This window comes from Haematobia irritans, chromosome 1 (assembly GCF_050003625.1).
Source record: "Haematobia irritans isolate KBUSLIRL chromosome 1, ASM5000362v1, whole genome shotgun sequence".
In the NCBI taxonomy this organism is placed as follows: Eukaryota; Metazoa; Arthropoda; class Insecta; order Diptera; family Muscidae; genus Haematobia; species Haematobia irritans.
This window is the reverse complement of record NC_134397.1, coordinates 46,092,299-46,236,477: the sequence shown is the minus strand read 5'-3', so window position 1 is coordinate 46,236,477 and position 144,179 is coordinate 46,092,299. Positions and strand designations below refer to the sequence as shown.

The 144,179-nt window shown below is 34.6% G+C and overlaps 1 protein-coding gene across 3 annotated transcripts; it reads right to left on the bottom strand.

The window, feature by feature from the left end:
- Window positions 1–43,635: 43,635 nt before the first annotated feature.
- htl (heartless) lies at window positions 43,636–131,637 on the bottom strand. Of its 3 annotated transcripts, none has more exons than XM_075290176.1 (3): window positions 130,659–131,637; window positions 58,062–58,358; window positions 43,636–50,139 (listed from the first exon to the last, which is right to left on the bottom strand). In XM_075290176.1, exon 3 carries the CDS (start codon window positions 49,707–49,709, stop codon window positions 47,496–47,498), a length of 2,214 nt encoding a protein of 737 aa, XP_075146291.1. In that variant the 5' UTR covers window positions 49,710–50,139; window positions 58,062–58,358; window positions 130,659–131,637; the 3' UTR covers window positions 43,636–47,495. The 3 variants fall into 3 exon arrangements, with proteins under 3 accessions (XP_075146291.1, XP_075146293.1, XP_075146292.1); XM_075290178.1 differs by having other exon boundaries at window positions 131,155–131,637; XM_075290177.1 differs by lacking the exon at window positions 130,659–131,637 and adding an exon at window positions 88,287–88,725.
- Window positions 131,638–144,179: the final 12,542 nt, after the last annotated feature.

The following is a 144,179-nucleotide window of genomic DNA, read 5'->3' as shown; positions in this document are numbered from 1 at the left end:
TTTTTCAAAAAGAAAAAATGTTGTTTTCAAAAATTCTCATTCGGCGAAGCACCGATTGCTAAGCCGATCTTTTTTCTAAAAATCCCTATGTGTCCATTAAATAACTGTAAAAGGTTTCAGCATCCTACCAGTAAACAGCTGAGAAATATGCAAATTACAAAAAAATAACGTTTTTTCAATGTATGTCCTCACTTTGGGGATTTTTTATACCAAGTTTGGGAATGGTATATTCAGCAATATTTCTTAAAACAAGTTTTTCTGCGAAAATCAATAAAAGTCATAATTATATCACAATTAGTTCAAAAGTTATTAAGGTTTATATGGGGGCTATACCTTAATCTGAACCGATTTAAATCAAACTTGGCACACTTGACGATACTATCAAATATACTTCTTGTGCAAAATTTCAAGCAAATCAGAAAATCTTGCTTCTAGAGCCATATAAGTGCATATCGGGCGTAAGATATATATGGGGGCTATATCTAAATATGAACCGATTTCAACCAAACTCGGCATGCGAAGCTAGAATGTTATTTCTGGTACCTGTGCAAAATTTCAAGTGAATCGGAGTGAAAGTGTTATCTCAGAGTGAAAATTTAGTTCCCTTCCATGAGAAGGGACCTCATTCCCATAGCCGAGTCCAATGGCGTTTCACATTGCGATGCAACCACTTAGAGAAGCTGAAAGATTATTAGAGAAACTGAAAGAATGAAACACTCAGAAATGCCACCAGAATTACCGATGGTGGATAAATCATCGTCGAAAAACTTTTTGCGGTTTGGTACTGGAATTGAACCCATGACTCTTTGTATGTAAGGTGGGCATTCTAACGATCATTTCTTGGTGGAATCTTGAAATTTTTTTTTGTTTTGCAGAGACTGTATGTGTGTATTTTAAGAACCTACAATTTCGAGTTTCTCTCTTAAGTCTTTTGTTTTAATTGCTTGGCTTTGACATTCCAATATTTATTTTTTCAAAACTAACTAGAACTATTTTTTTTGAAATATGTTTATATTTTCAATATGCTTTAGTATGTAAACTTCCTCTTTCAAATGGTCATATGCAAAATCGAATGATTACAATAAAAATACATGTATTTGGCTTTGATGTTAGATTCTATGATTCTTGTGGCGCTTTTAAAATTTATGTACATTGTTAGCGGCCTCTTGACTTCTTTTATAGTCTTGGCCAACCATCTAAACATCTAGCAACATATCCTATGAACATTTCTAGAAAATGCAATGAGCCTGCAAAAGCCTGGCGGCTTATGTTGCAACATGATTATACTTCCATATAAAATCTATGACTTTATTATACATTGCAGATTAAAGAGCAAAAAAATAAAAGAACTAAGCAAATCAACAAAAGCAGGGGGAGTTTAAGTTTCCACAGAACAATTGCAATTGAGTCTGTTGGCCTAGAATGGCTTGAGGTTATTCATAATTTAGACTTAGATAGACAGAGCGGTGCCTTTCTTTTCGATTTTTCTATCGTTCTACCGTTTAATCGCTAAATGAAACTCATTTTTTTCAAAAGAGCTCATTTTCCGTGACAGAACAACAAAGAAACTTGCTGGTGATTTTCAAAACCAGTAGTTTATTGAATTTTTAATTTATTTCCAACATATTTTGAAGACAGACTTAACATCTAATTGGATATGCAATGTGTATATATGAGGATCATATAAGTATGTTCCATCTTATGCTTTCTTAACTACCAGCTATGTTTGTATTGGTGTAAAATCTATTCTGATGCTGCTGTTTAAAATCTATTCCAAGATATGCTTGAAAACGCCACCATCATTCGCTTGAGTGATTATGTGGCATTTTGACCGTAATTGTTCACACACGTTTTCGTCTGGCGGTAAGACTATCTAATATTTTCCATCTTTTAAAATTTTGTTGCAGACAGGTGTAAGTTTAGTCATGTCAGGCAGATTGATGGCATCTCAAAGTTGTTATTCATATTCGGTAGTTTTGCAGTAATGGGACAAAGAGAACGATAAATATTGCCAGATTGTTTTGATTTGAACATTGTTATTTTGAAGAGAAACCATATGGAAATTTTCTGAATTGTTCGATTTTCCATCTTTCGATTCCGAGAAAATATCCGCGGATTCGATTTTTAAGACATTTTCTGAAAACCATTTAACCACTTTAACAAAAATATTAGAATAGACCAATGTCTCTGAGTGTCTCAAACAGAAGTTCCTTACCCATTTTCGTCAAAAAGGGTTTCCATATCGACAGTTTTTCGTTAACGTCCGACCATAAGTAGCTAGATCACATATCGCATGTACGAGATGACCAATTTTTGGAGCCTGCTCATAACATAAACTATGCCAGTTATTGCTATTTTCCGAAAATGAGCATTTACATGGTGTAGTTCTGAAAGGCATCAGCCAACTTGAGTGGACTCCACTCTGGTTGAAAGTTGAAGTTAGGACAATAGGTTAATAAAACTTATACATTGACAGATCATAATGTGATAGAGAAAAAGGGTTTGTAGCCAAGGGAGATTGGCGTCACTTAAGAAGGAAATAAATACTACAGAGTGACTCTCCAAAATGCACGAGACACAAAAGTCCAAAGGATTGAGATTTTGGCCATTATGCGTTAGTAATGAACCGAGGAACCTCCTTGTCATTCTTGGTTGACGCGTGCTAAGTGCGATGGTGCTGAGTCCTTTGTCTGCCAAGAGATTCCATAATTTCGTTTAGTTTTTTGTACCATCGGCGGCGCTGAAAATTTAGGTGACCTCTTTGGAAAGTAAACCGCGGTTGCCACTGGAGTCCAAAATAATCCAATCTAATAATTTTGAGAAAATTTTACCAACAAACTACCAAACAAAAAATCTTATTTTGCAAAATTTTTATAAAAAATTTTGTCAACATTTTATTTCTATAAAAAATTTTGTCAAAATTTTATTTCTATAGAACATTTTGTCAAAATTTTATTTCTATAGAACATTTTGTCAAAATTTTATTTCTATAAAATATTTTGTCAAAATTTTTTTTCTATATAAACCCAGCAAAAAAAGAGCTTCCAAAAAAGTAATTTGGATCCCCAATCTGTGATCCGGAAGTAGTGCAAACTTGGATAATCTCCAATGAATTTTACATGGGCTTGTCATAGGACGGAAGTACTCCCTTTTTGGATTCTTTGCATTCCTTAAGAAGTTGTGCCCTGGAAGTTAATTTGTATGAAGAAATTTAAAAAGCGGAAAATTTTTTTTTCAACCAATTTCTTTTTTTCTATCATATTTTTTATCAAATATTTTTCAAAAAAAATATTTTTTTATGTTATGCATTGTTTTTATTTTTTATTTTCGGCATATATTTTCGTATAAATATATTTTTTTCTATTAAAAATTAACAAAAAAATTAAAAATTCTCGTAATTTGCAAAACCTTCTCAAAAGAACTTCCATGGAAGCGAAAAAGTCAAACGGCATAGGTTCAAATCCCAGCGGGGATGAAATTTATTTTTTGTTTATTATTATTTTTCTACTTTTTTATTAATTTTCTATTTTTTTTTTCATTTTCTATTTTTTTTGTATTTTTTTGTGCAAAATTTAATTGTTAAAAATTTACACTTAAAATAGGCTTTCTAATACTTGTCCACAAGGACTGCAGCGGAAGTAGAAAAAAAGCATTGGGGGATCCCAAGATGCGCTTTAGAAGAAATGTTTGTGGACTTGTCCAAAAGGACTGCATCGGGAGTGGAAAAAATCATTGGGGGATCCCATGATGCGCTTTAGAAGAAATGTTTGTGGACTTGTCCAAAAGAACTGCATCGGAAGTTGAAAAAAATCGATGGGGGATTCTGGGATGGGCTTTAAAAGAAATGTTTGTGGAACAACTTCCAATTTTTTTGCTGGGAAATTTTGTCAAAATTTTATTTCTATAAAATATTTTGTGAAAATTTTATTTCTATAGAAAATTTTGATAACATTTTATTGCTATTCAATATTTTGTCAAAATTATATTTCTATACAAAATTTTGTCAAAATTTTATTTCTATAGAAAATTTGTGAAATACCTCTTAGTTGGAGAGGAATAATTTGCAAAATCTACCAAAAACATCAAGAATTCTACCTATCTACCAAACAGTAAAAAATCTACCATTTTTGGTAGAATTCTACCAACTATGACAACTGTGCAGTAAACCCGATCAGTTTGTTTGTTTGCAACTCTTTGCCTCTTTCCAGTCTAATCTTTTTGTGCACTGCTGAGTTCATGCACTTTTTGTAACTTCAAGTTCGTTCCTCAATATGCATCCATTCTAGCGATTCATTCAGCTCACGAGCAATTTTTTTTACCACTGCGATCTGATGTTGTTACCTTTTTTCGTCCACTTTTTGGACGCAATGCAACGCTGCCAGTATCACGGTAACGAGGAATGGTACGAGAAATAATTTAAATACTGGAGGGCTTTAACAAAAGACACTTGTGGTTTTCCAGGCAAATATAAAGCAATTACGCATGAATTCCATCACGAGTAACTTTATTTCTGAATGACTTACATCAAAATGTTATTGTAAGCTTATACAATAAAATTAACTGGAATAAATATGTCAGCTGTTAGACGATTGGTTTCGAAATAATAACAACCTAAAGTTTGTTGCAATACATATTAGCCTCCTTGTATAGCGATTTACAGGACAAAACCCAGTGCTGGTTACATACTTCGTACGCTATTTACTTGGGTAGACCTTCTCCTATGAGGGATTTTCTGCTTAGGTGGGATAAAAAAGTTTAAAAAAATTAAAAAAAATTTGGCAACTTCCAAGAAAATCATTATTGCATCAAGTGTCCAATCTCACGCTTGTAGCTCCTTAATTTACTTGTGTAGACCTTCTGCTATAAGTGATTTTCTGCTTAGGTGGGATAAAACAGTTTAAAAAATTTCTAAAAAATCTGGCAACTCCCAAGAAAATCATTATTGCATCAAGTGTCCAATCTCACGCTTGTAGCTCCTTAAGCTTCTTGTCCATGATTTTTGTTTCTGTGAAAAATTATAACAAATTTTGTGTTAAAAGTTATTATTAGTAATCATACCACACAGTATTGTGGTCATAATGGTTATTGTTATTACTCTAAAACGTAGCTTTCTACACTCTAATGTTTCATTGTAAAATGGCACAGTAGCACGAGAATATGGAAAATTTGTTATTTACAATATTACACATAAAAATATGGTTTGGCTTTAATTTCGAATTTCGTTTTGAATTTACGGCAATCTTAGAACCGAAAGCTTTACTATGCCGTGGTTACAAAGTGGCCATCTTCAGATGGTCTTGGAAATGCAATTTTATTAAAAAGATATAACCTTTGTATGGGCTTAAACTTATAATCCCTTCTTCTATAAGCGAGTCAGAGTTTTGAAAAAAATCCTTCGAGCTAAAAAAAATGACAAGGAGGTCCGCCTTGAACATTTTACTCCTTACCTTAGTTATTTTATTTTTTCTAACCCACTATGGTATATTAAATCTAACACCATACCACATCAATTTACCACTTTAACGATTATGATAACTCATATGTTTAAAGAGGATATTTACGGTAGTTGTAGCATTTTCAAGACAATAGCTGCAACCTGCTATGTAGTGTAATGAAAAACACGATTTACCACAAAATTTAATGGTAACATTTACACCTCATCCTAATGTGGAGCAGCAAAACTCATATGTAGAAAATCACTAGATTGAAACCCACAAAAAAGTCTGAACTGAATGGATGACTTTTAGCAAAATGTAAGACAATCTCTTGCTGGTTGATGGGATATAAAAATTTCGTTATATAGTTTGTAGCTGGATATGTAAGCTGAAGTATTTAGATACAAAATGCCTATCGAAGAATGGATTGCTATATGCTTGAAAGTAATGAAAAAACACAAAACGATTGCTTTAAAAGAAGCGAGGAAAGAAATTTTTTCAGTGATTACTCTAAGGATTAAATGGATAACTATTGTTGCCAGTATTTCTTTATATATAATCATGTTGATCAATTAGTGTAATATATACAATGTGGTCGGCTTTAAGTTTGTTAAAGAAACAAAGTAAAGAGGTTACGCGAGTGGTAATTCCGAAATGTGCGTCCATCCAACAATCTTGTAGTCTATAGGGCTTTGCCCAAATAAATTTGACAAACATTATTTTCCTCTGTTGGTTAAGCTACACTTGTAGTTTAGTCAATGCATGGTTTTAAGTTGAAATAAAAAAACAACAACAATGATTAAAGAACAAAACCAACAATAACAAAATAAACGAATTAAATATTTTTCTAAAAAAATTAAATATTTTTTTATGTTATACATCATTTTAATTTTGTTTTTTTTTTCGGCATATATTTTTGTATAAAAATATTTTTTCCATTAAAAATTAACAAAAACTTAAAAATTATCGTAATTTGCAAAACCTTCCAAAAAGAACTTCCATGGAAGTGAAAAAGTTAAACGGCACAAGTTCAAATCCCAGCGGGGATGATTTTTTTTTTTATTATTTTTTTACTTCTTTAATGATTTTATATTCTTGTTTGCGAAATTTAACTGTCCAAAACTTAAAATATTTTTTAAATTAAAACGGCCTAATTCCGTACTTTCTAAGTCCAAAAGGACTGCATCGAAAGTGGGAAAAAATAGATGGGGAATTCCGGCATGCGCTTTAAAAGAAATGCGTGTGGAATAACTTCCAACTTTTTTTGCTGGGTAGTTATAACCCCATATAAATCAATTTGACCTGCTGAACCTCTTGGAGAAGTACATTTCATCCAATCCGATTGGAATTCAGTACAGCATGTTAGGTGGCAGCCCGATGCATCAGGCTCACTTAGACTATTCAGTCCATTGTGATACTACATTGGTGAACTTTAATATATCAGATTTAAATTGGAAAGCCTCATGAAGGAACGAATTTCATATGATCCGTTTGAAATTTGGCCTTCTAATTACCATGCGAAAGTTGGTTCATATCCGTTCATAATTTATTATAGACTCCTCTATATAAAACGATCAAGAACTAAATTGGCTTATATAGGTATTTATTTGGCCGTTTTCATCTAACATAGGCTCGATATGGACTAACATGCAATTTCGAAGACAATGTTACGATGGTTGCCATCGGTAACTGTTACTACAACCCAAGTAATTCGATTGTAAAGGGTGATTTGTTAAGAGCTTGATAACTTTTTTTTTTAAAAAAACGCATAAAATTTGCAAAATCTCATCGGTTCTTTATTTGAAACGTTAGATTGGTCCATGACATTTACTTTTTGAAGATAATTTCATTTAAATGTTGACCGCGGCTGCGTCTTAGGTGGTCCATTCGGAAAGTCCAATTTTGGGCAACTTTTTCGAGCATTTCGGCCGGAATAGCCCGAATTTCTTCGGAAATGTTGTCTTCCAAAGCTGGAATAGTTGCTGGCTTATTTCTGTAGACTTTAGACTTGACGTAGCCCCACAAAAAATAGTCTAAAGGCGTCAAATCGCATGATCTTGGTGGCCAACTTACCGGTCCATTTCTTGAGATGAATTGTTCTCCGAAGTTTTCCCTCAAAATGGCCATAGAATCGCGAGCTGTGTGGCATGTAGCGCCATCTTGTTGAAACCACATGTCAACCAAGTTCAGTTCTTCCATTTTTGGCAACAAAAAGTTTGTTAGCATCGAACGATAGCGATCGCCATTCACCGTAACGTTGCGTCCAACAGCATCTTTGAAAAAATACGGTCCAATGATTCCACCAGCGTACAAACCACACCAAACAGTGCATTTTTCGGGATGCATGGGCAGTTCTTGAACGGCTTCTGGTTGCTCTTCACTCCAAATGCGGCAATTTTGCTTATTTACGTAGCCATTCAACCAGAAATGAGCCTCATCGCTGAACAAAATTTGTCGATAAACACATTTCGAACCGAACACTGATTTTGGTAATAAAATTCAATGATTTGCAAGCGTTGCTCGTTAGTAAGTCTATTCATGATGAAATGTCAAAGCATACTGAGCATCTTTCTCTTTGACACCATGTCTGAAATCCCACGTGATCTGTCAAATACTAATGCATGAAAATCCTAACCTCAAAAGAATCACCCTTTAGATGACAGCCTTTAGTAGGAGGGTACATAAGATTCGGTTTCGGATTTCGCCTTTTTTTACTTGTTAAAGCGAATTAATATTGAGCCAATAAGCGTAGTGCGCTACTTGGGACTCTCGTCACTTTTGATTATATACTATTACACACTTTGGAGTCCGAGGAACAATCGAAATACTAAATTTCGCCCGATGAAAGAGCTTCGAAGAATGCGAATACACTCCAATCTGCTGAAAACATGATGACTATCATTTTCTGCGATTCACAAAGTTTTGATTAACATCACACCACTAATACGCCGTATTATTTTATTTGCCGATGCTGAATTGAAGAAAAAAGGATCTTTCAACAAAGACGGCTAAAATTCTTCTCACTTGCCAAATTCAAATTGGCCGAACGTGTGACTTCGTTGTTTCCAAACTTACAATTTAAGCCCAAATGTCTATCGAATGTGGAGGTCATAGCCACCAAACAATTATTTCTTTCGATGTAGTGGTACAGGCTTGAAACAATGTTTGTTTCAAATATACATTTAATCGATTTATTATCTGATTTTTAAATATGGACTTTAGTCAATGGTTGAATACACTAGACTGATTAGACATACTCGTATTATATATCATATTCTTTCATCAAACATATGGGTTTCGATCATATAATAAAAGGCTCGAAAAAAAAAAATAAATAAAAATATATAAATTACGTCTCTATTACCTTTATCTCTATTACAGATTTAACTTCAATTACTGCATGAATTCCATCCGAAAAAAATATTTTCATGTAATTCCTTATATAAGTCATCAATCATGATAATCGCGAATAAAAATGTTTGCTTCTTGTAATTGTTGGACTTGCAATGGCTTCTGTTATAAGCTCACTATAGCTATGTAGCAGACTAGACGACATTTATCTGTACTGCTATCTCATCATCTGCAACACTGTCCAATACCAGGCGCTACTGGAATGCTCTAGACTTGTGGCCTCTTTTGCATATTAACTACACTCTAAAGATTATATTTTCTTGATAAATCATTATAAATCATTTTCGTTGTGAAAAAGGCAAACCAAAAGGATAATTCACATAGCCAAATACTAGGCTAGACAGATAGCTAGTATTTCGGCAATTCCCCTCCCACTCCCTGTTTTGAATATGACCACCCCAAATCATTATTTATTTCTAATTATGTGATTATTGTGGTCTTAATATATGATTTCCTAACTGATATCGCTGAGCAAAAGCATTATTCATTATGATCGGTTGACATGCAAACATGCAATGCTTGCACATAGTTGGCCAACCAACAAACCAATGATCTGAAATATTTTGATCGCTAAACATAGTCGTCGATCTGGTGACCAGGTGTTTATAACCTAATTTGGTTGGACATTAACAGCGATTGATATGATATGGAAAAAATAGATTTATGATTCTTTCCAAAAATATTAACTTTAACAATGTGCTAAGTATTGGTCCAATCGACATTTGTGGAATTATGTCGGTTTAAATGTTAACCTGTTGGAGCACAATAAGCCATGTGTCCTCGACCTGTATGCTGTCACACCGATTGTTACAACATTAGATAGGACTGAAAAGTATGCAATTTCTAAGGATGCACCGAAGACACCAATGACGATTCTGCGAAATTTATGACCCCACAGCTGACCATGAAGTCGACAAGCAAGTTTGGTAAAAATGGGGACCCACTAACTATTTAAGTGAATAAGTTACTTTTATACCCTCCACCATAGGATGGGGGTATATTAACTTTGTCATTCCGTTTGTAACACATTGAAATATTGCTCTAAGACCCCATAAAATATATATATTCTGGGTCGTGGTAAAATTCTGAGTCGATCTGAGCATATCCGTCCGTCCCACATTGGGGTTTTTGATACCAAAAATGGGAATTAATTGAAAAATGAAATTTAGGAGAACCGAAAAAATTTTTATAGTCGGTAAAAGTACACAAAATTCCACATCACTAGCGCAAAAATTGTGTCTTTGACAAGTACCGTTGTGTCACTATATATGTTTGAAGTTGGAGTTATTTTATGTTTTCCTTGCGTGCGATATAAATGTAAATTATTGGTGTCTTAAAAATTAGTTTTGAGTGTTTTCTAAAGCGATAAATAAAAAACTAATAATGGAACCTTCATCCTCAGGTTAATAAGATTATTTTTGTGTTTTTTATTTTTATATTTGACTTGTGTTATTATATGAAATTTAATTTCGCTCGTAAGTCTTTAAATTAGAGGATTTCGAGAAATATGTCGACAAATAGTTGTGAATAAAGCCAAATTAAGTAAAAAAATTTATTTTTTCTAAAACAATAAACTCTTTTGAAAGCATAGATGAAAAAGTTGTCTGCACTTTTTTGCACATTTCGAAATTAAATGGAAATACATTTTTCAACCCCTGGTACTATATGTCCCCAACTGTTCACAAATATTTATTACTTGGAGCAGAAATAATTAACCACGCTTTACTTCCAATTGGACAGTTGTCGGAAGAAGCGCAAGAAGCTAGAAACAAAGATTTTAAAAATTTTAGAGAGCATTTTTTGCGAAAATGTTCTATGGAAAAGTCAAATGAAGAGATATTTAAAAGACTGTTAATTAACATACTTCGGATCCAGTTATATCAGAAATGAGAAATTAAAAGAGAAGAAACCCCACAATTTGCCTATGGAAGCAATTCAAATGTTGATATTTGAGTCAAATCTTGATGGTGATCAAAATGCCAGTGTTGATGATAATGATACATATAGTAATTTTCTGACGATGATGATAATAATTGTTAAGAATCAGATCAAAAAGCAGATATTCATTCTCTTTTTTTTTTTGTTGCAAATTAACTAATGGAAAACAAATAAAATGTGGACTAAAAAATATTTAAAATTTGATTGGTTTTATGTCTTTTAGTGAATTTGGCCGAAAAAAGTTAAAACTATAAACAGGGAAAGCTACTTCGAATTAATTCCCACTTTTGACATCAAAAACCCCACTGTGCGTCCGCCTGTTGAAATCACGCTAACTTCCGAACGAAACAAGCTATCGACTTAAAACTTGGCACAAGTAGTTGTTATTGATGTAGGTCAGATGGTATTGTAAATGGGCCATATCGGTCCACTTTTACGTATAGCTCCCATATAAACCGATCCCCCGATTTGGCTTACGGAGCCTCTAAGAGAAGCAAATTTCATCCGATCCGGTTGAAATTTGGTACATGGTGTTAGTATATGGTCTCTAATAACCATGAAAAAATTGGTCCATATCGGTCCATAATTGTATATAGCTCCCATATAAACCTATCCCCCGATTTGGCTTGCGGAGCCTCTAAGAGAAGCAAATTTCATCCGATCCGGCTGAAATTTGGTACATGGTGTCAACATTTGGTCTTTAACAACCATGAAAAAATTGGTCCACATCGGTCTATAATTATATATAGCCCCCATATAAACCGATCCCCCGATTTGGCTTGCAGAGCCTCTAAGAGAAGCAAATTTCATCCGATCCGGCTGAAATTTGGTACATGGTGTTAATATATCATCTCTAATGACCATGAAAAAATTGGTCCACATCGGTCCATAATTATATATAGCCCCCATATAAACCGATCATCAGATTTGACCTCCGGAGACTCGTGGAAGAGTAAAATTCAACCGATTCGTAATTGGTTCTTATCAGTCCATAATTATATATAGCTCCCATATAAACCGATCCCCAGATTTGACCTCCGGTGCTTATTGGAGAAGCAAAATTCATCCGTTCTGGTTGAATTTTGGTACGTGGTGGTAGTATATGATATTTAACAACCATGCAAAAAGTGGTCCATATCAGTCCATAATCATATATAGCCCCCATATAAACCGATGCCGAGATTTGGTTTTGGTGCCTCTTGGAGGAGCAAATTTCATCCGAGTCAGTTGAAATTTGGTACATTGTGCTAGTATATGGCCGTTAACAACCATGCCTAACTAGGTCCATATCGGTCTATAGTTATATATAGCCCTCACATAAATCGATTCCCAATCGCACAAAAATTGGTCCATATCAAGTTCATATTTAATTGTATATAGCCCCCTTATAAGCGACCCCCATATTTCAATTCTGGCTCTCTACGTAGCGTGCAAAAAGTCCATATCGATTCGTAATTATTTGTAGACTTAACTATACATAACATTTTGTCTAATATATACCACGTATGGACTAACTCACAATTTAGAAAACGATGTTAAGAAGTTTTAAGATACCGCAACCCAAATAATTCGATTGTGGATGATAGTCTTTGGTAGAAGTTTCTACGCAATCCATGGTGGAGGGTACGTACGATTCGGCCTGTCCGAACTTACAACCGTTTATACTTGTTTTCGATTTGCCTGATGTTCAAAGTCTAGAACAAATTTTGGATCCATAAACCAGTCTGACGAAATTGTGAATCATTCCATGTTTCGTTATATCCTTCATATAGACTGATATTCCGATTAGACTATTTGTGATTCAAGACTCCACAATTTTTTCCGATTTGCCTGAAATTGGAAATCTAGAGATATTTTAGGTCCACACATAAGTGTGCCGAATATGTGTAACGGTCCATACCAAACAAATATAGACCCCATATAGACCGTTCTACTGATTTGACTTCTTCCGTCTGTCTGTGAACACATTTTTGTGATCAAAGTCTAGGTCGCAATATAAGTCCAATCGTCTTCAAATTTGGCACGTGTTCCTTTTTTGGGTTAGAATAGAACCCTATTGATTTTGGAAGAAATCGGTTCAGGTTTAAATATAGCTCCCATATATATCTTTCGCCCGATATGCACTTATATGGCCCCAGAAGCCAGAGTTTTGGTTCAATTTGGTTCAAATTTTGCACACGAAGTACAATTCGTAGTATAGTCATGTGTGCCAAATTTGATTGAAATCGGTTCAGATTTAGATATAGCTCCCATATATATCTTTCGCCCGATATGGACTAATATGTTTCTAGAAGCCAGAGTTTTGGCCCAATTTGGTTGAAATTTTGCACTAGGAGTATAATTAGTAGTGTTATTAATTACACTCAATTTGATTGAAATCGGTTCAGATTTAGATATAGCTCCCATATATGTCTTTCGCCCGATATGGACTAATATGGTCCTAGAAGCCAGAGTTTTGGTTCAATTTGGTTCAAATTTTGCACACGAAGTACAATTCGTAGTATAGCCATGTGTGCCAAATTTGATTGAAATCGGTTAAGATTTAGATATAGCTCCCATATATATCTTTCGCCCGATATGGACTAATATGTTCCTAGAAGCCAGAGTTTTCGCCCAATTTGGTTGAAACTTTGCACTAGGGGTACAATTAGCAGTATAGTCAAGTGTGTCAAATTTTATTGAAATCGGTTCAGATTTAGATATAGCTCCCATATATAGCTTTCGCCCGATTTACATTAATATGACCACAGAGGCCAATTTTTTACTCCGATTTAGTTGAAATTTTGCACAGGGAGTATAATTAGCATTGTTGCTATGCGTGCCAAATTTGGTTGAAATTGGTTCAGATTTAGATATAGCTCCCATATATATGTTTTTCTGATTTCGACAAAAATGGTCAAAATACCAACATTTTCCTTGTAAAATCGCCACTACTTAGTCGAAAAGTTGTAAAAATGACTCTAATTTTTCTAAACTTCTAAAACTTTTATATCGAGCCATAAATCATAAATAAACTTTTGCGAAGTTTCCTAAAAATTGCTTCAGATTTAAATGTTTCCCATATTTTTTTACTAACATTGTGTTCCACCCTAGTGCATTAGCCGACTTAAATTTTGAGTCTTTAGATTTTGTAGAAGTCTATCAAATTCTTCCAGATCGAGTGGTATTTAAATGTATGTATTTGGGACAAACCTTTATATATAGCCCCCAACACTTTGACGGATGTGATATGGTATCGAAAATTTTGATCAACAAAGTGGTGCAGGGTAGAATATAGTCGGCTCCGCCCGACTTTAGACTTTCCTTACTTGTTTTTTACTAACATTGTGTTCCACCCTAGTGCATTAGCCGACTTAAATTTTGAGTCTATAGAATGTGTAGAAGTCTATCGAATTCTGTCCAGATCGAGAGATATTAAAATGTATGTATTTTGGACTATATATAGCACCCAACACAATTGATGGATGTGGTATGGTATCGAAAATTTAGATATACAAAGTGGTGCAGGGTATAATATAGTCAGCCCCGCCCGACTTTAGACTTTACTTACTTGTTTAGTTCAAAAATTTTGTGTGTCTAATATTGTGTCTATCAGTCAATGGTTTGGTATGTTATTTGCTTGGGTCATCAAATTGTAGATATTTTCAAGTTAACCGGTACGAAGAAGAGTTTCAAAGGAAACTATTACATTTGATTCATAGTGATGTTTAGATTTGGTCCAACCGGACTTAATTCCATATATATAATTTTAATTATATTTTTTTACAGATAAGCCCAGAAAAACCCAATGACGAGATCCTCATACTCCGATTAATACTAAATCGGAAGATAGACCGGTTAGTAAAAATTTTAATTTTTATCGAATAAGGCTAAATAGTTAATCAAACTAATCAATGATGGAGGCTATTTAAGTAACAATCCCGTCTGAACTCAGTGCTTTTAGTTACTCGTTACTCTATTTTCGAGAAATGCTTTTTCAGCTAAATATCATAAATTAACAAATAAAGTATCAAGCGTTAATATTTCTATTCAAATGACAGATTTGAACTGATAATAAATAAAATTAATGACAACGATGATTCAGACAAAACTTAAAATTACAATGTATGGATTTTTTTAACACACTCAACAAAATTTGGACAAATTGATTTAAATTATTATTTACATAGAAAACATAAATCCGTAGGCCCACATATAAAAAATATTGAGAGTTAATGAAATTAAGTAATATGAGAAATTTAATTAATATGTGAAAAGTAGTCACATAATTTCCAAGGACTAAACAATGGTCCCATTTCACTTGATAATTCTCAAAATGTTTTCGACCCATATTATTTATCCAATATTTTTCTTTGAGTTTATAAAACCTGTAAAACAAAGTAATTGAATGCCAATTGGATGCTGAATGCAGATTTCCTTCCGTTTTATTTTTAAATTATCATATAAGTGTTTTTGACCGAGTACTGTTTTGAAATAGCTATTTATTGTTTACTATTTTTAATGGCAAACACATTGTTCCATTCATATTTGCCTAATCCGATTTCCGAAAGATATAATCGTTGTAGCAACAAATATCGGATGTGACTCATTTGAAAATAATTGGAGAATAATGTTGAATAATGTTTATTGGAAGAACGTGCAAAAGGCAGGTAAAATTATTCTGCTGTTTATTTATTTATAAACGTTTGCTTTAGTTTTCGTCTATAATATATTCAATACAAGACAAAATGTATGAATTTCTGGGAATTTTAAACGAATCACCTAAAGCCCTTAAGCGTTCAATATGTTAAGAGATTAATATTATGACAATTATATGTAAAAAAAATTTTAAATAAAATTAAGTAAAAAAGTTGAAGACAACACAGCTAAAAAATTATTTTAAAAAAATATTTTTCTGCTTGTTAGTATGTTCCGGGTAAGGTGGGAAGCAGCTGGATCAATTTGTGGCAAAATTTTAAAGTACGGAGAATGAAATTAGGGTACTCCATTTTTTGTATACGAGAGCTCATGTTCTCCAATATATGAGAGCTCATGTTCTCCCATGTTTTAAGCATAGACAAAAACTAATGTCCTTCGATTTAATTAAAATTTAAAGACAAAGCTATGTAGCCAATACGGTTTCCTTGACTCTTCAATATCGGATAAGGAATCACGTCCAAGGTTAAAATTTAATTTAAGTTCTGTGATTTTCTTGAAATTTTCAGGAGGCCTCAAAGGGCACAAGAATTCAATCCTATGGAACGGTTTAAAACGTACCAAGTTTCAACCGGATCGGATGCATTTTGCTCCTCCAAGAGGCTTCGGAGGTCAAATCTGGGGATCGGTTTATATGGGGGCTATATTATGAACCGATATGGACCAATTTTTGCATGGTTGTTAAAGACCATATACTAACACCCCGTACCAAATTTCAACCGGATAGGATGAATTTTGCTTCTCCAAAATGCTCCGGAGGTCAAATCTGGGGATAGGTTTATATGGGGGGCCATGAAAAAGCCGATTTGCGAGAGTTTGTGTGTATGATGATAATTCGTTACTTTGTTGACACTTAATTTGGGCTCACCTTGCATGACTTATACGTGAAATAATAATTGTATGTTCGCCCGAAATCTAACCCGTACGTACCTCTTTTGTATAGTTTGATGACAGTTGAACTGAATTGATGAATATTTGTTTATGTTCGTCCATAGATCGACAAATTTGAAAGCTTTTGAAAATATAGACCATGATTTATTCCATAAATCAATATAGATTTTCATATAGATCAAGGTTTAATTCTGTGACCAGGATGTGATAACCAAACAAGAACCCCTATAAAAGTGGATTTTTTTTCTAGAAATCCGATGTATGGTATACGAATCGTCCATATGTGGACGAACTCATGATTTCATTGAGATCAAACTGTCTATCGGAACTCATACCAATGTTTCGAATCAATTCAATAACTCCATCATGGAATGGTGAAACTATAAAATATTGTGCGTCATCTATTTGAGAACATAAAAGAAAATCGATTTAAACGTCAATGCTCACAATTTCTAATTTAACTAAATTCTTATCTATTAAACGCATTACATAAAAATGCACGAAAAACGGTAATGAGTTTTTCTATGCCTAACATAAAAATGGTAAAATCTATAAAAACAGTTTGAGTAGCCTTTACTGATGATCTGAATTGTTTTACTACCTAAAACATTAAACACTCACAATCGTTTACAACCAACAGCATCCCATCAATTTGTAATATAAGTCAATATGTAAGACACTATTCGATGAATTTCAACATTTAATGACTTAAGTTTAAATAGGACTTGCTTTCAGCTCTTGGTGGTTTGTACAGGGTAGCGGTGTATGTAAACTGTGTCTTAGCTTGGATAGAAATAGGTGGTCTATCCATTATCAGATGAAGACAAAGCTAATGAACATTATAAACGGTAATGTTCAATTAAAATAAACACTTTTGTGGAAATATTTTTGGTAGAGGAAAGACAATCATTAGAAGTTTGACAACATTTTTCTAAAGACAATAGTTTGAAGAATAATTCATCTTAAAAAATTACAAAAAATCTGTAATATTAACCATCTATGCTGCTGTCTGAATGAAAGAGGTTTGGTACATTACTGATACCAGTTGGCTTAATTTTTTATGCCAATTTGTTATATGTGTCCACAGTTACAGTTCAATTCATCCTCCAAAATAATCTCCGGTTTTGTTGGCAAGATAGTGATGCCAAAATGTTACCATACCCGAGTGAAGAGGGAAGCCAAGGGGGAAAAATCGACCACTATGGTGGTCTACGGAATTAAGTAATATGAGGAAATCCTGCAGGAAGCTCTTTAACAAGGCAAAGTCCACTAGAGCCCCTGAGGATTGGGACGCTTACAAGAAGAATCTGAGAGGATACAAGCGAGAACTGAGAAATGCTCAGCATAACTCTTCGAATGATTACTGCAACAGTATTGAGAATACGTCCGAGGCTTCCAGACTACGGAAGGTTCTAGCATCCACCAACTCCGCTCCAGGTTTCATTAAAACATCGGAGGGCAATTGGACAACGTCCAGTGAGGAGACGCTGGAGGTACTATTGGACACACATTTTCCTGGAAATCGGACGGTTGAAGCAGGTTCTGGCGGTGCCACAGTGGCTCAGCGGTCGTTTCCTATCGAGGAAATTGTATCGGAATCTAGAATAAGATGGGCGTTAAATAGCTTTGGACCATTCAAATCCCCTGAACCTGATGGAATTACTCCGGCGGAGTTACAAGCAGTGACTGACAATATTATCCCCTGGTTGTCGGCGATATATAAAGGATGTATCAACTTATCATATATCCCAGGAAAGTGGAGGGAAACAAAAGTCGTTTTCATACCTAAAGCGGGAAAAGCCTCTCACTCGAGTGCGAAGGATTTCCGACCAATCAGCTTATCCTCATTCCTACTTAAGACTCTGGAGAGGATGATAGATATTTATCTTAGAACTAGCATCGATTCAAGTTTGTTCTCGAAACGACAGCATGCATACTCGAAGGGCAGGTCTAATGAGACCGCATTACATGAATTAGTCAGCTTTATTGAAAGCTCACTATCTGTCAAAGAATACACAATCGTGGCAATAGTGGGGACTAAAACCAAAAATTGTGCATTGGCTATACACGGCAGTGGTTAGACCAATAATGCTATATGGTGTTGTAGTCTGGTGGTCGGCACTTCACTAGCCAACAAGTTTAGACAAAGTTCAGCGTATGGCGTGTTTATGTATCTCAGGCGCATTCAGCAAGACAGGAACAAATTCCCTTAATGTCATGCTGCATCTATTTCCTTTAGACATTTTGGCCAAACTATCAGCTGCAACAACGGCTGTGCGGTTGCGCGAGCTTTCGCTGTGGTCGGAAAAAAGTTACGGTCACTGTTCGGTCCTCAAGATAATGCCAGATGTGCCTAACGTAGTGGATTACACTTTGGCGAGTCCACTTTTCGACAAAATGTTTGAGACTCGTGGTGCACACAGACCCCGGGGAATAAAGAATATATAGATTTCTACACTGATGGCTCCAAATTGGATGGACAATTGGGTTTCGGAGTATATTTTAATGATCTGGAACTTCGAATAGCGAAAAGATTACTTAATCACTGTAGTGTTTTTCAGGCTGAAATATTAGCAATAAGAGAGGTGGCTAATTGGCGGAGAAGTAATGTTCCAAAAAATTTGGGCATTAATATATACTCAGACCGTCAACCTGCAATAAAATCCTTGGACCCAGTGTTCCTCAACTCGAAAACGGCCTACGTTTGACGCAAATCTCTCAACGAGATGGCTGAGCAGTACAATATTCACCTAATATGGGTGCCTGGCCATAGGAACATACCGGGGAACTGCGAAGCGGATGAGTTGGCAAGGCTAGGGACTACCTTACATATTCCAGGGGAACTAGAATCTGTTGGCATGCCCCTGGCTACCTGCAAGCTCATGCTGCGTGAGAAGGCTGTTATGATGGCAAATGTTCGATGGGAGAATTGCAAGGGCTGTAACGACACCAAGCAAATATGGCCCCATTTAAACTTAAACCGCACATTAGATATGCTAGTGTTCTCGAGACGTCAGATATCACTTCTGATATCTGCTATAACGGGTCGCTGCCTGATAGGCGAATTTGCAAAAACTATAGGCGCGAAGTATAATGACTATTGTATGAGCTGTCATGATGCGGAGGAAAAGGAATCAATTAAACACCTCTTGTGTGAGTGTCCTGCATTTTGTGTAAAGCGCAAGCAACTTTTAGGAGCATATAGCTTCAGATTACTGGCGGATCTGGAAAACGTTAACTTAGGCAGTCTGCTAATGTTTTTTGAACAATCTGGTTGGTTCAACAAAGAAAAATAATCAAGAAGGTTCAGCGGTTAAAAGTAGAAGTGCCCATATGTAATAGGTACTTTTAGTTAATGTGGTATCACAATGGACTGAATAGTCTAAGTGAGCCTGAATCTTAATCGGGCTGCCACTTTAACCTAACCTAACCTAAGCTACCATACCCGTTATACCTTTCTTTAAAAACTTATACTTATCTTGAGGAATAATCTATTTTGGTTTATTATAATAAATGTATATGTTATAAAGTAAGGCAATGAAACAAAAGTGAATAGGTTGATTAGATTTCTTCCTCATCATGACAATGCAGCTCAAATTGTGAATAAATTGTGCAAAGACATATACCATGTATACTGTACTTGGTTTCTTTTGTGGAATATGTTCATAAATAAACTCTCAGTAGTGTACAATAAATAAAGTCATTAAAGAACTGAATTAAAACTTAATTCTTTTTTGCAAATTTCTCAAATAATTTTTTTGTCTAGCTATTGATTATTCTTGTCTAACTGAAACCATAGATTTCGTGTCAATAATATTTAAATTAAGCCAACGTTTTGAATGAAACACTTATAAAGGCTTTGGAAAAAATGCATTATTATTGAAATTGAGGTTTAACAACTGCAAATTGAATGAATGAATGAACTATGACGAGAAATCACGGTTAAACCATGCGGCGGCGGCGGCACAGCTTGTATCTCGAATGCAATTTCCTCCCAATTAAACTGGCGAGGCGGTGGAAATGAGAAACAACAGCAAAATGTACCAAACACGAAATCCTAAAGATTTGCGTGGGTTTGTTTATGTTTTTAATTAATTAATGTCGAATAAGCGTATGAATGAATGCAATTGAATGTTTTAATGAATGAAATGGTAAAAAAATTACCAAACATATGGACAGACTATGTCTAGGTAAAGAATTCATTGAGAGATATGATTAGTTTACCGAGAAATACCAAATTTTGACAAGAGGTTAAGTCGATTAATTTAGTATTCGGATGCTACATTATTAAATTTGGAGTTAATTAAATTATAATTATTGTTTTTAATAGTTTAATTTGGTTTATAATAATTACATTCAATTAAAGTAGCTTAAAATAAATTAATAAATAGTTACATAGATAAACAAAATTAATTTTAAATAATCCGAACTATAATTTAAATATAATTTATAATTGCATTTAATTAAGTAGTAAATAAAAAAACTTTGGCGAAAATCTTTGTTGTTAGCACCTCCCCTCATTTAATATGGTAATTTATTAAGGTTTTGAACTTTTTCATAAAAAGATTAAAAAAAAAACTAAATTTATGAAAATAAATTGAATTAAATGTGTCTAAACTAAATTCTCTAATGAAAAGAACTTCCTAAATAAATAAATTGAAAATTATTTAAATAAGATAATAAGTAATTATGTTAACTAAATAAAATTCACTTAAAATAAATTTATTTTAATTTAATCAAATAAGGTGGGTATTAAGTTCGTGTTTAGCCGCTAAAACCGAAATTAAATCAGTAAAAACAGTATGAAATTGTACCTCTTTGATGAAAATTTTATCAAAACTTGATGGGCAATATCGCAAAGCAATATTTTCCAAAGATTATATTTTTTAGTGGATTATTAGAGAAAAGTAATCGTGAAGAAATGGCGATTTTAGCGGCTAAACTCGAACTTAATACTCACATTTAAGGCCAGTATTAAGTTGGAAGAAACATGAATTTATTACAATTCAAATATAATTTGTAACTTAATTTAATTAATTAAATAAAAAATAACCAAATAAATAATTAATATAAATATAAAAAAATGTTTTATTCGATTTAATTCGATTTCGATGTATAATTAAAAATATAAATAAATTGAATTAAACAAAGTATATTATCAAAAAACCCTACAAGTTCTAATATAATGCAATTAATTAGTAAACAAACATTAATTAATCTAATAAAACTAAATTATAGTAGCTACATTAATTTGTTGCTGTTTTCAATGGCATACAATCATGGTTAATTGATTTAAAATAAATTAATAAATATTTAAGTTAACTAAATAAAATTAACTTAAAATAAAAACAAGTATATACGGCCGTAAGTTCGGCCAGGCCGAATTTTATGTACCCTCCACCATGAATTGCGTAGAAACTTATACGAAAGACTGTCATTCACAATCGAATTATTTGGGTTGCGGTAACACTTGCCCATAACACTGTCTTCTAAATTGTAAGTTAGTCCATACGGGGTATATATTGGACATAAAAGGTATATATAAGTAAGTCTACAAATAATTACGAACCGATATGGGCTTTTGTGCGGTAATTAGAGAGCCAGAATTGAAATATGGGAGTCGCTTTACATGGGGGCTATATACAATTATGAACTTGATATGGACCAATTTTTGTGTGATTGGACATCGATTTATCTGAGGGCGATACATAACTATATACCGATATGGACATAGTTTGCCATGGTTGTTAAAGACCATATACTAACACCGCGTACCAAGTTTCAACCGGATCGGATGAATTTTGCTTCTCCAAAATGCTCCGGAGGTCAAATGTAGAGACCAGTTTATATGGGGGCTATATAATTGTGGACCGATATGGACTAATTTTTGCATGGTTGTTATTGTCCATATAGTTACACAAAGCTTAAACTGAATCGGATGAGATTTGCTCCTCCAAGAGGCTCCGCTGGTCAAATCTGGGTATCGGTTTATATGGGGGCTATATATATGGACCAATTTTTGCTTAGTTGTTAGAGACCCTATACTAACAACATGTACCAAATTTCAGCCGGATCGGATGAAATTTGCTTCTCTTAGGGGCTCCGCAAGCCAAATCTGGGGATCGGTTCATATGGGGGCTATATATAATTATCGACCGATGTGGACCAATTTTTGCTTATTTGTTAGAGACCCTATACTAACACCATGTACCACATTCCACTCGGATCGGATGAAATTGGCTTCTCTTGGAGGATACGCAAGCTAAATCTGGGGATCGGTTTATATGGGGGCTATATATAATTATGGAACGATGTGGACACATTTTTGCATGGTTGTTAGAGACCATATACTAACACCATGTACTAAATTTCAGCCAGATCGGATGAAATATGCTACTCTTAGAGGCTCCGCAAGCCAAATCGGGGGTCCGTTTATATGGGGGCTATACGTAAAAGTGGAGCGATGTGGCCCATATACTAACACCATGTACCAAATCGGATGAAATATGCAACTCTTAGAGGCTCCGCAAGTCAAATCGGGGGTCCGTTTATATGGGGGCTATACGTAAAAGTGGAGCAATGTGGCCCATTTGCAATACCATCCGATCTACATCAATAACAACCACTTCACTAACATAAATTTTGCTAAATTATGCGGCCAAAATTGAAGATTATAAACTAGTTACAAATACAAAATGTTATATCTTTCTAGGTTAACATTAAAACAGGCGATAATAAACCGGTCTTCTCGGCTTCGATACCCGCGAGGGGTGCTTGCGGTGGTAGTCTGAACTTGTTAGTCTCCCGCTAAGCGCGCGCTTTCGCTCTATACGCTTTTAAAGTGATATTTTAAAGTCGTCAATATTTTTTATTCGAAGACAGTTACCAAAGTAAACAATATGGATTCAAGTGCTTCAGGTAAATACCATTATTTATTATAGAAATTGTGAACTTATAATAAAAAACCCCGTTATTTTAAAGCTTCTAAACATATTAGGTTAGGTTAGGTTAGGTTATGTGTCAGCCCGATGTATCAGGCTCACTTATACTACTCAGTCCATTGTGATACCACAGTGGTGAACTTCTCTCTTATCACTGAGTGCTGGCCGATTCCATGTTAAGCTCAATAACAAGGGACCTCCTTATTATAGCCGAGTCCGAACGGCGTTCCACATTCCAGTGAAGCCACTTAGAGAAGCTTTGAAACCCTCAGAAATGTCACCAGCATAACTGAGGTGGGATAATCCACCGCTGAAAAACTTTTTGGTGTTCGGTGGTAGCAGGAATCGAACCCACGACCTTGTGTATGCAAGGCGGGCATGCTAACCATTGCACCACGGTGGCTCCCAAAACATATTACGTTTTCTTGAAAAAATATTCTTGAGTTTTCAATTTAAAAGTAATTAGTCACCCGTCAATTTCTCTACGATAAAATGCAAAGCCAGAATTTAATAACTATGGATGAAAAATTGGCCTATTTAGAAAATTACCTGTTTCTTCTTATGGTGACACAGAGAAAAATAAAAATAAAAAAACTGAAGCGAAATATTGCTTACTTCAAGACTGCCATAAAGAAAAAATGGTCTAAAGCACAAAGAAAAGAAGATGATTTCTTAAAATCAAACCAGTCATGGTTAAATGGGACGTTTGACATCCCAATCCAAGCCCAAAATCGCCCAGGCCGCCCTTCAAAATCATTTGAAGAGCCAAGTGAGAGAAGCAAGCGTCGCAAAACTAAAGTGGTTCGCTCGGCCGTAGACGATTCTATTAACATATCATTCATGCTGCTCAGTCAACTTTGAGAGCTAAGGGACTTCCAAATGCATCAGAAATCCTTAAGGAAATCGCCAACAAGTGCTGAAAAATACAGAAATGCCTCCAAGTCATCGAGTGAACCCAAACACAATAAATTAACACCTCAAGAAGCATTGGCAATGTTTATAGAGGCCGACCTTACACGACAGCAATATGAAATCATACGTAAGACAAATAAGTAGCTTTATCCTTGCTACGACAGATTATTAGAGACCAAAAAAGAATGCTATCCACCTGAACAATACATAAAAGTGACGAGTCTGTTATGCAGAAAGTACTTTGCTCATTAGCAGCATTAGTATAAAACAAAGAATGGGGAAAAATGTCTAAATCCTTTTCTCCGGAGACTTTAGATATGCTTTTACCCACTAAACCAGACTCCGCTTCATCAGAATCCTCGCACGATGAGGATCTGGATTATATCATAAATGTAGATTTTAAACTAATCTACATTTATGATATAAATTTTTTTATGTCTGCGAAGTTAGGTTTTTGAATTTTTTCATAAATATGATATTTTCTTTAATAAATATTTAAAATGTCAACAGAAAGTGGTTTTTTATTATCAATTATGTCATTTAGAACAGCTATAGCTATTAAAAAAATTTTGGCCGCATAAAACCTTAAAACTTATCTATGTGCACATGTGCGAAGTTTCAAGTCGATAGCTTGTTTCATTCGGAAGTTGGCGTGATTTCAACAGACGGACGGACGAACATGCTTAGATCGACTCAGAATCATCGAGCTTGATTAATCATTTCATTAAAAAGTTTACCTTTCAAAGTCCTTTCTCTAACTAAATCCATCTATCTGACCCGATATTTAATATGGCCTTAGTATCTTTTGAAATCATGGAGTGCAATTTTCAGGTTCATTTCTAGAACTTGCTGTTGTCAATTGTATATCTCAAGAGACACTTGATAGTTTCACCAACAAACTAGCCATAAAGATTAGTAAAATTCAGCTGCATAGAATAATCCAAAGCTATTTTCAAAAAAAAAAAAAAAAAAAAAACCAAACAAAAATAAAAAATTAATGCCTTGAGACATTTTAATTGTATCCATTGGCATATGGTTTTTAGTTTTTTTTTTTAATAATTTGGGTATAATTGTTTGTTATTATTTTTTTTAAGTTTCTGGCTAAATTTGGCTTAATCCACATAAAATGAACAGGAAAATAAATTCATGTTTAACACTAAAAATTCATGTATAATCATTTCGATGATGTAAGGTGGCACTCGGGGCTTAAGACACAAAACCCAATTAAATAAGGTTGGAGATTAGTTTTAGTTGAATTGTGTTTATTCTGCATATTACAAAAAAATGTTTATTTAAATATTTGTAAATTTGTTGAACAAAAAATTTAATTATTTTATGGTATTTGGTATTCACTTTTTATGCGCTACACAAGTGGATATGTTCACGCCGAGTCTCGCTTCCATTTGAAACGCATAGAAATATAGACTTCGGGCTATACAGAATAGTATGGATTAGAATGAAAAGTTGTGATATAAACTTCATATCTGTCTAATTATTCGATTATTAACATACCTATCTATCCATCTGTTTGGTATAAAAATAAACTTCAGCCTTCAGTAATGGATCTTCCCCGCAGGAATTTGCACATTCAGTCCAGTTTTATACCCTCTACCATATGGGAGGTATTCTAACCTTGTCGCTTCTTCTGTAACACATGGACATATTGGTCCCAGATCCCATAAAGTATTTATATTCTTCTTTGTGGTGAAATTCTGGACCAATCTAGCTATGTCTGTCCATTTGACCGTCTGTTGGCAATTTTGATCCATACAATATGTTAATGGATTGGATAGACAGAAATGTAATGCAATCAATTTCGTGTTGGCCTTGGTCTAGGCCTCCTCTTTAATCCAGAGCTGTTTTGTTTTAATATGGGAAAGTCGAACTTCGTATTATTGACTTGTCTTGAACTTCGTACAGCACTTTGCATTTTTGAACTCCAATTTTTTCCTTCATACAACGAAATTTTCTTTTAGAAGTGAGAAAAATAATTATGTTTAATATTTCGATAAATATTTACTTATTTCTATGAAATCGTCGTGACATGTGCGTTTTAAATATAAAACAGAAACAAATTTCACGAAATCTTTTTATATTAAAGTCTTAATTAAGTTTTAAAAAATATTCAATTAAAAATATAATCGATTCAACACATTTTTTTATTGAAACAAAAACCAATCACAAAAATTAATTGTATCAATTAATTTTTTAATTGGATCAATTAATTTTTTAATTGATACTATCATTTCTGTGATTGAAGACATTTAAATTAAAAATTAATTGGATCAATTAATTTCGTGAAAATATTTTTTTGTGTGAATTTAGTTAAAGATTTCTAAAATTAATCTAATTTTTCTAAAATTAACCAAAATTTCCTTGCAAAAATATTTCTAATATTTTAAATTCCTTTCATTTTAATTTTGGTTAAAACCCTTATGTTTTTGTATTACAAAATTACCCAGCACATGGCCATAAATAAATATCAGTAAATTATTTAATTGTTTACATTTGCAACGAATTTTTGTCAAAATTACTGGAATCGTAGCATATTCCACAAATAAGCACAACCAATGGAAAGCTATTTATAATGTTCGTGCATAGGCTGCAGGCTAAATAAAAAAACGAAAAACAAAATTGTATTGCAAATTGCTAGCGCAAGTTCGAATAATAATGGTCCGTTACAGTTTAATTAATTGGACATTTAACAGAAAAACAATTAATTGATTTAAGTTAAGCGTGGTGGATGTTAAATAATGATTAAATTCGTTACCTGCAGTAGAGTGGAAAATTGTGTGACAAGTAAATACGATGGGATAATTTGTTTGGTATTATCACACGAACTATGGGGAAGAATCAGTGTTACGAGGGTGGTCCGATAAGTATTTAGCCTAGAAGAAAGTATAAAGATATTATATTTGTTATACAACATAGGGAGAATTTAGGTTATAATGTGTCATGTCTGCCGACATACACCTAAGGCAGTATTCAACTTGCTGTGTGCTCTAATTTCTTCTTTCCATTGTACCCTTCTTCTATTCCAGGAACTATGTGTCTCTAACGAATTCCTAATTTGCTTCCATTCACTATTCCTTAGCTGGGACAGAACCGATTCACCGATATGGTTAACTCTTTGCCTGGTAAAGGCAGGACAGTGGCAAAGGTAGTGTTCCAAAAGTCTCATCATCCTATTCTAGATGCCCGATCATTATTATTATTAACTGTCGTCCTACGCAGAAAATAATTTCACGACAAATTTTCCAATTAAAATCTAAATTCTGTTTTAAAAAATATTCAATTAAAACTTCAACAAATTTTTTTTAATTGAAACAAAATCAATCACAATGAGTATATAGGGCCATAAGTTCGGCCAGGCTGTATCTTATGTACCCTCCACCATGGATTGCATAGAAACTTGCACTAAAGACTGTCATCCACAAACGAATTACTTGGGTTGGGGTAACACTTGCCGATGGCAAGGTATCTTAAAACTTCTTACGAACTGCTCGTTAGTCCATACGGGGTATATATTCAAAAAAGGCCTATTAAGTAAATAATTCAGTTTGACAAAAATTTCTATAGAAATAAATTTTTTACAAAATTTCCTATAGAAATAATATTTTGACAAAATTTTCTATAGAAACGAAATCTTGACACAATTTTGTATAGTAATAAAATTTTGACAAAATTTTCAATAGTAATAAAATTTTGACAAAATTTTCTATAGTAATAAAATTTTGACAAAATTTTCTATAGTAAAAAAATTTTGACAAAATTTTCTATAGTAAAAAAATTTTGACAAAATTTTTTATAGAAATAAAATTTTGACAAAATGTTCTAAAAATTTTGACAAAATTTTCTATAGAAATAAAATTTTGGTAGATTATTTTTGGGGATCGGCTATTTATAACTATAGACCGATATGGACCAATTTTGGCATGGTTGTTAGCGGTCATATACTAGCGCAATGTACCAAATTTCACCACGTACCAAATTTCAACCGGGTCGGACGAACTTTGCTCCTCCAAGAGACTCCAGAGGTCGAATCTTGGGATCGGTTTATATGGGGGCTATATATAATTATAGACCGATATCGACCAATTTTTGCATGGTTATTAGAGACCATATAGTAACACCACGTACCAAATTTCAACCGGATCGTATGAATTTTGCTCCCCCAAGAGTCCCCGGAGGTCATATCTGGAGATCGGTTTATATGGGGGCTATATATAACTATAAACCGATATGGACCAATTTTTGCATGGTTGTTAGAGACCATTTACTAACACCACGTACCAAATTTCCACCGGATCGGGTGAATTTTGCTCTTCCAAGGGGCTCCGGAGGTCATATCTGGAGAACGGTTTATACGGGGGCTATATATAACTATAGCCCGATATAGACCAATTTTTGCATGGTTGTTAAAGACCATTTACTAACACCACGTACCAAATTTCAACCGGATCGGGTGAATTTTGCTCTTCCAAGGGGCTCCGGAGGTCAAATCTTGGGATCGGTTTATATGGGGGCTATATATAATCATGGACCGATGTGAACCATTTTTTGCATGGTTGTTAGAGACCATATACTTACACCATGTACCAAATTTCAGCCGGATCGGATGAATTTTGCTCCTCCAAGCGTGATTTCAACAGACGGACGGACATGCTTACATCGACTCAGAATTTCACCACGACCCAGAATATATACTTTATGGGGTCTTACAGCAATATTTCGATGTGTTATACCCTCCACCATCCTATGGTGGAGGGTATAAAAATAAATAGTGCCAATTAATTTTTTGATTGATTTTCAATTAATTTCTAATTGACTTTCAATAAATTTTTAATTGATTTGCTATAATTTCTGTGATTGAAGACATTTCAATTACAAATTAATAGGATCAATTAATTTAGTGATTGAAGGTAAACAATATTTTTTTGTGTGTACTCTTTTTGAGTAGTTCAGTCTGCTTCTCATTTGGCTCTCCCCATAGTATTTTTGGCGCTCTTCCGATATTAAGACAGGTATATACGGCCGTAAGTTCGGCTAAGCCGAATCTTATGTACCCTCCACCATGGATTGCGTAGAAACTTCTACGAAAGACTGTCATCGACAATCGAATTACTTGCGTAGAGAGCCAGAATTGAAATAAGGGGGTCGCTTATATGGGGGCTATATACAATTATGAACTTGATATGGACCAAATTTTTGTGTGATTGGGGATCGATTTATCTGAGGGCTATATATAACTATAAACTGATATGGACCTAGTTAGGCATGGTTGTTAACCGTCATATACTAGCATAATGTACCAAATTTCAACTGACTCGTATGACCAAAACCAAATCTCGGGATCGGTATATATGGGGGCTATATATGAATATGGACTGATATGGACCACTTTTGGCATAGTTGTTAAATATCATATACTACCACCACGTACCAAATTTCAACCAGATCGGATGAATTTTGCTTCAACAAAAGGCACCGGAGGTCAAATCTGGGGATCGATTTATATTGGGGCTATATATAATTATGGACTGATATGAACCAATTCTTGAATTGTTGTTGGACACCATAAGTAACTTCAGGTAACAAATTTCAAACGAATCGAATGAATTTTGCTCTTCCAAGAGGCTCCGGAGGTAAAATCTGGGGGTCGATTTATATAGGGCCTATATATAATTATGGACCGATTTCGACCAATTTTTGCACGGGTGTTTGAGGCCATATATTAACACCACGTACCAAATTTGAACTGAATCAGATGATTTTTGGTCTTCCAAGAGGCTCCGGAGGTCAAATCTGGTGATCGGTTTATATGGGGTCTATATATAATTATTGACCGATGTGGACCAATTTTTGCATGGTTATTAGAGACCATATGTTAACACCATGTACCAAATTTCAGCCGGGTCGCATGAAATTTGCTTCTCTTAGAGGCTCCGCAAGCCAAATCGGGGGATCGGTTTATTTGGGGGCTATATATAATTATGGACCGATATAGACCAATTTCTGCATGGTTGTTAGAGACCATATATTAACACAATGTACCAAATTTCAGCCGGGTCGGATGAAATTTGCTTCTCTTAGAGGATGCGCAAGCCCAATTTGGGGGTCCGTTTATATGGGGGCTATACGTAAAAGTGGACCGATGTGGACCAATTTTTGCATGGTTGTTAGAGACCATATACTAACGCCATGTACCAAATTTCAGCCGGATCGGATGAAATTTGCTTCTCTTAGAGGATGCGCAAGCCCAATTTGGGGGTCCGTTTATATGGGGGCTATACGTAAAAGTGGACCGATATGTCCCATTTGCAATACCATCCGACCTACATCAATAACAACTACTTGTGCAAAGTTTCAAGTCGTTAGCTGGTTTCGTTCGGAAGTTAGCGAGATTTCAACAGACGGACGGACATGCTCAGATCGACTCAGAATATCACCACGACCCAGAATATATATACTTTATGGGGTCTTAGAGCAATATTTCGATGTGTTACAAACGGAATGACAAAGTTAATATACCCCCCATCCTATGGTGGAGGGTATAAAAAGAAAAGTTTTGAAACTCAAAAAGTCGACTTTTCACAATTCAAAAGTCGCTACGCCAAATTCGACATTTTAATAATCGAATTGTCGAAAGTCGACTATTTCACAAATCGAAATTCATATCGTGAAAATTAGACATTTCAATAAACATTTATTTAAACGGTCGAAAAATGCCCATAATTTCTTGAATGCGACCTATGGTGGAGGCTACCTTAGAGTCGAATCGGCTGAACTTGCAATCGTATTTATTAAACTTTCGGTTGTTCCATAGTCATCAGAAATTTTTAATTAAATCTAATTGCGGCTTATGTGATTGATGTTCTGCAATGATGCTTAACGTCCAGAGGCGCTTATTCATTTATCATGATAGCGCCTGTCAATTATCACAAATTTTATACACAGAAAAAAAAGTGTCTTGTAAATTTAAGGACCATTGTAACTTTCACATAGTTCAACAAATTTATTGTAATATAGTTCATTTTTCGTAACCACAACGAAAATTAACTTAGCTAAAGGAAAACTTATAAAAATTCAGTAAATGTTTTTTAGTTCACTAACTAAGAAATGGGAAGGATTTTTCCTTAAATAAATTTCCAACACAGTAGTTAATGCATCGTTGATTCTATTATAAAAATACATGGACAATATAAAAATCTTACTACGAAATGTGGACAATTTACTAAGAAAAAAATTTGTATGGAAAAAAATTTTTGTAGTAAAAATTAACTTAACGACATTACCGATTCGTATGATGGCTTCCTACAGATTATTTCCCTTTTTATTATAAGTTGGAGTGTTTTTCCTCACAATGAACATTTTAGATAAAGTAGAATAAAAAGTAGTTAATATAATCCTTGACGGGTGTATATAATTTTTTATAGATTCCTCATAGATTTGGTATATATTTTACCTTAACTTATAGATAGAATTCCAACTAATCAATAAACGTGCTACTGGAAAATGTGAGTGCATCATGTGAGGGAGTTTTTAGAGACATTTTGTGTATATCTCGTATGATTGTTTGTGTTTGTTATTGCGTCATTTATGCTGTTGTTGGTTGTTTTGATTCTAGAGACAATGGAATGTTCCTTGTGTGTTGTTTGTATCTTTTGTGGTGAGAGTTGTTTTCTTGCAATAGCGAGATCAGAAAGGGATCGTGTGTGTGTGGAGATGTTTTTCTTTACGGTATGTATCGTTTATGACTATTTGTGTCTTTGAGTTTTATTGCTGCATTCAGTTCTGTTGATGCATTTATGAAGTGCACACGTGGATTTAATTTTGCAAAATTGTACGTGCGGTATTGGTGTTTATTAATGAAAATATATTTTAGAAACTGAGAAGTGAATGATGTGATGTTAGAGTAATCAAAAACGCTTTTTATTGATAAAAAAAAAAAACAAATAACAGATTAAGGAACTGTATATTTCTGTTAATAGTTTAAAATTAGTGCGGATTTTTAATTGATTTACATAAAAAATGTACAACATGAGTGGTAAAGGATGATTTATATTTATTCTACATCTGGATCACAGGTTGGAGATGTAACAATTGTTTTTGAATCTATATTTTTTATGTTACAGCAATTCCTACAGGTGAGTACTAAGTTCGAGTTTAGCCGCTAAAATTAAAAAAAAAATCACTAAGAAAAGTATAAAACTATACGTCTTCGATACAAATTTACATAAAACTTGATGGAGAATAGCCCAAACCAAGTTTTTTATAAAGATTATTTTTTTATAATGGATTATTAAAGAAAACTTATCATGAAAATTTCCATTTTAGCCGCTAAACTCGAAATTAATATCCACCTTAAATATTAAATGCTATACTGAAAAGTGGAAATTATGTCTAATTTTATAATATTTTTTATTTCAAATATAGTCTGAGAATAATTTCAATAACGCCCCATTAGTCCATGGATGTGATTCTAATAATGTACCTACTGGATGGATTTTTCAATGTGGTAAGTTTTTCTATAAACGGTATTTTGTCCGTTTTTAATAAAACCAAAATTTCAATTTATTAAAAATAATTATTTTTATTTGCAGGTAGACAGGCCTTGTAATGCTAATTTTTTGGAGTATTCTTACTGTTTAATGCTAACTAAGCTGACATCTTTATTGGCTCTAGAAAATACTCTTGAAAGCCGTAGGTTAAAAATATGAACAATAGAATTCGATAATAATTTTCTTATATTTTGTATAACTTTGCAATTTCAGATGCTTATAAGACAAATCCGCCCAACAAAAGTTAGCCAAAATCGATTAAATTGGACAACAATTCAATGAATATAGCAACTTATGCCGCATATATCTTTCATATGGATAGAAAACATGGAAATTTAAATTAATTAGTTAGTCCTAATAACATTGAATATTACTCTTTTGAATAAGCAATTACTAACTACCGACAAGTAACTGCATCCAACGTACGAATAAAAATATTTCCTTTATTGTATATCATAAGCCATAGTTTTGTGTAATATAATAATAATTTTTTGAAATAAAATACTGGTGGTTATAGAAAATTGACTTGTTTTGTACGAAAAATTTCTTAGTTGTATACAGGCTTGTTGTACCTTTGATTCCTCAATTTCTCTACTTTTTTGAAAATTATACCGACAAACAGTTTATTTCAAACCAATTTCTTAATACAAGTTTCCCAAAAAATTGTTCATTTTTCCGGATAGCAGGAATATTTTGAATTAGTTTAATTATATTCTTCCCACAGCATAGTAATAATGAACTAAAATACGATGCAATACATGAACTAATTTATAAGAAAATCATGAACTTATCTAGATGAAAAAAATCTTTGGCGCCAAATCATGGTCATTCTTACTATGGGTTAGTTCATTTTTCTTAAAAAATAGTAAACTTTTTTTTCGGTGTATGTATCTACTAAAGGCGAAATGATTTCATAGTTAAATGAAAAATATTTTTGAAAACACTCTGTTTGAACTCAAACGGAGTGTAAATATCTTCCAATGTAATCTTAAGAATTGTCGTGACTTGATTGTAACATCAAAGCATTGAAAACTGCATTGACACCTTGCCATAATGCAGATGACTAATAATGTAGCATCAGTAAGATGCATAGCGAATGCAATGAAACAATGTTTGATAAAAATTCTGCTATAGGTTGAGATTATTTTTGACACGTATTTACTATATTTACTATAACATCATGTAATATACGCCGAGGTTATTTCCATATATCATTGGATCGAATGGGATGGCCTCTAAATAGAGTTGAATGAATTAAAACTGCCTCACAAATCCTGATGGTAAAAGAGTGTTTACAGAGCGATGGATATAGCTAAACCCACTTAGGACCTGAACCTGGGTAACCCTACACTCAAAAACCTATTCTCTATATGTTGCAAATATATAGGAAGCATGTATATTTTTGTCCTTTGTGTTGATTGCTTTTATCCTTCCGAGTTATCATACTTTCCTATGTAACCTTATCTTTAGTTCCTTTATCCTTCATTATCAGTGTCTGAAAACAAATATACATCATAAAGTATTTCGTTTACTTTAAATTTAATTTCAAAAAATTTTTCCGAAACATTGTAATGACTTTGTGGTGATGCCATGCTTATATGCATGAAATACAGGGTGGCTGATATGTAATAAAGCGCTATTTGTTTTAGTTTTTTATACCCTCCACCATAGGATGGGGGGTATATTAACTTTGTCATTCCGTTTGTAACACATCGAAATATTGCTCTAAGACCCCATAAAGTAAATATAGTCTGGGTCGTGGTGAAATTCTAAGTCGATCTAAGCATGTCCGTCCGTCTGTTGAAATCACGCTAACTTCCGAACGAAACAAGCTATTGACTTGAAACTTGGCACAAGTAGTTGTTATTGATGTAGGTCGGATGGTATTGCAAATGGGCCATATCGGTCCACTTTTACGTATAGCCCCCATATAAACGGACCCTCAGATTTGGCTTGCGGAGCCTCCAAGAGAAGCATATTTCATCCGATCCGGTACATGGTGTTGGTATATATAAATGTTATTTAAAAGGTGGCACAGTATGAAGAAAAGGTGCCATAAAAATGTAAGAAATATGAGTAAAATAGATGCTGTATTAAGTTTCTAAGAAATAAGATGAACTGTTAATATTAGAAGAGCGTTTTAGAAATTATAATAAGCCGAGATTGGTTGTAATACATATCAACCACTTTGTATGTATAGCACGAGCCATCAACAACTGGACAACTCAACAGCTCTGCCTGAGATACATATTCAAATGCCAGAAATTGAAACAATCCGATTGCATGATGGAGTCATTAACAGTCAAGCGGTCAAGTAATGGACGATTGAACAATGAAAACCGTATACAAAGCAACACAAGTCACATTAGCAGCATGACGGTCTCCAGAGGCCTGTAATCGAAATCCCATCGGCAGAAATAAGTAGCAGTTCCGCTGTGGCCACAGAGCATTATAATGAACGTCAACAAACGAACAATCGAAGCTTTTATTCCAATTGGTGTTAGGGATGCCATTACGGAAAATTCCATTGAAAACGCAAATTGGATCGGGCCAGGAGAAGTGTGACATAGTGGGTGGGGGATATTTAACTTTTGTCGATAATTTAATATAAAGTATAATATTTAATATAAAGTATATTTCTTCAGTGTTCTGATGGGGGTATAATAAGTTTGCCATTCCGTTTGTAACACATCGAAATATCGATTTCCGACTATATAAAGTATATATATTTTTGATCAGGGAGAAATTCTAAGACGATATAACGATGTCCGTCTGTCTGTCTGTTGTAATCACGCTACAGTCTTCAATAATGAAGCAATCGTGCTGAAATTTTGCACAAACTCGTCTTTTGTCTGCAGGCAGGTCAAGTTCGAAGATGTGCTACATCGGTCCAGGTTTTGATATAGTCCCCATATAAACCGACCTTCCGATTTGGGGTCTTGGGCTTATAGAAATCGTAGTTTTTATCCAATTGGCCTGAAATTTGAAATCTAGAGGTATTTTATGACCATAAAGAGGTGTGCCAAAAATGGTGAGTATCGGTCCATGTTTTAGTATAGCTCCCATATAGACCGATCTCCCGATTTTACTTCTTGGGCTTATAGAAACCGCAGTTTTTATTCAATTTACCTGAAATTGGAAATCTAGAGGTATTTTATGACCATAAAGAGGTGTGCCAAAAATGGTGAGTATCGTTGCATGTTTTGGTATAGCTCCCATATAGACCGATCTCCCGATTTTACTTCTTGGGCTTATAGAAACCGCAGTTTTTATTAAATTTACCTGAAATTGGAAATCTAGAGGTATTGTAGAACCACAAATACGTGTGCCAAAAATGGTGAGTATCGGTCCATATTTTGGTATAGCCCCCATTTAGACCGATCTCCCGATTTTATTTCTTGGGCTTAAAGAAATAGCAGTTTTTATTCAATTTACCTGAAATTGGAAATCTAGAGGTATTGTAGGACCACAAACACGTGTGCCAAAAATGGTGAGTATCGGTCCATATTTTGGTATAGCCCCCATATAGACCAATTTCCCGATTTTACTTCTTGGGCTTCTAGAATCCGAAGTTTTCATCCTATTTGCCTGAAATTGGAAATCTAGAGGTATTTTCGGGTCATAAAGAGGTGTGCCGAAAACGATGAGTATCGGTCCATATTTTAGTATAGCCCCCATAAGAACGATCTCCCGATTTAACTCCTTGGGTTTCTAGAAACCGTAGTTTTTATCTGATATGCCTGAAATTGATTGAAACTCAATCTTAAGTCTAAATATTATTTAATTTGAATATTAGAATGAGTATTCGGAATAAAGAGAATAGACATTCGGAACCAAGAGAATAGACATTTGAAAAAAAACCGACATATTTGTATTACAGAAATGAGCACAATCTTTTCTGGGGAATTCTTCCAAGCATATACTATTTTTGGACTCAAAATGCTTCCAAACATATAATATGCTCACATAAAACAAACATATTAATGTTTCGGCAGTATTCAATAATATATGTGCTTCCTGCGAAATATGTTTGGAATATATGTTAGAGAAGCGATTTTTTTTGAGGGTGTAGATGTTATAAATTACATTTTAAACTAGCATTTGTTTGTATATAGCTTTATTAAAATATCGAAAAAAGAGAGTACAAATTCCATAAAAGAGATCTTATCTTAATTTTAATTTTTGTGACCCTAGATTTAAATCTACATACATTTTAGAAAATTTAGGTTCACGTTAGAAAATTTTAACTAAACTGTTTTACAAATGCAGATGTCACACGGATTTCACAAAAATAAGTAAATATTTTTCGATAAATTCAATAAAATTTGTTAAACATAATTATTTTTTTTCAATTGTTAAATAAACTTTCGAAGTTTGAAGGAAAAAAATTGGATTCCAAATTAGCAAATATGTCTTTAGTTCCATACGAAGTTCATTATAGGCGCATTGTTGGTAAAATTTACAAATTCTGAACTATCTTGTGGGAGACACGAATTTAGTAAATATTTATGATTCATTTGTGCATAATTTTTACACTTTTTTAGTTCATTTGAATAACGTACACCAAGAAGTATTAAAGTTAAGAAAACTTTCTCAAAGCATAATAATTCCATGAAGTAAAATGTAATTTAATTGCCTTTAGTGGTTCACATTTTTTGAGTGTAGGTCCGAGCCGCATCTTTGGCTCGGAATGAATACCAAAATCCTTAAGGGAAGGTCAAAATCTTTGGATCCAAGTAAATTTTTTTTCGAGTGACCCATTTTCCCCCATCCTTTGGTTAGTGTTCGCTCCTGATAACGTTCTGATTTACCTCTTGATGTTCTTGTCGTCTTTCCGATAGAGTTCCACTTCCCGTGTGAACTCTATCGGCATTCAATTCTTTAAATTTATCTTTCATAGACTGAAAAAAATATTTAGGATGCGAAATTTACAAAATATTAAGGACAAATTACTATAAAATAGTGAAATTCTAATTAAAATAAAGTTTATAATCTTTTCTTCAACAATTTTTTTCATTCAATTTAGGACAGACATTTTGTAAATTTGCGTGCCTCCGTTAAAGTCCCAAGTTTTGAACTAAATCAAATTTTCATTAAAGTAAAGAAACACGTTTTTGATTTAAAGAAATTGTCCTTAAATTAAATGAAATTTTGAAACTTATAAAAACTCTTCAAATATAGGCTAAGACTTATTTTGAGTATTTAGCGTCGTTGGTTTAAAGTTTTTTTTTTTGAAATTAAGAAAAGATTTTTTACTTTGAAGTATCCGTTATAATTTGGATTTTTAATCTCGTATTTGTACGTGAGTACCTTTACTAACAAAAGGAAAACAGATTGAAAATTTGATAAATGAGATCTGTATCCTAATTTTAATTTTATTGGTCCTAGGTTTAAAGCCAGATAGGTCGCTACAAAATTTCTTTATTTTAAAGAAGCCGCATCTTTGGCTCGGAATCAATAACAAAATCCTTATGGGTCAAAGGTCAAAATCTTTGGATCCAAGTAAACTTTTTTTTAGTATAGTTGTTTTCTTTGTACCGCCAGATTTATTCCGGTATATTCTGGAAACCTGGAAAAATTTGGTATTTGAAAATTGAAATCTCTATTTTCAGCACATGGTAATTACGTCCATCCATTTGCTTCACAATTCGTTCATTCATCTGTAGTTTGTTGTTTTTGTTTTTTTTGTTTATTTACCCGGTATCGGCACTCTTGGACATTGTTTTTCTTGTTCGTATGGACAATAATGACAATACAAAAAGCAACAACAACTATAACAAATGTAATAACACTACAACCATTATTATTTGTATGGTTAATAAATAAATTAATAAAATTGTAATTGCTTGCTTATTTATTTATTCATTCGTTTAGCAACAACATTATTTGGTTGTGCTTTGTATTTTTTGTTTTTGGAGGTTTGGCATTTGTAGCTCTCACATTTGTTGCATGTCTTTTTTGTTTTGTGGGTGGAATTGCTCGATTGATTTTTGGTGGTCAATATTTTTGAGCTGTCAACTTTTTGTAGTTTAGTCGTGAGATGTGATAATGGGCTTTTGACAGGGTCGGAACAAAGTTTCAAGTAACAAAACAAAAAAAAAAAAATCAAAACTGTAAAATTTTTTAGATGGCGTCAAAGCGAATCGTGTAGCGATGCATATCGATCTAGCAATATAATGATAATTACAAAGGGATATATAGAAAATCATATGGAAATAGGCATATTTAAACCTATAATAGGGAAAAACAAGTATACACGGCCGTAAGTTCGACCCTGAAAATTCTTGAAACTTTCCTTCAAGTGTGGGGCAAGGAAGGTTGCCTCTTCGTTCATAACCTTCCCCCACTGCTTTTGAAAATTTCAAGAAAACTTAAGAATTTTTTTTTTGTAGTTTTAGAGGAGGACCTCCTCCCCGACCAAATATCGAAAAGTGATGTAGTGTATCATTTGTAAACGTCCCAGAAAATGTTAAGCAAATTATAAGCCTAAAGGGGCGGCCTCCCTTCCGTCCAAATATCACAAAATCAGGTATCAACTATTAATATTGTAACCTCTCCCCAGTCCTCTGTAAATTTCAACTAACTCGGTAAAGTTTAATTGTTTCTCTGTGTGTACTTAAGAGAAACGGATGTCTCCCTATGCCCTTTTATTTTTATTAAAAAATCAAGAACCTGGTATAAATTTCATAACCTCACCCATTTTTTCCGTAAAATTTCAGTCGGGGGTGTTTAGTTTTGTTTTCACTGTACTTTAAAAAAAGTCGGGCAAAGGGGTGGTCTCCCTCCCCGACCAAATATCGAAAAATAATGTAGCGGATTTTTGTCTACATGCCAACTCCAACATTCAATGAAAATTTCAAGCAAATCGCATAATTTTGTTCCAATTTTAAAAAAGTAGGGCAAGGGGGAGGTCCCCCTCCCCGTCCACATATGAAATCATCCCCAATATTAATTCCATAACCTCACCGCATGTTCTCCTTAAATCTCAGATAATTTAGAGAATTTTAGTTTTTTCACTGTACTTTAAAAAAAGTCGTACAAAGGGGAGGTCCCCATTCACCACTAAATATGGAAATATAATGGAGCGGATCTTTGTATAGATGCCAACCCTAAACTTCAATGAAAATTTCAAGAAAATCGGTCAACTTTGGTCCAATTTTCAAAAAGTCCGACAAAGGGGAGGTCCCCCTTCGCGACCAGGTGTCAAAAAATGAGGTATCCTATTTTCACCACATCAACGCCCCCTACGATCTCTGAAAGTTTCAAGTAAATCGGTTCAGCCGTTTCGGAGCCAACTCGGAACATACAAACAAACAAACAAACAAACAAATAAACAAACATAGATTGAATTTTATATATATAGATTTTATATATATAGATATATATAGATAGATAGATTACTTCCTAAGCCTCTGGGAGGGGCAAATTTCATGCGATCCATCTGAAATTTCATACGAAATATTAGTAGATGTCCTCTAACACCCATACAAAATTTGATCCATATCAGTCCATAATATATAGCCACCATATAAACCGATCCCCAAGACTTGACTTCTGGAGCCTTATGAAGGAACAAATTTTATTCGACCCTCTATTTGCCATGTGAAAGTTGGTTCAAAAGCGTTTCATAATTATTTATAGACTCCGCCATCTTGTATCTAGACATAGGCATCATAAGGAAAAACTTTCAATTAAGCGACAATGTTTAGAAGTATTTAGATACCCTTGCCAGCATTTTGTCTAACATAGACCCTATACGGACTAACTTACAATTTAGAAGACAATGTTAAGAAGTTTTAATATACCTTGCCATCGGTAACTGTTAGCACAACCCTAGTAATTCGATTGTGGATGACAATCGTTAGTAGAATTTTGTACGCAATCTATGGTGCAGGGCATATAAGATTCGGCCTGGCCGAACTTTCAGCTGTATATATTTGTTATATCCTCCACCATAGGATGGGGGTATTTTAACTTTGTCATTCCGTTTGTAACACATCGAAATATTGCTCTAAGACCCCATAAAGTATATATATTTTGGGTCGTGGTGAAATTCTGAGTCGATCTGAGCATGGCCGTCCGTCCGTCCGTCTGTTGAAATCACGCTAACTTCCGAACGAAACAAGCTATCGACTTGAAACTTGGCACAAGTATTTGTTATTGATGTAGGTCGGATGGTATTGCAAATGGGCCATGTCGGTCCACTTTTACGTATAGCCCCCATATAAACGGACCCCCAACTTTAGCTTGCAAATCCTCTAAGAGAAGCAAATTTCATCCGATCCCGCTGAAATTTGGTACATGGTGTTAGTATATGGTCTCTAACAACCATGCAAAAATTGGTCCACATCGGTTCATAATTATATATAACCCCATGTAAACCCCCGATTTGGCTTGCGGAGCCTCTAAGAGAGGCAAATTTCATCCGATCCTGCTGAAATTTGGAACATGGTGTAAGTATATGGTCTCTAACAAATATGCAGAAATTGGTCCACATCGTTCCATAATTATATATAGCCCCAATGTAAACCGATCACCAGATTTGACCACCGGAGCCTCTTGAAGGAGCAAAGTTCATCCGATCCGGTTTAAATTTAGAACGTGGTGTTAGATATGGCCGCTAACAACCATACCAAAATTGGTCCATATCGGCCTATAGTTATATATAGCCGATCTCCAATCACACAAAAATTGGTCCATATCGGTTCATAATCATAGTTGCCACTCGAGTCAAAAATAATCTACCAAAATTTTATTTCTATAGAAAATTTTGTGAAAGTTTAATTTCTATAGAAAATTTTGTGAAAATTTTATTTCTATAGAAAATTTTGTTAAAATTTTATTTGTATAGAAAATTTTTTCAAAATTTTATTTGTATAGAAAATTTTGTCAAAATTTTATTTGTATAGAAAATTTTGTTAAAATTTTATTTCTATAGAAAATTTTGTTAAAATTTTATTTCTATAGAAAATTTTGTTAAAATTTTATTTCTATAGAAAATTTTGTTAAAATTTAATTTCTATAGAAAATTTTGTCAAAATTGTATTTCTATAGAAAATTTTGTGAAAATTTTATTTCTATAGAAAATTTTGTAAAATTTTATTTCTATAGAAATCATTGTCAAAATGTTATATCTATAGAAAATTTTGTCCAACTGAATTATATAAGTATTTAATCGATCTTTTTTATTTAATATATACCACGTATGGGCTTACATACAATTTAGAAAACGGTGTTAGGAGGTTTAAGAGACCTTGCTATCGACAAGCGTTACCGCAACTTAAGTAATTCGATTGTGGATGACAGTGTTTAGAAGAAGTTTCTACGCAATCCATGGTGGAGGGTACATAAGTTTCGGCCTGGCCGAACTTACGGCCGTATATACTTGTTGATTTTTCAAATATCTAAAATGTACACCATATCAAAGGAAGTTTTTAAGTTGAATCCAAAAAAAAATTTATTGGTTTCTGGAATCATATAAGCAGTCTGTCAATATCATTATGATCTTTGTAAGATTTTTTTTCAACTAATAATTCCATAATAAGTTCCAGTTTTTGGAAAGATTTCGTGTACCCCATAGGCATGGTAACATAAATTCCAATTTACGAATAACCTTGAATCAATACTTATCCCATGTTTTTGAGTGTATCTTACCTCTATTTCCGTTCAAAATATTAGTAACACAATTTATAATTATATTTAATAATTTGGTATTTATTGTGTTTTTTTTTTATTCATGTTATCATAACCACTTTTTAATAAAGGCACATATTGCATTTAATTGTATTTTTAAAACTTAAATCTATTTAAACATTTCTAGTAATACTTAAAGAAAAATCATATTATTTTGAAATAGATTTTGTGTGCTTATTAACATAAAAATATATATATTTCTATATATCTTGCAAAAATAAACTAAAAGTTTATTTCGGTTATTTCACATTTTGTTTATTAACTAATAATTGATATGTTTGTATATTCATTGGTATATTTTATATAAACAAACTTAAGTATATATAGTTTTGTAAAATTCTAAATTTTATAAAATTTAAATAAAGTATAAATAGCGTAATATATTAATTGACTGATTATATCGGTTTAGGTTTTTATCATAATGCAAATTTAATATACTATTGTAAATTTTTATAAACATTCAATCATTTCTATTTCACTTGTTTTGGAAAGTGTGATTTTAATATGGCTTTTGTGAATATTGTTTTTTCGACGAAGAATAGAGTAACTAATGTTGTCACAAAATGAAGGAAACCACAAGGTTACAAGCTGGTCAAAGTACGGTATATAGAGTTGGTTGGCGGTTAGGATACCGTAGCAAGAGTTGGCTTCACCCAGTGGAAGGGCTCTGAAAAAAGTGATGATGTGTCATCGGTCGGAAAGGTGATAGCCATCATTAGCTTGGATTCACAAGGTGTGATCCACGTCAAATACACACAGAAACTTTTCCAATGAATATTCTAATTGAATATTTTTTCTTTGGATTTTTTTGCGACGGGATAATAAAGTTGGAGAATTGCTGGCTAGGCTAGATTAGGTACTTATTTTGTTTGGCCCTATACACAGAAAAAAATTCACGAAAACTTTTCCAATTAAAATCTTAATTGAGTTTTAAAAAGTATTCAATTAAAAATTTAATTGATTCAACAAATTTTTTAATTGAAACAAAAATCAATCACACAAATTAATAGTATCAATTAATTTTTTAATTGGATCAATTAATTTTTTAATTGACTGTCAATTAATTTTTTAATTGATACTATCATTTCTGTGATTGAAGACATTTCAATTAAAAAATTAATTGGATCAATTAATTTCGTGATTGAATCAGAAAAAAAATTTTTGTGTGTATATATGGGCCCCAAAACCTACATGAAGTAGCTCCCAAAAAATTATAAGGAAAATGACAACACCAAAATGTCAATAATTTTTTTGGGGAGTAAGTTTATATTATCTTTTAACCCAAATATTTCAAATCAAAATAAACCCCAACTGCCTTTTTGGGATTGTGCCAAATGTGCCCTACTTTCGCATTCTGGGATTTGACGATGGTGGCAACTATACACATGATTGTATAGTCTTCGCTCAAGGTTTAGTTTTTGCTTGGCGTTCTACGGCCGGGGTTTAATATTTTCTCCTGTGGATAGAGTCCAAAATGGGCTAGCGTCATTCCCAAGAGATTCGTACTCAGTAAAGCACATTTAAGTTAATCTTCATAAAACTTCATACTATTCCATCAGTTAGGGTTCATTTTCACTCAGTCTTTTGAATCAACAAAGAATATGTACAGTAATTTTATTTTGAGGTCGATTTTCATGCTTCAGTTACATTTTGTTGGGGCTCATTTTCATGAAGCTTATATACATTATGGAGCGTCACTCCACATTTTCGATTTTGTTTCACTTGGGCTTTCAGGCTCATTTTCGTGGGTCCCATTTTCATACCGCCATTTGGGTTTGATTAAAAAACATGTTGAATCAATTAAATTTTTAATTGACAAATTTTAAAAATTCAATTAAAATGTTAATTATGAACATTTTGTGATATTTTTTATGTGTAATCAATTAAATTTTTAATTGATAAGTTTTAAAAATTCAATTTTAAAATTTTAATTAGAAAAATATTTGTGATATTTTTTATGTGCAATTTAGATCAATCTGGTGAATATTTCGCCTTGAATATGCTTTGCTAAAACCTGGAATAGTCTCGTCCTTATCTGGGAAGATTTTTTATTTCATTTCACAAGCATCTACACCCTCAAAAAAAATCGCTTCTTTAACATATGTTCCAAACATATTTTGCAGGAAGCACATATATTATTGCATACTGCCGAAACATTAATATGTTTGTTTTATGTGAACATATTATATGTTTGGAAGCATTTTGAGCCAAAAATATTATATGCCTGGAAGAATTTTTCCCAAACACGATTGTGCTCATTCCCTAACATACTCGTAATTTTCACTTCCACGAAATTTTTTAGTTATTGGCACCTTTCTCTGTAATACAAATAATGTTGAAGAAATTATTCACTTTTATAAATTTTTTAAATTTTACCTTTCGCCTGCACGGAGAATCGAACCGAGGACCATACAGTTTGTAAGCCAACACACTATCCACTGGGCTACGTAGCTGTTATAGTCACCAGTAGATAATTATCGTTTTAAGTTACATTTATATAGCATAGTTTGCAGCGCCCACGAGCCTATGCAAACATAACATTATTTAACAGAAACATACATTTGTTTGCCACGTGGAGCAGTGGTTAGCATGTCTGCCTTGCACGCAAAGGGTGGGTCGTGGGTTCAATCCCTGCTCCGACCAAACTTTTTTTTTTTTTTTTTTTTTTTTTTTTTAATTTACACATTTATATTTATACTATATTAATTTTTTTTAAATGAAACTTCGAAATGTGCGTTATTAAAGATTTATAGTCAGTAACAGTGCTTGATATAAACGAAATTGACTGATTTTTGGATAAAATATTATTTTTTATTGCAAAAATAACAATCTTGTAATAAAAACCTGTTTTTGTACAAAACTTTAAAATTTGGAAGGAATTCAAAAACTAACAAAAGAAGAACGTGGAGTCGAGTATAAACATACATACATAATTTTATAATATTAACATAAATTTATTTAGGAGTGAACAGTTTTTACTAGCATTTAACATCATCGCTCTAAAATTCCTTTTATTTTTCTTTAATAATTCATTTTAAAGAAAATAAACTTTTTAAATTGTTTTAGCTGTAAAACTCGAACTTAATGCCCGCTTTTATATTTGTCAACTCCTCGTGGACTACTTTTTAATAAAGAGGAACTAAACTTTGTTTTTTTACATTTTACTGTGTAATTTTTCACTATTTCCTCCTTATTTCATTTTACTGTCCCAACTCTAAAAAGAGTATAGTGCCCTTTCGTTATTTTTATGAAGACCCCTGATTTCTTTTAACGAACCAAGAAAAAAATTGTGCCCATAATGCCAAAATAATAAACAAAACACATGTCCACACATACATAAAATGCTGCTCTCAAGGCGAAAACATAAGCTGTTTCTTTTTCAAATGTCTATTCTCTTGGTTCAGAATGTATATTCTCTTTATTCAAATTAAATAATATTTAGACTTAAACATATCAAATTTTTGGCCTTATCATAAAACAGTTTTCCGAAACAACATACAAGCGGTTTCACAGAAATTGTTCTCTTTTGACTCTTTTGCTGTGTTATATTGATATCTTTCGTCAACTCTCCCGGTTTCCATCTCTATTTCTCTCTATACTCTCTCTGTCGCTTTGAATAAAATATCACAACATATGTATGTTTAGTCGAAATTTGTAAATTTATATATGTTTGTATTCACACATATGATTTTTATGAAACATTCATGCCCCAAACATAATATATTCTAACATATTAACATAGATGTCCCAAACATTTAGTGTTAGTTTAGGAACATTACATGTTCGCACTTAAATATATTGTGGTTTAAAATCGTGCCCGAAACACATTTTGTTTATATCGGAACATATGAAAAACATATTTTTCTAACAGTGTATAAAGGACATTTGTTACCCGATTCGTCAGAGTTTTCTAATATAGCTTTCTTGTGAAAACACAGATCCATGTACTGAATAACAATTAGTAAAAAAGAAATGCAGTTAAAGAAGAAAAGGCTTCGAAACTGCTATATATATAAGGTACTTGAATATTAATTGTGCTACTAGCATCCTCAAAACAATCTATTCCTTAAAAAATTGGATCTCTTGAACCTCGATCTGTTATAAGTCAAACCAGATGTATTGGTTTCCTTATAAGTGAATATTTAGAAAAACATACAAATTCACAATAATTTTGCATTATTTATATTTTCATTAATAACTTAATAATACAGATTATTTATTCACATTTGAAGCCTTAAATTTTAAAGATTTACAACTATTCAACTTAAACTATAATCATTTGGTTTATACAAAATAAAACTTATAATTATCATAAGATTTATTTATTTTATTGTATAGTTTTGTTTTCTTTTTTTTGTATTTTTATTTTTTTTTATATTTGGAAATAGTAGAGTAAATATTAATTGTACAGACTTTTCGTATAGAGGGGATAAATGTTCATATATTCATTCTCTATTGTAATGCTTAATACTAATCTTTGGATTATTTAGCTGTTCTTGGTTTTGGTAATTTGTTTGGTATAGTTTATTATAATAATGCCATTATATAAAAGTAAGTATGCTTTGATAAAAGAATAAGTAAGAGAGACTGTAAATAGTATGGGAAACATAGATTCTTAAGAAAATTATATTAATAATATTTACAAACAATTTTGGGTCATAAAAGTAGTTTAGATTTCATTGAAATCTTTTTCGTAATATAAATACATTTGAAACAAAAATTCAATAAATTTGAGATTTTTTATAAGCTATGAGAATACTAAACTCCTTAAATGTATCAATAAAAAATAATTTACAATAAATTAATATTATTTAAAAAAATATATAACAAAAACCTTAAATAAGACTATTTACACTAGCTACACAATACAGGTAAATAATAAAAACAACCATGGGTAAATATATGGAGTTTTTTTTTTTGTTTTATAGAAAAGTAATCTAAAATTCGTATGTACTCTTAACGAAATCCTAAGGATACTGTATTTTCTCTTAATATTCGAGGGAAATCTCACCTGATTTTCATTTATAATGATAACGCATGGATTCAGCATCGGACTCTTCTTCATCACTCGACGATGGTGGAGTTTCCAAATTCGCCACCGCCACATCTAGATAGTCTTCATTACTCAGCAGTAGCTTATCCAGATTCTCTACAATCTCTGAGAAAGTAGGTCTCGCATTACCATCAAAATGCCAACATTGACGCATTAGCATATAGATATTCAGCGAACACTTAGCAGGTTTTTCCATACGCTGCCCTGACATTAGATAACTGTAGAGTTCTTCGGCTGACATTATTGTGGGATAGGGTTGAGCTCCAAATGTCATAATTTCCCATAGTAAAATACCATAGGACCAGACATCACTTTGAGAATCATAGAATTTCTCTTGCAGTGATTCGGGAGCCATCCATTTAATGGGTAAACGACCATTGGTATTTTTACGATAATAATCGGTATCTTGAATATCTCGAGCTAAACCAAAATCGGCTATCTTCATGACATAATCATCGGAGACTAGAACATTACGGGCAGCCAAATCACGATGGATGCAACGACGTGAGGCCAAATATTCCATGCCCCTGGCAATTTGAAAGGCAAAGGATATTAAATGTTTCTCAGTCAAACGATGTTGGGGAGGTGTTAGATTGCCATCCTTATCGTATTCCTTAATGGGACGATTTTTATTGAGGAAATCTTTGAGATTGCCATGAGGAGCAAATTCTACAATGACATAGAGGGGTCCATTTTGAGAGCAGCATCCCAGAAGATTGATGATATTGATGTGTTTTCCTATGATTTTCATTACCTCCATTTCTCTTACCAAACTGGCTATATCATCATCGGTATGACCTTCTTTGACCATTTTAACAGCTACTATGGAATTATTGACTTCAGCCATAACCACTCGGCCAAAAGCTCCTTCACCCAAAGTGGCTCCTAAGATCAAATTATTTCTAGGTATTTCCCAATTTGAATCCAAGGGGAATTCATATTCATTGAAGGGGGCTGGTTCGGAATTGGAGCTCTGTAAAACTGTGGTTCTTTGTTTTTCTATTTTAACTACAGGCATAATCATGGCATCCATGGATCCTGAAGAATCTCCCGAGGCAGGTTTATACACAATAACCTTCTTGGTCCATTGGTGTACAGTCTCTATGCGTTGCTTCAACAATTTCTCATGTTTCATCTTACGCCATACATAGTAGATGAATATGGCCAATAGTAAGAGCATCAACAAAATCACTGTGGCCACTACCACTTCCCACAAGGTCTGCGATCGTATAACTTTCGATACTTTAGTTTCACTGGGATCCAAAACCCTTAGATAGGCATTTGTTATGGATTTCCCCAAGCCATTCATTTCCATGCATGTATACCAACCCTCTTGTTCCCGAGTGACATTTTCAAAAGTCAAAACATCTTCTATACCCTGCAGCACCGTGCTATTCGTAGAACAATGGGTGGCATTGCAAGGTGTAAAAGTCCAACTTTTCATACTAAACAAATCCGAAAGATATTCACATTCCATTTCTCCACTTTCATTAATGAACAATGTAAGATTTGAGGGAGCCTTGAGGACTATGGGTTTATGATTGACTCGATCACTGATATGGAGTTTTGTGGTATGATTTATACATCCCAAGGGATTACAAACTTTGCACGTGTATAATCCAGAATCTGAGGGTACTAAATCTTCCATTAATATGGCCCATTTGGTTTTCTTAACACGGCCCACACTTCTGGCTATCTTCGTGCCATTCAATAGCCACGTAATGTTTGGCTCAGGTTTTCCTATGGCTGGACAGCTCAATTGTATAAAACTACCCGAAGGTTTGGGATAGATATTTCTTAGGTTTTTGGGATTTTTAAACCTCGGCATAAAATCCCCTTTCTCATCGGTATCTCTTTCATTGTTCTCATTATCATCTGCCGTTCCGCGCTCATTATTATCTTGATTATTATCCATTACATTATCCAAAAGAGAATCCGATCGTTTTTGTATATCCACATTTGGTGAAGAGTAACCATAATCATAATCTGTTGTATCACTTGCTGCTGAACGTCTGGCCATAGCCTCCACCGATTGTATGTGGAGTGTAGTAAATGTAGCGATAACGGTTAAGGTAATGATTAACCATCGTTTTGAATTAAATATGGCCGTATAAACCGAATGTTTTGCTTGTCTATTTGCTGCTGGACACGGATGCGGATGTCGTGTTCTTAACGCCATGATGGGCAACTAGGAAATGTTTGCTTTATCGTTGTTGAAGACTATTAGGTGCTGCTATGTAAGGAGAGAAGAAATACCCCGAACACCAAAGATTCCTTTTAAGAGATCTGTTAGACTCTCTGTTATACTCAATACTGGTGTGTGTGTGTAGTTGTGAATTTTGGAAATCCTCAAAACACTGAATGCATAGGTAACAGCACTGTGATATTTTGGGATATTTTTAAAATAGCACTCTCTGTGAGTTGGTGTTTCTGTCAGTGAGTTCTTCGCTCTTTATCTCTCTCTCTCCCACTCTTCTATTCTTGTGTTTACTTTTATAATGACACGAGCTATTGATATATGTGGGTGTATAATAACATCAGTGTTGTCTGTTGAGCGCGTTTTTTCTTTAGCACTTTTATTTTTCATGAGGTACAATTTTGTTGAATTTCTGGAATTATACAGAAACAAAAAATTGATTAATAAAAAAAAAAATATGTATATACTGTTTATAGGTTTTAAAACATTGATTGACAGTCATGGAATTTGTTTAAAATATGGTATGTGAACACTGTCATTTCTGTGTAGCATTTCCAAAAATATTTAGTGTTACATATAATAATAGACATTCTTGTAACTTTGTAATTTTCTCTGTAATATCCCGAGATAGAGGTTTTTAAACTCTATGTAGGAACTTCTGTCCGTCCATTTGTCAATTCAAACCATGGTACAAACATGTCGGATCATATTTAGGTTCAGCCACCGTGGTGCAATTGTTAGGGAGCCACCGTGGTGCAATGGTTAACATGCCTGCCTTGCATACGATTCCTGCTTCGACCGAACACAAAAAAGTTTTCAGAGGTGGGTTATCCCACCTCAGTAATGCTGGTGACATTTCTGAGAGTTTCAAAGCTTCTCTAAGTGGTTTCACTGCAATGTGGAACGCTATTCGGACTCGGCTATAAAAAGGAGGTCCCTTGTCATTGAGCTTAACGTGGAATCGGGCAGCACTCAGTGATAAGAAGAGAAGTTCACCAATGTGGTATCACAATGGACTGATTAGTCTAAGTGAGCCTGATATATTGGGCTGCCACCTAACCTAACCTAACCTAGGTTCAGAGAAAGTTCGATCTCATTGTGTAGGTGCCACATAAAAATTGGTTCATATAAGACACATACAGGGTGGCTTATATGTATTGCAACCAACTTTAGGTTGCTTTCATTTCTAAACCACTCATCTGACAGCTGATAGATTTATTTCACTGATAGTCCAAAAGCTTACAAATTCATTTTGATCTATTGTATTCAGAAAGTTATTCGTGATGAAATTCAAGCGTGATAATGTGATTTGTTTTATATTTGGCTGGAAACCCACGATTGGCTATCGTTAGAACATTCCAGCGTTTTCTTCGCGTACCATTGCACGTTACCGTGATGCTGGCAGTGTTGCATCGCTTTCAAAAAGTGGGCGAATAAAAGGTTACAACACTAGACATGATCCGAAAATTGAAGGCCAGATTAACAGGTCAACATATTTCCCTTCAAGAGCGATACAACGATTATAACGACCTTCCAATTTTTTGATACCATTTTGGTAGTACTCCTTCGGTTTTGCCTCAAAATAGGCCTCAGTTTCGGCAATCACCTCTTCATTGCAGCCAAATTTTTTCCCTGCGAGCATCCTTTTGAGGTCTGAGAACAAGAAAAGTCGCTGAGGGCCAGATCTGAAGAATACGGTGGGTGGGGAAGCAATTCGAAGCCCAATCCATGAATTTTTGCCATCGTTCTCAATGACTTGTGGCACGGTGCGTTGTCTTGGTGGAACAACACTTTTTTCTTCTTAATATGGGGCCGTTTTGCCGTGATTTCGACCTTCAAACGCTCCAATAACGCCATATAATAGTCACTGTTGATGATTTTTCCCTTCTCAAGATAATCGATAAAAATTATTCCATGCGCATCCCAAAAAACAGAGGCCATTACTTTGCCAGCGGACTTTTGAGTCTTTTCACGCTTCGGAGACGGTTCACCGGTCGCTGTCCACTCAGCCGACTGTCGATTGGACTCAGGAGTGTAGTGATAGAGCCATGTTTCATCCATTGTCACATATCGACGGAAAAACTCGGGTGTGTTACGAGTTAACAGATGCAAACACCGCTCAGAATCATCAACACGTTGTTGTTTTTGGTCAAATGTGAGCTCGCGCGGCACCCATTTTGCACAGAGCTTCCGCATATCCAAATATTGATGAATGAGATGACCAACACGTTCCTTTGATATCTTTAAGGCCTCTGCTATCTCGATCAACTTCATTTTACGGTCGTTCAAAATAATTTTGTGGATTTTTTTGATGTTTTCGTCGGTAACCACCTCTTTCGGGCGTCCACTGCGTTCACCGTCCTCCGTGCTCATTTCATCACGCTTGAATTTTGCATACCAATCAATTATTGTTGATTTCCCTAGGGCAGAGTCCGGAAACTCATTATCAAGCCAAGTTTTTGCTTCCACCGAATTTTTTCCCTTCAGAAAACAATATCTTATCAAAACACGAATATCCTTTTTTCCATTTTTTTTTTCACAATAACAAAAGTTGCTTCACAAAAGACGCTCTATCTCACAAACTAATTGACTTACAGACGTCAAATTTTGACACGAATCATTCGAAGGTTGGTACTATATAAAAATAATATGCATTCAATACTAGCGACACCATCTATGTATCAGATCGGGGACTTATCAGGCAACCTGTTAGAACGTGCTTGAGAGCAAAACATTTGGCGAGAACGGATGCACCATATATTGAAAAATGAGTTTGGACTAAAAACCATTGAAGTTCAAAAACGTGTTTGCCGATGCCCAAAACTGGAAATAGCCTGACAGGAAAGAGTCAAGAAGATGCTTCGCTTGTACGTAGTGGCAGTTAATGAATGAGAAACCATTTCAAACAATGAACAAACAAAGTGACCAGGTTTACTTGCCAAAGAGGACAGTTAAAAGTTAATCTTTCGATTGGCTACCAGAACTCAAGCGCCACCGATGATAATGGTGTGGGCCGCGGCCACAGCCAATAGACTCTCTTTGTTCGTATTCGCCGACTTTAACTCCTCGGTCTACTTTAACCAATAAATGGCGAATATTATGGGGAAATGTCCTAAAGACCTTAGCAGACAAACATTTTGACCACAGACTATGGATATCCCAACAGACACTCAGCACGTCAACCAAGAATAGCTTAAAAATTGGAATCCTCGCTTCATTTCTATCGCACAATGGCCACCAGAATCTCTGGATGTAAATCTTTTGGACTTTCGCGCCTGGAGCAGTAAGGTTGGTACTTAAAACTACCAAAGTGTCCATTATCTCAAGATGGCGCTTCGCCGGGAATGGACCAAAATACCGCAGGGCCACTTTCGTGCAGCATGTGATGGCTTTGTTGGCCGTTTGAAGGCCATAATTCGTGCTAGGGGTAGGCAATTCGAATATACCGATTCTAAAATTTGATATTATTTCTTGCTTTTGAACAATAAAATTAAAAACAAAAAAATTGAATGATAACGTTTTACTCTGTTACATTATATATCAGCCACCCTGTAGTTCTTAGTAAACAAATTAAAAAAATATTCTGTTGTGTTACATATCAGTCACCATGTATTTCTCAGAAAAGGTCAACAAAAGTTGTGAAGTGACATTAAACTTTCCTTACTTATTATCTTCGCTGGTATATTGACAACACTGTTATTTCCTTCAAATAAAAAGCATCTGTTAACATATCTATCCCTCTCTGTTCTATTGTCAGCTCCTGTTATATGAGTAATATTTATGTTATAGTATTTGTGATCTATCCTTCATACATTTTATGATGTTAAAGTTTAAGGAAAATTTTCGTTCTTTACTGTTTTGGTGTTGTTGTGTTCCCTTTCTCACATTTCACTCTAATTTCAAGTGGGTTTATTTGCCAGAGGGTTTGTTTTGTTGGGCTGATTCCTTGCTTTGCTTTCCAATATGACAACTATGTGGTTTAGTGGTCGTTGTTGTTGTTGTTCTTGCCAATGCTGCAGATGTAGTGGGTGAACGTGCTGTCAGGCCACATATGTTGCAAGTATGTTGATGTCATTTAATGATCTCCTCCTGTCTCAAGATCTGTTAGCAGCTCTGTCTCTTGCTCTCTGTCTCTCCACCTCTCTTTTTCTATCCCTCGTCGTTAGTGGGTGCTATTTTCCAATGGGTAATGCACCGGAAATCCACTTTAGAAAATGAAGAAGAAGACGATGAATATGAAATGAAGGAAAGATATTTTCTTTAAAGTTGTTGCTCAAAATTTATGATGCGATCTGTTGCTGCAGTTGTTTTTGTTGTTGTTCTGTGGTAGTGATGCTGGATACTGTTTATGCTTCAGTAGTCCTCGTCATTTTTTTCAGTGATCTTTGGCAACATGTGTTCTTTTGTCTATATTTAAATATATTCTATATTTTCTGAGGCTAATGCTGTCTTGGATACTGCTGTTGATGTTGCGGCTGCTGTACGTTCAATTGATGATCATCATAGCTGGCCCTAGATATCATTAAAACACATAAACGTTTGTATGTCATTTGCCGCTTTTTTGGCCCTCCAACTACCTCACGTTTGGCGAAATATTCCTGATCAATGAACTCACCAAATGGTTAAATACACAGGAAAAAATATATAAAACAAGTAAGGAAAGTCTAAAGTCAGGCGGGGCCGACTATATTATACCCTGCACCACTTTGTATATCTAAATTTTCGATACCATATCACAACCGTCAAATATGTTGGGGCCTATATATAAAGGTTTGTCCCAAATACATACATTTAAATATCACTCGATCTGGACAGAATTCGATAGACTTCTACAAAATCTATGGACTCAAAATTTAAGTCGGCTAATGCGCTAGGGTGGAACACAATGTTGGTAAAAAGATATGGGAAACATTTAAATCTGAAGCAATTTTAAGGAAACTTCGCAAAAGTTTATTTACGATTTATCGCTCAATATATATGTATTAGAAGTTTAGGAAAATTAGAGTCATTTTTACAACTTTTCGACTAAGCAGTGGCGATTTTACAAGGAAAATGGTATTGGTATTTTTACCATTTTTGTCGAAATCAGAAAAACATATATATGGGAGCTATATCTAAATCTGAACCGATTTCAACCAAATTTGGCACGCATAGCTACAATGCTAATTCTACTCCCTGTGCAAAATTTCAACTACATCGGAGTTAAAAATTTGCCTCTGTGGTCATATGAGTGTAAATCGGGCGAAAGCTATATATGGGAGATATATCTAAATCTGAACCGATTTCAACCAAATTTGGCACGCATAGCTATAATGCTAATTCTACTCCCTGTGCAAAATTTCAATTAAATCTGAGTAAAAGATTGGCCACTGTGGTCATATGAGTGTAAATATGGGGAGATAAATCTAAATCTGAACCGATTTCAATAAAATTTGGCACACTTGACTACACCACTAATTGTACTCCTAGTGCAAAATTTCAACCAAATTGGGGTAAAACTCTGGCTTCTGGGACCGTATTAGTCCATATCGGGCGAAAGGTATATATGGGAGCTATATCTAAATCTGAACCGATTTCAATAAAATTTGGCACACTTGACTATAGTACTAATTATTCTTCTTGTGCAAAATTTTAAGCAAAGTAAGGTAAAACTCTGGCTTCTGGGGCCATATAAGTCCATATCGGGCGAAATATATATATGGGAGCTATATCTAAATATATCTAAATCTGAACCGATTTCAATAAAATTTGGCACACTTGACTACACTACTAATTGTACTCCTAGTGCAAAATTTCAACCAAATTGGGGTAAAACTCTGTCTTCTGGGACCGTATTAGTCCATATCGGGCGAAAGGTATATATGGGAGCTATATCTAAATCTGAACCGATTTCAATAAAATTTGGCACACTTGACTATAGTACTAATTGTTCTTCTTGTGCAAAATTTTAAGCAAATTAGGGTAAAACTCTGGCTTCTGGGGCCATATAAGTCCATATCGGGCGAAATATATATGGGAGCTATATCTAAATCTGGACCGATTTCTACCAAAATCAATAGGGTTCTATTCTGAGCCAAAAAACATACTTGTGCCAAATTTGAAGTCGATTGGACTAAAACTGCGACGTAGACTTTGATTACAAAATGTGTTCACGTACAGACGTACATGGCTATATCGACTCAGGAGCCCACCCTGAGCATTTTTGCCAAAGACACCATGTGTCTATCTCATCTCCTTCTGTGTGTTGCAAACATATGCACTAACTTATAATACCCTGTTCCACAGTGTGGCGCAGGGTATAAATATAAAATTTGTTTACCTTCTATAAATTTATGAATTTTAAAGGAAATTTCTTGAATTCGTCAGGAAGAAATATCGGGTGGCTTATATATATAATGCAACAAAGTAAAGAACAAAATTTTTTCCTTTTTATTTTTAGTCCAAAAATAAAAACGTAAAATTTTAGAACAAGTTTAGATTTGTTCGAATTGGGTAACTCTGACATGAATTATGGCCTTCAAAAAGCCGACACACGCTGCATGAAATTCGCTTCATGGTATTTTGTCCAATGCCTGGTCAAAATACCATGAAACGATCTGGAGATGATCGACTCTTTGGTACTTTTTAGCGCTAACCCTACTTTCCAATAATGCCCCAGGCGAATTATGGCCTTCAAAAAGCCGAAACACGCTGCATGAAATTCGCTTCATGGTATTTTGCCCAATGCCCGGCGTAGCGTCGTCTGGAGATGATCGACTCCTTGGTATTTTTTTAGTGCTAACCTTGCTCTCCGATAATGCTTCAGGGGCAAAACTCCAATGGATTGAGATCCGGCGATTTTGGTGGTTTAAAAAAATAAAATGAACAATGGAATAAATCTGTCAGCTGTCAAACGAGTGGTTGGTATCATCAATACATATCATCCACCCTGTAACTTACAGAAACAGTAGTACTAAGCACGAAATCATTTATTTTCGAGTTGAAATTTTAAAATTTAATTTTATTAATTAATTTGGTGATTAAAATCAACAAAAGGTTTGTCCATTTACTTCTGTAGTATTGAACTAAACAAGTTTATCCATGGGAAAATAAGAGCCCCGAGCAGTGTTACCGTTGTGCCATTTTTTTTTCCAGCGTTGATACTTTAGTGCCACTTTTTTGATTTACCACAATTTCATACTTTTTCATATCTTTGCCACCTTTTTGTCATGTTGTGTCACTTTTTAACTAATTTCTTTTTTGTCGGAAATAGTATTAGGTTAAAAATTACTTTTTTTTTAAAGATTTTGCGATATGTTAGGTTAAGAGTTGGATTTAATACAATTTGCTTTGATTTGTATTAAATCTATCAACATATAATCCATAGAGGCGTTGGTTGATTAAATGAATAAATAAATAAATACGTGTCCCGATCCTTATGAAATAATGGAGTTAACGCGTCTAATGCTATTTTCCAAAGCACTTTTCCCTTCTCATATCATGGTATTTTAAAGCGAAGACATGAATCGCCTGAATGTATGCAAACTAATTAATAAATTTTACTCCACAGAGGTACCAATACCTAAAAGAGATTTCGAAATTCTGTATAAAAAGAAACGAATATGAATGATTTTAATACCTATTTTTCATTTATGGAGAAAATAGGAATAACCTATGCCACTTTTCTAAAATTATGTGCCACCTTTTATTGCGAATGACACTTTTTGTGTCGGTTTTTATAAATTGTCAACGGTAACGCTGGATACGAGAACTCAAATAAAACACGAAAATATTTGCCTACATTCATAATACGCCAGTGCCAGTTTTTATTGCGAATGACACTTTTTGTGCCACTTTTGTCAACAGCAACGCTGTCTCCCAGACTTCAAAACCAAAATGAAAAATTTTTTCTCCATTCAAAATGCCTCCCATAGTTTTTTCTCAGTGTTTTCCCAAAGAATCCAGAGAGGATATGAGATATGAGGTGATCGACTTCATTGACAATTTTCTCTGCTTAGCGATGATGGATGGACTATTGATGTGACAACAAAGCCACAGATAATATTTTGTTGTTATTATACAACATAGTTGTTGTAATTATGTCAAAAATAATGATGACAAGATATAGAAGAAAATGTGGTGATGGAGGCACCGTCTGCTGTAAAGAATATTCGTTTTGACACGGGGCCTACACCTTTACCTTCTAGAGCCATCAAAAAGTTATGAAGTGAAGATCTTTGCGGGAAAGAGAAAAAAACGACGAAAATGTTTCCAATTTATTTTCTTTTAGTTGCAATCCATTTTCCCCACCCCTTTCGGTTAATTAGCCTATGTTACTTCATTTGTGTCATTTACCTTGGAGAAACTAAATCAATCTTTGTCATCCATTTCTGGGTATATGTTGGCCAACTATTTTTGGGTGTAGTAGGTGGGTGGTGGTGGAGATAGGATTTTTGATCTGGTGTTGATGAATTTATGAGGTTTTCACTCTTTTGGATGATTACGCCTTCCGCTTGTTTGTTGATTTATCTTTAAATCTCATCGAATTTTTCACTTTTCAATATACTTCTTGTCACTCAAATGTCATGTAGATGTGTAGAGGGTCCGTTCTTCTGTGATTAGTTTTTCCTTAGAAATTTTCTAATCTTATATCTGAAATGAAAGGGGAAAAGTGAAAAAATAAGATTATAAATTATGTTTGGAAAAACATTTAAAAAGTAAATGGTGCAATCCATAATATGATAGAGGAGTTGCATATCTCAGATACTTTAAGTAGAATATAAACTTTGCATATTTAAATTAATTAAATAGTGGCACAATATGACAAAAAGGTGGCACAAAATGAAAATATATATTAAAATATGACTATAAACCAGGGCTGTGGAGTCGGAGTCGGAATCGTAAAAATTTTGCTCGACTCCGACTTCGGATAAACTAACAACTACGCAAATTAGTTTCCATTGCGTTATTCTTTAGATCAATGTACGATATGACTGTAAATGGAAAGCAACTTCCAGTTACGGAGATCATTTTATGCTTCCTAGAATGTTACACTAGCGGATGGGCTGAATCGATTCATTTTAATGCCCACCACCATAACAATTTATTTGAAATATTCGAAAATTGAAAATTTTTTTTTTCAAAAATTTATTTCTATAGCAAATTTTTTCAAAAATGTATTTCTATAGAAAATTTTTTCAAAATTTTATTTCTATAGAAAATTTTGTCAACATTTTATTTCTATAGAAAATGTTTTCAAAATTTTAGTTTTAAAGAAAATTTTATCAAAATTTTATTTCTATAGAAAATTTTGTCAAAATTTTATTTCTATAGAAATTTTTTGCCAAAATTTTTTTTCTATAGAAAATTTTGTCAAAATTTTATTTCTATAGAAAAGTTTGCAAAGTTTGATTTCTATAGAAAATTTTGTCAAAGTTTTATTTCTATAAAAAAATTTTCAACATTTTATTTCTATGGAAAAATTTGCAAACTTTTATTTCTATTGATAATTTTCTCAAAAAATTATTTTGAAAACTTTTATTTCTATAGAAAATTTTGCAAAATTTTATTTCTATATAGAATATTGCAAAATTTTATTTCTATAGAAAATTTTGAAAAATTTTATTTCTATTGATAATTTTTTCAAAATTTTATTTCTATAGAAAATTTTACAAAATTTTATTTCTATATAGAATGTTGCAAAATTTTATTTCTATATAGAATATTGCAAAATTTTTTTCTATAGAAATTTTGTTAAAATTTTATGTCTATGGAAAATTTTGTCAAAATTTTATTTCTTAAAAAAAAATTTTCAAAATTTAATATCTACAGAAAATTTTCTCAAAATTTTATTTCTATATCCAATTTTCTCAATCTCAAAATTTGAGATTTTATCGAAATGTAGATCTAAATACTAAGTTGTGCAGAGTATATTATAGTCGGCCGTCCAACTTCAGACTTTCTTTATTTGTTTTTTACTAAAATTGTGTTTCGTCCCATAACGTTAGATTTAAATTTTAGGTACACAGATTTTGTTCAAGTGTATACAATTTTGTCTAAATCGGTTCAGGTTCAAATTCATGCATATGGGAATATAAACCTTTATATAGCTCGCATTTATGGTACCCCCCCAATAGAACTACAAATCAGTGGTTTTAAAATGAGATTTAGTTATTTTACCCGGAGTCGACTCCGGAGTCGGAGTCGAGGCTGATGAAAAATGCTAGAGTCGGAGTCGGAGTCGAGCAAAATTGGCTCGACTCCACAGCACTGCTATAAACAGTATTTTGCTCTTCTTAGAAAATCAAAGGAAAATGTGTTGTCATAAGCTAACGAAGCGGATTTAGCTATTAAGGGAAAATTCCCACTTACATTAAGAGATATCATACATAGAGCCTTCCCATTGATTGGGAAATTTGTGACGAGGAATGGCCTAAGGGTAAATTCTTTAAAGAATGAAAACAATTTTTTGTATTGCATTTTTCAAAGACGGAAAAAAATGTTTGTTTTGCATAGGTTTCCCTTTACAGAGTGTGCTAAATACCTCTGAAGTAATGTTGAATAGGAGGTGGACCTTAAGCTCAATATTGAAGAAAGGGTAAGAGGAAAAGGTAATGCATAAGGCATCTACAGATTTTCTTAATACCATGTTGCATCTATTAACTTTAGACATATTAGCCAAACAGTTATCTGTACTAACGGCTATGCAATAGAGGTGTGCACGTGACACGAAATTGTCGTGACTCACGAAAATTTTCGTGATTCGTGCGTGAGTCACGCTCATGACAACAGCGTGAGTGTGCGTGATTAACAAACCAAAATGTCGTGCGTGAGCGTGAATCACGAAAATAATATCTACGTGAGTGTGCGTGAGTAACGAATTACACTCACGAAAATATTCCTGCTCACCAACATAAAACGCTTAAGAGTAAATTCAATTACAATTTTAGTGACACCTGAGATGTTTGCTCATGTTTTCGGACACTTCGGTAAGGCAAATTAATCATAAAATTATTCGTGAATCACGATATTTTTCGTGAGTCACGGTATTTTTCGTGACTCACGACGTTTTCGTGCTTGAGTGTGCGTGAGTACAAATTTCCTTTTCGTGAGTGTGCGTGAGTCCTACCAAAAAATGTGCGTGAGTATGATTTTTCAGTCGTGAGTGTGCGTGAGCGTGAGTAAAGTATTACTCACGTGCACACGCACGTGCGGTCGAATAAATCGCAATGAGATGACTCACACAGTATGTGATTATATACTCACATACTCGTACAGTGTGATATTTATGTATAGCAACCATCTTTATGTTACTACCATTCATAAAGCGCTCGTCTGACAGTTGAAAGATTTATTCCAGTAACAGTTCATTTTATTGTTTACAACCTTATAAAAGCATTTTGATCTACTGCATTCAGAAATAAAGTTCGTGGTAAAGTCTGATGGTGTAAACGCTTTATATTTGGCTAGAAAATCATAAATTGCTATTGTTAGAAATTTATTCTGAATACATTTTTTGTTTCTCGTACCATTGTTCGTGTTGAAATGGACAAAAGCCATTGAAGGTCCAAAAAGTGCAAGAGCTCACCGATGCACATAGAAAAGTTAGACTGAAAAGAGCCAATGAGTTGCTTCGCTTACACGAATGTGGCCAGTTACTCACCGATGCACAAAGAAAAGTTAGACGAGCCAATGAGTTGTTTCGCTTACAAGATAGTGGCCAGTTACCGCACTTGGCATTCTACGATTAGAAGCCATTCCAAACTTAACCGTTTGTGAAGAAACAGAATGATCTGATTTACTTGCCGCAGAGTTCAGCTTAAAATGTACATCACTACCAGAACTCAAGCGCCACTGATGGTCGCTACCCGCTCGTATTAATCGAACATTGACCACCGAAACAAATGCCATGGACAATCTAACAGGACTCAAAACCATCGCATCCAGCACGCATCGGACAAAAACGTTCCTAATTTCATTTTTAACGAACAATAGCCACCAAAATCTGTGAATTTAAATCGCCTGGTTGATAGTAAAAAACTACAAAAGTGTCAATAGTATCAAGATGAGGCTTCGCCGGGTGTGGGTTTCAATATCGCATAGACACACTTTTTTGTAGTGTATGATGTCTTTTTCGGCCGTTTCAAGATCAAAATTCGTGCCACAGGAATGGCTGCTGGGGAAATGGAAGGGTTGGGCAGATACACTACACACAAAGAAAATTTCATTAAAAGTCAGCCAACGAAAAATTTGCATTGATATAACGAAATATTTTCATTAATACAATGAAAATAATCGTTAATAGTATGAAACGTTACGTCGATTAACACAAAATTCGTTATACTAACGAAAAATTTCGTTGTATTAACGAATTCGTTTCATTGGCTGACTTTTAGCGACACATTTCGTTAATATAACGAAACTTTTTCTATTAGTGTATATATCATTTTTATTATAGAGATCATTCAGACCAATAAAAAGATTTGCTAAAGATGTTTTGGATACGAAATCCTAACAGACCGATTTCACGATTTATTTCAAAACCGCAAATGTCCATACATGTCACAGATTTCAAACGTCTTACTTCGATCTTTAAGATAACCCGAATAGATGAGTTCATTTATATTAAACGTTCCAAATAATCCTTAGTATCTACTTACAGTATTTTTTACTATATTATGTTTGACATTTTGAATTGTCCATGAAATTCTAATACTATTATATGGATATTTTCAATCCTAATTTCCCTAACAGAAGGCATTTAGAAATCCTAATCCTCTTTGTGAAATTCCATTATAAAGTGCTTGAAATGATTTATGAATTTCCCATGGACTTTAGAGGCTGACTAAGAGGCGCGAGTAATTAAACATGTGCGAGGGTATTAAAGGCTCATAAACCCATCCAGGACACATGCCATAGCAGGTAGTCAGCTATTTCATAAATAGTCTATTAGCATTGTCAGGACATTTAAGGATTTCATTCATAATTTTAAGTGTTTTTCCCAAAAACTTGAATTTTTGTTTTGAAAAATAATTTCAAAAAAGTGATACTCTGTAGGCATCTTTAGTAGATTTGCCTGTAATTAATGAATACCATATGGAGAGTTGAGAATAACAGAGTTTGGGATTTATGGCCAACTATGGGATAGTTCGTCTGGCTCCTGTGAAATGAAATTTAACGATGTTTTTGCACTCCTTTTTGGTACGGGATTAATGACAGAGACGGTGATGTGTTTGGCACATGTTAACTATAGAATACATTTTCTTTGGCGAGGATATAAAAATGTAATTCATTTAAATGAACATGAAACGTATAAGTTTTTAGGCCAGGACAAAAACTCAGGCGCCAAAAATATGAACAACTTTTCGGCATGAAAGTTGTTTATAAAATTGATGATGATTTTTTTCAGCAATTGTGTTTGTGGCGACACTGGTTTGAATAACTGACGCACGTTTCGTGTTTGTTTTACTGTCAATCGTCTATTTTAAGTACTAATCGTCTTACAAAATTTCAGGGGGTTTTTATGATAAATAGTCTCCCAAGCAGATCAGTTCAACTAGTACGCTTCCCGAAGATACATTTAGGCGGTCATTAAATATAACGCCCAAGTTCTTCGATGTCTTAACTTGGCAAATTTTAGTGTTGTTAACCCTTAGTACGATTTCATTTTCCAATACGCATTTAGACTTTGTAATAACAAGAAATTTTGATTTTCTTGGGTTGAGACAGAGACCATTAATATATGCCCAGTTAAATAATCTGTCAAGATCGCTATTAATATGCTGTGTACAGATGGCAATTTCATTTTTTATGTGATCCTGTATACAATTGGACATCGTCAGCGTACATATGAATTTTGCAGTGCTGTAAGATTTTGTGTAGATCATTAATATACATGCTGAATAACGAAGAGCCTAAAACAGATCCCTGTGGAACTCCGTTTATATATAATGATATATAATCTTGAGTATAGCATTGTTGGCGTGAAGGAAAATAGCACTACCTTTCATGTAAATGAATGATCATAAAATAATTTGATTACTCGTTTACGTTATTGCAACCAATTCATGCAGTATAGATGCATGAAAGGTAGTGCTATTTATATCTATTAAAATGAGCAATTATATCAGCGCTATGTAGAAGCTGATTTAAATCGGGACATCGCCCACAAAAATCAGCGCTGATTCGGTTGTTTTGTAACCAGATGGTCATTAGCGTAGCTAGACAATTTCCCTAGGGGGGGCTATAGCCCCCCTAGCTAAAAATTTATAGACTGAACTTATAAGTTCAATTATTGTTTTATTTCACAAAAAAGAATACAAAAATATACATCAAAATAATATATAATAAAGCAACTAAAAGTAGTTCCACACTTTTCCCAGCAAAAAAAATGGGATTTGTTTTAAAGGCACAACTTTAAAAGCACTTCCAAAAATGTCCTCACAAAGAAGTTAATTATATTAACTACACAGGAAGTTTTTTACTTCAGTTTTTTCATATTTTAATGCGTAATTTTTGTTTTCTTTTTTCAAATAGTTTAAAAAAGAGTAAGAATAAATAAAATGGTAAAAATTATTCAAATTTTGCCACAAAAATGCTAAATCCATTATAGAAAAATCGATAATTTTTGAAAATATTCAAACAAGCGTTAGAATGCATTAAAAATAATAAAAAAATATAAAAAAAAAATTATAAATTAATGTTTCTTGAAGCTCGGGGTCTTTATAAATATTTATATAATTCTAACAACACTTCGACCAAAAATCAAATAAAAAACGAATAAATAAAAATTATTTATTTGGATAAATATCACACAACGATATGGACCACACCGTAAGAAGTGATGCAAAATTATTGCAACGGCTGTTGAAACGGTGGACATTCGTTCTATGACGAGTTCCTATTACATTCATCGTTTCTCCGCCAATTTTGCACCACTTCCGGACCCAAAAAGAACATTTTCACTTCTTTTTTGGCGACGCTTTTTTGCAGCATTATTAAGATATTAATTTATGAAAGAATAGTTTTAATACCAATTACTATTTTTTAATTAAGATGACTAAACCAGACTATACAATATAATAAAGGGGCTTTACAGCCTGTTTATGTATGTCGAATGACCTCTGTGGATCGACTAAAGTGGAAACAAACAGCTGAATTTATAACCAAACAAGTATATACGGCCGTAAGTTCGGCCAGGCCGAAGCTTATGTACCCTCCATCATGGATTGCGTAGAAACTTCTTCTAAACACTGCCATCCACAATCGAATTACTTAAATTGCGGTAACGCTTGCCGATGGCAAGGTATCTTAAAACCTCCTAACACCATCTTCTAAATTGTATATAAGTCCATACGTGGTATATATTAAATCAAAAAAGATCGATCCAATACGTATATAATTCAGTTTGACAAAGTAGACATAAAATTTTGACAAAATTTTCTACAGAAATAAAATTTTGACAAAATTTTCTATATATATATATAGAAATAAAATTTTCACAAAATCCCAAATCTGGGGATCGGTTTATATGGGCGCTATATATAATTATGGACCGATGTGGACCAGTTTTTGCACGGTTGTTAGAGACCATATACCAATATCATGTACGAAATTTCAGGCGGATCGGATGAAATTTTCTTCTCTTTGAGGCTCCGCAAGCCAAATCTGGGGATCGGTTTATATGGGGGCTATATATAATTATGGACCGATGTGGACCAATTTTTGCATGGTTGTTAGAGACCGTATATCAACACCATATACCAAATTTTAGCTGGATCGGATGAAATATGCTTCTGTTAGAGGCTCAACAAGCCAAATCTGAGGGTCCCTTTATATGGGGGCTATACGTAAAAGTGGACCGATATGGCCCATTTTCAATACCATCCGACCTACATCGATAGCAACTACTTGTGCCAAGTTTCAAGTCGATAGCTTGTTTCGTTCGGAAGTTAGCGTGATTTCAACAGACGGACGGACGGACGGACATGCTTAGATCGACTCAGAATTTCACCACGACCCAGAATATATATACTTTATGGGGTCTTAGAGCAATATTTCGATGTGTTACAAACGGAATGACAAAGTTGATATACCCCCATCCTATGATGGAGGGTATAAAAACAGCTGTTTCTATGCATTTCAGTCGATCGATTAAACTCGTTCGACATACAGAAACAGGCTGTTAGTTATTCAACTAAACCATAAGTTCAATCACAGCTCTATTTCATAAATATCAGACTTCAAACATTGCCATCGGCAATTCATAAGTAATTCGATTGTGCATGAAAGTCTTTAGCGGAACTTTGTGCGGTTTTCAATTTCTGGGGGGGGGGCTAAATTTTTTCTGGGGGGGTCTAAGCCCCCTCCCCAGAGGCCTTCCTACGCTTATGCAGATGGTACTGCCTCTCTCCCTTAAAATCCTGCCGAAATAGCGCTCCATTTTTTACTGGGTTTATACCACATTTTTACTATGTTGTGCAACATTTCAATTAATTTCGTTTTTAATGCAATAGTTTTAATCAATTTTGATCCTGGAGACTTTTTACATTACTGATGTGATCGGTGTAGGGTTGCCAGATGATGGTTCCTGGGATTTGTCAGGACAAGCAAGTAGTCGAAAATAGTTGCCCAAATTTTATCACTGGGTATTTCTTTTAGTAAATTTTCATGGCGTAGTCGTTATTGTCTGTAATTAATGAATACCATATGGAGAGTTGAGAATAACAGACTTTGAGATTTATGACCAACTATGGGATAGTTCGTCTAGCTCCTGTGAAATGAAATTTAAAGATGTTCTTGCACTCCTTTTTATACCCTCCACCATAGGGTGGGGTGTATATTAACTTTGTCATTCCGTTTGTAACACATCGAAATATTGCTCTAAGACCCCATAAAGTATATATATTCTGGGTCGTGGTGAAATTCTGAGTCGATCTGAGCATGTCCGTCCTTCCGTCCGTCCGTCTGCTGAAATCACGCTAACTTCCGAGCGAAACAAGCTATCGACTTGAAACTTGGCACAAGTAGTTGTTATTGATGTAGGTCGGATGGTATTGTAATTGTGCCATATCGGTCCACTTTTACGTATAGCCCCCATATAAACGGACCCCCAAATTTGGCTTGCGAAGCCTCTACAAAAAGCAAATTTCATCCGATCCGGCTGAAATTTGGTGCATGGTGTTAGTATATGGTCTCTAACAACCATCCAAAAATTGGTTCACATCGGTCCATAATTATATATAGCCCCCATATAAACCGATCCCCCGATTTGGCTTGCGGAGCCTCTAGGAGAAGAAAATTTCATCAGATCCGGCTGAAATTTGGTACATGGTGTTAGTATATGGTCTCTAACAACCATGCAAAAATTGGTTCACATCGGTCCATAATTATATATAGCCCCCATATAAACCGATCACCAGATTTGACCTCTTGGAAGACCAAAATTTATCTGATTCAGTTGAAATTTGGTACGTGATGTTAATATATGGCCTCAAACACCCATGCAAAAATTGGTCGATATCGGTCCATAATTATATATATATATAGGCCCCATATAAACCGATTTTGCTCTTAAAACATGTTTGAGGTGATCATATTCCTTCTCTGGGTGCAGGCGCCTAAGATATGAACATTTTGTCGGCATGAAAGTTGTTTATAAAATTGCCACCGATTCATGCAGTGTGTTTTTGTTGAGAAAGTAAAAAGAATGGGATTTAATGTCAATGCTTAATAAGGTTCTAAGTTTGCAACTAAAGTGGCATAACGGTAGCACTGGCTTGCCTAGGGTAAAATTTTTCAATAGCCATAATATCCAATTCATACGCTCCCGAGGTTCGATTACAGCTTAACTATAAAGCACGATACTCCAAAGTGTGACAACTCATGAAGTAAAATTTCGACCCAACCATTGTTACAAACTTAACTAGCAGACTATTCGCTGTAAACTGTAGAAATTTGAAATCTTGTTGCAATTTTTTCATTCCGCATTTCCGATAAAGATAAATCGGATTCATTCTCCAATAGGCTCAAATCTTCGCAAGTTAATAGATTGATTCAACAGGGTGTTTCAGATATTTTGCAAAAAATTACTTTGTATTCGAATTAGGCCACCTTCCAAGAAACATGCACACCCACCCAACTCAATACGCAAATACAAATAAACAAATTTGATTACTTCCGTTTTACCGTCAATAAATTTGAAGATATTTTTAAATATTTGGATAACAATTAAATATTTGTTGCCAAAACTTGTTTTCTTTGCGCAGTAAAATTTCTAAGAACAACCAAATGGTACACACGCTGAGAATGTGAAATCCATGAACTTCCGTGAAATCCCCTACGAAGAGGACGTCATTTGAATGCTACCTTGACTTCATAAAGGCCAAAGAAAATGATGGTTGAAGGCATCTTTCGTGAATATTAAGAAATATAAATAACCGCATAAAAATGAAATTTAAGTAGTTGCAGTGTTTTTTGTTTTTGTTTGTAAAATGAACGTGCCTAATTTGTTAAATTACAATTAAATTCCCGAATTATAAATCATCAAACTAAATGACCATTAAAAACTTAATTAATTAGAAAAATAATAAGAAAAACCAAAAATAATATCATTTAATGGAATTTTAGTGAGTGGTTTTTGTGTTGTGTAGTTATGACTATGTTGTTTTTTTATGTCTTCATTTGGTACTATGGAAATGTTCTATATATTGCCACTAAGCATATTGAAATGTACACATTTGTATATAGCCAAGAAAAATAACACATTCCATATTTATGAATGAATATTTAAATAAGGAAGAGAAAACGAGAAGAACAACAATGCTCAGGCTCCGCAATACCGGAAGTATGGTACAACGACGTCATCTAATATTGTATACTGGTATCATCATTGTGATCATCGACTTCTTGTACAGAAGCATCTAATCTAAATGCTCGTCTAATTTAATAAAGATTTTAATAATGATGTTTATAGACTCCTCTATAAGATTGTTAATATCATTCCTTATTCATTGATAGTTTACATGCAAATATTGATTTCTGATCATATAAAAATATGTATCCTTTATGAGAATGTGTCTGTAGTAATCACGTTATAGCCTTCTATATCTGGGCTATTGTGCAGCAATTGCCACAAATTTTAGTGAAACTTTGTCCGCTACTGTCGTATGAGCCTAAATCGGTCAAAGATATATATGTGGAAGCTACATCTAATTAAAGGGTGATACGGTCAAAATTTGGTCAATATAAACTTGCCGTATTTCTTTCAATTTTGCATTTAAAAAACCTGAACACCCCTCATTTTGAAGGTGTGTGTGTGTAGAATGTTGCTCCTATTTTGTTTTTGGAATTCACTCTTCAGTTGTCAAAATGCCGTCCAAGCAAGAAGAGCAGCGTATCAAAATTTTGTTCGTGCATCGCGAAAATCCGAGCTACTCGCACGCAAAGCTGGCAAAATCGCTAAAAGTTGCCAAATCAACCATTACAAATGTAATTAAAGTGTTTGGAGAACGTTTGTCGACAGCCAGGAAGTCTGGATCCGGGGTAAATCGAAAACCGGTAGTTTCAAGCGAAACCCTATCCTCTCTCTCCGAGATGCCGCAAATAAGCTGGGTGTATCGCCTACAACCGTGCATCGAGCCAAAAAACGAGCCGGACTATCGACTTACAAGAAGGTAGTGACTCCAAATCGCGATGATAAACAAAATACGACGGCCAAAGCGCGATCCCGGAGGCTGTACACGACGATGCTGACGAAGTTTGACTGCGTGGTAATGGACGACGAAACCTACGTCAAAGCCGACTACAAGCAGCTTCCGGGACAGGAGTTTTATACGGCAAAAGGAAGGGGAAAGGTAGCAGATATTTTCAAGCACATAAAACTGTCAAAGTTCGCAAAGAAATATTTGGTTTGGCAAGCCATCTGTACCTGTGGCTTGAAAAGCAGCATTTTCATAGCTTCCGGGACTGTCAACCAAGAAATTTACGTGAAAGAGTGTTTGAATAAACGTCTGCTGCCTTTCCTGAAGAAACAGGGTTGTTCCGTACTGTTTTGGCCGGATTTGGCATCTTGCCATTACGGTAAAAAGGCCATGGAGTGGTACGCCGCCAACAACGTGCAGGTGGTTCCCAAGGACAAGAACCCTCCCAACACGCCAGAGCTCCGCCCAATTGAGAAATACTGGGCTATTGTCAAGCGGAACCTAAAGAAGACCAAAAAGACTGCTAAGGACGAGCAGCAGTTCAAGGCAAATTGGCTTTCTACGGCGAAGAAGGTGGACAAGGTGGCTGTACAAAATCTGATGGCAGGTGTCAAGCGTGAGGCCCGGCAATTCGGGCGAAAGATACATATGGGAGCTATATATAGATCCCAACCAATTTCTTCCAAAATCAAAATGGATCGATCCTGACCAAAAACGCATACTTGTGTGAAATTTGAAGACGATTGAACTACAACTGCACACTACACAGACAAAAATTTCACGAAAATTTTTCCAATTAAAATTTTAATTGAGTTTTAAAAACATTCAATTAAATTCAATTAATTGATTCAACAAATTTTTTAATTGAAACAAAACTCAATATCAAAAACAAGTATATACGGCCGTAAGTTCGGCCAGGCCAAAGCTTATATACCCTCCACCATGGATTGCGTAGAAACTTCTTCTAAACACTGCCATCCACAATCGGATTACTTAAGATGCGGTAACGCTGGCCGATGGCAAGGTATCTTAAAACCTCCTAACAACGTCTTCTAAATTGTATGTAAGTCCATACATGGTATATATAAAATCAAACAAGTATATACGGCCGTAAGTTCGGCCAGACCGAAGCTTATGTACCCTCCATCATGGATTGCTTAGAAACTTCTTCTAAACACTGCCATCCACAATCGAATGACCTAAGTTGCGGTAACACTTGCCGATGGCAAGGTATCTTAAAACCTCCTAACACCATCTTCTAAATTGTATGTAAGTCCATGCGTGGTATATATTAAATCAAAAAAGATCGATCCAATATGTATATAATTCAGTTTGAAAAAGTAGAAATAAAATTTTAACAAAATTTTCTATAGAAATAAAATTTTCACAAAATTTTCTATAGAAATAAAATTTTCACAAAATTTTCTATAGAAATAAACATTTTGACAAAATTTTTTATAGAAAGAAAATTTTGACAAAAATTTCTACAGAAATAAAATTTTAAAACAAATTTCTATAGAAATAAAATATTGGTAGGTTATTTTTGGCTCGAGTGGCAACCATGATTATGAACCGAATAAAATTTGAACAAAATTTTCTATAGAAATAAAATTTTGACAAAATTTTCTATAGAAATAAAATTCTGACAATGATGAAAATTTTATTATGAACCGAATAAAATTTTAACAAAATTTTCTCTAGAAATAAAATTTTGACAAAATTTTCTATAGAAATAAAATTCTGACAATGATGAAAATTTTATTATGAACCGAATAAAATTTTAACAAAATCTTCTCTAGAAATAAAATTTTGACAAATTTTCTATAGAAATAAAATTTTGGTAGATTATTTTTGGCTCTAGTGGCAACCATGATTATGAACCGATATGGACCAATTTTTGTGTGATTGGACCAATTTTGGTATGGTTGTTAGCGACCATATACTAACACCACGTTCCTAATTTGAACCGGATCGGATGAATTTTGTTCCTCCAAGAGGCTCCGGAGGTCAAATCTGGAGAACGTTTTATATGGGGGCTATATATAATTATGGACCGATATGGACCAATTCTGCCACGGTTGTTAAAGATCATATACTAACACCATGTTCCAAATTACAACCGGATTGGATGAAATTTGCTTCTCTTGGAGACTTCGCAAGCCAAATCTGGGGATCGGTTTATATGGGGGCTATATATAATTATGAACCGATGTGGACCAATTTTTGCATGGTTGTTAGAGACCATATACCAATATAATGTACCAAATTTCAGGCGGATCGGATGAAATTTGCTTCTCTTTGAGGCTCCGCAACCCAAATCTGGGGATCGGTTTATATGGGCGCTATATATAATTATGGACCGATGTGGACCAATTTTTGCATGGTTGTTAGAGACCATATACCAACATCATGTACCAAATTTCAGCCGTATTGGATGAAATTTGCTTCTATTTGAGGCTCCGCAAGCCAAATCTGGGGATCGGTTTATATGGGGGCTATATATAATTATGGACCGATGTGGACCAATTTGTGCATGATTGTTAGAGACCATATACCAACACCATGTACCAAATTTCAGCCGGATCGGATGAAATTTGCTTCTCTTTTAGGCTCTGCAAGCCAAATCTGGGGATCGGTTTATATGGGGGCTATATATAATTATGGACCGATGTGGACCAATTTTTGCATGATTGTTAGAGACCATATACCAACACCATGTACCAAATTTCAGCCGGATCGGATGAAATTTGCTTCTGTTTTAGGCTCCGCAAGCCAAATCTGGGGATCGGTTTATATGGGGGATATATATAATTATGGACCGATGTGGACCAATTTTTGCATGATTATTAGAGACCATATGCCAACACCATGTACCAAATTGCAGCCGGATCGGATCGCTATATATAATTATGGACCGATATGGACCAATTCTTGCACAGTTGTTAGAGATCATATACTAACACCATGTTCCAAATTTCAACCGGATTGGATGAAAATTATTTCTCTTTGAGGCTCCGCACGCTAAATCTGGGGATCGGTATATATGGGGGCTATATATAATTATGGACCGATGTGGACCAATTTTAGCATGGTTTTTAGAGACCATATACCAACACCATGTTCCAAATTTCAACCGGATTGGATGAAATTTGCTTCTGTTAGAGGCTCCGCAAGCCAAGTCTGAGGGTCCGTTTATTTATTTTAACAAAATTTTCTATAGAAATAAAATTTTCACAAAATTTTCTATAGAAACAAAGTTTTGACAAAATTTTCTATAGAAATAAAATTTTAACAAAATTTTCTATAGAAATAAAATTTTGACAAAATTTTTTATAGAAATAAAATTTTGACAAAATTTTCTATAGAGATAAAATTTTGACAAAATTTTCTATAGAAATAAATTTTTGACAAAATTTTCTATAGAAATAAAATGTTGACAAAATTTTCTATAGAAATTAAGTTTTGACAAAATTTTCGATAGAAATAAACTTTTGACAAAATTTTCTATATAAATAAAATTTTAACAAAATTTTGTATTGAAATAAAATTTTAACAACATTTTTATAGAAATAAAATTTTGACAAAATTTTCTATAGACATAAAATTTTGACAAAATTTTCAATAGAAATAAAATTTTGGCAGATTATTATGGGCTCGAGTGGCAACCATGATTATGAACCGATATGGACCAATTTTTGTGCGATTGGAGATCGGCTATATATAACTATAGACCGATATGGACCAATTTTGTTATGGTTGTTACAGCCACATACTAACACCACGTTCCAAATTTGAACCGGATCGGATGAATTTTGCTCCTCCAAGAGGCTCCGGAGGTCAAATCTGGAGAAAGGTTTATATGGGGGCTATATATAATTATGGACCGATGTGGACCAATTTTAGCATGGTTTTTAGAGACCATATACCAACACCATGTCCCAAATTTCAACCGGATTGGATGAAATTTGCTTCTGTTAGAGGCTCCGCAAGCCAAGTCTGAGGGTCCGTTTATATGGGGGCTATACGTAAAAGTGGACCGATATGGCCCATTTGCAATGCCATCCGACCTACATCAATAACAACTACTTGTGCCAAGTTTCACAAGTAGTTGTTATTGATGTCGATAGCTTGTTTCGTTCGGAAGTTAGCGTGATTTCAACAGACGGACGGACATGCTTAGATCGACTCAGAATTTCACCACGACCCAGAATATATATACTTTATGGGGTCTTAGAGCAATATTTCGATGTGTTGCAAACGGAATGACAAAGTTAATATACCCCCCCCCCCCCCCTCTATCCAATGGTGGAGTGATACTGTCATTTCGTGATTGAATCCGACAATTTTTTTTGGTGTGTATAGTGGATAAGAAAATATTTCATTATAATAAATTTAGGAGTTATGTTACAATGAAAAAGCAACGCAAATTAAACATGAAGTAAATACCCAAAATAGGAAAAGACTATCCAAAAACCGTTGTTAGTGTTCTTTGTAGACAAAATTGGGGGGATATTTTTGCCATAACAAACCGATACTTTGTCAAAAACGTTTCATTTAAATACACAGTGTAGCTAATATGTTGTGCGGTAGAAATGAATTGGGGAACTTCCGATCCTTGGTGAATACAATGCTGAACCCTATTGGAATATCCACGCAATGCGACCGAAAAGGTTATCGCCCCAGGAATTCGCTGTTTTTAGGATATTTTCTCCCTAATTTTCGGCATTAATTTTGACCCCAAAGTTGATGAAGACGGGGAACGACCGTCGGTCACACCATTACCATAAGCAGCGCTTGAATTATCAAGTATTACATATATATTAAGTATTACAATAGATCAAAATATTTGTTAAGGTTTTAAACAATAAATCATTGGAATCAATTGGTCGGCTGTCAAGCGAGCGGTTTACAAATGATAGCCACCTGAAGCTAGTTGTAATACATATGAACAATACATATAAGCTTATACCTTGCTAGAGTAAACTGTCAAAGAGTTGCGTTGAGTTCTATTAATTTGTCGCTTATAACCTCTTAGCTGCTTCTTTGGGCATAATTTAAATTGGTAACATTTCTGGTCAGCTACCCTGTAGTTTCCATGAAGAATTATCTTAAGTTTTATTTTTTGAGAGCCTTATTATCCTAACCCAATTTTGTCAACCCGGCAAGAGCTAAACAACTCTACGATACTGAAACCGGGGAATTAGCTATCATCGTCAGACTCCTATCTGCGATTTAATTTACTTTACCCTGTAATAACGATTTTTGAAACTAGTTTACATATCTTCACTATATTGTGCAATGGTACAGCCAACACTGCAGGGGGATGAAATCCGCATATATGTTTTATTCTATTAGCATTGGACTTGTGTAAGGCTATGCCAACTTCTTAAATAGGTGACATAACGGAGATTTCACTTCCAAATCTTGATCTTGAGATGGTGGTCAGCTGCATGAAACTTTTAAGCAAGGCAGGAGAAACAAATAAGGCATGTCTCATCGTGAAGCTTTGTCTCCAACTTTTAGGTGGCAAGGGCACCTGTACGACCATCCAATTTCCAACTGATACGTACGTATGTTAATGATTGCTCCATAGTCATGTCAGTCAAGGAGATTGAGGTGAATATCAATTAATTTCCCGTGCTAAGGACTTCTTTATCGACAGGAATATTATGCTACCGTTTTGTCCCCAATCTGCCCAACCAGAGGCTATAAGTCGGTTGTGTACAAAAGAACATTAAATTCCAAATGTGGGCTTATTATATTTCCTAAACACTTGGAGGTTACAATTTTGATATTTTTGTAGCCGAGTGGAATGTCTTCTCAAAATCTTTTATTTAAGTCAAACTAATATTCGATTTCCGAGACCAAAACTGATGAAATATGTAAAGGGTGGTTAAATTGTAAGGGCCGATGTTGAATGTGAACCACACCTAAACGCCAAGTTTTTTTCCGAATTTTATTTGAAATTTCTCTATTTCAGACTTACTCAATTTGAACCATGGAGAGATACACAATCCAACAACGTGTTAAATGGTTCCAAGAAATGGCAACAGTGGATGATCAATTTTCGAAGAAAATCATCTTCAGTGATGGGACACATTTTCACCTCAGTGGATTCGTCAATAAACAGAATTGCCGCATTTGGGCGAATGAGAATCCAAGAGTGATTGTCGAAAAAACAATGCACCCACAAAGAGTGATTGTTTGGTGCGGTTTATGGGCTGGCGGCATCATCGGGCCGTATTTTTTCCAATATGAGGCCGGTCAGGCAGTTACTGTGAATGGTATTCGCTATCGTGAGATGATAACGAACTATTTATGGCCCGAATTGGAAGATATGGATGTGGACGAAAGTGGTTTCAGCAGGACGGTGCCACTTGCCACACAGCTAACGAAACAATGGCTCTTTTGCGCAACAAATTCAATGGTCGTGTTATCTCACGTAATGGCGCCAAGATCATGTGATTTGACACCGTTGGACTTTTTTCTTAGAGGTTATTTGAAAGAAAAAGTATACGTCGATAAGCCAGCAACAATTCAAGAGCTAAAGGATGAGATAATTCGGCACATTAACGGCATAGAACCTCCATTATGCCTCAGCGTCATTGAAAATTTGGACCATCGGATGGAGGTGTGCCACCGAGGTCGCGGCGCCCATTTGGCCGATATTTTATTCCATACATAATTGAGTAATACCAATATATCATAATAAAATAAAATTACAATAATTTCCTAAATAGTTTGTGTTTTATTCAAAATCAACATCGGCCCTTGAAATTTTACCCACCCTACATTACCAAGAAATTAGCACCCTCGTTCCACATATTTATGTCCTATTTTGTAGACAATTTAGTCTAAACATTTAAGCATCACCCCCTATTAAACGACACATGTATATCTAATTTGAAACATACGAGTACATTTAATCTTTTGTTTACCCAAGAAGATTTTGCCATTTGCCATACTAAACTGATTTCTATCTGATTTGCCATTTTACAAATTTGTTTAAATCATCAATGCGGCTGCTTGGTTCTTAGTGAAAATCTTTGTGGATACGAGGCATCTCAGTAGCCAATATCAGCATTCGGAGGAAACCCAAACCAGCAAACCAACAAACAATGATGATGAATTGTTTGTATGTATATTCTCATATATAGACAAATGTATCGGGTCGGTCATTTGGGACAGACGGAAATGCTCAGAATCAGATACAATCAGTGTACGAGGATTTTGAAATATAGAAAACATAGGATATATACTTGCAGATACGTAATGATACACAAATACTAAATCAATTTTTGTTTTGTGTTTTGTTTCTCTTTAGTTTTCATTTCGAAGAACAAATGGCTATTTTGTGATCCATGTATATATGAAATACATAAATCCATTTATTTTTTATTTCGTTGGGAAAAAAACTCATCCCTAGCATATAAATCAAAGTTTTCTATACCATTGAGTAAATAAATATAAGTGGGTGATTTTTTTCTACTTGTCTTGGGATTTTTTTTGGTGAATATCCCAAACATGAGTCTCTTAATAAATCATAAACAAATGTGTTTTTTTTTTCTATAATTTTTGTGAATGAAATTTTATTGTGATTAGAAAAGATTTTGTGGGGGTTGAATTTTTGATATATCTTGTATATGTGATCTAATATGACTGTTTTAATAAGCATCCATCAAATTGTGAAGTATTAACGCTCATATGTAAAATAATTTATTGACAGTTTATCGAAGGAATTTGTATGGTAAAAGTAGGCTTGAAGTTTTCTTTAACTTTTTTGCATATGGGGGTAAATCTTTACAAGTAACGAATGTTCCTTCCCATTGATAGACTTGTTGTTGTTGTTTAAATGAACTAAAAATTTACTAAATTCGTGTCTCCCACAAAATAGTTCAGAATTTCTTAAAATTTATAAATTTTACCAATCATGCTCCCATCATACCAACTTCGTATGGTACAAAAAACATTTTTAAATTTTTCATCTCCAATTTTTTCCTTCATACTTGGAACAACTTTAACAAGTGAAAACAAAAAATTATAAATTTTCTTTAATTTGTCAAAAAAAATTGATTTTTGTAGATTTTCTAAATTTAACTAAATTTTCTAATAGTAACCAAAATGTTCCTTCCTGATGGGTTCATTCTTTTTATACCCACCACCATAGCATGGTGATGGGGGTATAATAAGTTTGTCATTCCGTGTGTAACACATCGAAATATTGATTTCCGACTTTATAAAGTATATATATTCCTGATCAGGGAGAAATTCTAAGACGATATAAGCATGTCCGTCTGTCTGTTGTAATCACGCTACAGCCTTCAATAATGGCGCTATCGTCCTGAAATTTGGCACAGATTCAAGTTCGAAGATATGGTATATCGGTCCATGTTTTGATATAGTCCCCATATAAACCGACTTCCGGATTTGGGGTCTTGGGCTTATAAAAAAACCGTAGTTTTTATCCAATTTGCTTGAAATTGAAAATCTAGAGGTACTTGAGGACCATAAAAAGGTGTGACGCAAATGGCGCCCATCGGTCCATGTTATGGTATAGCCCCCATATAGACCGATGTCCCGATTTTGCTTCTTGGGCTTCTAGAAACTGTATTTACTATCCGATTTGCCTGAAATTGGAAATCTAAAGGTATTTTGGGACCATAAAGATATGTGTCGAAAATGGTCCATATCGGTCCATGTTTTGGTATAGCCGCCATATAGACCGATCTCCCGATTTTGCTTCTTGGGCGTCTAGAAACTGTTTTTATTACCCGATTTGCCTGAAATTGGAAATCTAGAGGTATTTTGGGATCATAAAGTGGTGTGTCGAAAATGGTCCGTATCGGACCATGTTTTGATATAGCCGCCATATAGACCGATCCCCCGATTTTTATTCTTGGGCTTCTATAAACTGTTTTTATACCCACCACCATAGAATGGTGACGGGGGTATAATAAGTTTGTCATTGCGTTTGTAACACATCAAAATATCGATTTCCGACTATATAAAGTATATATATTCTTGATCAGGGAGAAATTCTAAGACGATATAACGATGTCCGTCTGTCCGTCTGTCTGTCTGTCTCTCTGTTGTAATCACGCTACAGTCTTCAATAATGAAGCAATCGTGCTGAAATTTTGCGCAAACTCGTCTTTTGTCTGCAGGCAGGTCAAGTTCGAAGATGGGCTTTATCGGTCCAGGTTTTGATATAGTCCCCATATAAACCGACCACCCGATTTGGGGTCTTGGGCTTATAGAAATCGTAGTTTTTATCCAATTTGCCTGAAATTGGAAATCTAGAGGTATTGTAGGACCACAAATGCGTGTGCCAAAAATTGTGAGTATCGGTCCATGTTTTGGTACAGCCCCCATATAGACCGATCTCCCCATTTTATTCTTGGGCTTATAGAAACCGCAGTTTTTATCCAATTTGCCTGAAATTTGAAATTTAGAGGTATTTTATGACCACAAAGAGGTGTGCCAAAAATGGTGAGTATCGGTCCATGTTTTGGTATAGCCCCCATATAGACCAATCTCCCGATTTTACTTCTTGGGCTTATAGACACCGCAGTTTTTATTCAATTTGCATGAAATTTGAAATCTAGAGGTATTTTATTACCATAAAGAGGTGTGCCAAAAATGGTGAGTATCGGTCCATGTTTTGGTATAGCCCCCATATAGACCAATCTCCCGATTTTACTTCTGGGGCTTATAGAAACCGCAGTTTTTATCCAATTTATCTGAATTTGGAAATCGAGAGGTACTTTAGAACCGTAAAGAGGTGTGCCAAAAATGGTGAGCATCGGTCCATCTTTTTGGTATGGTGCCCATATAAACCGACCTCCCGATTTGGGGTCTTGGGCTTATAGAAACCGTAGTTTTTAACCAATTTGCCTGAAATTGGAAATCTAGATGTATTTTAGGACCATAAATAGGTGTGCCGAAAATGGTGAGTATCGGTCCATATTTTGGGAGCCACCGTGGTGCAATGGTTAGCATGCCCGCCTTGCATACACAAGGTCGTGGGTTTGATTCCTGCTACGACCAAACACCAAAAAGTTTTTCAGCGGTGGATTATCCCACCTCAGTAATGCTGGTGACATTTCTGAGGGTTTCAAAGCTTCTCTAAGTGGTTTCACTGGAATGTGGAACGCCGTTCGGACTCGGCTATAAAAAGGAGGTCCCTTGTCATTGAGCTTAACATGGAATCGGGCAGCACTCAGTGATAAGAGAGAAGTTCACCACTGTGGTATCACAATGGACTGAATAGACTAAGTGAGCCTGATAGATCGGGCTGCCACATAACTTAACCTTAACCTTTAGAGGTATTTTAAGATCACAAATAGGTGTGTCGCAAATGGTGCCTATCGGTCCATGTTTTGGTATATACCCCATATAGACCTATCTCCCGACTTTATTTCTGGGGCTTCTAGAATCCGTAGTTTTTATCCAATTTGCCGGAAATTAGAAATCTAGATGTAGTTTAGGACCATAAAGAGGTGCGTCGAAAATGGTCCGTATCGGTCCATGTTTTGGTATAGCCCCTACATAAACTGATCTCCCGATTTTACTTGTTGGGCTTCTAGAATTCATAATTTTTACCCAATTCGTCTGAAAGTGGAATTCTAGAGGTATTTGAGGAACATTAAGAGGTGGTGAGAATTGGTCCACGTTTTGGTATAGCCCCCATATAGACCTAACTCCCGAATTTATTTCTAGGACTTCTGGAATCAGGCTGACCACAAATAGATCAGCCGAATATGGTGTGTGTCGACCCATGTTTTAGTATAGCCTCCACATAGACCGATCTCCAGATTTAACTCCTTGGGCTTCTACAAACCGTAGTTTTTATCCGATTTGCACAAAAATGTAAATATACTGGAATTTTAGACCCACAAAACTCTGTATCGCATTTATTTTTACCGGCATCGATATAGACCGATTTCTCTTCTTGAGGGTACACCTAAAGAAAAATGTTTTCCTCCGGTATGAAATTTTAGACAATTATCATGAAAATTGCTTGAAACTGAAAGTAAAATTTCCAGATTTTACTCATCGTATTAATTTAAATAATGGCGGAAAAAATCTACAGATTTAAGATTTCAAATCAAGGCGTTATTTCATCATATACATGTTTATGATTTCTCTAAAGCTCAAATAAAATTGGTACTCATAATTCCAGAATCTGATTTAGCCTTCATAGGTAGAATCTGGTTGAACTGATTTGCTTGGGAGAAAATTTGTCATCAAACCCCCTAAAATTGTATATATTATCAAGAAACCCGCTACGACGAAGAGTTTTCAAAGGAAACTATTATATTCGATTCATGGGGGTGGGTATTTAAGATTCGGCCCGGCTGAACTTACTCCTGTATATACTTGTTGAGTGTACATTTGATTTATTAAAAGCGTCAAATACTAATATGTTAGCGATCCTGTCCAACCACGGTGGGCACTCGAGCCAAAAATAATCTACCAAAATTTGGAGAAAATTATACCAAACAAGTATTTACGGCCGTAAGTTCGGCAAGGCCTAATCTTATGTACCCAGCACAATGGATTGCGTAGAAACTGCTACGAAAGACTGTCATCCACAATCGAATTACCTGGGTTGAGGTAATACTTACCGATGGCAAGGTATCTTAATTCTTCTTGACATCGTCTTCGAAATTGTAAGATAGCCCATACGTGATATATATTAGACAAAAAATACTTATATAATTCAGTTCTTGACCGTTATATATAGGGAAGTCCACAAATAATTACGAACCGGTATGAATTTTTGCGCGGTAGTTAGAAAGCCAGAATTTAAATATGGGGGCCGATTTATATGGGGACTATATACAATTATGAACCGATATGGACTAATTTTTGTGTGATTGGGGATCGGTTAATCTGAGGCTATATATAACTATAGACCGATGTGGACATAGTTAGGCATGGTTGTAAGCGACCATATACTAGCACAATGTACCAAATCTCAACTAAAGCGGACGAAATTTTCTCCTCCAATCCTCAAAAACCAAATCTGGTGATCGGTTTATAGGGGGGCTATAAATGATTATGGACCGATATGGACCAATTTTGGCATGGTTGTTAGAGACCATATACTTGTTACTCCAATAGGCTCAGGAGGTCAAATCTGGGGATCGATTTATATGGGGGTTATATATAATTTTGGACCGATATTGACCAATTTGTGCATGGTTATTAGAGACTATATACGTACACCACGTATCAAATTTCAAACGGATCAGATGTATTTTGCTCCTCCAAGAGGCTCCGCATTTCAAATCTGGGGATCGGTCTATATGGGGGCTATTTTTGCATGGATATTAGAGACTATATACGTATCCCACGTACCAAATTTCATCCGGATCGGATGAATTTTGCTCCTCCAAGAGGCTACGGGGTCAAATATGGGGATCGGTTTATATGGGGGTTATATATAATTATGAATCGATACCATCCAAGTTTCAAGTCGATAGCTTGTTTCGTTCGGAAGTTTGCATGATTTCAACACACGGACGGACGGACGGAAATGCTTAGATCGACTCTGAATTTCACCACGACCCAGAATGTATATACTTTATGGGGTCTTAGAGCAATATTTCGATTTTTTATTTATTTTTTTATAGGCCTTTTTTGTTTAATATATACACCGTATGGACTAACTTACAATTGAGAAGACGGTGTTAAGAAGTTTTAAGATACCTTGCCATCGGCAAGTGTTACCGCAACCCAATTAATTCGATTGTGGATGACAGTCTTTAGTACAAGTTTCTATGCAATCCATTGGTGGAGGGTACATAAGATTTGGCCTGGCCGATCTTACGGCCGTATATACTTATTCAAAGCTATTTTTGGCTATTTTTTTTGGAAAATCTAGCGGTTATTGGTTAAACAATTCTGGCAAAGCTGGTTCCAACAAATGAGGGAATATTTAAAATATCCAAATGAATTGTATGCAATGTTGTTCTCTATAACATTGGTTATCATTACGTACACACAATCTCTCCCACTCTCTCGCCCTCACTCTCCTTCTCAATCACTTTCATTTCATAAAATAAAACCCTATTACCTATTATTTCCTTGCAAATGTTTCCTTCACTATTAATAGCATAAATGTAACCATTTAAAACTTGTGGATGGTATATGATTTGAATCACTTTTTATGAGAACATTGACCGTTGACTTTCGGTCACATAATTACTTTCAAGGGTACACCCATTGCAAATCTTTATCCCAACCTACGCTTTCATCATTAATATAGAACAGTTTTGTTCTTCATGTATAGAAAACTGCATTTATTCTTCGTATTTCTACTTGGTAGTTACAATGATTCTGATAAAGATTTATGAAGAATGGAATGAAAATATGCACTTAATCGCAATAAATTCCTCAAAATCTCGATTCAGCGTATAAAATGTGTATTGTTGTTGTTGTTTGAGATTTTTGGCCTTTTATTAAATGATTTAATAATTGTAGCACACACTAAAAAAATCCAAAAACAGACAACACGAATTGCTAGGAGGCGACCACAACTCAAACCGGAAATCTGTGCGACATTTTTAATTAATGTCAAGTTAACCAAAGATGATAAGTGGCAGAAGATGAGACAACTTTTAACTATCGTTGATCTTATAGAGGTTTAATGTAATGTAAACTGTTTGATATGCGCGGATTGGTACTGGTGTCGTCATTTTAAGGAATTTAAGGACTGAAACATTAAAAACTCGACATTGCGATTTATAGGCCATATACTATGTTGATTTGAAATCCAAAAATAACATTATTGCTCAACATATTCCAAATGTTTTGCCTATATTGTGCGATTCGGATGCTCAAAAACAGACTCCTGGGAGTTTGTCCCAGACTGGTTAATGTCTATGGGGTAGTACTAATAAATTGTCCCAGGGCGTGTTCTTTGGAATGAGTCCAAATCGTGTCCTAAAGTGTAAATTTACCCCGTCAATAACAAACCCATGTTAAAGTGACCAATCCCTTCCACACGTTTTGACCAGAACTGGGGCTGGTCCATACACGTCAAGTACTTGTTCTATACCATCTTGGGATTGATCCATTTCCCGCAGGATGCTGGACATTCCTGGAGATCCCGTTCGAACTCGGCTAAATAGAATCGCGACTGCAGTCAGTGATAAGAAATAAGTACAAAAAAGGTTCTAACGGGCCATACCTAAACTAACAGCCCCTATTCGAAATGTGCGACCTCAACACTGTGTACAATTCCACGGGCCTCTTGACAGTCATCATCAGTAGGTGCCTAGTCTTTATTTTGTATTTGCAAAGGACGTCCTCCAGTCATTATACTATTCCACATCACAACTAAGCAAGGCAGTTCATCTGCCTTTATTTTTCCCTTTATTAATATTTTCGAACCACCTCGAACTTTTTATTGTTTGTATCTTAGACTGGGGGGAACTAGAATCTGTTGGTATGCCTCTGGCCACCTGCAAGCTCTTACTGCGTGAGAAGGCTGTTATGATGGCCAATATTCGATGGGAAAATTGCAAGGGTTGTAACGACACCAAGCAAATATGGCCCCATTTAAACTTAAACCGCACACTAGATATGCTAGTGTTCTCAAGGCGTCAGATAGCACTCCTGATATCTGCTATAACGGGTCGCTGCCTGATAGGCGAATTTGCAAAAACTATAGGTGCAAAGTATAATGACTATTGTATAAGCTGTCATGATGTGGAGGAAAAGGAATCAATTAAACACCTCTTGTGTGAGTGTCCTGCTTTTTGTGTAAGGCGTAAGCGAATTTTAGGAGCATATAGCTTTAGATTACTGGCTGACCTGGAAAACGTTAACTTAAGCAGTTTGTTAATGTTTTTGGAGCAATCTGGTTGGTTCCACAAAAGTAAATAATAGAGAAGGTTTAGTGGTTAAGACTAGAAGTGCCCATGTGTAATAGGTACTTTTAGTTAAATGTGGTATCACAATGGACTGAATAGTCTAAGTGAGCCTGAAATTTAATAGGGCTGCCACTTTAACCTAACGTAACCTAGACTGATAAATATAGTAGTGATCTGGCAAGATTATCGGCTTGTTGCCAAGGCAGACTGTATACTCAAATGCGTTAACGAGGCCTTATGATGATAAATGCACCTGATATTTGTTTTGTTAAATTTTAAACGGAATTAAAAATATTTGTAGCGTTGTTTGAAGATGTTCTAGTCCTTTCAGAACCCAACCTAAGTCTTTGGAGGACTTTCGCTTTATTACTTTCCTTGTCAAGTGGAGGATGCGTGCGTGCATTTCTATATAAAATGCCAAAGTTGCACAGACCCACACAGAAAAAATTGTACAAAAATTTATCCAATTAAAATTTTAATTGTGTTTAAAAAAATATTCAATTAAAAATTTAATTGATTCAACAAATTTTTTAACTGAAACAAAAATCAAAAATTAATAGTAGCAATTAATTGTTTAATTGCATCGATTACTTTTTTTATAGACTTTCAATTAATTTTTTAATTGATACTATCATTTCTGTGATGGAAGACATTTCAATTAAAAAATTAATTGGATCAATTAATTTCGTGATTGAATCAGAAAATTTTTTTTTGTGTGCAGTGATGTTATTCTGTTTTAAAATCCACTACCATATAATGGTGATGGGGCTATAATTATCTTGCCATTCCGTTTTTAACACATCGAAATATCGATTTCCGACACATATAAACTATATATATGTATATTCTTGATCAGGTAGAAATGCTAACACCGTATAACGATGTCCGTCCTTCTGTCTGTTGTAGTCGCGCTACATCATTCAATAATGGCCATATAGTCCTAAAAGTTAAGTTCGAAGATGGGCAATATCGATCTAGGTTTTGACTCACACAGACCTGTGATGAATTTGCTAAATGTCGGTCCATGTTTTGTATACCTCCCATAGACCGTATTCTATTTTCAAATTTCCTTGAAATTGGATCCATAAATAGATACACAGGAGATGGAATGTATCGATCCAGGTTTTGGTGTAGCCTCCATAGGTTAGGGTAGGTGGCTGCCCGATGTAGCATGTTCACTTAGACTATTCAGTCCATTGTCATACCACAGAGGTGAACTTCTCTCCATAAAGACCGATTTCCCAGTTTTTCTAGACACTGTGGTAGTTAGCAGCTGGCCTTGCATACAAAGGGTCTGGGTTCAATCCCAGTTTCGACCAACCACTCAAATCTTGTCAACTTAATATGAAACACTGTTCGGACTGTACATTTCGGCTATGTCATTGAGAATAGATCAAAATTCACTGATAAGAGAGAAGTTCACCACTTGTGGTATCACAATGTAGCAGGCTCACTTAGACTATTCAGTCCATTATGATACCATAGAGGTGAACTTATCTCCATAAAGACCGATCTCCCGATTTTTCTAGACACCGTGGTAGTCTTGCATACAAAACGTCACGGTTCAATCCCAGTTTCGAGTGAAGCGCACATAACGGGTGCCACTATACTTAACCTAATCTAACAAAACACCGTAATTTATCCGATTTTCTTGAAATTAGAAATCTTGAGGTATTTTGGGTTAAAAAAAAAAAAACAAAACAAACGCGACAAATAGGGTGTGTGTTGGTATATGGTTTGGTATAGCCCCCATGTACACCGATCTCTCGATTTGACTTCTTGGTCTTCCAGATTCCGCAATGTTTATCCGATTTGTCTACCGACTTGAAACTTGGCACAAGTAGTTATTATTGATGTAGGTCGGATGGCATTGCAAATGGGCCATGACGGTTCACTTTTACGTATAGCCCCATATAAACGGACCCCAAAATTTGGCTTGCAGACCCTCTAAGAGATGCAAATTTCTTCCGATCCGGCTGAAATTTGATACATGGTGTTAGTATATAGTCTCTAACAACCATGCAAAAATTGGTCCACATCGGTCCATAATTATATATAGCCCCCATATATACCGATCCGATTTGACCTCCGGTGCCTTTTGGAGAAGCAAAATTCATCCGATCTGGTTGAAATTTGGTACGTGGTGGTAGTATATGATATTTAACAACCGTGCCAAAAGTGGTCCATATCAGTCCATAATCATATATAGTCCCCATATAAACCGATCCCGAGATGTGGAGCCTCTTGGAGGAGCAAATTTCATCCGAGTCAGTTGAAATTTGGTACATTGTGCTAGTATATGACCGTTAACAACCATGCCTAACTAGGGCCATATCGGTCTATAGTTATATATAGCTCTCAGATAAATCGATCCCCAATCACACAAAAATTGGTCCATATCAAGTTCGTAATTGTATATGGCCCCCATATAAGCGACCCCCACATTTCAATTCTGGCTCCCTACGTACCGTTCAAAAGTCCATATCGATTCGTAATTATGTGTAGACTTACCTACACATACCTTTTTTGTCTAATATATACCACGTATGGACTACATTACAATTTAGAAAACGATTTAATATATCACAACCCAAGTAATTCGATTGAGGTTGAAAGTCTTTCGTAGAAGTTTCTACGCTATCCATGGTGGAGGGTACATAAGATTCGGCCTGGCCGAACTTACGGCCATACATACTTGTTTTTGGTTCATTTAATTAACGTACGCGAAAAAATAATTAAAGTCAACAAAACTTTTACAAAACATAATAATTCCATGAATTAAAATAGAATTCAGTTGGCTTTAGTGCCATATAGAGTTCAATTTTGTTGATTGTAGATGTGTCCAATATGGTTTGGTGTAGCCACCCAAGGTTTGGTATAGCCACCAAATGGACCAACTTCCCTTGAATTTGCGGTGTCTAGCAAGTTTTATTCAATTTTCCCGAAATTAGAAATCTAGAGGTATTTTAGGTCCATGAAGAGATATGTCACATTTGGCTTACATCGGTAAGAGTTTGTTATATCCTTCCTATACACCGGTTTCACAAAACTCCTCCTTGGAAGATGAAAGGGTAGAAGTAAATGTAGCTGATTTTGCTGTTAATTCGAGTAATGTGGTGAAAATGGGGATTTGTTATTGACGGGTAAATGTACACTTTATGACACGACTTGGTCACATTCCAAAGGACACGTCCTTCGACATTTAAGCAGGACCACCCCATAGACAGGTCCCCATGAACCAGTCTTGGAAAACCTCTTAAGAACTTGTTTCATTTTGAGTATCCGAATCGCACCACACCTCAACAACTTCCAGTTATGCTAATGGCCATAATGTATACAAGCATATCACATTTGTGGAAGAGACGTCCTACGACATTTTAGCAGGACCAACCTATAGACAGGTACCCATGAATCAGTCTTGGGCAACCTCTTAAGAACCTGTTTCATTTTAAGTAACCGAATTGCACCACATCGATACAACTTCCAGTTATTCTAATGGCCAGGGATGTATTGAAACATATCACCTTTGTTGAAGAGACCTTTTCTTTCAAAATTTTCGCCCAATATAAATATATTTTGCGTAATTGTTATAGAGATCTTAAAATACCTATAAGAAATTAAACAGTTCTGCCGGTGGAAGACTCAATCCCAGTCTCCATTGCTAGTCATGCGGAGGGTCCATTCTTGCTTCCGCCAATAAGTCTCAACAATTTTATGTTGGACACTGCACACTTTATGAAGGCACAAAAATAAAAATTATCTTATGTCTCCCAGGTAGAATGGTACTAATATACAGACGATACAATTGATTATTAACACTATCGATGTTTACCAAATTGACCGAGATGTTGAATTATTCTGTGTGTGGTTAGTTCACAATGTAAAATTGTTTTGTTATTTTTATTAAATTCGATATTATCACTATAGAAATGCATTGTTTGTGGCTTCTTCTTTGTAGTACAGAAAAATGGATATATACTCTGTACTCACGCTCATACCTTTCAATGATTATTTGAAATATTCCATATGAATTTATTCCAAGAAAATTCCTTTTGACCGGTACACTGTTTACATACGGAAATCATTAAAATTTTTCACACTTTCAAATTGAATATAAATTTTGATGTAGATATTTTTCATTGAAGTTTTCTATTTAAAATAGCGGTTTTTATTTTCTTTTTGAGAGCAACAACAAAAATAAATATTATTTTGAATTTTTAAAATTATTTTTTTTGTTTATTTTTCGTTTTTAAGAAAACCACACTTGCGTTGTTTTTCTTTCACAATTTCAAAAAAAAAATCTTGTATTTTTTTAATAAACATTTTGTTTTGTCACAGCAGTAGGTGAACATGTATGACTCTGGCAATGCCTCATATGCGGGAAAACGGTTGAAAATAAAAGAAAATACAATTCGAATTGTCGTACATTTTCGCGTTGTGTTAATTTGTACAGCGTAAAAGTCAAACTGTTTCAATTCAAATAGAATGAGAATACAATTCGCTCGGCCTCTCAACTCCTACTCAATGACAGCCCTCAGTGTGCATATGTGAGTGAGAGTGAGATCCCATTATGTCCATTCATTAATTTTTGTTTTTTGTACATTGCCATATATTTCAAGCTATGTGGCGTTCATTCATAGCAGATCATTTCGGCAAACTAAAGCGAAAGCCACCAGATGGGATACGCATCTCTCTTCTCCAACTCAATTGGACTAGAAAGTATACGTATTTATGTACATACATGTACGAACCCGCAGATATATGCATGTTGTTGCTTATTTTGCCACTCACATACTCATCATATCTCATTTAGCTTTACAATATAGAATATTTACTAAAAACATACGAGAGTGGTATGAGATGTTTAATTAATCAAAGCCTCAATGGTCATCTACTCGTCATTTTCAGCCTAAGAAGTTGAAGAGTTGACAGATTGTCATATTGCTTTGGCATGGTGGTTTTTCTGGCAAGTTTAGAGCCCAGTGGATGAATTTCTTCTGTAGGTAACAAATACGGACAATGACCAAGAGTCACCCAGCAAAAACTCTCATTACCCGGTAATCTTGTAGGTAAGACTATTTAAAAATTAATAACCACTTATTAATTGGCATCGCTTCGGATTACATTTACATACGCATGTCCTAGGAGGGAAGTACTTCTTCCCAGGCATACTATCGGCCATAAAATAAGTAGTGCATTTAAAGCATATAATCGCCTAATATGTAATGACTTATTCGTAGATACACCAAAACTTGCAAAATAGCCACTTATTGTCTCAGGCAACCAAATCTCGAAAATATTGATTTCTATCGCCGATTACAATGGATCAAAATATGGCGAGTGGTGCTGTAATAGGAGAACTACTTGAATAGAAACGAATATTGTATAAATAAACAAAAATTCTAATAAATAATCTAAATAAGATTACACTCAAATTAATTTCACACTTAAAATAGAAATAAATGTAGGTTGTTTAAGGTAGTTGGATTCGTGAATTACGATACAATATATCCAATAGCCAATTCACATAAGGTTCGAAATCTACTAAAAGTGGATTTTAAGTCTCTTTTTTATAAGGCAAATGACATTTGAAATTTAGTTTAAACGCATTTTGGAAGTGTAATGTGAATGAGGTATAAGAAAGCATTTATTTAAAGCATAATATGATAATGTCATTAAACACAATTATTATGAAATATTTGTGATAAAAAATTCCTAACGGAAAAATCTTCAGAATTACCGTTACATTACATATTCTTTTTGATTTTTTATGTAAGTGCTCGATTATGTGAATAATTATATTAACTACAACTGCCTAAAAATTTGAGAATAACAATTCGAAAATTACCGAGAAGTATTTATTTTTGTCATTACAAGTTAGTCATTATAACTCGCCGCAATGTAATGCAACGTGTAATGACAGCTTTACTCCTGGTAATGTCAATTGTAATGAGATGTGGTTACCTAGTTTTTGCTGGGCAGGTATGGTTTTCTTAGGACTGTCAATGGATGAGTTTCTACTAAATTTTCTAAATCAGAAAATTACTAAGAGTTGGGCGTTAGAAATCGATCTGCAGAGAAAAATGTTTAAAGATCTTCGTAAATCTTGGCTCATGCTCATGAGTCCGAAGCTAAACAGCAATCGAAAGTTCGACACCTAAAGAAGCGTTCGATGCATTTGTAATATATGCTTTGGCGATACCACAATTAAAGTGGCAAAAGTGCTTCTACAGTTGGTTCAAACGCATGAATCCCAAAATATTAAAGGCAACCCTCGTTGCAGGTCTGGCAGGTATTTTGCATACCCACCTTTCACCAATGTGGTATCACAATGGACTGAATAGTCTAACTGAGCCTGATACGTCGGGCTGCCACCCAACCTAACCTAACCTACCCACCTTTTACACAATGGGTCCACTTTCTCAGCAGTGGTTTCTAGAAATTTTGTTGGCCATATTTCAGAGTGTTTCAAAGCTTCACCATGTGCTTTCACACATACAAATATTCTATAAAAAGGGATACGCTAGAATCAATGTCAAGGGAGAAGTTCACCATTGGATGGTAATTTTAGTCTCATTCGATCCTTAAGTCCTCAACTTCTTGGATTTTTTAAGACAAAATTATCGGCAAAGGTGAGTCATACACCCTCAAAAAATCGCTTCTGTAACATATACCTCAAGCACATTTTGCTTCAAGCATATATATTTCCAGGATTTGTCCAAACAAAATATTGTTTGTATTATTCAAACATATTATGTTTCACCTTAGGGCATACACTGGTAGAAAAAAATTGTAATGAAAAAAAATTTTGTGTGGATATATTTTTAAAGGGCCAATTAGTTACTTCCATTATTTTACTTGCAGCATACTCTCTAGGTCTCTCTTTCTAAACATATTATATTTACAAACATTTTATGTCCCAAACATGATATGTTCTAACATATTAACATATATGTCCCAAACATGTTATGCTAGTTTATGAACATTATCTGCTTGCACTTAAAAATATTGTGTTAAAAAATTTGAGTTCCAAACATATAATTCTTACACCCAAACATATGAAAAATAGTCTTTTTCGTCCGTGTAGAATCAATGTCAAGAGAGAAGATCACCATTGGAGGGTAGTTTTAGTCTCAATGGACTCTTAAGCCCTCAACTTCTTGTACTTTTTTTATGACAAAATTATAGGCAAAGGTGAGTCATACCGAGGGCTCTCACAGACATATCAGTAGATTCCAAGCCAAATGACACCTACAAATACGACAGACAACCCAAACACTCACATTCTGCCAAAAGTTTCTGTGTTATGTCCCTTCACCTTGACACTTCCTTGATTCTTAATTTCTTGCAAGCTACACTTCCTAGGAGCCACCGTGTTGCAATGGTTAGCATGCCCGCCTTGCATACACAAGGTCGCGGGTTCGATTCCTGCTTCGACCGAACACCAAAAAGTTTTTCAGCGGTGGATTATCCCACCTCAGTAATGCTGGTGACATTTCTGAGGGTTTCAAAGCTTCTCTAAGTGGTTTCACTGCAATGTGGAACGCCGTTCGGGCTCGGCTATAAAAAGGAGGTCCCTTGTCATTGAGCTCAACATGGAATCGGGCAGCACTCAGTGATAAGAGAGAAGTTCAACAATATGGTATCACCATGGACTGAATAGTCTAAGTGAGCCTGATACATCGGACTGCCACCTAACCTAACTTAACCTTCACTTCCTAAGGATCCTCGACATCAACACAACCACACTAACCAGGGTCATGCAATAACGTTGAGGAACATAGTGAATATTATACCCATAGAGATATGGTAGGTAAATGAACCGTGAAGAGGAAACAGATGAACCCTATAGTGATTGTGATTCAGCTACTGGTACACGACCTATTGCCCGCGGAGCCCTCGATTGACAATTCTGTGCTAATGGAAGTCCGTAGATTGTACCAAATGATAACAACTGTTACCATTTGATGAAGAGTACAATTTTTTAAGTCTACGTGATGGACTCATTCACTATGATTCTGATCCGATAGCTGGATCGCCGAACGTTTCTGTCGCCGGAAATTTTTAGGATAACGGAATACATCGAATGGCTCAGCACCATCAGAGTAGTAATAGAACCAAATATGGGTCTATGGTGGATGGGTTTCTTAGAAAAAAGGTGTGCTTTCCCAAAGCGTTATTTATCTGTATTTCGCTTTGTACACACGAACATTTTTTTTCTAATTCCATAATTAATTGAAATGTCTTCAATTACAGAAATGATAGAATCTATTAAAAAATTAATTGAAAGCCAATAAATAAAATTAATTGAAATTCAATTAAAAAATTAATTGACACTATCATGTTTTGTGATTGATTTTTGATTTTTTCAATTAAAAAATTTCTTAAATCAATTAAATTTTTAATTGAATATTTTTTAAAACTCAATTAAGACTTTAATTGGAAAAATTTTCGTGTTACAAGCAACATAACAACTCATTTGGGAGGGGTAACAATGCCAAAATGTATAAAATCATTGACCTATATAGTGGATTTTCGATATCAACCTATCTAACACAAATTAATATTCTGAAAAATATTTTTTGAAATCATAATTTTTTCCTTAATTTCCATACAATCCTCGTACTGAGAAGCAAATTTAATGTAGTTGGCGGCAGTTAGGCTTCGACTACTACATATGGACAATATACTGACAAATTTAATATAGAGCGCAGAGGCAAAAAAGGGAAAATCTATAAATGATCTTTACGAGAGGAAAAAGCAACAACAAGCACATGGCCACAATAAGAGGGCGATACAAAACCGCCACAAACATCATAAAATTCTCACTCAAATATGACGGGGGCCCAACTAAACTAAATAACAAAAGTAACGGCAAAAAGTCGGCGGCATACACTCGTTCGCTCTTCTTTTGTATTTCATTTTCTCTCAGACGCATTTATTGTGGCACAATGTGTTGTCGTTTTTTTTTTTTTGGTTTTGTTTATTTGCCCGCATCTTTGCAAATGCGTCCCCCTCCAAAAAATAAAATTGATCGACTCTTTATTTTGTTTGCAACGTAGTTGTGTAGAATTTCCCAATCTCCATCCCCCATTTCTAAAATATACCAATGCCGCATATTATATAGAGTAAAGGTATGTTGCATTCGTTCCAATTTAATTATTATTATGGTTTATCATAGGCCTACATTAAATGACATTTGTTGCATTTTCACCGATAGTCGATAGAGGGTTTGCAATCACTTGGTTTTGATAGTATAGGTGAAAGCAGTACCGATAGATTGTGTTTTTTGAGAGTTAAATGTTGTATAATTGCATTAAGAAACAAATTAAGATTTGGACTTCGACTTCATTAAGATACTAGGTAGGGCCAAAATCGTGTTTTGAATGGACACCACATCTGTAGAAAAATACCACAGGAAATCCAATACAAGCTGAATGAAGTTCTCCATAGGTTTCCTATAGACGATTAATAGTTCATTGATGTTAAAGTCAGTCTTTTGTACCAGGTCTACGTATAGTTTCATAACTTCAATTCAGCCTGTCTGAATATTTTTTTTTTCAAAAGAAAATTCAACCGAGCTGAATAAAATAGAAAACCTCAATTCAGATAGACAGAATAGTGTCATTCGCAGGAAAGATTCAATTCAGCTAGGTTGAAAAGTATTTCTCATACGCAAATTTATGTTTAGCCAGGCTGACATTTTTTTCATAGAAAACTTCAATTTAGTCTGGTAGAATAAAGTTTTTCATAGGATAAATTCAAATCAGCGGGGCTGAATAAATTTTTTCATAGGGTAACTTCAATTCAGCCATGCTGAGTAAAGCTTTTCATACGAAAACTTCAATCTAGCTTAGGCGCATAAAGTTTTGAACAGGATAACTTAAATTCAGACAGGATTAAAATAGTTTTTCACAGGATAACTTCAATTCAACCAAGCTGAGAACTTCAACTCAGCCAAGCTGAATAGGAAAATTAAAAAAATAGATAAATATTAAAATTAGTCAGGTCGAAAAGAGTTTTTCATTGTAAAATTTCAAGTCAGCCTCACAGAATAAAATTCTTCGGAGGATGACTCGAATTCAGCCAGGTTGAATAAAGTTTTTCATAATACAACTTTATTTCATCTAAGTTGAATAAAGTTTTCCATAGAAAAACTTCAATCAAGCCTGGCAGAATAAAGTTTTTCATAGCAATTCAGCCAAGATGAAGAGAGTTTTGCACAGTAAACTTCAATTCAGTCAAGATAAATAAAGCTTTCATGGGAAACTATCAATTAAGCCATGCTGCAAAAAGTATTTAATTAGAAATCGCTAATTTAGCCAAACTGCATAGATTTTTTCATAGGCGAAATTGAATTTAGTTTAGTTTTCTTAACCCTTTCACTATCGATGTGCACTTAGAAGGACATTCGAAAAAGACACCAAATTCTATTTTCCCACTTAGTTTCGATTTATTTCTCGATGTTATTTTAAAGTAGAGGCTTTAATCTAAATAATCTATACATATTTTCCATATTGGTGAGCACTTAAAATAAATTTTTATAAACTTCTTAACAATAAACGAAAAATACGAAAATTTGAGACAATTTTTCTATTGTATGTTTCTAGTATACAAAAACTATAGCTGATACCTTTACGGGTTCTTTTTATACCCTCCACCATAGGATGGGCGTATATTAACTTTGTCATTCCGTTTGTAACACATCGAAATATTGCTCTAAGACCCATATATATTCTGGGTCGTGGTGAAATTCTGAGTCGATCTGAGCATGTCCGTCCGTCCGTCAGTCCATTCGTCTGTTGAAATCACGCTAACTTCCGAACGAAACAAGCTATCGACTTGAAATTGACACAAATAGTTGTTATTGATGTAGGTCGGATGGTATTGCAAATGGGCCATATCGGTCCACTTTTACGTATAGGCCCCATATAAACGGACCCACAAATTTGGCTTGCGAGGCCTCTAAGAGAAGCAAATTTCATCAGATCCGGCTGAAATTTGGTACATGGAGTTAGTATATGGTCTCTAACAACCATGCAAAAATTGGTCCACATCGGTCCATAATTATATATAGCCCCCATATAAACCGATCCCCCGATTTGGCTTGCGAGGCCTCTGAGAGAAGCAAATTTCATCCGATCCGGCTGAAATTTGGTACATGCTGTTAGTATATGGTCTCTAACAACCATGCAAAAATTGGTCCACATCGGTCCATAATTATATATAGCCCCCATATAAACCGATCACCAGATTTGACCTCGGAGCCTCTTGGAAGACCAAAATTCATCTGATTCAGTTGAAATTTGGTACGAGGTGTTAATATATGGCCTCAAACTCCCATGCAAAAATTGGTCGGTATCGGTCCATAATTATATATAGGCCCCATATAAACCGATCCCCAGATTTGACCTCCAGAGCCCCTTGGAAGAGCAAAATTCTTCCCATTCTGTTGAAATATGGTACGTGATGTTAGTATATGGTATCCAACAACCATGCAAGAATTGGTTCCTATCAGCCCATAATTATATGTAGCTCCCATATAAACCGATCCCCAGATTTGACCTCCGGTGCATTTTGGAGAAGCAAAATTCATCCGATCTGCTTGAAGGAGGAGCAAATTTCATCCGAGTGAGTTGAAATTTGGTACATTGTGCTAGTATATGGTCGTTAACAACCATGCGTAACTAGATCCATATCGGTCTATAGTTATATATATCCCTCAGATAAATCGATTTCCAATCACACAAAAATTGGTCCATATCAAGTTCATAATTGTATATAGCCCCCATATAAGCGACCCCCATATTTCAATTCTGGATCTCTAGGTACCGGGCAAAAAGTCCATATCGATTTGTAATTATTTGTGGACTTAACTATACATAACTTTTTTGTCTAATATATACCACGTATGGACTAATACACAATTTAGAAAACGATGTTAAGAAGTTTTAAGATACCACAACCCAAGTAATTCGATTGTGGATGACAGTCTTTCGTAGAAGTTTCTACGCAATCCATGGTGGAGGGTACATAAGATTCGGCCTGGCCGAACTTACGGCCGTATAAACTTGTTAAAATTGGTAACTTTATCGTCTTCAACTTTTTTTAACAAAAAGTCCATCAGCCGAAAAATTGATTTGATGGAAAATTGATTGTATCCCTAAATAGAATTAATTTTTCCTTACGAAATCTCTTTCTCTTTTCAAACTAATTTTTAAAATGTTTTACATTTTAACGGCACATTAATCACCCAACAGAGATATTAAATTCCATTATATGGCATTCATAAAATTTCCCTGAACTTAAATACACAATAGAGAACTCACAGCTTCCACCATAAAAGTACAAATTGCACCTTAATTGAAAGAGAAGCTTTACCGCTACAAGTTATCTTGTAATTATTTGAGTTCAACTGGAAACTGTCTTGATTTCAATTACGACAATGACTTATAGTGCACTTGAGGATACAGTTGTGTGTGAGTGTGTGTGTGTACGGCTGTATGTTGGCCTCCTCCATCTTGGATGCATTGTTTTACGATGGTGGTTGGCACAAGACACAAGGGCAACAAATGTGATTTCATATCAGCAGTGAGAGTACTTGAAATAAATGCATGCGTACTTATCTTAGCCTCGAAAGATTTTTGTTTTTGGGGTGAACTGAGTAAATTTGCTGGGGTGTTGTAGAGCGGATTTATTTTTAAATTTAATTTCAGCACCACTATTGGTGGCAATGACACTGACTTCAAGTAACCTGCAACGTGTGTTATGTGGGCATACATTTAGCTATCTTTAGATGCACACAAAGTCATTACTATACCATTTGGCTAAAAATGATGTACAAGTACTTTGTATCCTAGAAATATGAGCTAAGACTAAGATTTCTGAGAATATCGAGAATTTTTTTCTGGGATGATCGTAGTTTTTTTTTAGAAATTTTATACATTTGCGGTTTATGGTAATTTATATAAGGTTTGGAGTTGCTTTATATGTTTCCCTTAATGTACATATACTGCATGCAAAATGGGTGCTCTGCAAAGGATAATAAACAGATGTTTTTCATATACACTCAACGAAAATTTTATGAACTTTATTGGATTGGACTCGAGAGAAAAATTTGTAGAGCGGTGATCATTTATGAGTTTTGCTTCATTTCACGCATGCAGGTAAAATTGTTTTAAGAAATATTGCTGAATAGACTATTCCCAAAATTCGTATCGGAAAAGTAGAATATTTCTTAGCTAATTGAGAATTTACATTTTTTTGAAAAATTGCAGATTTTGGGATTGAAAGGACTTAGTCGATACTTGACCAAAAGGTCCAATTGGAAGCTAAGAACGTATTCCTATCTGGTATTCTATGAGAAACAAGCAAAACAGGTGGATTCAGTGTAGAAACAAAATTTACAATAGAAAGAATGTACATTGAAAACAAATATTAAGAGCCAAAACTTTTTTGTACCCTACACGATAGGATGCGGGGTATAATAACTTTAACTTTCCGAGTGTAACACATCGAAATATTGGTCTCAGATCCCATTAAGTATATATTTGAGGTGTGCACGTGACACGAAATTGTGGTGACTCACGAAAATTTTCGTGACTCACGCGTGAGTCACGCTGACGGCAACGTCGTGAGTGTGTGTGTGCGTGATTAACAAACCAAATATCTTGCGTGAGTCACGAAAATAATATCTTCGTGAGTGTGCGTGAGTAACGAATTTCGGAAAAACACGCTCACGAATATAATACCGCTACAAACATAAAATACTTATAACGCACTCGCTTTTAACCATACTCATGTTTTCTGTCAGGTTCTATAGGCAAATCAGTTATAAAATTATTCGTGAGACACGACATTTTTAGTGAGTCACGACATTAAAAAGATTTTCGTGCGTGAGTACAAATTTTCTTTTCCTGAGCGTGAGTCCTACCAAAAAATATCGGGCGTGAGTGTGCGTGAATAAGATTTCTCTCTCGTGAGTGTGCGTGAGCGTGAGTAAAATATTACTCACGTGCACACCTCTAGTATATATATTCTGGGTCGTGGTAAAGTTGTAAGTCAATCTAGCGATGTCCGTCCGTCCTCTGTGAAAGTCAGGTTAACTTCCGAATGAAACACGCTATCCACTTGAAACTTGGCACAAGAAGTTGTTATTAATGGAGATCAGATGGTATTCCAAATAGGCCATATCGGACCACATTTCTCAAATGAATTGACCCTCATATTTGGCTTGAGGATCCCCCAGGAGGACCAACTTTTATCCGAGCCGGTAGAAATTTATTACGCGATGTCCTATGTATATGTCCTATCGAATTTTTGCGAATTTTTGTCTCTATCGATCCATAATTATATATAGCCCCCATATAATCCGATGCCCAGACTTGCTTTACGGAGCCTCCTAGAAGAGCAAATCTCATACGATCCGGTTGAAATTAGGTACGTGGTGTTTGTTAAGGCCCTGAACCACAGATTTTACCTCCGGAGCCTCATCCGATCCGCATAGAATTTGGTATGTAATATTTGTATATGCCCTCTAACAACCACGCCAAAAATTGGTCCATATTGGTCCATAATTATATATCTCGTCCCGTATAAACCAATCCCCAGATTTGAACTACGGAGCCACGTGGAGAAGCAAATTTCATCCGATCCGATTTAAATTTAGTACGTGATGTTTGTATATGTGCTCTAACGACCATGCAAAAATTGTTCCATAATTATTTATAGCCCCCATTTAAACCGATCTTCAGATTTGTCTTACGGGCCTCTTTGCCAATTACATCCGATTCGGTTGAAATTTGGAACGTGAAGTTTGTATATGCCCTCTAAAAACCGTGCAAAAATCGGTCCTTAATTACATGTTGCTCCCATGTAAACTGAACCCCCTATGATTTAACTTCGGAAGTCTCATGAAGGAAGAAGTTTTATATGATTCATTTGAAATTTGGCCCTCTAATTACCATGAGAAAATTGGTCCATATCGGTTAATAATTATTTTTAGACTCTTCTATATAAAACGATCCAGAACAATAGAGGGCTTTGTAGGTACTTATTTTGCCAATTCATAGTGGCATAAATTTCGGCCAGCCCTACTTTAGGCCGTATATACTTGTTTTTATATATTATAGCATATAGCATATATGAAGGGAGTAAACTATGATGGAATTTGATTTGGAAACCAACCTACCTACGACTGTAACCAGAAAAAGTTGCCTTAAGTCTATCCCTATTTGGTTTCTTTCAAGATACAGAAACTTCATTTCATGTAAGTCAAAAATCGGAATTGGCAATAATTCTTTAAAATTACGAAAGTTCATCAGCTGCGGTAATAACAATACGCTGGTAATCTGAGAATAATCGATAACATTAACTAAAGTAAACTAAGGGCGATTTGAATTGAATTCGTGAAAATTATCCTGATATACACGATGATATGATCGTTTTTAATTATACATTTTTCAGTGTATAAATGTCCATTTCATTTTCAGTGTATATATGTCCACATACGCGTATAGTCATATAGCAAATAAGGGGTTGGTCGTGGGTCACATACTCGCCAGTCTGTATGTGTGCGTGGGATCATTGCAATGGGATCTCGTAAATGTTTTAAAAGCATATTACATACGAATGCAGGCATCAGTGGCTGCAGTTGTTTGTGTAATGACGAATTGTAGATACTACCTTTCCTTCTTCATTTCTGTTTAGTTCATTTTGGATTAGTTTAAATATCTTTTTTTATTTGGTTTTGGTTTTTAATGTTTTTTTTTTCGTTTCATTTCATCGGTACCCCGTATGAACATATGTGCTGCATTTGCGAGATTGTATTTAGTTTAAGAGGTCAATGTTGTAGAAGGCTTCGCCCAAAGAGGGCCTCGATTGTTACAGCCATATTTAGCCTAAAAAGTCCACAGGTTATATACTTCTTTCTTGTTATAGCCCATTAAAAAAGTTTAAATTGAATCATTAATTGGTGGTCCGCAAGTAGTGTAAATTTAAGTCATCAATCCCAGTTTAGACCGAAAAGATTTTCAGTAGTGTATTATTCTCTCTCACTAACGTTGGATTGGGTTAAAAAATTGAGGTCTCTAGTCAATGAGCTAAACTTAAAATCAGGCTGCACTCATTTATAGGAGAGAAGTTCACCATCCGTGGCACCACAACTTCAGGTTGAAACCATTTCTAAATCGAAGCCATGGTGGTGCAATGGTTAGCATGTCCGCCTTGCATACAAAGGGCCGTTCAAAAATAACAATTTGCTCTTGAAACACGTTTTGAGTGAACATATTCCTTTTACGGGTGCACGCGTCAACCAATAAAGGCTAAACAATGAGGTTCCTCGTTTCATTTCTACTGCCTAATACTCACTACATCTCAATCCGTTGGACATTTGTGCCTGAAAATTTGGAGATTAAGGTTGACACTAAAAAATACCATTATCGCTGCACGATAATAGGCAAATGTAAAATAATTTTAAAATTTGATGTTATATCCGAAATGTTTATACCCTCCATCATACTAACTTTATCATTCCGTTTGTAACACATCGAAATATTATTCTGAGATCCTATAAACTACGAAAACAAACGTTTGGAAAACGTGTACCGAAAACATTTCTCTTATGCTAAAGTTTTTTAATTTCTTCGAAAATTGTAAACTTTTATCGCCACAAAAAATTCGTTTGTTACAACATTTTTATACCCTCCACCATAGGATGGGGGTATATTAACTTTATCATTCCGTTTGTAACAAATCGAAATATTGCTCTAAGACCCCATAAAGTATATATATTCTGGGTCGTGGTGAAATTCTGAGTCGATCTGAGCATGACCGTCCGTCCGTCTGTTGAAATCACGTTAACTTCCGAACGAAACAAGCTATCGACTTGAAACTTAGCACAAGTACTTATTATTGATGTAGGTCGGATGGTATTGCAAATGGTCCATATCGGTCCACTTTTACGTATAGCCCCCATATAAACGGACCCCCAAATTTGCTTGCAGACCTTCTAAGAGAAGCAAATTTCATCCGATCCGGCTGAAATTTGGTATATGGTGTTAGTATATGGTCTCTAACAACCATGCAAAAATTGGTTCACATCGGTTTATAATTATATATAGCCCCCATATAAACCGATCCCCCGATTTGGCTTGCGGAGCCTCTAAGAGAAGCAAATTTCATCCGATCCGGTTGAAATTTGGTACATGCTGTTAGTATATGGTCTCTAACAACCATGCACAAATTGGTCCACATCGGTCCATAATTATATATAGCCCCCATATAAACCCATCCCCCGATTTGGCTTGCGGAGCCTCTAAGAGAAGCAAATTTCATCCGATCCGGCTGAAATTTGGTACATGCTGTTAGTATATGGTCTCTAATGATCATGCAAAAATTGGTCCACACCGGTCCATAATTATATATAGCCCCCATATAAACCGATCACCAGATTTGACCTCCGGAGCCTCTTGGAAGACCAAAATTCATCTGATTCACTTCAAATTGGGTACTGGACGCTAGTTAGGGCCGCTAACAGCCATGCAAAAATTGGTCGAAATCGGTCAATAATTATAATAGGCCCCATATAAACCCCCAAATAAATACCCAGATTTGACCTCTGGAGCCCCTTGGAAGAGCAAAATTCATCCGATTAAGTTGAAATTTGGTACGTGGTGGTAGTATATGATATTTAACAACCATGCAGGAATCGGTTCATATCAGTCCATAATTATATATAGTCCCCATATAAACCGATCCCCAGATTTGGCCTCCGGTGCCTTTTGGAGAAGCAAAATTCATCCAATCTGTTTGAAATTTGGTACGTGGTGGTAGTATATGATATTTAACAACCGTGGCAAAAGTGCTCCATATCAGTCCATAATCATATATAGCCCCCTTACAAACCGATCCCGAGATTTGGTTTTGGATCCTCTTGAAGGAGCAAAATTTCATCCGAGCCAGTTGAAATTTGGTACATTGTGCTAATATAAGGCCGTTAACAACCATGCCTAACTAGGTCCATATCGGTCTATAGCCCTCAGATAAATCGATCCCCAATCACACAAAAATTGGTCCATATCAAGTTCATAATTGTAAAGGGTGATTTTTTAAGAGCTTGATAACTTTTTTTTTTTAAAAAAGCGCATAAAATTTGCAAAATCTCATCGGTTCTTTATTTGAAACGTTAGATTGGTCCATGACATTTACTTTTTGAAGATAATTTCATTTAAATGTTGACCGCGGCTGCGTCTTAGGTGGTCCATTCGGAAAGTCCAATTTTGGGCAACTTTTTCGAGCATTTCGGCCGGAATAGCCCGAATTTCTTCGGAAATGTTGTCTTCCAAAGCTGGAATAGTTGCTGGCTTATTTCTGTAGACTTTAGACTTGACGTAGCCCCACAAAAAATAGTCTAAAGGCGTCAAATCGCATGATCTTGGTGGCCAACTTACCGGTCCATTTCTTGAGATGAATTGTTCTTCGAAGTTTTCCCTCAAAATGGCCATAGAATCGCGAGCTGTGTGGCATGTAGCGCCATCTTGTTGAAACCACATGTCAACCAAGTTCAGTTCTTCCATTTTTGGCAACAAAAAGTTTGTTAGCATCGAACGATAGCGATCGCCATTCACCGTAACGTTGCGTCCAACAGCATCTTTGAAAAAATACGGTCCAATGATTCCACCAGCGTACAAACCACACCAAACAGTGCATTTTTTGGGATGCATGGGCAGTTCTTGAACGGCTTCTGGTTGCTCTTCACTCCAAATGCGGCAATTTTGCTTATTTACGTAGCCATTCAACCAGAAATGAGCCTCATCGCTGAACAAAATTTGTCGATAAAAAAGCGGATTTTCTGCCAACTTTTCTAGGGCCCATTCACTGAAAATTCGACGTTGTGGCTCGTTAGTAAGTCTATTCACGATGAAATGTCAAAGCATACTGAGCATCTTTCTCTTTGACACCATGTCTGAAATCCCACGTGATCTGTCAAATACTAATGCATGAAAATCCTAACCTCAAAAGAATCACCCTTTATATAGCCCCCATATAAGCGACCCCCATATTTCAATTTTGGCTCTGTACGTACCGTGCAAAAACTCCATCGATTCGTAATTATTTGTAGACTTACCTATATACATACCTTTTTTGTCTAATTATTAGACTCTAATATATACCATGTATGGACTAACTCAAAATTTAGAAAACGATGTTAAGAATTTTTAAGATACCACAACCCAAATAATTCGATTGTGGATGACAGTCTTCCGTAGAAGTTTCTACGCAATCCACGGTGGAGGGTACGTAAGATTCGGCCTGGCCGAACTTACGGCCGTATATACTTGTTTTTTTCAATAAAAAAATTATTTTTGAACCAACAACACAGTCCATTTCGTTTATATCAAGCACTGTTATTTTTTGACTTTAAGTCTTTAATAACATAAGACACATTTTCTAGTTCCATAGTAAAAATGTAATATAGTACTCGTAGTATGTAATGTTGAACATCTTTTCGGAATATTCTGAACATATTTGGAATATATGTAAAAAAAAACAAAAAAAAACTTTTCGGTGTTGGGTCGAAGCATGGATCGAACTCACGACACTTGGTATGCAAGCCGGACGTACCGACCATTGCTCAACCGTACCCAACGAACTAAATGTATGTTTCTGTTAAATAAAATTTGTTTAATCGGCTTGTGGGCGCCGAAAACTATGCTATATAAATACAACTGACTGTTTGCCTTGCTTGTGCGTTGGTGGCTATAGCTATAGTTGTCTGCTGATGATAATAACAGCTACGTAGCTCAGTGGATAGTGTGTTGGCTCACAATCCGCGGTTCGATTCTCCGACCAGGCGAAAGGTAAAATTAAAAAAAAATTATAATAATTGAATAATTTCTTCTACATTGTTCGTATTACAAAACAAGTAAGGAAAGTCTAAAGTCGGGCGGGGCCGACTATATTATACCCTGCACCACTTTGTAGATCTAAATTTTCGATACCATATCACATCCGTCAAATGTGTTGGGGGCTATATATAAAGGTTTGTCCCAAATACATAAATTTAAATATCACTCGATCTGGAAGAATTTGATAGACTTCTATAAAATCTATAGACTCAAAATTTAAGTCGGCTAATGCACTAGGGTGGAACACAATGTTAGTAAAAAAATATGGGAAACGTTTAAATCTGAAGCAATTTTAAGGAAACTTCGAAAAAGTTTATTTATGATTTATCGCTCGATATATATGTATTAGAAGTTTAGGAACATTAGAGTCATTTTACAACTTTTCGACTAAGCAGTGGGGATTTTACAAGGAAAATGTTGGTATTTTCACCATTTTTGTCGAAATCAGAAAAACATATATATGGGAGCTATATCTAAATCTGAACCGATTTCAACCAAATTTGGCACGCATAGCTACAATGCTAATCCTACTCCCTGTGCAAAATTTCAACTAAATCGGAGCAAAAAATTGGCCTCTGTTGTCATATGAGTGTAAATCGGGCGAAAGCTTTATATGGGAGATATATCTAAATCTGAACCGATTTCAAGCAAATTTGGCACGCATAGTTACAACGCTAATTCTACTCCCTGTGCAAAATTTCAACTAAATCGAAGCAAAAAATTGGCCTCTGTGGGCAAATGAGTGTAAATCGGGCGAAAGCTATATATGGGGGCTATATCTAAATCTGAACCGATTTGGCTGATATTTTGCAAGTTTTTCGAGACTCATAAAATATTCGGATGTACGGAATTTGAGGAAGATCGGTTGATATACACGCCAATTATGACCAGATCGGTGAAAAATATATATGGCAGCTATATCTAAATCTGAACCGATTTTTTCCAAAATCAATAGGGATCGTCTTTGAGCCGAAACAGGACCCTATACCAAATTTTAGGACAATCGGACTAAAACTGCGAGCTGTACTTTGCACAAAAAAATACATCAACAGAAAGACGGACAGACAAACAGACAGACAGACAGACAAACAGACAGACGGACATCGCTAAATCGACTCAGAATTTAATTCTAAGACGATCGGTATACTAAACGATGGGCCTCAGACTTTTCCTTCTTGGCGTTACATACAAATGCACAAACTTATTATACCCTGTACCACAGTAGTGGTGAAGGGTATAAAAAGGTGCTAAGAACTAAAAAACCTCGTGGAAGTGAGAAAGATGTGTTGGAAAATGCAATTAGCCACAAAAGCAAATGAGAAACGATCTTTGTTTGTCTAAAATTTCGTTTAGGAGGAAAGAATTATTTTTTTGCGTCTATATATAGTCTGGGTTGTGTTGGAATCTTGAATCGATCTACCGATGTTCCTCCATCCATCTTTGGAAATAAACCATAGACTTGAATCTGTGCACAAGTAGTTACTATTGATGAAAATGAGCCATATCATATAAACCGACCCTTAGCCTCTTAGAAGTGCAAATTTCACCAGATTTCATAGAAATTTGGTACGTGACTTTTCTATACTCCCTCTAACAACCATGCAGAAACTGGTCCATATCGGTTTCTAATTATACATGGCCCCATATAAACCAATCCCTGGATGTGATTTACCGAGTCTTTTGGAAGAGCGAATTTCAAACAAGCCGGTTTAAAATTGGAAATTTAGAAAACAAATTTAGATATAAAATCGTTTTCATCTTTCCAGTGATTACTATTTTCACTAATGTGAAATTAGGTGACATTTATGAGTATCACGTGATTTTAATAGTTCGAAAATTTTCATTTTGCAGTCATTTTTGATAAGTCCCTGAACAAGGCCCTAAAACGAATAGTCAGTTTAAATTACCCGCAGTACACCTACTGCATGTAAAAAGCCAGCCTGGGTATTTTAGTTGTTCATATTTAAATGAGTCCTCGTATTATTAGTTTAGTAGATGCTGCTACTGTAGAATCGATTTTTGAATCGCATTTTGAATTCATATTCTGCATCTACAGATAGACCTCGATGAATGGAAATATACGAAAGATGAGGCAAGTGTTTCCAAATGAATTAAGCCAAAATTATTGCAGAGAGAAAGACGATGGTAAATATCTTGAAGAATATAAAATATTATTATAAATGAAATACAAACATCCAAAAATTTTGTTATGATTATAGATATTATTTTGATTGAGTTTTCTATTTTTTTTAAATTTAAAAAAACCAGCCTTTACGATTATCAAAAATTCAACACTTGAGCATAAAAAGATTTACCTTACACTCCCTAATTTTGATCAACATCAGAATTAATTACAATTTGACTTGATTCTTAAAAAATTTCAATAGTCAATCAGTCGAAAATATATGTGGCATCTAAACTTTCTTCCCATATGTTAACATCCGTGTTCTTTGAGTGCTATCCGTACTTTATTCTCCTTCTATTCTATTTTTATTTGGATTTGTTTATGTTTTTTTCATTTCTTTTTGTATTAATTTGTATATCTGTTTGCCATGGTGCCTTTAATATGAAGTGTGTTTTATTTTTTAGCTTGAATTACACATGGATTTTGTGGATATTTAACGAAGGGGATTTTGAAAATCGTATTCACTTGTGGCAAATGTCAGACGATTGTCATTTTTCATAAATGTCACTTACATTACATTTGGAACCCCTTTTAGGAAAGAATAAACAAAATAGCATTCGTTTGTTGCTGGTTGCATGTCCAAAAATAACAGATTTGAAATTATACAAAATGCTTGATTGCGTATATACTGGAAGATTGCGGCAATGTTAGAAGGAATAGTGAATTTTGGATGATTTTTTGTAAGAATTTTTAAATTGGAAAAAAAAATCTATATATACATACAACCATCTATAGAAGTCGTAATTCTTCTTCTTAAAATAGTAAAATATATTATGTAAAATTAATCTAAATTAAAAAAAAATTAATTATGTATGCTACAATTTGCAAGACTTTTCCATGCCTAACAAGTAAGTAAAGTAGAAAGTCGGGTGGGGCCGACTATATCATACCCTAAACCACCCTTACTGAATTAGTAATCATAAACATTTGTGTGATAACATTGATATAGGTCTGGGAAATAAACCGCAGTTACATATTTAAGAAAATTAAGGAGTACATGTTTATGGGTGCTTTGTCTCAATCTGATTGACTATACCTCATAGTCAATGTTGCCAGGGAAAATGTTCGGTTTACCCTACAAGGACAAAAAAGTTCCCTACTTTCCTATACAATTTTCCCTACAATATTTTTCGTTAAATTTAAAAAATTTTACAAAACAAAAATGGTTCTAAGTACTTTATTATCTTAAAACATGACTATGCAACGTAAATAACTTAGAATATAAATTTGTATTACCACCACGGTTGCCACAGTTGGTAGAATTCTACCAAAAATAGTAATCTTTTTTGTTAAATCTCTATAAAAATAAAATTTTTACTATAAATTCTATAGAAATAAAATTTGAGAAATAATTCTATAGAAATACAATTTTGACAAAATTTTCTATAGAAATAAAATGTTGACAAAATTTTCTACAGGAATAAAGTTTTGACAAAAATTTCTATAGAAATATTTGTTTGGTAGATTTGTGGTAATCTTGAAATTTTGTTAGATTTTTTTTGGCACGAGTAGTAACTATTGTTACCACACATTGTTAAAGATCAAGCCTTGCCGGCTACTAATTTCCTCCTCTAGAGCCACCAAAATGTAAAAATTATTACAAATTCTGTTGAGTGACGCTAAGTATTAGAAAAACCCTACATATAGAGAATTTCCCCTACTTCTAGCAACACTGGCTGTGTTGATATTGCACCTACGGAGTTAGTATGCCACTAGTATTGAGCCCATTATTAAAAAAGAACAAATCTTTCAATTAGTGTGGGTAATAAATCCAAATTTGTAAAAATCGAGCAATATTCTTATGTAAGAACTATAAGTACGTATAAATACGATCGGCTAGTACAACAAAATTTGAAATTTGAGTAACATTGGTTAATAAATAAGAGTACTATGGCCAAATTGGGAAAATAGAGCGATGCATATATATGGAAGCTATATCTAAATCTGAACCAATTTGCATAATATTTTGCGGGTTTGATTAATACCATAGACTGTTACCTTGTATAAAATTTGAGTAAGATCAGTTAAGAAATGAGGCCTGTATGGTCAAACATAAGGTTATTAGGGGCGCATTTTTCAAAATCGGGCGATACATATATGGGAGCTATATCTACATCTGAATCGATTTCGATGAAATTTTGCATATACCGTTAGTACTATAGAGGACTGGATCTAGCCAGCTTTGAGTAAGATCGGTTAATAAATAAGGGTTCTCTGGCCAAATTTAGAAGAATCGGGCGGTACATATATATATATGGGAGCTATAGCTAAATCTGAACCGATTTGAATGATTTTTTGCACATATAGTTAGTGCTATAGAAGATTACATTTAGCCAGCTTTGAGTAAGATCGGTTGATAAGTAAAGGTTTTGTGGCCAAATTTGGGAAAATCGGGCGATACATATATATGAGAGCTATATATACATCTGAACCGATTTGGATGAAATTTTGCAGACTTGAAGGGCGATGAAAAGTATTACCTTTTGCCAAATTTGGTGACGATCCGTTTGAAAAAAAGCGCAACGTGACCTCATTTGTTCGAAATCGGGCGATACATATATATGGGAGCTGTATCTAAATTTGATCCGATTTCTTTCAAATTCAATAGCGTTCGTCCTTGTGCCCAAAAAACTCCTTGTACCAAATTTCATCAAAATCGGTTAATAATTGCGACCGGAATTTTGTGAAAAACAAATACATGGACAGATGGACGGACGGACACCAAGCGCTAGATCGACTCAGGAGGTGATTCTGAGTCGATCGGTATATATTTTATGGGGTCTAAAATCAATATTTCTGGTAGGCACATTTTTTGGCAGATCAAACTTATTATACCCTGACCACTATGTGGTTTAGGGTATACAAATATGCACCTTAAATGTTGTATATAACTCATAAAGCATAAACAGCATGGGTAGGATGCCACCGTGGTGCAATGGTTAGCATATGCGCATTGAATACGTAGGGTCGTGAGTTCAACCCCAGTTTCGACCGAACAATAAAAAGTTTTTCAGTTGTGAAATATCCCCTCTCATGCGCTTTACGGACTATCAGTTATTCCGGACGACAGTGCTCGTGTCGAACATATCCCATATATTGTGCACATTATGAGTTAAGTCCGAAGGCATAATCGATACTTTTGTAACCCAGTATCTTGATGAGAGGCAAATAAAAGGAATTTCGGACATTCATTTTTGGGTTTAGGAGGAAGGGACAGGTGTTCAAGTACATGGAAATACCAGACTGGGATATTGTGATATAAGTCAGCATTGCTTCCTGCAGAGTTTATGTGTGATCCAGTATCTCGATAATACCACATTTTAGATATTTAGGCTCATTTGGTGGCTTTGGGATCAATACAGTATCCCTTCATCGTTGTTGACGCTGCGGCGCGCTGTTCAGACGATCAATAGAGTTTAATACCTTACTAAAAATCAACCATGATGGGATGCCCCCTAATTAGAGATTATAGAGTGCTCTATGCATCGTCACTTAATAAGGTGATCGTGTGTCTGACTGGCGACTCGTGCTCGACATGCTCCTCAGGGGCCTTTTATTCACAGGTTATCGCGATTCTCTTTAAAGTGCAGATTTCCTCATTTCCTCAGACGGTCGGAGTCCAGATGGGGAAAGCTTAGTCGGAAGTCCTATTAACTATTATGTCGCCAGGGTCAGCATCTTTTTTTTGCTGCACGCCAACGCCTCCCGGGTCTTGCTTCTGTCATCAACATTCTTGGTGACCTCTTTCGCATGCTTACTAAAAACGAAGTGGCAATCGTACGTCACACCAAGCATCTTAGGATTCTTGTTAGTTGGTATACTCTCGCCATCTTCAACACTTCGGTGTAAGACTTGAAATGTGTCGCCGAAAAATTGGGGATAGAAAACAACAGTTTTAAGTTCCCTGTGGATATAAACCACAGGGAACGATCGAAGATAGTCAGAAGACGAGACTGGAGAAATACGAGATTCCAGACAACGAGAACCTATGTCGATTGCCCGACCACAGTTCAGCAAGAAAAAATGCTGGTGGTAACGAAATGCGTGACAATACCAGATGGTGCGCGAAGAACTCAAAGCGCATGGAGACTACGCGGACCGAGTTGGAGACACATAAAGTCAAAGATTGAAGAAAAGTTTATGGTGTTAACCTAACAAGGAAAACTCTGAAAAAATACTGAATAGGAGTAGGGTAACAAGCAGAAGGGCCGTGGAAATTATGACCCAGAACAGGTCAGGTAAGGTATTGTGGCAGCCAGATATTTTAGGCTCACCGAGACTGTTCAGTCCATTGTGATCCCGGTCATCGATTGCTGCCCGATTCTATGTTAAGCTCATTGATATGGTCTTATCTTCTAGAATTGGGACAACTTCTGTGCCGATAGGAGCATCGGATACGGTGTATTTAGGAAATGTTTGGAGGAGGATGAGGACACTAACTATGTCGCTGGTCCACTTTTATAATACAAATATAGAGCCAATCATAGCGGGCCTAAACTGATTCGGGAATTGGCCCAGCTTGAATGCAGGAACAAAAACATAGATATATGGGCTGGTAAAGATACCTGGAATAAAATTACTATGGGTGTGTTGGAAAGATGAAGTCATTACGCATAACAAGCCATGAATTAGCTTAGATGTATCAGCTGATATTAAATAGAAAAACATTGATACATTGTTACAACTGGCCTAGCCTTCAAACTCGCTACCCCCACGACTAGATGTGAGTGAGAAACAAACTTCATTTAATTGATATGTAATTGGTGGAAGTGGATTATTTTTACTCTTCGAAGCCACATGGAAATTGAAAAGGAGGAAGATAGCATGCCACCTTGGCACGCTTTTGTTTGTTCCTCCTCGGTGAGTTTCTCTGAACTCGTCATAAGCCATATAGTACAACTGATGGAGTATATGCCATCAAAAAGTTGTAATTTTCATATGTCCAAGTTTTCAGTATTGTGAATACAAAAACAATAACACGATAGACTTTCTTCGAAGACATGTAATGATTGAAGCTTTTCCAAAATCGTCATTCCCCAAAACTTTTTCTAATGATAATGTGTTAAAGTTGCTGGGAAACATTGAACACCTAATGGTCAAATTATCTGTGTGAGACCTTCATAATAGGCAGTCACATAAATTTTATTCTTATATATATTATGCAATAGATTTATTCAGTAAGATTGAGATGTTGCAAACTATCAACATATGGTAAATTGTTTAAAGTTTCAATCAATCTATTTTTAAAAATTTCATTCACATTTCCAATTATTGACGTACATGAATGATTATTTTTACTATTTTCTTATTTGTTTATTGTTTAACAAATCATTTACACATTTGTTTGTTTGACCTCTGCATAAGTCCATACTCAACCGGGCCTCTTCACTCAACCTTCGATGGAGAAACGAGATATCAATTAATAACGATGATGACGATGGCGACGCACTTGAATTGGAAAGTTCTCCCCAAATCGATTAAAAGCATTTACCCTTAGCACCCGTCACACAGAAAATTATGTTATGCCAAACAAAGAAATTTAAAGAAATAAAAAACTTACGATTCCCATCTCTCATCTCAGACGCAATGCCACTCAATTCACTCACTTTCAATTTGTATCAGATCAATTGCCAAGAAAGAGTTTACATTTTGTCTTTATTAACCGAATAGAATTTCTTATAAAATAAACATTTTTGCCAGTAAAGGCGAATGTGCGATGTTTGGATCTCATCAACGTCAATGATGATTATATTGTTGGACACCAAATAAATGAGCGAGCATTCGTAGATAAGGAGGCCAGAAGCAATTGTTCTCTTTAAGAATAACTATAGGAATTGCAAAGAATTGACCTTAATTCTAGTGGAACAGTACATTCGATAAAAAAATCTATTAAAATTTCTCGCTTAAATAGAAGTGTTTGTTGAAATATTCGACTTGAACAATTTAATAATATTTATATAAATTAATTAAAATTTGTAATTAATTGCATATCCGTATATTGATATCAACTTCGGAATGATCCAAGCTATCGGCTTGAAACATATTGATGTAGGTCGGATGGTTTTGCCCGCATATAAAGATGCAAATTAATTCCGAAATTTTGTACGCGGTGTCATTATATGTCTACTTAGTTCATATCGGTTGACAAATATATATATAGATATATAGCTGCCATATAGAGCGATCCCCAGATTTAACTTTTGGAATCTCCTGGAGGAGCAGAGGTCATCCCATCTGAATGAAATGGGTATGCGATGCTCTCTAAAAACCATGCAAAATTTTTCTCATAATGGTCCATCCTTAACAGGTTGGCTGATAAGTCTCCGGTCTGACACATAGATGGCGTAGCTAGTATTAAATGCATATTATTATACCCTCCATCATAGGATGGGGGTATATTAACTTTGTCATTCCGTTTGTAACTCATCGAAATATTGCTCTAAGACCCCATAAAGTATATATATTCTGGGTCGTGGTGAAATTCTGAGTCGATCTAAGCATGTCCGTCCGTCCGTCCGTCCGTCCGTCCGTCTGTTGAAATCACGCTAACTTCCGAACGAAACAAGCTATCGACCTGAAACTTGGCACAAGTAGTTGTTATCGATGTAGGTCGGATGGTATTGAAAATGGGACATATCGGTCCACTTTTACGTATAGCCCCCATATAAAGGGACCCTCAGATTTGGTTTGTGGAGCCTCTAACAGAAGCATATTTCATCCGATCCGGCTGAAATTTGGTATATGGTGTTGGTATATGGTCTCTAACAATCATGCAAAAATTGGTCCACATCGGTCCATAATTATATATAGCCCCCATATAAACCGATCTCCAGATTTGGCTTGCGGAGCCTAAAAGGGAGGTAAATTTCATCCGATCCGGCTGAAATTTGGTACATGATGTTGGTATATGGTCTCTAACAACCATGCAAAAATTGGTCCATATCGGTCCTTAATTATATATAGCCCCCATATAAACCGATCCCCAGATTTGGCTTGTGGAGCCTCTAAGAGAAGCATATTTCATCCGATCCGGCTGAAATTTGGTACATGGTGTCGGTATATGGTCTCTAACAATCATGCAAAAATTGGTCCACATCGGTCCATAATTATATATAGCCCCCATATAAACCGATCCCCAGATTTGGCATGCGGAGCCTAAAAGGGAGGTAAATTTCATCCGATCCGGCTGAAATTTGATACATGATGTTGGTATATGGTCTCTAACAACCATGCAAAAATTGGTCCACATCGGTCCATAATTATATATAGACCCCATATAAACCGATCTCCAGATTTGGCTTGCGAAGCCTCAAAAAGAAGCAAATTTCATCCGATCCGCCTGAAATTTGGTACATGATATTGGTATATGGTCTCTAACAACCATGCAAAAATTGGTCCACATCGGTTCATAATTATATATAGCCCCCATATAAACCGATCCCCAGATTTGGCTTGCGAAGTCTCCAAGAGAAGCAAATTTCATCCAATCCGGTTGTAATTTGGAACATGGTGTTAGTATATGATCTTTAACAACCGTGCCAGAATTGGTCCATATCGGTCCATAATTATATATTGCCCCCATATAAAACGTTCTCCAGATTTGACCTCCGGAGCCTCTTGGAGGAGCAAAATTCATCCGATCCGATTCAAATTAGGAACGTGGTGTTAGTATATGGTCGCTAACAACCATACCAAAATGGTTGCCACTAGAGCCAAAAATAATCTACCAAAATTTTATTTGTATAGAAAATTTTGTCAAAAATTTTATTTCTATAGAAAATTTTGTCAAAATTTTATTTCTAGAGAAAATTTTGTTAACATTTTATTCGGTTCATCATAAAATTTTCATCATTGTCAAAATTTTATTTCTAAAGAAAATTTTGTCAAAATTTTATTTCTATAGAAAATTTTGTTCAAATTTTATTCGGTTCATAATCATGGTTGCCACTCGAGCCAAAAATAATCTACCAAGATTTTATTTCTATAGAATATTTTGTCAAAAGTTTATTTCTATAGAAAATTTTGTTAAAATTTTAGTTCTGTAGAAATGTTTGTCAACATTTTCTTTCCATAGAAAATTTTGTCAAAATTTTTATTTCTATAGAAAATTTTGTTAAAATTTTATTTCTGTAGAAAATTTTGTCAAAATTTTATATCTACTTTGTCAAACTGAATTATATACGTATTGGATCGATCTTTTTTGATTTAATATATACCACGTATGGACTTACATACAATTTAGAAGATGGTGTTAGGAGGTTTTAAGATACCTTGCCATCGGCAAGCGTTACCGCAACTTAAGTAATTCGATTGTGGATGGCAGTTTATAGAAGGAGTTTCTACGCAATCCATGATGGAGGGTACATAAGCTTCGGCCTGGCCGAACTTACGGCCGTATATACTTGTTTTTATATAGTACCAACCTTCAAATGATTCGTGTCAAAATTTGACTTCTGTCAATTAGTTTGTGAGTTAGAGCGTCTTTTGTGAAGCAAATTTTGTTATTGTGAAAAAAGGGAAAAAATACGGCGGAAGAAAAAACTTGGCTTGATAATGAGTTTCCGGACTCTGCCCCAGGGAAATCAACAATAATTGATTGGTATGCAAAATTCAAACGTGGTGAAATGAGCACGGAGGATTGCAGTGGACGCCCGAAAGAGGTGGTTACCGACGAAAACATCAAAAAAATCTACAAAATGATTTTGAATGACCGTAAAATGAAGTTGATCGAGATAGCAGAGGCCTTAGAGATATCAAAGGAACGTGTTGGTCATATCATCCATCAATATTTGGATATGCGGAAATTCTGTGCAAAATAGGTGCCGCGCGAGCTCACATTTGACAAAAAAAAAAAACAACGTGTTGATGATTCTGAGCGGTGTTTGCTGCTGTTAACTCGTAATACACCCGAGTTTTTCCGTCGATATGTGACAATGGATGAAACATGGCTCCATCAGAGCGTTTGAAGGTCGAAATCACGGCAAAACGGCCCCGTATGAAGAAGAAAAAAGTGTTGTTCCACCAAGACAACGCACCGTGCCACAAGTCATTGAGAACGATGGCAAAAATTCATGAATTGGGCTTCGAATTGCTTCCCCACCCACCGTATTCTCCAGATCTGGTCCCCAGCGACTTTTTCTTGTTCTCAGACCTCAAAAGGATGCTCGCAGGGAAAAAAGTTGGCTGCAATGAAGAGGTGATCGCCGAAACTGAGGCCTATTTTATGGCAAAACCGAAGGAGTACTATCAAAATGGTATTAAAAAATTGGAAGGTCGTTATAATCGTTGTATCGCTCTTGAAGGGAACTATGTTGAATAATAAAAACGAATTTTGACAAAACAAGTATATACAGCATTAAGTTCGGCCGGGCCGAATCTTAAATACCCACCACCATGAACCAAATATTAGGGGTTCCTGTGAAATTTCAGAAGGGCTTGAGGACTTAAGGACACTTCCCGACGATAAATTTAAAGATTTCACCTATGAGGACTATATCAGATTCTGGATTTATAAGAACCATTTTTGTTTGAGTTTTAGAGGAATCATTAACATCTCTTGTAAGTATGCAAGAAAATTATAAAATAACGTCTTGATTTGAAGTCTTAAATCTGTAGAAGTAAAATCTGGAAATTTTACATTGAGTTTCAAGCAATTTTCATGATCAGTGCGCCTTCTACATCCTCAAGAAGTGAAATCGGTCTATATGGAGGCATTACCAAATGGACCAATAAAAACTTAATCCTATACACGTTTTTGTGAGTCTAAAATACCAGAAAATTTACAATTTCAGGCAAATCAGATAAAAGCTACGGTTTCTAGAAACCCAAGAAGTTAAATCGGGAGATCGTTCTTATGGGGGCTATACTAAAATATGGACTGATACTCACCGTTTTCGGCACACATCTTTATGACCCGAAAATACCTCTAGATTTCCAATTTCAGGCAAATAGGATAAAAACTTCGGATTCTAGAAGCCCAAGAAGTAAAATCGAGAAATTGGTTTATATGGGGGCTATACCAAAATACGGACCGATACTCACCATTTTCAGCACACCTCTTTATGGTCATAAAATACCTCTAGATTTCCAATTTCAGGTAAATTGAATAAAAACTGCGGTTTCTATAAGCCCAAGAAGTAAAATCGGGAGATCGGTCTATATGGGGGCTATACCAAAATATGGACCGATACTCCCAATTTTTGGCACACGTATTTGTGGTTCTACAATACCTCTAGATTTCAAATTTCAGGTAAATTGGATAAAAACTGCGGTTTCTATAAGCCCAAGAAGTAAAATCCGGAGATCGGTCTATATGGGGGCTATACCAAAACATGGACCGATACTCATCATTTTTGGCACACCTCTTTATGGTCATAAAATACCTCTAGATTTAGAATTTCAGGCAAATTGGATAAAAACTACGATTTCTATAAGCCCAAGACCCTAAATCGGGAGGTCGGTTTATATGGGGACTATATCAAAACCTGGACCGATATAGCCCATCTTCGAACTTGACCTGCCTGCAGACAAAAGACGAGTTTGTGCAAAATTTCAGCACGATTGCTTCATTATTGAAGACTGTAGCGTGATTACAACAGACAGACGGACATCGTTATATCGTCTTAGAATTTCTCCCTGATCAACAATATATACTTTATATAGTCGGAAATCGATATTTCGATGTGTTACAAACGGAATGACAAACTAATTATACCCCCGTCACCATTCTATGGTGGTGGGTATAAAAATGTGTTTTTCTTTGTTAGACCGGAGACTTATCAGCCAACCTGTTATTTAACCAGACCTTAGCCTATGGGAAATGGATCAACCACAGGACTAGGTCCTGGTGTGCATGAACCAGTTCTAGTTCTGGTCAAAACGTATGGGAGGGACCGGTCACTTTAACATGGATTTGTCATTGACGGGGTAAAATTACACTTTAGAACACGTCTTGGACTCGATCCTTAGAACACGTCCTGGGACATTTAAGTAGTAGCACTCCATAGACAGGTCCTCATGAACCAGTCTCTGACATACTCTTAGGAATCTTTTTCAGGTTGGTTATCCGAATCGCAACCAGAAATGAAAAACTTTTGAAATATATTGAACAATACACCCAAAAAAAAGTGAACCCACCGTGGAAGAAAATAGGTGGGTTTATTTTAGAAAATTTTAACTAAAATAGTTTTATAATTACAACATGTTATAAATATGTTAATACTTTTTGTCAAACTGAAGAAATTTTTTTAAAAATAATTAATTTTTTTCTGTTGTTTAAGAAAATTTCATGTGTTGAAAGAAAAAATTGGATTTAAAAATTGTTAAAATGTCTTTAGCGCTGTACGAAGTTCAAGACTGGTACAATTTTAGTAAAATTTACTCATTTTAGAGACTTATGAACTCAATTTAAGCAAACTTCTGCCATTTTAGGAAAATATGAGCTATTTTATTTTGTAGTAAAATTGTGCACTATATTTGTATACAATTTTTTTCTTATTTTTAGTTCACGTCATTAAAGTTAACAAAAAATTATTCAAATATGGAACATTTACTCATATTGTGCAAAATTTAACTAAAATCGTGAACTAAAATAAAGTTCAGCTGGCATTAGAGCATCTTTTTTTCTGGGTGTGCGTTATTCTGGTAATTCTACTTCAATAAAGTTGTAGATCCAATAAGATTTTTATATCAAACGAGTATGGAAATCATTAAATTATGACTATTAAAAAACTGCGACAAACTGGATCACCGGTACCAGTCCTGTGATAGGTCCGTTAGTGGCAATTGGCACCAATTTCCCGTAGGGTATATAAACCGACTCCAGAATTGACTTCTGCAGGAGCAAAGCAGTCCACCTAACATTTGATATTTAATTTCGGTCCGAAAACCCATCCCTAGATTTTGCTTCTTGAGTCTCCTTGCTGAGCAAATTTCTTCTGTCAGTATACGCTTTCTAATAATCAAGCAAAAATTGGTGCCTATCGGTTCATAACTATATTTGACTTCTGGAGCTCAAATCCAAAGATTTAGACCTTCCCTTTTTTTGGTATTGATTCCAAGCCAAAGATGCGGCTTCTTTAAAATAAAGTAATTTTTAGCGACCTATCTGGCTTTAAATATATCTAGGATAAATAAAATTAAAATTACGATACAGATTTTATTTATCAAATTTTCATTCTCTTTTCATAAAAAAGAAATGTTTTCTTAATTTCAAACAAACTTTAATACAAGAGGCTCCAAAACCAAATCTCGTGATCGGTTTATATGGGGGCTATATATGATTATGGACTGATATGAACCACTTTTGGCATAGTTGTTAAATATCATATACTACCACCACGTACCAAATTTCAACCAGATCGGATGAATTTTGCTTCTCCAAAAGGCACCGGAGGTCAAATCTGGGGATCGGTTTATATGGGGGCTATATATAATTATGGACTGATATGAACCAATTCCTTCAGGTACCAAATTTCAACCGAATCGGACGAATTTTGCTCTTCCAAGAGGCTCCGGAGGTCAAATCTGGGGATCGGTTTATATAGGGCCTATATATAATTATGGACCGATTTCGACCAATTTTTGCATGGGTGTTTGTGGCCATATATTAACACCACGTACCAAATTTAAACTGACTCAGATGAATTTTGGTCTTCCAAGAGGATCCGGAGGTCAAATCTGGTGATCGGTTTATATGGGGGCTATATATAATTATGGACCGAAGTGGACCAATTTTTGCATGGTCATTAGATACCATCTATTAACACCATGTACCAAATTTCAGACAGATCGGATGAAATTTGCTTCTCTTAGAGGCTCCGCAAGCCAAATCGGGGGATCGGTTTATATGGGGGCTATATATAATTATGGACCGATGTGGACCAATTTTTGCATGGTTATTAGGGACCATATACTAACACCATGTACCAAATTTGCTTCTTTTAGAGGATTCGCAAGCCAAATTTGGGGGTCCGTTTATATGGGGGCTATACGTAAAAGTGGACCGATATGGCCCATTTGCAATACCATCCGACCTACATCAATAACAACTACTTGTGCAAAGTTTCAAGTCGATAGCTTGTTTCGTTCGGAAGTTAGCGTGATTTCAATAGACGGACGGACGGACGGATATGCTTAGATCGACTCAGAATTTCACCACGAACCAGAATATATATACTTTATGGGGTCTTAGAGCAATATTTCGATGTGTTACAAACGGAATGACAAAGTTAATATACCCCCCATCCTATGGTGGAGGGTATAAAAATTTGAAGCAAAGTTTATAAACTTTATTTTAATTAAAATTTCATTATTCTATAGAAATTTGCCATTAATATTTTATAATTTTACATATCACATTAATATTTTTCTCAGTGTACCACATCGGTTCATAAGTATTTATGGACTCCTCTATATAAACCGATTTTCAATTAATAATTTTTATTTTTATTCTCTAATCCCGAAATAGAAAGGGCAACCCTCGTATATAATCGAAAACCTATATTTCAATGCTTTACAAACGAAATGACAAATTCCGTATTCCCTCCTCAAAAACAAAGAACTCGTTATACAGCCTTTTCTAAGGGTAAGTTTGGTGTTATTTTAATTCTTATCGATATTGTCAAAGAGTTAAGAACAAATCGTGATGTGAACTTATCAATTTTGTATAAATTTTGTTCCTCAGAAAAGAAAACTCAGCTTGTACAGAATTGGATGAATTGTAAAATTGAACTGAAAATTAATTCACTTTTGAGAGAGCAATCCCCTTGAACCCACTGTTAGCAATTAAAAGTTATTCTTCAATTTAATTCGCATGTTATGCACATTTTATTAGAAAGAATTTTTTGTTTTTTTATTTCATCTTAAGAAAATGCGTGTTTACAATTATAAAAATCAACAAAAACATTTGAGTAATGAATGAGAAAAACTTTAAAACACACCACACGCAAAATGACTATTTTATTTATGAAATAGCTGAAGCCGGGAAACGTACGTATCTTAGAACCTCTGAAAGAAAAGTTTTCATTTCTGAGGAACGAAATTTTAGACAAGCGAAGTTTTCTTTTGACACTACAAATGTTTCTTCAATAGAAAATAACAAAAAAAATTAGAGACAACTGTTGCAATATCACCCCAATAAAATATTATAAAGGCGAATTTCCTTTGTATAAATATTCGTTCCGGAGGAAAGAATTTTTTTTCTTTGGGTGATCCATGTGGCCGCACTTTAGCACTTGAGATGCAAGCAAACAACGAAACCCTGTGAAATGATTCTGAATTGTAGCTTCATTATTTGTAAGAAAGTGTAACAAAAATTAAAAAAAAAAAATTCAGCTACACTCGTATATACGCGTTTTTAAAGAAATCCCATCAAATGAAATAAAATGAAAATAATCTAAGCACTTTTGACGTCATTGGGAAAAAGCTCATCTAACATAACTGAGTCTATAGTAAAAAAAAAACAATAACAATCAACAAAAATTATTATACGATTCAAGTAGAATTTTGTATACCCTTCAGGATGAATGATACGGGAAAAATGTTTAGAAACTGATTTGGACATATTCATAAGAACTGTGAAATAAATAATAGCCTATATGTGGACTCTTTCTTTTTTGTCCGTTCGTCCGTCTGTCCATGTATTTGTTGATCACAGGATTCCGGTCGCAATTATTAACCAATTTTGATGAAATTTGGTACAGGGAGTTTTATGAATTTGGAAGAAATCGGATCAAATTTAGATATAGCTCCCATATATATGTATCGCCCGATTTCGACAAATGGGGTCACGTTGCACTTTTTTTACCAACCGATCGTCGTAAAATTTAGCACAAAATAATCTTCTCCATCACCCTTTAAGTCTGCAAAATTTCATCGAAATCGGTTAAGAGTTAGGTATAGCTCCCATATATATGTATCGCCCGATTTTTCCAAATTAGGTCATAAAACCCTTATTTATCAACCGATCCTACTCAAAGTTGGCTAAACGTAATCTTCTATAGCACTAAATATATGTGCAAAAAATCATCGAAATCGGTTCAGATTGAGATATAGCTCCCATATATATTTATACCCCGATTTTCCCAAATTTGGCCATAGAACCCTTATTTATTATCCGATCTTACTCAAAGCTGGCTAGATCCAGTCCTCTATAGTACTAACGGTATGTGCAAAATTTTATCGAAATCGGTTCAGATGTAGATATAGCTCCCATATATGTATAGCCCGATTTTGAAAAATTTACCACTAATAACCTTATATTTGACTATAGAGGCCTCATTTCTTAACTGATCTTACTCAAATTTTGCACAAGGTAACTTTTTGTGGTATTAATCAAACCCGCAAAATATTATGCAAATTGGTTCAGATTTAGATATAGCTTCCATATATATGCAATGCTCCATTTTCTCAAATTTGGCCATAATACTTTTATTTATTAACTCAAATATCAAATTTTGATGTACTAGCCGATCGTATTTATACATACTTGTAGCTCTTACATAAGAATATTGCTCGACTTTTACAAATTTGGATTTATTACCCACACTAATTGAGCGATTTTCTCTTTTATAATAATGGGCTCAATATTAGTGGCATATTTACTAACTCCGTAGGTGCAATATCAACTACTGCCAGTGTTGCTAGAAGTAGGGGAATTTCCCTATATGCAGGTTTTTTCTAATATTTAGCGTCTTGAAGGGACGTAGGGCCACAATGTAGGGTTATTTTCACTCAACACAATTTGTAATAATTTTTACATTTTGATTGACTCTAGAGGAGGAAATTATAAGCCGTCAAGTCTTGATTTTTAACAATTTAACAAAATTTGGAGATGGAATTTTTTCTCAACATTTTATTTCTAAAGAATTTATTTTCAAAATTTTATTACTATAGAAAAATTTCTCAAAAAAAATTGTTTATAGAAACTTTTTCCAAAAGTTTATTTCTATAGGGATATAACAAAAAAAAAATACAATTTTTGGTAGAATTCTACCAACGGTGGCAACCGTGGTGGTAATACAAATTTATGTTCTAGGTTATATACGTTGCATTTTAATGTTTTAAGATAATAAAGTACTTAGAACCATTTTGTTTTGTAAAATTTGTTTAAATTTAATGAAAAATATTGCAGGGACATTTGTATGGAAAAGTAGGGAACTTTTTTTGTCCTTGTAGGGTAAACCGAACATTTTCCCTGGCAACACTGACTATGAGCTATAGTCAGATTGTGACAAAGCACCCATAAACACGTACCCCTTAATTTTCTTAAGTATGCAACCGCAGTTTATCTCCCAGACCTATATCAATGTTACCCCACATTTGCTTATGATTACTAATTCAGTAAGGGTGGTTTAGGGTATGATATAGTCGGCCCGCCCGACTTTCTATTTTACTTACTTGTTTATTATACATTGTCTCCCCCACTTAACTTGTTAAGTGGATAGAAGGCGTTGTGATCGTCCAAATTGTCCGAAACTAGAAATAAAATTTCCCAATTTTTTTTGTCGTGCTCATGGGATAAAAATTTAGATTCAAAATTAGATGAGCTTTTAAAGTTTATTCTAAAACTCAAACAAAAATGGTTCTAAGAGTCTGCAAAGAAAATTATTTTATTTGGTTCATGCTGGGTGGTACATTGAAAAAATCATTTTCCAAAGTTCCAAAGATTTTGGATTTTCGCCAAAGAAGCGGAGAATTGAAGTAAGGATAATTCTTAGACATAATTCTCTTTAAATTTGAGTTTTGCTTACTTGATTATAGGAAACAAATTTTAATTTATTGTTTTTTGTTTTTTTTTAAATTTTTTTCATGTGCTATTAAAGTCCTTAAAGTCGTATTACCGTCAACTTAAATTTCCAGATTCAGATTCGACTTTTGAGCGCTTTTTTGCTTTGTCGTGAAGATACAAAAAGTCAACAAATTTAAAGACGATTTCATTTTGAAGGATTTTTCAGAATTATTAAAACAAAGTTGACTTTAGTCAAACGGAATTTCATGTTAAGGTACCCATTTTCAAGTCGAATCATTTAACTATACACAGAAAGAAATACCATCAAAATTTGTCCAATTAAAATTTTAATTGAATTTAAAAAAATATTCAATTAAATATTTAATTGGTTCAACAAATGTTTTAATTTAAATAAAACTCAATCACAACAATAAATTGGAACAATTAATTATTAAATTGGCTTTGGTGATAGATATGTTACTATCATTTCTGTGATGGAAGACATTTGAATTAATTGGATCAATTATGATTGAAGACAAAAAATATATTTTTCTGTGTAAGGAGAAAACGACTTCAATGAAAAGTGTATCGACTTTTGGACAAGAAAAAACTTTATATTAGAGAAATGCGTCATCTATTCACATAAAAAAATTTCTCGAAAATTTTTCCAATTAAAATTTTAATTGATTTTTAAAAAATATTCAATTAAACATTTTATTGATTCAACAAATTTTTTAATTGAAACAAAAATCAATCGCGAAAATTAATAGTATCAATTTTTTAATTAACCTTCCATTATTGTTTTAATTGATACTATCATTTCTGTAATTGAAGACGCTTCAATTAAAAACTTAATTGGACCAATTAATTTCGTGATTGCATCAGAAAAAAAAAAATTGTGTACTAAGCAAAATTCGCTATCGTATTTTAAGGACATGAAAACTTTGATCTTACTACAATATTTTTTCAGTGTTTTTAAAATTAAGCCCGTCCGAACTTAAGGTCGTATATACGTATTGTTTTATTTTTGAAAAGTCAAACAAATCGAGAACAAACATAATGAAATATTTTATCTCCTTTCTTTCTATAGGGTAGGGTGGTAATTCAGTCATAAAACAGCATCAACAATGAATTTACGAATAGATCAGGAACAAATTGTCAACACTCTTAAATAGATTTGAATTTATTCTATAATAAATTGAAATGACGTCAAATCCGTTTTTATTTTGTTTAATTTTTATTGTTATTATTTGGTTGTAGTTGTTGTTGTTTTTGGCATTTCATTAGACGATCTCATTTCGCCGTTTTGATTGGCCTCCCCTCACGTGATAAATGATGTGGGATTATGCCAAGTGGGCTCGCATATAGCTGAAAAACAGTGCCCCCCATCAAAGAAAATTGGCACACAAAAATAAAAAAGTTTTTTTTTGTGTTTTATATATTAGAGAATATTCGATGTCTGACGTATAAATTAATTTATATGACAACGATGAAATAAAAGCAATAATCGAGGATTATTTAAACATGAGAAACAAATTTGCCAACTTAGGAGACAATTTTGTAAATATTAAGATGTATTTTTATATAGATAAATACATTTTTTTAAATAAATAATATAAACAAGAAAATGTAAAATTGTATACCTATGAGGGTTGATTTGAAAAAAATGTATTCATTCATATCATTTTCAATACAAGAAAAGCACATATGTAAAATGATTTGGGGTGGCCTTACCATCTATAAATCTCATGAAATTGAAAAAATAATCTTTACTCCGAAACGATACCTTTGAAATTGTGGAAAATACTCTTTTTTATAGAATATTTTCCTGAAGAAAAAATAATCTCCAATTTATGGTAAGCGATTCTTCCTAATCTTCTTCATTTGCTTTTAAAGTTAAATTTGTAGTATACAAATATGGTCTATTTAAAATTTCGTTGCTCATAAATGTAAACTTTCCTTTCAGGTTATATATTCATTACTATACCGTACCAATTCTTTTATTTTAGAATCATAAATAAACTGATTTAAGGATCCTCATTGTATACAAATCTATAAAATTTTCCGTTCGCTATGTAGGGCCTCCCATGTTTGTTATATTTTCAAGAAATTCGATTTTTGGCTTTTCGGATTTTTATTTGGGAGAAAATGGCTAATCCAAAATCCTGTTACTTTTAATCCAGAAAGATTTTTATTTTTGTTATCCGCATATTTTGTTTTTCTGATTTCCTGATTAAATAATTAAATTAATTGTTCCAATTAATTTTTAATTGAAATTGCTTCAATCATGAAAATGATAATATCAACCACTGACAACTTTTGTTTTAATAGGTTAAAAACAGAGTAAGGATCAATAAAATGGTACAAATTATTTAAATTTTCTGGATAAAAATGCTAAATCCATTCTAGAAAAATTGTGAAATTTTGAAAATATTTGAAGTCAAGTGTTATAATTTCATAAAATAATTTAAAAATTAATTATTTATCAAAATATCACAGAATTTTTTATTGCACACCCAAAACACTGAATTCGATAACACCTACAGAAGTGATGCCTATTTAGTTCAACGACTGTTGAAATGGTCGACATCCGTCCTATGACAAGCCCATGTTAATTTCATCGCTTCTGCGACAAATTTACTTTTTTGTTGAATAGTTATAGTTAAATTTTTCTAGATTTAAGTACAAATTTAATAAGCCATTGAACCAGTATAAAAATAATTATTTCCGGACAAAATATTTTAATTATAATTTTAATTTGCTATATTTTTCCATTTAAATAAAATATTAATTGGTCGGATGGTATTGCAAATGGGCCATATCGGTCCACTTTTAAGTATAGCCCCCATATAAACCGACCCCTAGATTTGGCTTGCGGGGCCTCTTGGTTGAAATTTGGTACTTGGTGTTAGTATACGGTTTCTAACAACTATGCAAAAATTGGTCCACATCGGTTCATAATTATATATAGCCCCCATATAAACCGATCCCCAGATATGACCTCCGGAGCCCCTTAGAGAAGCAAATTTCATCCGATCCGTTTGAAATTTGGTACGTGGTGTTAGGTTAGGTTAGGTTATGTGGCAGCCCGTATTGGAAAATCTTCTATGTGTGGACTTGAAGTATTAAGAACACACTCGAATTTAACAACACGAAATTTTTTTGGGAATGGAAAAATATTTTCTACAATTGACAATATACTAAAACAGAAAATCAATGCATATTATGTCAATATAATAAATTAAATTGTAAAGTGAATTATGCAAAGTCGATTGAGTCTCCAACACCCTCCCTCAATCGAGTTGAACACCAATTGATTTTCGAAATTTCACAAACTGTGGTGTATGTAGAGGTTTCGTCATTATATCGGCCAACATCGAATCCGTTGGGCAGTAAAGGCATTCAACATTTTTCTTTGTGACGTGGTCCTTTACAAAGTGGATTTTAGTGTCAATATGTTTCGTTCTATTGCTGAGTTTTTCTTCTTTAATAAGTCTCAAGCAACTTTGGTTATCCACATAAATGACAGTTGGTGATGTTTGACTGAATTCCATGTCATTCAACAGACGTCTTAGCCAGATTGCTTCTTTACAAGCTTCGGAAAGGGAAATAAACTCGGCTTCCGTAGGGGACAGTGAAACACAAGTTTGTTTTCTGCAAGCCCAGCTTATTGATCCGCCATTGAGTTGAAACACGTATCCGGAATTGGATTTCCTATCGATCTTGTCTTCAGCCCAATTTGCGTCAGCATATCCGATCAATGTATCACGCTCAGAGTTGTTGTTGCTTAGCCTTAGGAAGTGATTAATTGTTTCCTTCAGATATTTGAGAACACATTTCAATTCTACCCAATCTTCCTGAGTAGGACAACTCACTTTTCTAGCAAGTATAGAAACACTCGTGGCGATATTAGGCCTCGAGTTTACAACCAGGTATAAAAGTGATCCAATCAACTTTTGGTATTTTGTATTGTCTATAAGGAGATTAGACTCCGATTTTCCGTAGCCAGGATCCAACGGAAATTTAGATTCTTTTGCATTTCCATTTCATATTCTTTCAACATATCAGAAATGTATTTTCGTTGACGAATGCAAAAATTTAGGTTCTTGTCTTTGAAAATTTCGAGACCTAAGTAATGTTTGACGTCTCCAAGGTTACTTATATCGAAATGTTTCTCAAAATTTCGGATGGCAAGTTTACCTTTTGAGACTGTCAAAATGTCATCGACGTATACAAGAATATATATGACCTTTTTTGGGAATGGAAAAATATTTTCCACAATTACTAAAAACAGAAAATCAATGCCTATTATGTGAATATAATAAATTAAATTGTGCAAAGTCGATTGAGTCTCCAACAGCCCGATGTATCAGGCTCACTTAGACTATTCAGTCCATTGTGATACCACAGTGGTGAACTTCTCTCTTATCACTGAGTGCTGCCCGATTCCATGTTAAGCTCAATGACAAGTAGTGTTAGTATATGGTCTCTAACTACCACGCAAAAATTGGTCCACATCGGTCTATAATTATATATAGCCACCATATAAACCGATCCCCAGATATGACCTCCGGAGCTTCTTGGAGAAGCAAAATTCACCTGCTCCGTTTGAAATGTGGTACGTGATGTTAGTATATGGTCTCTAACAACCATGCAAAAATTGGTCCATATCGGTCCATAATTATATATAGCCCTCATATGGATTCATCCCCAGATTTGACCTCCGAAACCTCTTGTAGGAGCAAAATTCATCCCATTCGGTTGAAATTTGGTACATTGCGCTAGTATATGGCCGCTAACAGCCATGCAAAACTTGGTCCATATCGGTCTATAGTTATACATAGCCGATCGCCAATCACACAAAAATTGGTCCATATCGCCAAAAAAAATTACCAAAATGTTATTTTTATAGAAAATTTTGTCAAAATTATATTTCTATAGAAAATTTTGTCAAAATTTTATTTTTATAGAAAATGTTGTCAAAATTTTATTTCTATAGAAAATTTTGTCAAAATTTTATTTTTATAGAAAATGTTGTCAAATTTTATTTCTATAGAAAATTTTGTCAAAATTTTTTTCTATATTATTTTATTTCTATAGAAAATTTTGTCAAACTTTTATTTCTATAGAAAATTTTTTCAAAATTTTATTTCTATAGAAAATTTTGTTAAATTTTATTTCTATAGAAAATTTTGTGAAAATTTTATTTCTATAGAAAACTTTGTCAAAATTGTATTTCTATAGAAAATTATGTCAAAATTTTATTTCTATAGAAAAATTTTGTAAAAATTTTATTTCTATAGAAAATTTTGTCAAAATTTTATTTCTATAGAAAACTTTGTCAAATTGTATTTCTATAGAAAATTATGTCAAAATTTTATTTCTATAGAAAAATTTTGTAAAAATTTTATTTCTATAGAAAGTGTTGTCAAAGTTTTAGTTGTATAGAAAATTTTGTCAAAATTTTATATCTATAGAAAATTTTCTCAAAATTTTATTTCTATAGAAAATGTTGTCAAAATTTTATTTCTATAGAAAATGTTGTCAAACTTCTATTTCTATAGAAAATGTTGTCAAAGTTTTAGTTGTATAGAAAATGTTGTTAAATTTTATTTCTATAGAAAATTTTGTGAAAATTATTATTTATTATTATTATTTTTATAGAAAATGTTCTCAAAATTTTATTTTTATAGAAAATGTTGTCAAAATTTTATTTCTATATTATTTTATTTCTATAGAAAATTTCGTCAAAATTTTATTTCTGTAGAAAATGTTGCCAATGTTTTAGTTGTATAGAAAATTTTGTTAAATTTTATTTCGATAGAAAATTTTGTGAAAATTTTATTTCTATAGAAAATTTTGTCAACATTTTTTTCTATAGAAATTTTGTAAAATTTGTATTTCTATAGAAAATTTTGTCAAAATTTAATTTCTATAGAAAATTTTCTCAAAATTTAATTTCTATAGAAAATTTTGTCAAAATTTGTGTCTATAGAAAATTTTGTCAAACTGAATTATGAACGTATTCAGTTGGTCTTTTGTTAGTTTAATATATACCACGTATGGACTAACTTACAATTTAGAAGACGATGTTAAGAAGTATTAATATACCTTGCCATCGGCAAGTGTTACCGCAACCCAATTAATTCGATTGTGGATGACAGTTTTTAGTAGAAGTTTCTACGCAATCCATGGTGGATGGTACAAAAGCTTCGGCCGGGCGAACTTACGGCCGTATATACTTGTTGTAACTAAATTAATATTTTATTTTCATTAACAATTTAAGTGTAGCAGTTAATTTTTTAATTGATTCCGTTTTCAACTTTTAAGTGGAAATATTTTAGTGACATTGTTTTCCATGTACCTAGTCTTTTGTGTTTTATTTTAAAGAAAAATTACCAACATTCAAAACTTCTTCTGTCTAACATTACGTTCCTCGAAAATGAAATCGTGGCCAAAGGAATATCGTTCGCAAAAAAAGATAAAAGCATTTTCCTCCATATATTTTCAACTTCACATGGCAAATTTTATAAATTAAAAAAAAAAATCTCACCATCCAATGGTCTGAATTGTCTAAGTGAGCCTGAAATATCGGGCTGCCACGATACCCATATTCACTTGGCCATGCAGCTCTTATTACCATCATCAACACTCATATATCGATATAGGCAGCAATGCACAAGCAATGCATACATCCATGTTATTCTATTTATATATCAGATTGTGTATAAGCATATTCAAAGTCACTTCATTTAAAGAAAACGAACCATTTTAGTCGTTTTTAAATAAATCAAAAGGCACTTCATTTAAAGAAAACGACCATTTTAGTCGTTTTTAAATAAATCAAAAGGCACTTCATTTAAAGAAAACGAACCATTTTAGTCGCTCTCTTTCTTACAAACAATAGGTGCAGAGAAAAAATAACTTAAGCCTTCAATCACGAAATTAATTTATCCAATAAATTTTCAATTACAGAAATTCCCAGCAAACATTTTGGGAGTTCATTCTTTTTTATGTACATCCATACATGTTCATTTTTTTCTTTTTGGAAAGAGACGCAAAAGTGTGTGATGTAAAAATAAATGACAGTTTGAAAAATTTAAAAACTTTGAGTAAAAATTTTAAAAAAATATGTTATTAATTAAAATAAAAATCAAAAATCCTAATAGTAAGTCTTTGTTTAAATTTGAAGCGTTTCTGTATTTAGTCTTAATATTTAATATATCAGTTAATTTAAAGACTATTTCTTTAAATCAAAAATATTTTCTTTACTTTAAGGAAAATTCAAATAAAATTTTAATTGGAAAAATATTGGTTAAATGTGTCATATTTACTGCATAGACTATAATTTTGAAATAAACATTTTTTTATTCCAGTAAAAAATTGTATAAGCAAACATTTTTTGGTAATAAAACTTTTTAAAGATATTTTGTTTGTTTTTCTTTTCCGGTATGCTTCTTTCATTGCATCTATTTTCTCTTTGTCAAAGTAAATATTGAAATATAAATCAATTTATAATATATTTCCTTAAAAAATACATTCTTATTACCTGCAATATTCAATGCGTAATTCCAGACTGGCTAGACAAGGTGTTTAAAATTTTTCACCGAGCGTGTGAAAGTATTTTAATTTTTTTTTTAACGAAATTTGATTTTTTATAATGTGAAAACAAATAATTACTTCATTATTGCCACAAATTTTTCAAGAAATTGTATTTTCTCAAAGTTATTTAAAATATCAAGCATTTTTTTAACAGAAACGAAATCATAAAAATTCCAGAATAAGTGTTAAATAAATTTATTTGTTTATTTTATTGGACAAAAGGCAAAGAACACAAAGAATACGAAATACACGAGTTTTGTAAATCACAAATATTTGCCATATTCCCTAGTGAAGATGAGGCCACTGGGTGAGGGGAAGTGAAATAGGTAGAGACACAAATGTAGATGCCTATAGTCTAGCAAAAATTTGTTCACTAGCTAATAATGCCGATGATTATGGCGATGCTGTTGCTAATAATGATCACAATCAACAATTTTATGCACCTTTGATTGAGGCCACTTTGCCTGTTTGATGATAGGTAGAAGATATGTCGCGTCGCTTTTGCGTTTTTTTACTTTTATTGCGGTCACTTTCAAAATAAAAATCAACACAATTCACAAAATTGAACCCCGAAGCGACCATTCATTCGTTTGGTTCGTTACTTATTTTTTGTCAGCTATTTTGAATTTCGAACAGTAGCCACGTTTTTAAATAAATCAAAATAAATGAGGTGACTTATGTAGCATCTCTTTTTTTTTCTTCTTGGTCGAATTAAATTAAAAATAATTGAAGTGCCACAATGGCTGAGCTAGAGAATTTTATGCGGATACAAACGAACGCGTTTTTCAAGCGATTCTAGAGCATTGTCGTAACACAACACAATGTGGCGTGAACTATGAAAATCAACTGGGATGTACGAGACCTAGCGGACAAATGATCTCAGAGTGTTTAGTACCAAATCAATTGGATTTCGGAGGATTTTACCATAGCTGCTGTTTAGATGCTCTTTCTTTATTGTTTGTTTATTTGAATTTTCACAAAATAAAAACGAAAACTGACAGAACAGAAGGCAAAACGTATATGTGCTGTTATTTCAGTTCAATATACCCATGTGCGAGAGTCCATAGGAAAAAAAAGCCCCTCTCATTATCAGCGTCATAGCCATGGAGATTATGATGGTGATCATCATCGACATCATCAACCCCACATAGTCGCCCTCATGGTAAGCAATCATCACTAGTAGGGATGTCAGAAATGTATGGGATGATTCAATATTCTCGGATTTGGTGATGGTGATCGCAGTCGAAAAAGGTGGATTTTTGAATGTTGACTGCAACAGGGCCGCAAATGGCCAATTCGCTTAGTCCGGTTTTGGACTTTGAAACATTTCGGCCGGTATCCCACCAATAAAGGCTTTAATGAATCCTGCCAATGCTCCAATTGAACCAGGCTTGTCTGTATAAACATGAGTTTTAACGGTAGCGCTCACCAGTACCATAAACCGCACCAAACTATGACTTTTCCAGGATTCATTGGTAGCTTTTGCAATGCTATTCCAATTCAAAAATTGACAATTCTGCTTATTTACGTACCGTTGAGCCAAAAACGAGCTTCGTTGCTGAACACAGTTTTTCGCCCAATGAAGTTTCTTGACAGAGCACGTATTTTGATAATAAAATTCAATAATTTGTAAGTGTTACTTGTTTCTAACACGTGGTTATATTATATACCAATCTGTAGATGTTTGACAGTGCAATAAAACACAAAACGTGCATCAGCTATTTAAGTCATATTAAGTCCGGGGAGCCACCGTGGTGCAATGGTTAGTATGCCCGCCTTGCATACACAAGGTCGTGGGTACGATTCCTGCTTCGACCGAACACCAAAAAAGTTTTTCAGCGGTGGATTATCCCACCTCAGTAATGCTGGTGACATTTCTGAGGGTTCCAAAGCTTCTCTAAGTGGTTTCACTGCAATGTAGAACGCCGTTCGAACTCGGCTATAAAAAGGAGCTCCCTTGTCATTGAGCTTAACATGGAATCGGGCAGCACTCAGTGATAAGAAAGAAATTCACCAATGTGGTATTACAATGGAATGAATAGTCTAAGTGAGCCTGATATATCGGGCTGCCACCTAACCTAAGTCAGTATTGTCAAAAAGATAATAGCCAAAAAATCACCCTTTGCAACAGGCTATCGGGGAAAACACATCACGCTCATCGTTGGGACTAAATGAATGGATTTCTGCTGAAGTTAGCCAATTGGGTACAAGTTAATGCTCAGGTCCTGATGGCTAACCTGAAGGTGAGTCGACAGACAACCAGACTACACAACCAGACATCAAGGATTTCTAAGCTAATCATCAATACCAGCATCAAAAGAAGGTAACCTTTCGAGAATCAGTTTCTTGAGATTCTATGGAAATCTATTAGGGAGCCACCGTGGTGCAATGGTTAGCATGCCCGCCTTGCATACACAAGGTCGTGGGTTCGACCTTGTGTATACACCAATACACCAAAAAGTATTTCAGCGGTGGATTATCCCACCTCAGTAATGCAGGTGACATTTCTGAGGGTTTCAAAGCTTCTCTAAGTGGTTTCACTGCAATGTGGAACGCCGTTCGGACTCGGCTATAAAAAGGAGGTCCCTTGTCATTGAGCTTAACATGGAATCGGGCAGCACTCAGTGTTAAGAGAGAAGTTCACCACTGTGGTATCACAATGGACTGAATAGTCTAAGTGAGCCTGATACATCGGGCTGCCACATAACCTAACCTAACCTAACCTATGGAAATATATTACCCTAATAATCTTAAGAAATGGTTGACTATTTGGCTGGTAAACAATCCTATCTTGGCTCATGTTCCATGTTCCTTGTGAAAAAGTTACTTCCTACTCTTGAAACATGCTTTGGTTGACCATATTCTTGGGTGTATACAGACAATTGTTCCATAGTTACGTCGTATAAAGATATCAAGGATTTTGAGTTGAAGATCAATGATTAGCTCCTTGCACTTAGGATATTCTTTGCTACTCTTGAAACATGCTTCATATTAAGTCCGGGGAGCCACCGTGGTGCAATGGTTAGTATGCCCGCCTTGCATACACAAGGTCGTGGGTACGATTCCTGCTTCGACCGAACACCAAAAAAGTTTTTCAGCGGTGGATTATCCCACCTCAGTAATGCTGGTGACATTTCTGAGGGTTCCAAAGCTTCTCTAAGTGGTTTCACTGCAATGTAGAACGCCGTTCGAACTCGGCTATAAAAAGGAGCTCCCTTGTCATTGAGCTTAACATGGAATCGGGCAGCACTCAGTGATAAGAAAGAAATTCACCAATGTGGTATTACAATGGAATGAATAGTCTAAGTGAGCCTGATATATCGGGCTGCCACCTAACCTAAGTCAGTATTGTCAAAAAGATAATAGCCAAAAAATCACCCTTTGCAACAGGCTATCGGGGAAAACACATCACGCTCATCGTTGGGACTAAATGAATGGATTTCTGCTGAAGTTAGCCAATTGGGTACAAGTTAATGCTCAGGTCCTGATGGCTAACCTGAAGGTGAGTCGACAGACAACCAGACTACACAACCAGACATCAAGGATTTCTAAGCTAATCATCAATACCAGCATCAAAAGAAGGTAACCTTTCGAGAATCAGTTTCTTGAGATTCTATGGAAATCTATTAGGGAGCCACCGTGGTGCAATGGTTAGCATGCCCGCCTTGCATACACAAGGTCGTGGGTTCGACCTTGTGTATACACCAATACACCAAAAAGTATTTCAGCGGTGGATTATCCCACCTCAGTAATGCAGGTGACATTTCTGAGGGTTTCAAAGCTTCTCTAAGTGGTTTCACTGCAATGTGGAACGCCGTTCGGACTCGGCTATAAAAAGGAGGTCCCTTGTCATTGAGCTTAACATGGAATCGGGCAGCACTCAGTGTTAAGAGAGAAGTTCACCACTGTGGTATCACAATGGACTGAATAGTCTAAGTGAGCCTGATACATCGGGCTGCCACATAACCTAACCTAACCTAACCTATGGAAATATATTACCCTAATAATCTTAAGAAATGGTTGACTATTTGGCTGGTAAACAATCCTATCTTGGCTCATGTTCCATGTTCCTTGTGAAAAAGTTACTTCCTACTCTTGAAACATGCTTTGGTTGACCATATTCTTGGGTGTATACAGACAATTGTTCCATAGTTACGTCGTATAAAGATATCAAGGATTTTGAGTTGAAGATCAATGATTAGCTCCTTGCACTTAGGATATTCTTTGCCTCTAGGACTTTCTACGTTGTAGGGTAAATAGGTGAACCAGGAACTCGATATCCACATTCGTTGCCAGAGCATTCTTACATCCAAGAACCTCGAAGTTTTAGGCGTCACGTTTGATAACTTTTTTCCCCTTAGTAAGCTTGGGGAAATGAGCAGAAAACATTGGCTAGTTGTACTTGGGAGAAAATAAGGAAACTATTATTTCCGATCGTCACTCAAAGGCACCGGAACAACATCTACATGAATCTGTTCATAAATAAGCGGTTTCATAAGGTAATCTCTTCCTCTCAGTACAGAGTTCAACTGGTGGGAAGACCACTACCCATTAGCGACTATGAGAGTAGACTGCTTAGAAAGTCCAGATCGGTGATGTACCAACTGCGATCTAACTACCTAAACAGTTACCTATCTGATGTATACATCCAGTAGAGACAGCTCGTTTCTTCCAACTAGATGTAAAGGCTTGAAATGTCAAATCTTAATATCAAAGCTTTGCTTTTCCTCGAGAAATAAGGACCACTTGGCTAACCAGCAAAAAAATTGGAAGTTCTTCTAAAGGCACAACTTTAGAAGCACTTCGAAAAATGTTCTCTCAAAGATGTTCTTTATTTTAACTGCAGAGTAAGTTCATTTGAGTCAATTTTTTATAACTCGCTGTTTTCATATTTTTAATGGGAAATTTAAAATTTTTTGTTTCAATTATGTTAACAACAGATTAAGAATTAATAAAATGGTACAAATTATTTAAATTTTGCCGAAACATGCTAAATGCGAGTTTTTGATAATATTTGATGTCAAACTTTCTGGACAAGCGTTATGCTATGGTCACACTGGGCAAATATTTGACAGAAATCGAAAAAGAATGCGTCATCATAGCCAAACCAGCAAATATTTTCAGCTCATATTGGATATATAACATCATGGCAAGGTTATTTTCCAAAAACCGTATCCAGATGTTTGGAAATTTGTTCTGTAAAAATGTTTGACACTCATTTTGGTCAAATATTTGCCTAGTGTGACCATAGCCTTAGAATTCATTAAAAATCATAAATACTTGAAAAATTATTTATTTGTCAAAATATAACAAAAATTTTTAATTCACATCCAAAACGCTGAATTCGCATCACACCTTAAGAAGTGATGCAAATTTGATGCTCGTTTAAAAATACAGATTTCTCTGCTCGCAGAGAAGGAATATGATCGCCCAAAACATGTTCCAAGAGCAAAATGTTATTTTTCAACGGTAAACATGGAACACGTGGAAATTTGATTCTGTTTCTATTACCCAAGGATCTTGGATCAATGTTCCTGGAGAAAATTTCAATAGGTTATTTGTTGTACTATTAAAAACTTCCCAAATGGGCATCTCTTTTCATCATTCAAGTCCATCATCGCCTTGCATGTAAATCCCAATAGCCAAACAGTTCATCTGCCTTGCCGCCTCAAATGTATGCTTCAATGGATAAATACAAAAATAATGTTCTGATTCCATCTGCCCCATAGTATACATCCCAAATAATCCAATGAAAACATAGTACATGCGACTCAGTTTAATTTAGAATGTCTGGGGGGAAAATGCCGTACTACAAAATCTCTGTCATACAAGTGTGGCAAAAAATGGGGTACAGAGTAGCTGAGAGAATAGAGAGAAAGCACACAAAAAAAAATTTCGCAAAAACATTTTGAGGCATCGAAGCAGATGAAATTGAACGAAAAATGAAACAAAAGTCGATCATCATATGCCCTATACAGTACTTAAGGTTAAGTATGGATAAATAAAACGGCTTGTGCACACACAGAGAGGAATATAATCATAAAATGGTTGTCGAAATCGGATATATAGTGCCCGAGAAAATAATATGGTTCCGACAAACATGTAACATGCTCTCGGAGGTGATCATACTCCTTCTCTATATGTGACAATAGTTTTGTACCAGAGTCGTGCTACTATTTAATTTTTGCAGGTTAACATCACAGCAGATTTTATCGGTTCCCAACGGATAGAATGTAGCCGACAATTTAAACTAAAATACACTTAAACTAAACTAAACAACTAAAATAAACTTCAAATATTTCTATTTCCTACACGCTCACAAAAAATCGCTTCTGTAACATATACTCCCAAACATATTTTGCTTCAAGCATATACATTTTTGGGTATTGCCCAAACATTTATATGTTTGATCTCTTCCAATATATAATATGTTTGAAAGCATATTAGTCTAAACAATATATGTTTGGGTAGTCTAAGTTTTGTATTTTTGCATCCAAATTCAATAATGTTGTCTTCCAAAAAACAATATGTTATTATGTGAACATATAATATGTTTGGAAGCATTTTGCACCCAAAAATATTATATGCTTAAAAAAAAATTCTGCCAAACAATATTGTGCTCAAAATTTTATTTATTTATTTATATATTTACAATCATAACGAATTATGAAAATAAACAGGTAATATAGGTGCTAACAACATAGGTTTTCGACCTGAATGCTCAAAATTTTGTTTCTGCCCAATTGTATATTCCCCCACATCTTTCTCACTTCCACGAGATTTTTTAGTTCTTAGCACCTTTTTCTGTAATACTAACATTGTAGAAGAAATTATTCAATTGTATGATTTTTTTTTATTTTAATTTTACCTTTTGCCGGACGGGGATTCGAACAGCGGACCACACAGTTTGTAAGGATCAAAGAAGTAGCTGATCAATTGCCCAAGGAAAAATAAAATGTTAATTTTGTAATAACAAGCAACAACCACCAACTTAATTCAATATCGCTCCCTGTTAAATAGCGCTCCAAGCTACTAAACACATATATGTTTATAGGCTATTTCTAAATTAATATATGTATGCATCCAAGCATATTATATTTACAAACATTTTATGTCCCAAACATAATATGTTCTAACATATTAACATATATGTCCCAAACATGTTATGCTAGTTTATGAACATTATATGCTTGCACTCAAAAATATTGTGTTTAAAAATTTGTGTTCCAAACATATAATGTTTATAGCCAAACATATGAAAAACAGCCTTTTTCATCCGTGTACTTTTTCTAATGGATAACTTTCCGCCTCCGACTAGACTGAAATTTGTCTGCCTAAGCCATCGCCGCCGAAGCTGTTGCCAATGAAAATGTGTTGGCTTCATTCTCTGGTCGGTACAATGTTTTTATATCGAAACTCAAAATAAAAATGAAAATATGAACGAGGGTGGTGCGATAAACACATCGAGTTTTCTTCAACTTGAAATACCTAGCAAAAAAGCGTCGCCGGAAGTGGTGCAAGATTGACGCAGAAGCGATGAATTTAACATAGGCTTGTCATAGGACGAAAGTCCTCTATTTAAACAGTCGTTGCACTGAATTTGCATCACTTTTTTAGGTGTGATCCGCATTCAATGTTTTGGATGTAAATTAAAAAAATCTGTGATATTTTGTCAAATAAATAATTTTTATAATTTTTTTATAATTTTTAATGGATTCTAACGCTTGTTAGGCCGAATCTTATGTACCCTCCACCATGGATTGCGTAGAAGCTTTACAAAAGACTGTCATCCACAAATTTCAACTCACTCGGATGAAATTTGCTTCTCCAAGAGGCTCCAAAACCAAATCTCGGGATCGGTTTATATGGGGCTATAAATGATTATGGACTGATATGGACCACTTTTGGCATGGTTGTTAAATATCATATAATACCACCACGGACGGACGGACATGCTCAGATCAACTCAGAATTTCACCACGACCCAGAATATATATACTTTATGGGGTCTTAGAGCAATATTTCGACGTGTTACAAACGGATAAGTTGACATTGGGAGCGTTATCGCTATGAAAATCCACTTGTTTATTATTCACGTGGGTTCGTTTTTCTTCGGTCCAATGTGCAATGGTCTAGTGGATTCTTGTCCGTCTACTGTTGTAAAATAACAGTTAACATATAGCCTCGGATCGTGGAACACTGCTTCGAAATTTCCGCTTATTGTCCAGAGCTAGAAAACGCCCCAAAAATTTCGTGCAGTATACACGCAGAGAAGGAATATGATCACCTCAACCATGTTTCAAGAGCAAAATGTTATTTTTGGATGGTGACCACGTAACATGTTTATCGTAAAAATTTTGTTGTCTCGCCAAACATAAAATGCTTTTCGCAAGCAGATACACAATTTCCTAGAAAATAACATGGTTGCGATAAAAATGATACATGATCACCGTCAAAAAATAACATTGCTAACATGCTCTTGAAACATGTTTGAGGTGATCATATTCCATCTCTGGGTGTATGACCCAGTCGACATCTCGTTGGAGTAGACACCAAAACCTAACTGTCCATTAAGTTTCAACAGTCGTTATAGAATTCTAAGTAAAATGTATTTCCAGGAGTCTCTTGCTCCAAGCTTCATTATTGGGACTTAATGCTTCAAATATATTGTCTTTTGTGCTAAGAAAAATTCGTATTCGTATTTTAAGGACATGAAATCTCTAGCCTCACAACAATGTTTTTCAGTGTAGGTTATTAGATATAGTGGGTGCACGTTATTCAGTCTCACTTAGACTATTCAGTTCATTGTGATACTGTAAGCGGCGAACCTTTCTATTACACAGAAAAAAATATTGTCGTAAGGCCAAAGATTTATTGTCCTTAAACTACGAAAGCCAATCTTTCTTAACATACACCCAGAGAAATGATTGGTTGGAATTCGATTACGACAACAATTTGATAGTGGAGACTCACAATTTTTAATTGTGTGGAATAATTGTTAGTTATTTCTTTTGTTAGATAGTTTATATAACCAATATAATAGCGGTGTGACCGAAAGTTGGTACACACGACCAAGTATTGGTCGTTATTTATATATTGAAGTAAACAACCATTTCAATTTATTACACCCCGTTGTGCTAACTGACTTCTTTTGCCAATATGCTTCCATGCCCAACTGAAGGTCTGTTTAACAACTAAGTTGGTTGTGTTAACTGATTTGATAGTTATAAAGGGAATTGGTTGCTATGGACTACATATACATATATAACAACAAATATATTGTGTTTTGCCTAATTAACTTTAAATTCTTTAAATTTCAATTCAATATTCAATTCAATATTCAATTCAATTGATGACGTTTACTCGAATTTAGAGAACATGTCCATAAAGGATTGCTGTGAGTTATATATATACAGTGAATGGAAGACACAAACGGTCGTCTAACTTTTGTCCACATTTGGCAGGTGTCCAGTTAGAAAACCGTCCACGTTTGGTAGGTGCCGGTTTTCAGAGTGACCAAGTCTGAGAGTTTTTTTGTATATTTTTAAATTGGGTAGCTGTATTCTTAAGTTGTAAGTAACTTAAACATCAAATTAAATTAATACTCCTCATTCCTGTAGGTGTTTCGGATACATTGGCTTCACTTCTGCGATTAAAACCGAATGACCATTACACCATGATCATGCCAATTTGGATATTAACGCAAAAATGTCGTTAGGTATTTTTTCTTTCAGGCTTTAAAAGCAAAATATAAGATTTATGAAATTGAAGATTACAAGTTTAGAAGAATTCTTATAGGCCGAGGACCTCCTTGGGCCTCAAAATTATGCAGATTGGTTTGCAAACATCGCAACTATCTATTTTGTGAAGTTCCTTTTCCAGTTCAAAAATGTTCTACAGATGACAATTTTTTATTAGCTCAATAATCAATACAAGAAATATTAATATGTAATAAAATTAAATATAAATTAAACTTAATTCAAAGGATGGTTTCTTAATTTCATAAGATTGTCCGAAAAAATAATTAGTTGTTTTAACAAACGAATGAAATTTTATTGGTTGGGGTTACCAATTAGGGTGTTAATGTGCTCAAATTTTAGTTATCCAAACAATTTATGTATTGTTGTGCCAGACAAGAATTGGTTGCTCTAACAAATATTGTCGGTTATATTCTGATGGTAGATGGGACCAAATAAATCGGTTGGCAAAAAAATTGGTTGGCACAACAAATTTGTTTTCTGTGTGTAAAAGACGCAATGCTCTGATATAATTTTTTTCTTGTCCAAAAGTCAATAAACTTATCAATGAAGTTTATGTGTCAATAAACTTTTCAATGAAGTTTATGTGTCAGTGATTGGACTTAAAATTGGGTATCCTAAAATGAAAGAAAATTTTGTTTAACTAAGGTCAAATTGGCTTTAAAAATTCTTCAAAATGTGCATCTTTACTACAAAAAAAAAAAAAAAAAAAAAAAAAAGCGGTTAAAAATAGCAAACATTTTTCAACACTTTATTTTAAAGATTTTTTTGTTTGAAATATAGCATAATTTCTATTTGAAGACAAGTCCGAATTTGGAAATTTAAGTTGTCGTTGACACGTCTTTAAAGGATTTTGAAGCACACGAAGAAAAATCTGAAAAAATTAATAAACTAAACTTTGTTTACTAGAGTCAAGTACACAAAATTTCCATTTAAAAGAGAATTCCGTCTTAAATTCGTCCTTGCTTCAATTCTCCGAATTTTTGGCTCGAAATCAATACTAAAATCTTTAGTATAAATACAAAATCTTTGGAACCGGGCATGCTTTGTTTGCAGTATACGAAGCATACTCTACCATCGGTATCGTTTTCCAGTAGGGTATCGTAAATGGGATCCATACAGCTGATATTCTATTAGCAGATGTAAGAAATACGACAACGGAATAAAAACGACGATTCTTGGAAAATCCGAAAGGATTATATTGCAGTACCCATGCCATATATACTTACTCTCTTTCGGATCCATAAACATTAAAGATTGGTTTAATAAAAGTGTATTCAATTCTCACCGGTTTAATCGGCTTTTATAAGGATTGATATAAGTCATATGCGGAACATCGATAGATATTTTAATAGAGCATGTCTAAAATAAACACGGCTAGGTTTTCTTAGACATTTATCCTTATCAAGACTAATATGGTACTATATGATTTATGTGATCGAAACAAAATGAATTCAAAATGTTTATGACCTCCATTCTATGCCGAAGGGTATACAAATATTATGTCATTAAAATACAACAAAAACTACAAGAGAATCAACAATATTGCGATCTAAATCCAATCATTTCAATTGTCATCAACAACGTCATCATCAGTTGTAATTGTAGCAATCGAAATAGTCGCAGCATACAAACCAGCAGTCTTTTGTACCTAAATCATCAACAAATAACCTTCTCAACGACACGATTCTCGCCATCAGAATCATCAACATTACCATGAGAAATAAAAATTGTGTATATTGTATGTGCATGCATGAGGGTCTCCGCGGTACATTGAGATCGCTTAAATGTACCATAAATATAATTACTTTCGAGTACTTTCTCAAATCACATTGATGTTGTGATGCATGAATGCACTCAATTAAAAACGTTTGAGATTCTCAATTGAAAACGTTTGAGATTCTCTCATTTGCTCATTTCGAAATATTTTAATGCGAATATTTGAGAATGAAAGTGAGAGTTTTGAGTAATTGAGTGGGAAATTTTAATAGGGATGGTAAATTTTTAGTGGGTACAAATGAACGAATTTGCTCGAACTATAGGTTATAAAAAAAATTGATATTAATAGGTCTGTTCGCGTATTATCCAGTAAAAAACAAACACATTCAAATTTTCAGCTACTAAAACTTTAAAAACAATAAACAGATCCTATTTTTTTGGATTGTAGTTGTTTGTTTGTTATCAACACCCAGCTAACAACGTATGCTACGGTTTGCAAGATTTTACTGGGGAAAAATCTCTAGCAAAAACTTGCAATTTCTCTATCTGATGACTGTCAAATGTAGTCTTTCTCCGGCTCTCTTTTGCTGGCTTTTTGGTGTAAACGAACGACTTCCAGTAAAAATTTGTGATAATTATCAAAATTTATCGGTTCAACGTAATCCATGGTGTAGGGTACATAAGATTCGGCCTGGCCGAACTTAAGGCCGTATTTGCTTGTTTTTTTTTTTTTTGGGTTTAATGGTGGACAAAATATTCTAGCATCAAATTGTGTTGATATTTACTTAAGAGCCATCGTGGTGCAATGGTTAGCATGACTGCCTTGTATGCAAGTGTTCTGGATTCAAGTCCAGTTTCGAACAAATACCAAAAAGATTTCCAGCGGCGGCTTATCCCCTTACAATAATACTGGTGACATTTTAGAGTGTTTCAAAAATTATCTAAGGGGATTCACCGTAATGTGAAATGCCGTTGATACTCAGCCATCAGAAGGAGGTTCCTTGCTAAACAGGATCAGACTGCACTTATTGATAAGAGAGATGTTAATCACCTATAATATAATAAATAATAAAAAATATCGGGCTGCCACAATATTTAACCTATCCTACATCTCGTATGACTTCCCAGCAAAAAAATTTGGAAGTTCTTCCAAAGGCGCAACTTTAAAAGCACTTCCAGAAGATGCACTCCCAATGATGTTCTTTATTTTAACTACCCATGAAGTTCTTTTAATTCAATTTTTTATAACTTGGTTTTTTCATACTTTTAATGGGTAATTTTAACCTTTTTATATTACATGTTAGCCTGATACCGAAACAGGCAATTGACGTCCAAATGCATTATATCTAATTATACAATTATTATTCGAGCTTTATGGACAGATATAGATTAAGGAACATGGTTAATAGAGCCATGGTTAATAGAGCCTTTTTTGTTTCAAATATGTTAAAAATGGGTAAGAATTCATAAAATGATAAGATCATTTAATTTTTATCGAAAAAAATGCTAAATCCAATCTGTAAAAATTGTGAATTTTTGAAAATATTTGAGTTCAAACGTTTCCGACAGGCGTTAGAATCCATTAAAAATTATAAAAAATTATAAAAATTATTTATTTGACAAAATATCACAGAATTTTTTAATTTACATCCAAAACATTGAATTCGGATCACACCTAAAGAAGTGATGCAAATTCAGTTCAACGGCTGTTGAAATGGAGGACTTCCGTCCTATGACAAGCCCATGTTAAATTCATCGCTTCTGCGTCAATTTTGCACCACTTCCGGATCCAAAAAGAACATTTTCATTACTTTTTTGGCGACACTTTTTTTGCTGGGTTCTTATACTCTAAATCACTGCGTGCAACCACCATGGATAGTGGACCTAGACCATATGTTGTACGTACTGATTGGCTCAGAATTATCTCCTAAGTCGATACAATTATAGGTGTCCGTCCATCTATCCATCTACAAATTGGTTGCTTGCAATGT

Excerpts from the sequence above, each read along its gene's own strand:
- htl (XM_075290176.1), bottom strand. The coding sequence starts at position 49,709 with ATGGCGTTAAGAACACGACATCCGCATCCGTGTCCAGCAGCAAATAGA.